This window comes from Lipophrys pholis (genome assembly GCF_963383615.2).
Source record: "Lipophrys pholis genome assembly, chromosome: 2".
NCBI classification, from domain to species: Eukaryota; Metazoa; Chordata; class Actinopteri; order Blenniiformes; family Blenniidae; genus Lipophrys; species Lipophrys pholis.
The window spans coordinates 6,775,780-6,899,940 of record NC_137636.1 but is presented as its reverse complement, the minus strand read 5'-3'; the positions used below and the strand labels follow the sequence as shown (position 1 = coordinate 6,899,940).

Sequence of the window (124,161 nt, the reverse complement as noted above, 5' to 3'; positions counted from 1 at the left end):
CGGTGTGAAATATTGCGCATCACACACAAGTGATGACCATCTCCCTCATGGCTTGCCTTATCCTTAGATCCGAGTCGCTGCAGCACTGTGACAAAAACTACATTGCTGATATGAATTTACACTGCATAACAACAGATGGCCAGATGCTTTGCTGCTGCATTGTCTTACAGTGGGTAATCAGATGACATGCTGTTTGTTTTTCCTTCTGCTCAGTATTTCTTTTACACTTCTGCAAAATATGATTAAAAAAACAAAACAAAAAAAAACCCGCCAGCTTTTCTAGCATGTCCTGGCAGCTTGCTTTCCTAAGCCTTTAAGCAGAGGGGGCTAATTTAATGTGACCTCAGCAAACTGCACCAATTAAAGACACATCATCAAACCAGGCTTGGAGGATAATGCTGTGCTGTACCAAAAATACCTTTGCAGCAGCATTTACTGGCCAGAAGCAGTAAGAGGCAGCATTTCTTCTACAGGCTGGACCTTGATATTGCTGTTAGATTTGGGTGGATTCATCCTGAGAGATCCAAATGAGCTTGACAAGAAAGAATGAAGAGAGAAGAAACAGAAGAGGCAGATTGATTGTTTATGCTGCTGCATCTATCCTGGTGTTGCTGTGTGAGAGAGAGAGAGGGAGGGGGCAATGTTGTGAATGACTGAGGCAGCAGAGCAGCTGAGTGAGACTAACAAGTGGTTGCCATGCAGCAGGAGCAAGCGTGCGTGCTTCTGGAGGGAGAGATAGAGAAATGGAATGATAATGAGCAGGAGGCAGCAAGTAAAGGAGCATGAGGACAAGAGCCGTATCTCTCAGAAGAGACACATATAGCAGCCTCTCCCTTGCGTTTCTCTTCACCTCCAGCTTTCTGCTCAGATGAGCGGTTAGTCGGGCACATCCAGCATGCCAGCAATAGATGGAATAATGGATGTATGTCTGAGGTCTTCGAGGTGGAGGAGTTATTGGCAAGAAACAGCAGCAACAGGTCTGTAAGGAATGGCACGATAATGATGGTGAGACGCCTGCGTTTTCTTCCGAAGACATCCTCACTAGAGAATCTGTCAATGCAGTCCTTCTCTTTTAAATCTACCTCACTCCCTCCCTCTCTCTCTCTCCCTCTTTCTGTCTCTCTCCCTCACCATGCATACTTGTGCAGCGTCCTCCTCATCAATCTACTTCCTTCTACCTCATCTGTCTTTCCTAATTCTCTGTGTTCATTTCCCTGTTGCTGTCTGGATATATCCTTGCTCTCTCATCTAAAGCCCCCTCCTCCTTCCCGTCCTCTCACTCGAGCCACCTGCTGCTTGTGTTCATATGGAAGAATTGGAAGGACAAGAATGACAGGAGCAGACTTCCACTTGTGTGACCGCACCAATTTTGCGATTATGTTTGGCAAATTGCTGTCGCTTTCTGACCGTCTAACGGAATTACACTGTCTGGCAGGCATCTGCTCACACGCAACAGGTAGAGAGCCCTTCCTTGTAAGCTGAACATATGTAACATCACATCTTCATGAGATTTCATTCGTACCTTGCTGCTTTGCTTACGCTTATCAGCTGGCTATGCACTGCGGCACACTGTAATTGTAGCCAGACTTAAAGGCATGTTGTTTGTTGTTGCTTGCTTTCACAGACCCGTATCCTTGCAGTCTCTGTCACACCTTTCTTCATGTTTGCTGTTTGCAGTTGTCTGCAAAATCCTCAGAGGTGCAGAGGGAGATAGAGATTGAAGTGTTTGACATATGTTTGGCACCACATTCAAAACAAGCTACATGCTACATACTAGATCCTTGTAATATTTCAAATTTTATTCAGCTCAGTGCTTGAATGTCAAAATGTTTAATTTCCCAAACCTTATCTGCACTCCTATTTCTTTCAGGCTATGGAATGCATGCACTAGTTCTGATAATACTCAAATGGGGAGATGCAATGGATTTTCTCTGCACTCGAGACAAACTAGCAATAATCTGAAGCCATCATTTAACCTCTGTCCAGGTAACATGCAGGCTTCTAAATGCCTGACCCTATCAGAGGAGAGATGAGGCACCTAGATGCTGGTTTACCATGAGCAGCGTCCACTACAACCACTCCCTTGCTGCCATGAGCGGAAACGACATGATGGCGCACTCTCTGACTCTGGAACAGAAGACAGCATTTGCTTTTGTGGGGATGCTACTGGTGTTCCTGGGGCTGCTAATAGTAAGGTGTTTCAGGATCCTGCTGGACCCCTACAGCAGTATGCCCTCCTCCAACTGGGCTGATGGCATTGAGGGGCTGGAGAAAGGAACATTTGAGTATGCCCTTACTTAACACAGGCACTCACACAGCCATGGATGTCCTCACAAACAAAAATGTCCACAGAAACACACGGGAATTCGGACGGACACGGACAAACTTGCAGACCTGCAAACACACGCGAGCCACAGCCCTGCACAACCAACTCACCTGACCCTGACACACATCACTGGGACATCTCGCCGTAAGCCACCGAACTGTGACACTGAAGCTGTGTATGTGTTCAATATGTGTGTAATGTTAGTTCAGAGTGTCTCCCTACTGTATGTGACTACCTGTTTGTTGCGTGGATGTGACTGAGTGCGAGGCAGATGCTGTGTCATATTGTCTGCCCTTCTGCCACGGGGTGTGTATTTCAGCTCATCGATCTACACAGAACTTGGCTGAAGCTCCCTTTAACCCATGCCTACAAGTTGAATGTCTGTTAATGATAACAGGTGAGTGGAGGGAGATGCTCGAGGAACAGAGTGAGGAGTTAATGTGCGGTGTTCGTATACGGTTTGAAGACTCAGGGACAAGATTCCTTATATCGACTTAGAATGGGATTCAGAATGGTTGCACCTCTGCACAGCAAAACTGTTCTGCACCAGAATGTATATGGGTGGATACAGGGTATTAAGTCAAACTAGTGTTTTGTGTACTAATTAAATCCAGTCTGTTGGTAATTCAAAAGGATGCTGCTGCTGCTGTATGTGCTGCTGCCGCTACTGCTGCTGTGTACAGATTGATCCTTTCTGTGGTGTCTTGTTTTCTGAAGTCATGCGATGAACGGCAACTGAACAAACTGTGACTTACATTATGGTGTTACTGTTTCTAAATGATGCAAAATCATCTCTCAGAGTTTGCAATGCTGCTGTCTTAGAATGATGGTGCACCGTGTGTTGCTGCGATTATGTGTCTGAATGAGACAAGAAAGCCAAACTGTTTACTTTTGACAGTATGTCTTTTAAGACATACAAGAATGTTGCTTCATGATTTGTCACCTGCTCCCTTTGACAAGCATTCTGCCTGAAGGCTTTCTCTGGAGATAAAAAAAAAAAAATCAAAAATCAAAGGACTTTTAAAGAAAATAAAGAAAAGGAAGGACTCTCTCACTCTCAGTGCTGCTAGTTTTCTAATGACAAGGAGAAACTCTTTCTACCTGTCTGCAAAAGAGAAGGTCACATAGAAAAGAGGGGTAGGATGTGTGTCAACCCTGGACGTGAACATCTTCTTCCTCTACTCTCAGCCATCGTCAACTTTTCTCATCTGTTCTCTTCCTTCCGGACAAGAGGAAGACAGGACAGTCCTCAGCAGAGACTCTGTAATACGACAGACTGCTCAAAGTCAGGAGTGCTCCTTTGCTAATTTTTACGGTCTCCGGTTTCTCCTTAGTGCTGTGAATCTGCCTTACTGTGACCTTCGATGGGTTTATGTGCCTTCATCTAGAAACATTAGAGCACCTGTTCAAGCTTGTGAATGAGAGGGTGCGTGTGTGTGTGTGTGTGTGTGTGTGTGTGTGTGTGTGTGTGTGTGTGTGTGTGTGTGTGTGTGTGTGTGTGTGTGTGTGTGTGTGCGTGTGCGTGTGTGTGTGTGTGTGAGCGAGTCATATCATTATGACAGACCTGTTGCTTGCTCAGCTGGTGGTAGAGATTTCTCATTGATTTCATTTGATTCAATGATGTGAAATAAATAGTATTTCTTCACTTTAAATTATTGTCATTCAAGTCTATGCATTCTGAATCTCTTACTTTCAAGCTGTGCAGCTGCAGAAGTCAATATTGCGCATCTGTTTGTCACAGAAAAAAGATGTGGCATAACATTCAGAGCCTTTTTGAGCCTCTGTGTGTTGAAGCCGTAGTTGTCCAATATGGCTGCTGCAGCAGATGGAAAGAGAGGAAAGCCACAGAGTTGGCAAAATAACCATGGGAAGAAAATGTGTGATCTGAACCCTTTAACAAAGCTGCGAGAAGCAGAATGTCATACAATAGTGTGCATGTGTATCTGCAGAGAGAAAGCGACTGATGCAGCAGAAGAAAGTGATACATGACTGCTTTGTGGTGATAAGACAGGTCCTGAGCCATTTAGCCTACCGGTGCTTCCTCTTGTCGCCAGTTTACAAAGGCCAACACACACACACACACACACACACACACACACACACACACACACACACACACACACACACACACACACACACACACACACACACACACACACACACACACACACACACACACACACACACACACACACACACACACACACACACATCTCCCTGGACACACATCATTTGTCAGGAATGCAATCATTATTACACCATTATCTCAGTCACCTGTATGACATCCTTATCTCGGATCTATTTTTAGTGGAAAAAGACAGCGTTCTCTTCCTCTTCAACCAACAAGCCTACCTTGAAGTTACCTATCAATTTTTAACAAATGTTCACATCCCAGTATGTCATCAGGTGATGTGCTGCCTGAAGTTTATTTGTGAAACAACTAATTCTTTTTTTTGTGTTGATTTGAGCAAAAGTTCGGAAAACTACTCAACTTGCAAAAATAATTTCTTTAGATTCCTTTGCATGCATGAGCAAATAAATATCCCTTCATATTCTTCATATTCTGAACTCTACAGTTTCTTCAAGTATTGATTATATTTTGTTGGAGATACCTATCAAACTATGTACTGTGTATTTACAGAACAAGGATCGAACATAGTGCCTGGCTGATGAGAGGGCTGAATAATGAACCTTAGCTTCACTGATTATCAATCATTAGCTCTTTTACTTGTGGTCTTCGGACCTCATAAGCAATGCTCTTGATTTCTAGTGATAAGATGAGGCCGTGCAATTACTTTTTTCCCCATTACATTACATTACATTTCCAAATTTGTATGATCCTGCTCATTTTACTATTATTATATTTACTAGTACTGTAGTCATCCAAAACACAAGGCAGGTTAGTGCAATGGTCTATAAAACACCTCCACAAGGCCATTCAAATGACTTAATGCATAACAGCCCAGGATTGCATACATTAAAATGTTCTAATGGTTAATAATGTTTATGATGCTGGTACAGTTAATAATTTACCAGAAACATTCCAATGCATCCCTCTGCAATGGGCCATTACTTTCTGTTGTTGAATAAATTCTTAAAAAAAAAAAGTCCATTGATTTGTTTTCTTTAACATAAAATCTGAAAAAGAGAGAGAGTAGATCCGCTGAAAGTAAACATTTCAATCAAAGGACCCACAAAATATTGAAGCGTTAAAAAATATTTCAATGAAATTCTGAATAATAACAATGGTACTTTACCTCAATTGAACATAAGAGCAAAATATACTTGTGAATATATGTGTAAGTTGTTGAACAGCTGCATTTTTAGAGAAAGGATGTTAGGAAATCATTTCAGTCTTGGGTGCAGGCTGTAAATTTACTCTTTGTATTTATCATTAAGTCGTCCACTTTTCACTAGTTTTGTTCTTCGCTGGTATTCAGAATAGAGCTGCAAATAACTCATCATCTAAAAGGACCTTCTTCGCTCTCTCTATTTTAGCTTTAATTGTTTCTGTGCATACAGAATTAGCCACGGAGGCATTCATTTAGTCTCCGCTTGACAGTTCTAATCAGCATGTCTCTACTGACTTGAACAAGCTGAGATCTGCTACAAGGTTCACCAGCCTTTTATTTATTGCAGCACTTTAAGCTGTCGTATCTACGTCTGTTGGTATCTGCACTTATGCATGTAATGACTTTTCCACAATACAGCAGACCATAGTCTGACGAATGCTGCAAAGGGACTAGTATGCTTTTTTTTTTTTTAAATGCCCTTTGGACATTAAGTAGAGTGCAGATTTCCCTTGTTCTGCGTGGAAATTAAAATACATGCACCTGCTGCCGCAAGCTCTTTCTGCAAGCTCAACATATCTCCGAGGAGCTTTGTATACCCCACATATATTAGAGAAGAGCAGAAAAAAGTCAAGCCGCCTTGATAATAAAAATGAATCACCTTAATTTCAGCTCCAGGCTGCCGGACAATTGGCACGGCCGGAGGATTACTAACTGGAACAAAACAGCTGCAATGTAGCATGAGAAACATCTCGGTCTGCTTATCAACAAAATAAATTTTTAATATGACAGGTGTCACATGACTGATTCGTTAAATAAAAAAAAGACCTGTTGCAGTCTGAGGTCAGGCAGAAACGGAAGAAAGGGTGAGAATTACATAGCAGTAGTCATGACTCTCCATGTGGAAAATTTTCTTTCTTCAGGATGACTCAGTCAGTATCATTAACAATGAAAATTACAACCGTTCTCGACCACTGCGTTTCACACCCGATAAGCTTTGTGCAGTTGATCGCCTCCTTACAATCTACACATAAAAACACGTGATTGACTATTTCTCTGTTTGCAATTTATCCAAGGTCAGATCTCGAGCCATTAGCCCGCCTTTCACCGTGCACATAAATCACTGTGGTGGATCAGTAATAAGGAAGTTTACCTGTTAAGAGGTCTTTTAAAGGCACTTTAGGAGTCATGTGGCTGAGGTGAAGCGCCTCTGGCATGTTCCTATAATTCATGTTCTTATATTAACTCTAAATTTCCTTCACGGGTGTAGTGGCTTCTTTTGTGTTAGCCAACGCACCAACTCTCCTCTGTCAAAAGAGTTATCAGCGATAATAGTTATACACTTACAAAACTATTACATTGCTTCCCATTATCACACTGTTTCTATTAATCGGATCTTATTGCATTTATGCAAGTTATGAAATTAATCTCCTCCAATTCTGCCATATTTCTTTCCAGTGACAGTCGCATGATAAAGGCTTTGAAACCTTGCAATTTTTCCTCCTTTGTTATAAAGCATTTCTTCCGCCGGGAACTCCTAAGCGGTTGTTTCCCGATGATTCATCTGAAGGACCCATAGGTCTGAGGAAACACTAGAGTCCCATAAACCGCAACCACAGGACAACATGTCCTGTTGTCTTGCACTTCAGACAATAATATTAGTAATCATGTCTTCTGAACTCAGGCAATGAGCACCTTTATCTCTTGTTTGACGTTTATGACTTGGTTAATCGTTAAGCAATGCCTTTGTGTCCGCTAGTATGGGGCAAGGACATATCTGACACCCCTCGTTCACTTTTCTGAGGGTTGATCCAGAGAGTTAGCCAATAGTTGACAGGCAGTGTATGACCCTGGGATGGAGGGTATAAAGGTAAATTGTCTCAGACGATCCGAGCTCACATACAAGAATCTCCGAGCTGCAACGATCTCCGTAGGTCTAATCCTAGCCTAGTCTATAGCTCAATAAACAAGGATAACCACCAGTTGATGCAGTGCGCTGCTGATTTAAAACCCTGCTGGATGCCTGAAGACTAAGAGCTACAACCACTTCTTTCATTTTTTTAAATTCTCGACTGATAAATCTGAGAGTCTACCTCAGCCTTCCTGATGGAGAGGTTCAAGTCTAACGGAGGAGAGCATGTTAATGCTGCTTATGATGCCACTTTGGATGAGCCTCCCAACTACCAGGAGCGCAGTGAGGACCGGATGATTCGGCCTTCAGTGGTCAGCGCCTTTGGCCATGACACTTTGGACCGAGTGCCCAACATTGACTTCTACCGTAACGCAGGCAGTATGAGTGGTCACCGAGCTGTGCGACCATCCCTGCAGGAGCTCCACGATATCTTTCAGAAGGTAAGTGCATGTATGTTTTTGAGTAATCTAATATTCTGAATGTAGCTCATTGCCCCACATATTTTCTCTCTTATTTTCTCCTTGTCCTGCAGCACCTCAGCATGCACTCTTGTACATGATGTTTGTTTCTTGACTCAATCAAAAAGACACTTGCTTTCATCCCAAACAGATTGTTTAGCTGAAATAGCTGTTCTGTTCCTGTAGTACACAATTCATTAACCCATGTGAAAGACCCAGTAAGGCAGTTTACAGTAGTCTAATTATGGTCACTAAGAGAACACCGAGCATTATTTCCTGAAATAAAAACAGCAATCAATGCGCTTGACACACTTTACTGTTTTTTACTGCTTTTTATAGGCTGCATTGCCACAGATCTGGGGTTACATGTTGTTACAGTTTATAGGTTGAAAAGTTTTTCTGAACTCATAAAATGGGAGACGCTCCCGCACTTGTAATCTGTCTTGTTGTGGAACATCAAACGGATGACTATTCTTAATTATACTTTTCTTAATTCTTCAAAAATCAGAGACCTATTTCAGAGTCAACAATGAAATATTTAACTATCAAAGATAATGTTGAATAAAACTAAATACATACCTCAAAGTGAAGGCGTTTATATTCCCACACAAGAACATGGGAAGCACTTGAAGGCGCCCCTTTTCCTTCAGTTCAAAATGATGCATTATCACCAACTACTCTAAAGTCACAATCATTTTTGAATATAGCTCCGTCATTATATTCTTCATCGTTTTCTTTCCTGTGAACTCCTCCAACAGAACGAAATGACCTCTGTGCTGGACACAGTCGAGGATGATGACGAGGAAAGTGAAGGGACCCGCTCCGATGATGTGGAGTCTGCTGCTCCCATGCCCAGCGACAAGGGAGCAGTCAAGTTTGGCTGGATAAGGGGAGTCCTGGTAAGTTATTTTGGGGTCACAGAGAGCCTACATGCCTTTTCACAAACTAATAAAATGTTCCGGCAAAAGGAGGCACCGTGTGTCTCGTTAACACAGCAGTGTGGTCTGCACACCAGTCATTCACATTTACTCAAGAGCTGCTCGGTATCATTGTTGCTTCTGGCATAAAGATAAAGAAAATATTATACCAAGAGATAAGCTTTTGTCTTGCACTTTTCAAAGATGTTTTGATATGAATAGAAATACATTAACATATGAATCATTGTGAAGACGTATTAACTGAAATTGTTTATTTCTTCCACAGGTGAGATGCATGCTGAATATCTGGGGTGTCATGCTCTTCATCCGGCTGTCCTGGGTATTTGGTCAGGCGGGCTGGGGTGAGTGAAACCAGATTTAGTTTTTTAATATCTCAGGATTTTCCAAAGATTTCTTTTGTCCGAGTTCATCACTTTTTTCTAATAGAATTAATATGAGGTTGGAAACTGTAGTTAATGTAGCTTATCTTTTAAAACCCATAGTGGAGTTGATTTAAATAAACGCGATAATTTTGTCTTGTCTATGACAACAACAGGTAGATCATACAACTCTGTGTTCTGAGACAAATTACCAGCAGTTGCAAGAACTAGGTGGAATTAAGGGATCACAAAGTCTTCCACTCATTAGCAGAGAAACACTGAATTCAGGCAGATTCAATTGAACTGTAGTTACTGAGCTCACATAATGATCTATACGTGTTAAAGTTCTGTTATCAGAGGCAAACTTTGACAGGCAGGCTGATGGAAAGAGAGAGAGAGAGAGAGAGAGAGAGAGAGAGAGAGATGTGTTCGTTTCTAAAGAACTTATCGATCAGTAGCAGCTTCTGTTCAGGCAGCGTAACTAAATGGTTTTGCAAAGCCGACAAAGCTGCTGGCAGCAGGCAGAGCAGGTACAGCAGATGAGTATAACTTATTGCCTCCAGGCTGTGTGTGTGTGTGTGTGTGTGTGTGTGTGTGTGTGTGTGTGTGTGTGTGTGTGTGTGTGTGTGTGTGTGTGTGTGTGTGTGTGTGTGTGTGTGTGTGTGTGTAATGCAACGACTGAGTGACTTGCAGTTAATAATTGTTATTCTAAAATGTCCCATTTGTGCTTTCTAGGTCTGGGAATTGTGGTCATTGTTCTCAGCTGTGTGGTCACAACCATCACCTGCCTCTCCATGTCTGCTATTTGTACCAATGGCGTGGTCAGAGGGGGTAAGTTAGTGTATTGCCAGAGCACGTGAGACAACTTCATACCAGGAAAAGCATGCTAACATATTTGAATTCAGCTATTGACTTACCTCTCATGCAAGTACTTCATTCATAACTCATAAGAGCCACTGCAGTCAACACAGAAAGTAAAACATTATTTATGATATTATATTACCTGAGATAACACACACGGATTCTGACAGAAAATCTCTGACGAAGAAAATGAATACGCCACAAGGTCAATGTGTGCAAATAAAGACACAGGACTCAAAGCTGTGTCTGGCTGTCACGTTTCAAAGCCTCTCCTCTGTTTTACAACTCATCAAACTTGTCCCGCCACTAAATCAATCAATCAGTGATGTGGTGATTAATCATCCACTAATGTATCTGTGGACGTGTGTGTGCGTGTCGACATTGCAGGAGGAGCATACTACTTGATATCTCGCAGTCTGGGTCCAGAGTTTGGAGGGTCGATTGGTCTGATTTTTGCCTTTGCCAATGCAGTGGCTGTGGCCATGTATGTGGTGGGCTTTGCTGAGACTGTGGTGGACCTGCTCCAGGTCCGTGATGTTGTAAAGCTGTAGTAGAAAAAAAGAAAATTGAACACATATTTCCCAAGTATTCATCAATATACTGAACTCTGCTTCTTTCGGTCACTCACAGGACTATGACTCCATCATGATTGATGAAATAAATGACATCAGAATCATTGGCTGCATCACGGTGTTGGTGCTTTTGGGTATTTCAGTGGCTGGAATGGAGTGGGAGGCAAAGGTACGGAATAAGCATCATGCAGGTTCTAATTTAGTGTTGTGGAAATGGATCTCATCTCAAATGTAATCCAATTCAAATATTTGTCCTTACAGGCACAGATTGTCCTGCTCTTTATTTTACTGGCGGCCATCGTGAACGTATTTGCTGGAACATTCATGCCTGCACTCAATACGAGGCAGTCCCAAGGCTTTTTCGGTTATAACGGTAAGACACCCCATTTACACCATTCCAATACCCCAGTTACAAAATAGTTTTTATTTTCATTTACCCAGTATTGTAGCATTTTATGCATCTTACTGACCTCTCTCCTTCTCTCTCTCTCTCTCTCTCTCTCTCTCTACTTTTTTGTTTTTATATACAGAGGACATCTTCTTAGAGAATTTTGCTCCAGACTTTAGGGGTAATGAAAACTTTTTCACAGTCTTTTCCATCTTTTTCCCTGCTGCGACTGGTATCCTGGCAGGAGCCAACATCTCAGGAGACTTACGGGTAAATAGTTTTATACAGAGCTTGTTTCACAGAGGAAAAAATCATCAGGGTATAGAACACAGATTTACAACCAAAAATCATTGATTAAAAAATGGGACAGTCTTTTTTTTCTAGTATCGGTCAATACTGACTTTTGACTATATTTCCCCCACATAAGCACGTTACTTCATAACCAAAACACATTATTTTACAGGACGCCCAAAGTGCCATACCTAAAGGTACTTTGTTGGCCATCCTGATCACTGGTATCACCTATCTGGGTGTGGCCCTTTGCATATGTAAGTATTGCCACTCATAAAACCCGACTAAAGTGACTACAATTATTCATTTGAGTGAGTGAGAGAAACGCTTATACACAATAATATTCCCTTCATAGAGCATGCTCATTCACATGTACAGTATTATGGATCATTTACAAATATTTATACAAGCCAATAGATTGTTAAAGTGAAACGAAAAAGGATTTTACATTAACAAAACCATGAATTCTGCTCTCTTCTTTTGCCAGCTGCTTCTGTTGTCCGAGATGCCACAGGGAACCTCACAGACCTCATCGCTCCTGGAACCGTGTGTAACGGCTCAGCAGTTGCAGCCTGTAATCTTGGCTATGATTTCTCCTCCTGCGCTGTGAAGCCGTGCGCCTATGGCTCAATGAACAACTTCCAGGTATTCGGTCTTTCAAGTCAATCTGCAGACAGGAATGTTGCCTGCCGCCCTCCTTTATCACTAATCATCATTCCTGGTTCAGGTGATGACCATGGCGTCTGCGTTTGGCCCTCTCATCATTGCTGGAACCTTCTCAGCCACCCTTTCTTCTGCTCTGGCTTCTCTTGTCAGTGCACCTAAAGTCTTCCAGGTCAGTAACTCACCACACTGTCTGAAGTCTGAAGTTTTGTTGGTTCTGTTTTCCTAACTGAAACACTGTCCCACATTAGGCTCTCTGCCAAGACAATATCTACAAGGTCCTGCACTTCTTTGCTAAAGGGTACGGCAAGAACAACGAGCCGATTCGTGGATACATCCTCACATTCATCATTTCTGTGGCCTTCATTATCATCGGTCAGTTCATTGATCTGTCATGGTAGCACAATAACTTGTCCTCAATTAGTGAATTGTGTTCATCCTCTTTGTATGAAATCAGCCTCACAAATGGCTCTTTCAAAATGTACGTTTGACATTTTGATATTTCCATTTGTATCATAATGGACGGCCACATGATGGCGCAGTGGTGAGCATTCTCCCCTTACAGCAAGAAGGTTGGGTTCAAATACCAGCCAGGGCCTTTCTGTGTGGAGTCTGGATGTTCTCCCTGCATGCATATGAGATTAATAGGTGACCCTAAATTGCTGCTAGGTTTGAGTGTGTGTGTGGTTCTCTGTCTCTGAGTGTTTGTCCTGTGATGGATTGGAGACCTGTTCAGTGTGTATCCTGCCATCGCATTTAGTAAACTGGGATTTGGTCCAGCGCTCTGCGACACTGAACAGGATTAAGCAGTATAGAAGTTGGATGGATCATAATAGACAGTGGTGTCCATGCATTATGGTTCATTTGAAAAATAAATATCTTGATTTCCTGTCTGACAGACTATCCATGACTTGCATGGTTTTGGAAATTATATATATATATATATATATATAAAATTAATTTGACTAAGATTTCATTTGTCTTCATAGGTGATCTCAATGCCATTGCACCCATTATCTCTAACTTCTTCCTGGCATCCTATGCTCTCATCAATTTCTCCTGCTTTCATGCATCTTATGCCAAGTCTCCAGGTGGGTTTCTACAAAGTAGCTAATAGATGAGAGATATCACTCTTTAGGCTCCACATTTAGACTATTAATATGCTTTTCCTTTGTAGGTTGGAGACCAGCATACAAATACTACAACATGTGGCTGTCCCTGCTGGGAGCTCTGCTCTGCTGTGTTGTTATGTTTGTCATTAACTGGTGGGCCGCTCTGCTGACTTATGCCATTGAAATCCTCCTTTACATTTATGTCACCGTCAAGAAGCCAGGTGAGCTCCCTTGCATGAATTCCTCAGCAGTGCTGTAGCGATGTTCCAGTTTTGCAAAATCAACTTTTTGGGATCCATCCTTTGTTTCCAGATGTGAACTGGGGTTCATCCACACAGGCAGTGACGTTTGTGAGTGCAGTGGGCAACGCTTTGTCTCTTACTGGTATTGACGATCACGTCAAAAACTTCAGGTAAGAGTCTACATTTCGTCATGAATGTAGATTATTATAAAGTATACACCTTTAAAAAAATGAATGAGTGAATGCTCATGTAAACTTTTCGCCTTTCGCTCAGGCCTCAGATGTTAGTACTGACCGGTTCAGCACGGGTCAGACCAGCCCTTCTGGACCTCGCTACTTCCTTTTCTAAGACCTTTGGGCTTTGTATCGCCGCTGAGGTGTTTGTGGTAAGTTATACTATAATCTCAGCATTCAAACTAAGAATAAAATATATAAAATGTATGTTGTTGAGATAATCATTAGAGCAGTACATAAACTAAAAGTGAAAGTAATGTGAACTGTCTGAGACCACTAGTGACAAAAGGTAGATTTGTTGTGACACGTGTCATTCCTTCAGGGTCCGAGAGCCGAGGCCCTTCAAGAGATGAATGCTGCAATGGAGAAAAACCAGCTGTGGCTGAGGAAAACCAAACGCAAGGCCTTTTATGCTGCGGTGGCCTGTGATGAGTTCAGGGAAGGAGCTGACAGCCTTCTGCAGGTCAGTGGGATCATAGTTCACTCACTTTTATCCTCAGAATGTCGTTGGATCAAAAGTCAGACGCCAGTTTAGCAAAAACAAGTTTCACCCAATCAACATGTTGACCCATGTTTTCCCTCTGTGAATGAGTATCTATTGCTCCGTTATGACTCTGGCCCAGATATATCTTCACAATCTGGCCGGGACCTTAGTGCAGGAGGAAGAGGAGACTTAATGAGGAGCAGGAAAACAGGGTTATGGCTCTGACTATCACACTCTGGAGATAAGACATCTGTTCATTGTCAGGATTGCTTACTTCAAACAGCATGGCCGATTAAAAGCTATAATTGATTAACACTGCATTGGACGAGTCCCTGCAGACAAAGTGAGATCCGCTGAGTGATCTGGTCATAACTTCTGGTTGTAAAACGTCTTCATGGCCTTCTTGTCTGACGTTTGGAAACTTATAGGAGAGAGTTTTCTCACTCTGCAGTTGAGAAACCAGGCAGGGTAACATGGCGTCCGTGTTGCTTTCAGTTTATTCTGACTTTAGAGTTTGTGTCTTATCATTGTCTTCACAGGCCTCTGGTCTCGGCCGCATGAAGCCGAACACATTGATGATGGGCTTCAAGAAAAACTGGAGGACCGCAGGCACAGACTCAGTGCAGAGTTATGTGGGAATACTACAGTAAGTCACAAATGAAGCACTGATATTTGACAATAATAGATAGTTATAAATGATTTACTCATTTAATGACTTTAACGGTTTATTCGGGTAAGTGACTACCAATTGTGAAGTCCAATCAACATACACACAATACTTCTAATAAGTCATATCTAGGGCAAATAATACATTTATTCTTGGACAATAAAAGTCAATAAAATGTCGACAATCTTATACAGAGATTCAGTGCCATTTTTGTCCAGTTTTGAACATTTTTGGATGTGGAATGTGGGTGATTTTGGTCACTTTAATTATTTTTCAACAGATATTTATATAGAAAAACTACATTACAGAGTTTGAACACACTTTATATATCCTCAAATTTTCAATTTCAAGTGCTCTATAAATGGTTAATCTCACTATGAATGAAAATCCTTATGTGCCTAAATAAGATCTGTTCAAACCAACTAAAATCTTTTTTTGCCCCACAATTGCTGGATTCAATTAGGTACATTTCACATTATATTGCTGTTAAAGATGACTATATATTGTACTTTTTGGTGAAAAGAAAGCTAAATGTGACTGAAAACATTTGGTGTGTGGACATACAGTCACTTGCAGTGAGTTTATCTTCAAGCATGCGTTTTTAAAATCTATTTTTTATATTTTAAAATTGACTCCCAGTTGCTGCTAATCAGGTTCTCCAATTGAGAGACATACATGATTTATAGTTTTGGGAGAAGTAGGAAAAACTGTAAAATTTACCCCAAATAGTAACTTAATAAAGGGTCAAACACAGAGTGGAGATCTTTATGTTAATTCTTCTTTCTCTTCTTGATAGTGACGCCTTTGACTTGGAATTTGGAACAGTGATACTGAGGGTAAACGAGGGACTGGATATGTCCCACATTGTCGAGGAAGAAGGTGAGTTGAAATGTTTTTTAAACTATATGATTCCGGTGTGAAAGGATAGACAGAAAGCGATTTCCAGTTGGTGGCCCGTTTCCCATTAGTTGTTCCCAAAGTTTGTTTGAAATTGCGGGAGAAAACTTTCAAGATTACAGTTTAAAACCCTCTTGAGTCCCATTTAATCATATTGGTGTGTCACCAGATGAATGTCTCAACGTGCCTTCAATGATCAGGTTTCCATGTTTTAATTCTCTTGTGTTATAGGGGTTTGTTGTTGCTGTTACTGTGGTGTTACCTGGTTCAATAAAAATGAAAAAGAATTACTGAGCAACAGTGCTTGCATCGAGGCTTGGCAAGTTTATTGATGCAGCAGCTACTGTTCAGACACGAGGCAATTCAAAGTGCTCCACAAAACACTTTAGAATGTATTGAAATAAATGATTGAGGGGAACTTTAAAATTACATTTCAGTTCATTAATGACAAAAGTTAAAAGCAAGACAACAAATAATCCAAAACATTATAGTCATGACACTTATTTTCTTAATGCAAGGCAGCAAAGAGAGGAAAAACACAGATCAGCCATAACATTATAACCACAGACAGATGGAGTGAATAACCAAGATTATTTCCACTTGGTCCTGAATAGCTATTCCTTTTAACGAGTTTGTGAAAGGTAAAAATGATATGGCTACATGACTGGGTCAGAAAATTGTTAAAGCTGCAACTCAAAACTGTAAGCAAGTGACACTAACAAACAATTCATTCTGAATGCACTTAACATTTAAAAATGCTGCAGAAGCTGATGCTGGTTTTGATCAGCACAATATAAGATATATGGCCATTTTGTTAAGGCTCATATATAAAGACTCATTATGGCAACATGACATGCATAAAATGGCCCTAATCAGAAAACAATGACGAATAATCTATTATACTAACAAATTATTTAAAAAGGATATATATCCCAATTAAAAGACTTTTGCATATCTTTGAGTTTTTGAACTACACAAATATATTTACTATTATTGTGGGAAGGAACTTGACCGCCACTGTGTCAAAGGGCCCACAGTAACTAATTGGAAGAAAACAACACTGATAAGCAAAGGCACTTTGTTCTGTAGATTACAGGTATTTATTACTGTCAGGTAGTTGGCAGATACGACGGTAAAGTAACAGGCAGTTTACAGCTGAGACACAGTGGAAATCTTAAAGAGACGGAGAATCGTAAGTAACAAAGGGCCAGTGTGATAACAGGATATTTTTTCCACTGTCTTTCAGAGGAGATGCTGAAGGCAGCAAAGGAGCAACAGGCACTGGAGAATGAGACGTTGCCAAATGGAGGGAAATCCAAAGGCCTCTTCAGAAAGTCAAGGAACTCCTCCCAGCAAGTGCTCACGACAAGAGGTATCTCATTAGAGATTGTTTGTCTCGAATTGACTTTGTTAAAAAAATAAATAAATCCAAGACATTTAAAACATCAATAAGTTATTAGATATATTGAAAATGGAAGCATCTTTCTCACTCCCCACCACAGGCACTCGTATTTTCTCTTCGTCAGGCAATAAAATGACATACATTTAAAAAATTAAACCAATGACTCACATCTTTATTTATTTATTTATTTATTTTTGGAGAGGTGGGGATAATTTCTCTACACTCACATTGAGATATAATTGAATCAACCACTCAAAGTAAAAAGGCCTCTGAGGGCGTAATCCAATAATACGGTGGGTTTCGTTCCAGTTTGAGGAGCATCTCACTCTCTCACACAAGCACACACCGGGCACCGAGCTGCATCTTGGCAGGGCAGCGGTGGTCCTACATCCAACTTATTGGAACATTACAAATGAGAAATGCCCGCTTCTGCTGATGTACAGCCTGTTCTTAATGTTTGTTTGCGTTAGCTTTCCCATCCAACTTAATCTTCTATTATGTACAAATGTACTATGTATAAATTATTTGACCTTCCTACTGATTCTTTTCTTCATCGAGCTCTGATTTCCCAAACCTTTTTCTCTCTCTTGCAGTGTCAGTGTGCGGCCCTCCACCTGCTCAAGTTGCCAAAATGAATGAGAGCCTGAAAGAGGCCGGCAATCAGTTTAAGAAGAAGCAGCCTAAAGGCACCATAGACGTGTGGTGGCTGTTTGATGATGGCGGTAAGTGTTGGTTTGTGGACACACTGCCTCTGCTTATGCACCGCACCCGTAGACCGTAACAAACACACTAAAAAAGGAACTAAATACATCCTCTGTCATATCGATACAAATCAAATTGAGCAAAGATGTAAAAACTGCACAATAGCAGCAGTTCAAAACAAGGAATATATGTGTTAAACTGGCAATTTTTAGTGCAGTTAAATCAAACATCTATTTGCTTCTCTAAGGCTGGGTCCCTGTATAGCTCACAAGTCCACAACAGGGTTAACCCAGAAAACTAGAGATAATATACTGAAACTAGTTGCAGAGATGGCCCTAATGATGAATAGGTTGTGAGAGGATAGCCGGCAGGCTATTTGTTTACCAATCACACCCAATAAAATATTAACCTTAGTTTTCATGTATGTGGATAAAAAACTGAAAAACTAAGTTGAGTAAAAACATAGTAATCACATAGATAAAACAGAGTTGAATGGACTGGAAAGACCTTTGAAAGAAGACTTTTTTTCTTTTCTTTCCGATAGGCCTTACCCTGCTGCTCCCCTACATCCTCACCACCAGGAAGAAGTGGAAAGACTCTAAATTAAGGATCTTCATTGCTGGGCAGCCTGGACGCAGCGAGCTGGATAAAGAGGAGTGAGTAAACAAATTAAGGGCTTCACTATCAATTACAGCTTAATGTGCGGAAGTGAGATTGGGTACATTAGCTGGCAAAATCCCAATATGAAAATTCATGAGCCCATAACATCCCATTAAAGAAAATGAGATAAAATGATTACCTGCATTGATATGAAGCCTTATCGAAGTGTGATGACTTGACTTGCAGGATGGGGTCTCTGCTGCATAAATTCAGAATCAACTGCAGTGACATCACTGTCATCGACGACATCCACGTCTCCCCCCGAACTGAGAGGTATTTACATCGCATTCCTGTCGTATAATAGTGAGCCAGACGGCGCCACGGTAATAGTGGAATTGAATCAACCGTTAATAGACCGCGCATCATATGTTTGCAAATGAGAGTCTCCCAAAGTGAGTTCATATTGTTATCTGCATTCCTCCAGCTCGAGGAAGTTGGAGGAAATGATTGAGCCTTTCCGTCTGCGTGACGGGACCAGAGACACCTTGCAGGCCGAGGCCATGAGGAAACAGCACCCCTGGAAAATCAGTGACGAAGAGCTGAGCAGTTTTGAGGAGAAGGTAAAAACTAATGACATACAGGACACCATACAGGACACCTATAATGATGAATTTACCAGTGAGATGGGATTGAAATTACTTTATTTTAAAAAGTAAATTTTTTTGTGTGTTTTTTTTCCACAGACCAACCTCCAGATACGACTAAATGAGCTCCTTCAAGAACATTCAAAATTAGCCAATCTGATTATTGTGTAAGTATCAACAGCTTTCCTGTACCGAAGTCATTTTAATTAACTATTCTATTCGATTCTATTCTAGAATAGTCACTTAATCATAATTTGTACTCTTTGCCCTTTGCAGGAGCATGCCCATCGCTCGTAAGGGATCCGTTTCTGATTTCCTCTACATGGCCTGGCTGGACCTCCTGACTAAAGATCTCCCGCCGACTCTGCTGATCAGAGGCAACCACAAGAGCGTGCTTACCTTCTACTCCTGAGCACCTCGTGGCTAGTAGTGGGAACAATAGTAGAGCCGTAACGTACAGCCATTTTAAACTAAATCCAGCTGAAAACGTTTATACCCCAGGAATCAGATGCAAGACGTTAAGGACACAGGGTTTTTATTTAATTTTTTTTATTTTTTATAAAACTTCACATTCCGTCTAAAATGTTTTAATATTTTGTTCACTTTTTCTCTGTCTGATAAGGTTGTCTATGGAAAAGATGAGTGCTTGAACTCTGTGAAGTTTTAATCCCCAAGAAAAGCATCTAAGCACAACACTATAGTTTATAGCAACAAAAACAACCTGACTGTTTTGCTGCAGCCAAAGTTCAGTGCTGCCACAAGTACATGACTAAATGTATTAATTTGATGTCTGTGAATGAGTCTGAAAGTGAAGTTAGCAAACAGGTGAAGTTTAAGCTTCTTGCAATATTGAATAAGAACTAAAAACAGTTAAAAGTGTAGACGAGAAACTTAAAGTCATAATTAGGGGCTGGAATGAACCTGGGACGTCCAATGAACAAAAGCAAAGACACAGCTGCTGCAAAGGTTACACTTGAGTGACTGTGATTGTAAAGTACATGTACATAGTAGACATATGAATTCAATCCAAGTAAATTAACAGAATGACATTACCTTTGTTACTATGTGTTCATCTAAATATATGGTAATATTGATTTGATCTTCTTAAGCATATTCACTTAGTGTAAAATACATAGCCATTATACAGTTGTTTACCTTTTCCACATTGTCATTTCAATATCTGTAATGTTACTATCACGGTACACTTACGATTAAATGTTGAAAAAAGTAAATCCAAATCATTTGTATATTTTAGCTTAGTGACTGTCTTTCTTTGGAAAAATGGAACTGTGATCACATAAAATAAAGACTTTAATACAATTTTTGAGCTGTTATGCCAGTTTCCTTTAGAGTCTGCAAGTCGATGGGATAATGTATATCGGTGTTTATCTATAATAAAGTCTCACTGGTAGAAGAAACCGTATGTTTGTTTGAGTACAGAAAGGTTGAGAGAATATAAAGTTGAGGTGGGATAATACATGAGGGAACAGTAACAAGGATCAACAGACCAGGGCAAAGCTGACAACACTCGAGGGTAATCAGAGGGAGACACCTGCAGGGAGGAGCACTTTAGGTCAGACATCCAACACCACATTAAATGTGAACAAGCATAAAAACATGAAACGCGAGGACAGGGGAAACAAGCCATAAATGCAGGGCAATAAATTAAAGAAACAACAAAAAACAATATCATAGCCAGGCTTGTGTGACTGAACTAATTATTCACAATTCACAGCTGTGAATAAAAGTTGTTATTCTATTCTATGATTATAGCTTGCAACAAGATTTCTGTCACTAAATACTAAAGAAAATGTGGAATTATGAGTATTGGATGTGTATATGACACCCTGTCCGCCCTGCTGATTCATCCTCTGTAGGAGGCAGCAGTGGGCTGAATTCACCTCTCCTGAATGAGGCTGAGATGGAGGATACTAAGGTCATCAAGCATAACTGTCGGTACATCACAAATCCTGAGTCTCTATACATGTTAACATGAGATTATACAATCAGATTGGTGTAGTGATGTGTGCCTCATTGAGACAGCCGTAAGCTTGAGTGTGTCTCTGCTCTATGATGGACTAGCGACCCGTAATGGCTTTCACCCCAGTGTACCCTGACACCTTGAATCAGATATCGAATTACAGAAGACGGATGGATGTGTTAGTGGCTCGCACTTTTGTCCCAAAGTGATAAGACCCTGGTTTGATTTGGAACTGGGAGCATTTCTTTCAGGCAGTTACCTCCTGTTCTCCCACTCCAAAGACAGGTTTGCTAGGGTGACTGTGAATTATGCAGAGGCGTGCACGGATTGTGATGCCCTATCATTTATTGGCAACTTGTTCAAAAGGCGTTGGATTTGTTTGCATTGTGAATGACGTCTGTGATGCTAGGTGGCTGACTGAGAATGAGGAGATGAGGAAGAGGAGGTAGCGAGGAGGAGGGAGGGGTGGGTGAGAATGAGGGAGGAAGGAAGGACGAAGTTAATTAATGGATTTTCAATAAGTTGTTAAAATCTATTTACAATATTGGTGCACTTATTGACATATTTTTGTTCTGATATATTCACATACTTACATGTTAAAATGTTTATATAAGTATTCAGAAGTGAGCGCTTAACGTATTCTTTTGTTGAATCTGCCTCCTTAAGTTGCAGATATGTTTACTTCAGGTCAAACCCTTCTCGCATTTCATTGGTCAGTTGTGGCACGTGATTGATGACGAGCGGATGTAAACAGGAAGTGTAGACAAACGTGAAGAGACCGTCTCAGTCTACGTCCTTCTGTGTACTTATTTTAAGAGTGAGACGACCACCACACATCGACGCCTCACGTTCCACAGGAAACAGACGACGGCGTTATGAAAACAATATGACAGGCGCGTTGTTGAGGCTACAGCCGCTTCAGCTCCGCTCGTGGGTTTGTGATGCTGCTCCACGTTTCTTAGGAGGACACTTCCATACTCAGATGGCGTCTAATAACAAAGGCAAGCAGGAAGCTAGGTGTTCATGACGGTAGCTCTGCAAGCCTGCCATCTCTGAATTGTCCCGCAGTATGTTGTGTCACATTTCGATCGTTTGTTGGCTTTGTTAGCAGAACCGACGCGACGCTGAAATTAGCTTCCAATTCGTAGCTTCCTAATTCACAGTTAAGGCTCAGTATTACTTTCACAAATAAAGTTAAAGTTTGACATATCTGAAGCTTCGCCCATTGCAAAATCCGCTACTGTCGTACAAAAAGCGGATAATCAATAGACAAACTGTCAAGTTAGTTTCCCCTTTACTACCGGATCAGAAGCTAACTTCGACTCTCGCGAGATTCCGTCCAAAACTGTTCGGCATGTTTGATGACGTTTTGAAGGCGGAGCTAATTTGGCGCGACATCAGGGCGGGAAATTCATTCACACATAAACTGCCGCCAAGAAACTGGAGCAGACCTTTAGAGAAGCACACTGGTAGCAGTTAGTTAGATTTAGCTTAGTTATTGTACCGTCGGAGTTTATTAACTGTGAACTCTGCGTCAACATGCCTGTTCTAGACGCAACAAACGCTGAAGTCTCTCCATCAAAGAAGGCCAAGAAGGAAACGAAGCCAGCAGAGGAAAAACCCATCCTCAGATTTGCTAAACTTTCTGAACATGCTACTACACCTACCAGAGGTTCGGCTAAAGCTGCAGGCTATGACCTCTACAGGTTGGTTTAACTTCAATTTAAGACTGTTTCAGCTCACCGACTATGTGCATCATAGTTAGAATTATATGAATTCCGTACAATTCTAACTGAAGCTCTTGAACTTTAAACAGTGCATATGATTACACCGTCGGTCCTATGGACAAGGCCATTGTGAAAACAGACATTCAGATTGCTGTACCACATGGCTGCTATGGAAGAGTGGGTGAGTGTTTGACTGCCACCCCCGTGTTTCTGTCAGTTCATATGTACTCCACTGAAACACACATCACACGTTTTGTTTTTTTCTTTCCAGCGCCACGATCTGGACTGGCAGCCAAACACTTCATTGATGTTGGTGGTGAGTCTTTACCTACATGACTAAGCCGTTTGCACACACTCGTCCATCATTTCAATCCCTCTAATGATAAAATGTGTTCCCCTCAGCTGGAGTTGTAGATGAAGACTACAGAGGAAATGTGGGTGTTGTGCTCTTCAACTTCAGCAAGGACTCATTTGAAGGTGAGCAGAAATGTGTCAAACTGAGCCTGGCGATGTTTCATTATACGTAACACTACCGTATTCTGCTCTTCACTGCGTCCTGTACAGATGTCACGCAGAAGTTATGATGTTTGTTAACTTTTCAGTTTGTCTGTGTCTCCTCAGTGAAGAAGGGCGACAGAATCGCTCAGCTGGTGTGTGAGAGGATCTACTATCCGTGTCTGGTGGAGGAAAAGGTGACCCAGAATTCTTCTCATTCTTGATATACATCTACTCTGTTACAGTTAATTAAAAATGCAACATTTAATCAAAAATGCAAAATAAACTCCAACTTAATGATTGTGTTTATTAATTTGGTGAAATGGGTTTTAAAACATGTTTCTTGATCTTTTGGTCATTGGTCAACTGTTGTATTTGACTTTAATACAGTATTTTTTAGCAGGTTGTATCCAACAAAGTGACATCACAATGCTGATGAATGTACCTTTTACATTAGGGGGATCAGAATTATTTATTTTTTAATCTTTTCTTTCAGACTCTTGATGAGACGGAGCGTGGTTCAGGAGGTTTCGGTTCAACAGGAAGCAATTGAGCGCTAAAAATGTACTAAAAGTTTCAAGCTTCTGTATGTTACATTTATTTAGATTATGTGCAAATAAAGATCTTTTTTTCATATTTTAATGAATCAGCTCTTCTCTTATGGCCTTGAATAAGGTGTTATAATAAGTAGGGAAAGAAAATCCAAGTCTTTCAGATGTCCACACGGGGGCAGTGCAGGACAGAAAATCAATATATATCGATAACGTTGTAAAGGTTTTCTCCCCTGATGCATTGAGTCATGCCCTCCACTGAGGCTGTGGTATCTGACTTCAAGATGGAGTTCTTCAAGTAATGTCAGCTGTGATGTGGAGCCTCCATCGGGCCACTTCCACGATCCACTTTCGACCGATACCGGCCATTAAAGACTGGAAACACCCGACAAAAGCTGCAGTTTTTCAGATGCCCTGACCCAGTTGTCCAACTTGTTCAAATTTTCTAACCTTGCCCATTTCTTATGCACAGTCATGATAAAGGGGAAACACAGCAGTGAGTACATGTACACCAAAAAATATGTTTTTATTGTGAATTTACAACTAAACCCTCACTGATGTGAACAGAGAACACAGACTGGTGTCGGGCTGGTCCGCGGCAATGCAGCACTGATTTTACTTGTGAGAGATTGTGTGGCCAGGAAGACCTCAGTGCATAATCATGAAGGCCCAGGTTTGGCATCATCAATGTGTTTTGTGTGTGTGTGTGTGTGTGTGTATGCGTATGTGTATGTATACACAGTTTATAAAGGAAGTAGTTGGTCATTATAAGCACCATTACAACCCCCACTATTCCAGGGGGCTTCCTCTAGTTTACAAATGCTTCATAGATTAAAAGTGGCATTGATTATTACAGTATAAACACAATGTACATGTAGTATAGAGGAGAGCAGACAGGCTATGAAGCGAGCTGTTACGGCTGCAAAGACATGACATCTTCAGGACGGCCGTTGGGATTGTGTCTTATTGACTACTGAGTTTTGTATAGTAGTACAGTGCATTCATGACTTTATGTGGATGTGTTGCTAGCACCAGTAAATATGAAATATTCTAATCAGTAGGAAAGATGAAAAAGCGTAGTTTAAATATGCAGTAGAAGTCATTCAAGCTCAGACATGGCTACATCTCAATAGTCCATAGTTTGTTCCTTTCCTCTCCTAATAAGTCTCAAACGTTTTTTGTTTTTTTTAAATTTATTTATTTATCTTCAATCCTTTAAATTAATATCGGAAGGAAGGAGAAATGAGTTAACTTCTAGGTTTGTTCAGTCATATACCTGAGGGGAGGAAATGATTTTATTTCAGACTATTGGGACTCACCCTTCTTTTCCTTCGAAACAGGCTGAGTTCTAAAAACAAAAAAAAAATCTAAAACAATAACCCAGCTTTCTGCAGTCCACATGCCCTTCAAAGTGGCACTTGATTCCACATATCATTATACAACAATAAACCCTACAATTAAAAACCCTATTCACGCCATCAATAGTGCTTTAAACACAGCTGGAGTTGCGGGTGGGAGCAATATGTGTTTCATTTGCCTGTAATCTTTCACACTACCTCATTCAGCTGGTATTTCTCCACAGAAATTGTATCTATGATATGTAGAATCATCTTTGGCTATCAAATGACGCAGTCCCTCTCCCTCCCACCCCCTTCTTGTCTCTTTGGTGGCGAGCTCTTCTCCTTGTAGGAGTAGGCAGAAGTTGCCCCAAAACTACCGACCCAGAGTCAGAAACGTTTGGCCTTGTGGGGAGTGAGAGGCTGACACCGGGTGAGCAGCTGCTGGCAACATCTGCCTCTCTCAGTCTGGTGATGGTTAATGGAGGATGATCTGCACCCTCATCTTCAGTACGTCTCCCAGCTGTCCTGTGAGGTAGTCTTTATCGTGTCTGTCCTCCAGCTCAGCCAGTTCCTTCTTCCTGAAGAGGGGCATGCTGCTGATCTGCAGCTGGTACGCCCCCGGCACCAGAGCCTTCCTCTTGCTCAAATGCAGGTAGCTGACGCCATTTCTCTGGTTGATTTTAAAGTAGCCGTCTTCGTTTCCGAAGTCAATGTTGTAGCGGACGTGGTCACTGAGCGTGGATAAGGCCGGGGTGAACTCGAGGATGTGGTCACGGTTACTGAGGTCGCTGATGTTCAGGTGGAACTGGAGAGTGTCTTCGATGTCCACACTGGCCAGGCTGACCACTTCTTCAGTGAGCTGCAGGTGAAAGATGATCCAAATGACATTAAGAGGATTTAACATCAAAAAGATGACCAGAAAGTACAATTCTTCCTGATGCCACGAGCAAAAATCTCTCAGACTTGTTACAAGGAATTTCCTCCATTGTGGAGAAACACAATCCTGACACGTTCTATTATTTATTTTGAAGACCTAAAAGTAGTCTCATTTAAACACAGTGAACCAACCATGACTAGACTAAGGACATAAAACGTATGTGGTTCTTCTGTAGGTAAATAAACCCTCAATCTTCAAAAATACAGAGTGCATGAACTTGGTGTCTTCAGTCGTGGTTTAAAGGCCCACTCACACGATGACAGTGCGACATATTTCTGTATATTTACATATTTTTGGTCAAACTGCTTTGAAGTAGAGGGGGCGTGTTCAGAATGGGACAGTTGCTGCTGTATATGCAGTACACATCCCAACCAAGTCGTGCTGTTGATGTGGAGAACACACGTTATTCTGCACTTACTGTCTCTTCTCATTTGAGGTGTTTTGACTTCCAGCCTCTATATGCTTATTGCAGCAATCCCATCTTAATGTGTTTCACCTGTTTCTTCCTCCCTTGTGTATAAAATCTGTGCCAGTTGGTCTTTTCACATTCACTTTCGACTCCCACTTGCTTTTGCCAGATTATCTGCCTATATGTGTACCGAAGCTCAACCTGTCTACATCTACATACAGATTACCTGCATGTTTTCAAGAGGTTCCTCCTGGGTTGAGTTGGTGCTACGTCGCTTGCGTCCCTTCTTGGGGTAGCCATTAATTTTGCATTCGTAGCAGGCCTCAGGGGAGAGTGAATTATCATCTGATTCACCCGCCTCTCCGCCGGGGGCGCTTGTAAAGCCCATGCCTGTGACACAGTGCCTGAAACATAAACAAGGCCATCAGTCTAAAAGAAACACTTCCTAGCTTCTGATCACACGGACAATGGCGAACTGGCGTACCCTTGTCCTGCACGGAAGTATCCAGTCGGGCACCCGCACAGGTAGCCCCCGTCTGTGTTCGAACAGCCGAACTTGCAGGGGTTCTGGCTGGTGGAGCACTCATTGACGTCCGAGCAGCCTCCGCTGTTCTGCTCGTAGTTGAAGCCAGTGGGGCAGAGGCAGCGGAAGCTCCCCAGGGTGTTGTGGCATGACGCTCCCCCGCAGATCTGGCTGTTCAGACACTCGTTTTCGTCTGGGTCAGGGGAAGTGGAAGGGAAGTAAACAAACCAGGGGTCATTCAAGTTAAAGGACACAAACAATACTGGGAAAGTATGCCATGGCTGCAGTGAATATGAAGAATGATACGAACTAAAAATAGATGTTTGACCACCAAAAAAATGTGTGCAAGATATTGAGTATTTCCTTTTCGACTGGCCTCGCCACATTTACTGACGGGGTTAAACTTCCAGGGAAAAAGGAAAACATGTGACAGATATTTATATTAGAAGGATGATGGCAGTTGTATTGTTGAATAAAAAAGGTTTCCACGCCAGACTTTAGCTGAGAGCGTCAAGGTTTCATGCGTTCTTATTTTAGCAACCAAAGAAACCAGGAAGCTCAAAAGGAACTTTAAAAAAAAAAAAAAGAAAAGAAAAAAGCTGGTAATAAAAAAACCTGTCACACACCAACACACTGGTTCCACTGGTAGTGCTGCAGGTAACCTTGAGGACAGCTGCACCGGTATCCACCCACCAGGTTCTGACAGCCATGTTGACACCTGTGGCTACCGTCACACTCATCCATATCTGTCAAGGAGACACAGGGAACAAAATTACTACAGTAACCTTTTCATTTCTGTAATTAATCAGCCGGTTCGGTGTTCGGACCTTCACAGCTCTGTCCATTGGGATCTAATGAGAATCCCCGCTGGCAATCGCAATTGAAGCTCCCTGGAGTGTTTTGGCAGACGCCGTTGGAGCCGCACAGATTAGGGTCTGATGCACATTCATTGTTGTCTGCAAAAGAAAGGAGCGAAGGTTCAGCTGGAAACTGGAAACATGATATAAAGGCTGATTAGGGCCCTGATTTGAATGTGATGAGTCACTTTTAGACTTTGTACCGATCTGACATCAGTCATTTAAAAGACAAGGCAGATTGTTGGGTTGCACAGTCTGATGTGCTTGAAAGGTAAAATTCCTCACTTACTCATGTAGGAGGTAATTACACTTTTTTTTAGAGTGAACGTTTACTCCGAATCGCCACAGCAGTTGACATTCGGTTCCAATTTTCACTGGAAATTCACGAGACAGATTTGATTGTTGTGAGTCAAATCGATACAATCTGAAAACTATTATGTTGTTTAAGCTGTTTGGAGACTCAAAGTGTTGAGGCATGTTAACTTTACATCTCAGCAGCTGGATGTGTGATCACAGGGTCTTTTCAGAGATTCTAAGCTGAGGCCTTTATTTGTTAAATACATGAAGCAACGTGGACGGAATGTAGTGTTTTATTTTATGTTTGTATTGTAGGACACTAGTGCCCAATAATGCATAGAGATTCCTCAAAGAGGATTAAAACCCATTCAGATATATATATTTTTTAAGGTGAAATATGTCTGATTCTGGTTAATACATGGTGACAGATTAGTCTGTACAAGTGGCACATAATGATATATCTTTATGGAGCCTTTAAAAGTTGCTGAACAACAACTTACTGTTAAAATATTTAAGTGACACTTATTTCAGTGAGTGGCATACAAAGCATTTGGGCTCAAAGAACCTTTGTGATCTTCTCTTTTTCTATGAACGTTCCAGACATTTTAGGTCATCTGGATCAAACGTACTTTCTGTCCTCGGAGCGAGAACAAAACATGCAGAAGCTGCTTTTAGTTTTTATCCACCAACCTCATTTAATTTAACTGTTCCACGAAGCTTTTAACTTTGATCTCCTCTTGTTTTTAACCTTTCACTGTTTATATCCTTTTTTAGATTAGTATTTGCCACCAAGGATTTTGTTTTTTGTTTTAGTGCTTGACAAAAACAGATCAGAAAGTTACAAATCATACAATGGAAGTTGTTTTTCCAATTTGTCTTTGTAGGCTAATACCACATCCACACCTACTGGATGTCATTTTCCTGGTGTAAGTCCTCAGTCAAACCTGAGGGTCCCGTGTCTTTGACTTGACATGAGGTCATGGGAGCTGCTTTATGGTCTGGAAAAAGAGCTTGTGGTCGTCAAGGTGATCCACTGCGATGTTCCATAACAAAGCTTCGCTAAGCCGACAAGACTACAAACCGGTCCGACCTAATAAGATCAGTGTGATATCAGCCGGAGTCCATTAACACTGACAAGGAGCTTCAGGGGTCCTTTTTCAGCTAAACTGGAAGACACTATAATACCAGAACAAATGTGGTGTACAGTGAAGCACACATAGAAAACAGTCATAATTAATGTAAAGAGCCATTCACTAGAATCTGACAGGAGCTGAACCAAAATAACTCAAAAAGTTGTACTCCTGGCCCAGAACTCACTAAAATGTGGCCGGTCCAAACTACTTTACAGTCATGTTCACGTACCAGTAAGGCCCCTCAGATTAGAGAGGAGAGACCCTCTGATACAACAGCACCCACTTTCTTTCAGTTACAGAATGAACTTCCCAATAACGGCAAAAAAGGTGAAAAGCGATACCAATTTTAAAGCCTATCTGGAAACCATTTCTTTCAGATGTTTTCTGTTCCTTATTGAGCATGGAGGATTCATATTTGTAATTCTTTTCCACCTATTTCTGGTGCCCAGCAGGCCATGGTGAGCTCCATTGGATGTGCTTCCTTCGTCTCAAGTTATTGGGCTATTTCCTGTATCAGCTCTACATCAGGCCTTTGAGGACTCATTTTCCATCTGTACTGAAATGATTGACTTACAATCTTTGGCCGTGATGCAGCCTGGGTCACGTACCTTCAATTTCACACTTTTTTACTATTTCAAATAGCTTTCACTTCTTTTTCATGTTTTAAAATAGCTTGTTTGAACTCCTTTGTCATTTCAAACTGAATTTCTTTGCAGTTTATGCATTTTCTTTATCGTCTGTTGACCCTATATGGGTTTTGGTATTTGGTCATTCTTTTGGTTGGTGTTGCAATTGTGTTTGGAGTTTGCAAAAATGGCTAAAACATTCTTGAAGTCAAGATATTCTTGTTTGTCGCTATATTTCTTTTTTTAATATGATTAGTGTATTTTTATCATGATGCTTGTGGCAGAGCATTCTGATTGCACTGCATTTTGTCCTCGCATTTACTTGCTTTGCTGTGATTGTGTATTTACCAATGCAGGCAGTGTGATGCTGGGTGAAGCCGGGAGGACACTTGCAGGTGAAGCCACCAATGGTGTTCACACATAAAAACTGACAGTTATGCTGTTTGGTCGAACACTCATCCAGATCTGTGGGAAAAAAAACACACAAAAAAAACAACCGAAAATGTAAAGATGTACATGAAACAAAAACTGAGATTGTACAAACGGTTCATGCAGTGCATTGAAGTCGATGTGGTTGGAGTTGTGTCAGATCACTGCGTGCTCTACTGTATGGGGGCTGCTCTCAAATTCCAGTCCTTCTACAGTCACTGACCTACAAATGAACTGCAAATGAACCAGACACCGGAAACACAGAGGGGTACAGGAGACGGGGGGGTGGGAGGGGACTAAAGCTATGGTAAATAAAGATGAAAGAGGCGCTCAACACTATGGAGAAAACCTATTTAGTATCTGTAAACAAGTACGATAAACAGAAACACAGACAAATGTGCTGTGTCACAGGCTCCGGACACATGGTGCATGTTCATTATCAAGTATTTGCACGTGCACACACTATGTGAGACGAAGCGTCTCAGGACAGTGAGCAGAACACTGGCACAGGGCCCAGCCCACTCAGCACTACAGCAGATCTAACCTGGGAACCAACCCATGCAAGAAGAGAGTCACTGAAATCGACTGATCTGAGAAGCATCAGACTTCATGTCGGCCACATTTGAAATGTTTAAATATCACCTTTGCAGCTTTTTCCGTCTTCCTGCAGGATGTATCCTCGGGGACAGGAGCACTGATAGCCTCCCTCTGTGTTCTTACAGATGAAGTTACAGGGCTTTGGTGCCTGGATGCACTCATCCACATCTAGAAAAAGAGGGTGAGACGTAAAGAGGGGGAAGACAGAGGGAGTTTGATTCTCAAGCCAGAAATTCCATAAGGGGAGATGATGAGACGGACAGACTGCATTTTTCAGAGGAGTGTGTGGGCAGTCCACCCACATAGTTTCAGTCCTTTACTAGACAGCAGGAATGAGAACGGGAGGTCGGAAAAGAGTCCATAAAGTGCAAATTCTGGAGGTGAACTTGAACCTTACCCACACACAGAGTGCCGCTGATGTCCGTGGTGTAGCCGGGTTTACAGATGCAGCTGTAGGAGCCCAGAGCATTGATGCACTGACCGTTCTTGCACAAGTTGCCCATCACATGGCACTCGTCAATATCTGGACAGAAACGACCAGGCAAAAATGAGCCCCAGACAACCCTTTCAGTATTTGTGAAAAACTCTGCAATCTTTAGTTCAGCCATTGCAAAGGCAAAGGAGTCCTGAGCAGGGAATGTTTATGTGACTCTACCATATGTCATATTATTGTCGAAAACAGAGATCAGAGGGAAGGCAAAGTTAAAGCTATTGTGACTCGTGGTTTAGGGGAAAAGTTAATGAATAAAGGAAAAGAATGTCCTACTTTAATGCAAAATCCTGATAGAGAATCACCAACTATATAAAATAACCTGAAGGTTGTTGACTTTTATTTCACAGTGTGAATTTAATCATACTTAAATGTTTTCATCTGTGAGGTACCTCTGCCATCAGTAGTGTATCCAGGACCCAGAGGACACATCTTCTTGAACTGTGTGGTCCCTGGCAGGGGGCAGAGCTCACAGTTTGTGCCCCAGCCTCGGCCTCCATCGCAGCAACACTCGGACTTGGTCACCATGTTCCTGTTACTGGAGGTCATCTGACACAGGGTGGTCAAGACTTCAGTGTAGCAGAAGCCTTCACGGTTATCTGAGGGTTGAAAGAGGAGAAGGAGAGGGAGGGTGAGTGCCAGACAAAGAGGGCCCAAGGGAGGCTGACCAAACCACCCAGACAGGACCAGGCCTCACACAACCAGACGTAAATAGATAACCCACACTTCTCTATCTGCACTGTCTGTAAGGAGTGAGATAGCACTAAAACCTTACAGCCTGCAAAGTCCGTCCAGAGTTCGTCTCTGCGAGTTCATCACAGTTATCCAGCGGAGGTTTATATTTAGACGGGACAGGAAGGCTCGGGAAGTACTTCCCTGCTCCTGTCCGGTGTCTGGATAGATTTTTTTTTTTGTTGAATGAATGAAACAATGGACGCTGCTATGGAAAAAAACCATGATTTTCACTGAAATGACGCACAAAACATTCTTCTGAATTAAGAACATTCAATTAATAAAAAAAACTAAACAAAATCTATTTGCCATGCTTGAGTGAGGAGTGAGGAGCCAGCTAACAAAGGTTTTGTACTTCATGTCTGTGAATAATTAAGATTTTTCAGGTATCTGCATTTATAATTATTATGCATGTATCTGAGTAACTTTCTGCTCCCCAGACTTCTGCAAATATCGGTACTTTCTCCTCCTTACCTACTTGTTAGCGCTTATCTCTGAGGAAGATTCAGAGCTGTAGTGAAAGAATCAAAGCAGCTGATGCTAACTTATCAATACTGACAGTGCAGAAGGATATGGATTTAATCAAATATTTAGATCAAATAACGTCTGACTTACTGTTTACATACCAAAAACCATGGTGCTTTAAATGGAATTCATTGTGTTTTATATAAAGTTGAGTCAAATTCAGATGAGAACCATCAGAGCACAGTGAATACAAAACATAGAGTAAAAGTAGGAGTGTTTATATATATTCATAACAATATACATACCAATACACTCGGTCTGTGTGGGGTTAGCGTTGAATCCTTGGTCACATCGGCAACGGTAGGTTCCTATTGTGTTCTCACAGCGGCCGTTCTTACAGATGCCTGGTTTTGCTGTACACTCATTCAGGTCTGACACACACACACACACACACACACACACACACACACACACACACACACACACACACACACACACACACACACACACACACACACACACACACACACACACACACACACACACACACACACACACACACACACACACACACACACACACACACACACACACACACACATTGAGTTCAAATTGACACATCTGTTATATGAGATATGTCAGCCTTAGTGAACAAAAACTGATCACAGAGCACTAATTTCACTACTTTGCTTAATTTGATTAAAAGTGACACAAAATGTGTACATTTCACACTAAAGAAGAAGATCCTCAATTTAATTTAATGGATTAGAAAAAAAGGCCAACATACGACTTATTATTCTTATTATTCTTGATAGTAAGACATAATGATAATTACCAGTGCAACCATCTCCACCGGGCTGACGTGTGTATCCAGGTGGACAGATGCACATGTATGTACCGATCAGGTTCTTGCAGGTCATGCCTCTGCCGTCACAGTCATCTATCCCATCTTCACACTCATTCTGATCTGGAAGACGAATGGTAAACGATGAGGAAGTGGTCGTAAAAGTGTAATTCATATGTGTGCGCGTGTGCATGTGCAGCAGTCACGCCAGTGATGTAACGCAGACACTCGTGTGCAGCACTCCAAAGTTTAATCAAACCACCCAATCCGACACTGAGCTCTGTAGTGCTAACGGACATATAGTGGTCGACTTGGTGGTCTGTTTGGAACTGTAACGTAAACAGTGACGCGATAGACACTGACGGGTTCCTCCTGTCTTGGAGCTTCCCTCGAAATACAACAAGTTGCTATGGTGACCGAGCTATCCGAGAGAGCAGAGGTGTAAACAGTGACTCGACCGGCTACGGTTTTCAGTGTTTTAAGTTTAACCTGGTGAGAGAACCAGCGAGGATCAGCAATGGTGTGTTATGTAACTTCACGGACAAAGCCAGCCTGTCTCTTCTAGGTACTTAGTTTTTACTAGCACTTTCCAGTAAACGGACCATGTCTGAAAGACTGTAGAGGGTGAGTGAGTGAGTGAGTGAGTGAGTGAGTGAGTGAGTGAGTGAGTGAGTGAGTCATTTTGCGGTGGTACCTTTACACATCCTCTTGTCTTCACGCAGCACGTAGCCAGTGGGACATTTACACTCATAGGAACCGACCACGTTAACACAGCGGAAGGCACATAGGAGAGGATTCTGGGCACACTCATTGATGTCTGCACCAAAACGAAAAAACAACAAAAAAACAACAGAATTTTTTTAAATTTTATTATCAAGTGAAAATTATCCATCTATCCATCCATCCATCCATCCATCCATCCATCCATCCATCCATCCATGAATTCAAGGCATCTCCATTTCTCTCAACTTAAAACAGCTCACTTGTGGGGCCTCCCCAGTCGCTCCTCAGTCCGTCAAGAGATATAATCTCTCTTATGCGTCGTGGGTTGAGGCCCTGTGGTTGACTCACGACCCATTGGAGAGATTATATCTCTGGAAGTGACTAGAGTGCCTCTAATTAGAGGCGACCAGGAACCACCTCAACTCGCTTGATGTGTCACACCGTCTCCTGACACATCCTCAGACCACTTGTGACTCTCCAAAGGCCACATACTGTCAAAACTAGTTTTTGCAAGTAACAATGTGGACAGAATCAAAGAGAAAGGACAAAACTAATCGATCAAATATAAGTCCACATACCTTCACAGGTCATCATTGGGCCAGGTTCGAAGCCATCTTCACATGCGCACTCAAATCCACCGATGGCATTCGTACATGTCCCGTTGCCACAGGGATTGCCGATTTCACACTCATTGGTGTCTGTAGAGATGAATATCAAAAAAATTAACAATGTGAGATTAACTTTTTGTATAGTACTTACTAAATGCATCCAATACACTTTTGTGTGCTCACCTCTTTAAAGAGTAAGGTGCAAAGATTACTATCCCGGGTGCTGGTTTAAAAAAATGTATCTTTTTCTTCCACAAGTGCTATAATGATTATGGTTTTTGGTGAAAATGGAAGCACATACACAAAAAGCACATCAGAATGCGTGTAAAATTTGGGAATAATGTGCTTTGACTTTTGTTAACAATTCAGCAAACAAAAAACCCCCAGTCAAAACAAATGGGATTTTGGTGAAAAACACAAAATTAAAAGGATACTAGTTGGCACACAAAATTTTATCAGAAATTCTTTTCAGTATTATTGTCAAACAGTTTATAATTGTTACGGGAGAAATGTTCTGAAAAAGTGACACTGTCACCTGCAACGGAAATAAAGAAAGCAAACTGTATTGACCTCAGGTCTTCTTTGCTAACGTCTGGGTCACCACTGCCTCCCAATAAATATTTATTTCACCCAAATGTACTTTCTACCGGTAAAGTGGGCTCTTGTAGTTAAAGGGATGGATGGGGATTGACCAACACCTTACCACTTGGCCACCACGCCCAATGGCACACACAAGCAAATCTGGTGTATTTTTTTTTAACTAATCTTTTCATGTCACACTGACTGGGAGTTAGAGGTGGATGGAAAAAAGCATTGCTGCAAAATCTCAACCTTGTTTAATACACTACAGAAGTGTCATGTATTGTTGAACACTTAAATTAAGTATTGTGTGATTTTCATCATCTTTTTTTTAGTAGGGAGAATTACAGACATTATTCAATACAGTCCCTGTGTAAGTGATGGGTTAATATCCACTAAGTATGAAAAAAAAAAGATAAGAAAACAGGAGTATTGAGCTAATGACATAGAAACTGACCTTCACATGTGACCCCACTAATGTCCAAGTGGTATCCCATCGGGCATTCACAGCGGAAAGCTCCGTCAGTGTTGATGCACTGGCCATTAATGCAAGGATCATTTATGCATTCATCAATATCTATAATTAAAAACAACAGGAACAGAGGGTGAAATTACAAGACAGAAATGCAAAAAAACCCAAAAAAAACACAGCACAGTGAGGAGGTCAAAACTTGTTTACCTTTAGGAGTGTTGTCCTTCCCACGCTGATAACCCTCGTTAATGCAAAGAAGGGAATAGGTCTCTGAAAGCACAGGGACACCAGTTAAACATCATGCATCAGTTTAGCGAGGAAGATTTGTTCACTCACATCTTCTCCTTCACTTTAGGAAGTGTTTTTCTGCACCTACACGTCTCCACATGCGAAACTCACCTGATGGGGTAGTCATCACAGCACTGGTCAAGCTATATATTTGCCTCCATCTTTCACCTCTGTCAACTCAATCATATTCTGAGCCTTTTCCTTCAAATATTAAAACAACTTCTACATATTTTCCTAAGAATCCACTTGAAAAGCTTGGACTGCTGTGGTGGGTCAAACGAATTGTAATCTCAATGTTGCTACACATATTGTTAACTGAAAAGCAGAAATATGTTTATGATAATGGTAAATAAAATAATTTAAATAGGTACATAGTTGTCTTGTTAATAACTCCACATTCTGCATTTATTTAATTATTTTGACCGGACATCTCGGTAATGCAACAATTACACTGCAGATTGCCATATGATTCGGCACATAAGCACGCTCAAAGACAATGTATTATACCATCATATTCAACTGTGTGTTGCAAGAATGCAAGTTTATCATTCAAGAAGAGACGATAATCTACCATTGAGCAAACTGACAGACAGAGAACTATTTCACAGCTTTCTTTGATGCAGTTCTCTACAAGAACTGATGGTAAATCCATTTTAACTGCATGGTAGAACTAACGGAGGAATACACACCCTGTCCTTTGGTGGGGCAGAGTTCACAGGGGTCTCCCCAGCCTTGACCAGCCATACCAGAGCAGCAGCACTGTTCCTTGGAGGTGTTCTGGGGTTTTGGAGCCAAGCAGACTTTGTCAAACTTGGTATAGCAGTAGTTGACACGGATATCTACGAGTGAGCACACACACACATACAGGAACAAATAAGTTTACAGTGAATAAAGTATTCATACCATACAGTAAAATGCTTCAGCAACTTCACAATCGTTAATATTGATACATTAATGCATTCCAAAGATTTTACGGGATTTTTATTTTACATTTTTTTCATTTCTTGAAGTTGGTTAATTATCTCTCCTAAGTGATCCGTGTTTGTCTTGTTCCTCCTGGACTAGGCAGGCACTTTACTTGTAATGAGAAGCATATGGCTGCACTTGCCTGCTCGCAGCGGCCTTCAGTGAACTCAACACAAATAAGCTTTCTGACCGCCATAGATCACACTCCACACGCACACGCATACACGTACAAACACCTGGCTCAAAAGGCAAAGATCACATGCGTGAGCACCTGGAGCTGTGCAGAGAATGTTTAAGAGTGTCACGTTACTTTTTGCCATGAAACTGATTTGTCAGCCTTTCCGCCAAAGGGGATTGATGAGGCTGGGTGTGCAGCCGTGTGGTCAAGTGCAGACAGTTTATAGATTTTATTTAAAAAAATATGACAGAAAATGTGTTAATTCTTTAATTGAAAAACAGTGTGCGTGTAGTGATAAATATTTTGTTATCCCGACTATCCACATTTGTCAGACCACAACAACATTTTAATTTAAGGCTTGTCATTGATTGGGGAGCACAACATTTCTTTGTAATGCTTATTGGCAATAAATCTCACATGACTGGAAACCCCGTTCTTTTTCAATTTGTGTGAGGAGCTTGCATTTGTGGGACGAACAACAGAGGTGAGTTTGTTGGTTGAAGCAATAAAGAAATTTAAAACTGAAATCTTGTTTGAGTTTCTGGTTTCCTCAAGTGCAGAACTATATAATAAAAGTCTGCAACCAATGGAAATCCCACATCTTCACTGTCTGGTACTCAAACTTTGTCTTATTAAGATTGTTCCCCACTACAGATTGAGGCTCATCAGAGACCACTTCCAGAATTTGGGAGGGGAGAGAATGGGTTAATCTGCCAGCAGTTCTAATCTCAACCCCACTTATGGGATCAGTTTTGCTGTGTTGGTTGTGCCAGGATGACCACATGGGCTGATTGCAACAAATCCTTGTTGAAATGCAGGATGCCAACCAGCAGCAGTGTGTGAGCAGGCTGGTGACCACCATGCAGTGGAGGTGCCAGGCTGTTGTGGCTGTGTGCGGTTCTTCCACAAATTAATCACGTTGAATTGCCAATATGTCTTGCTGCTTCCAACTTCCATCATCCAATCCATCAAACAATCGACAACAGCAAAGAAAAGCTGTTTGGCAGAGAAGACATAGGCCACATACTCAGCTCTGCTGATCACTATGTGCAAGAGAAATATCCTGATCCTTGAATGCATTGTTACAACAAAGACAGAAGTTATCAAACACAAATTTCCTCACATTTTGTGCATAACTTAGACCTTAAAGAAATCTGTAAATGATTTTCAAGATGGCTGCCATTATGGATTTTCTTACTTGTCTGTCAATGTTTTTAACAAAAACAAATGTTTTCTCAGGAGGGAAAGTTTTGTCCTTGCTGAGAAGCCTTGATCTCCCTTACTGCCAGTTCCCCACCCAGTTCTTCTCCCATTTATCCCCCAACCTTCAGTGAAGCACTTCGAAGACTGCAGAGAAGAAGTGAAATGCAAAACCGCCTCAGTGAACTGATGATGTCATCACTTCAGTGTTTGGAGAGGGAACTCCCTAACAGAGGGCTCAGTGCGCCCCCACCCAACCCAAAACACACACACACACACACACACACACACACACACACACACACACACACACACACACACACACACACACACACACACACACACACACACACACGGTGAAGAAATGGAAAAGTGATCTGTTCAGAGCCACCCCTGAGGCAGCAGCAGCAGAACCAGCAGAACCAGCTGGAACACGGTGTGCTATCATGAAAGAGCAGGAAGACTCTAACACGGCTGCTGCTTCGTCTCCTCTCATACTCACTTTGCACTGTAAAGTTGATGAATGACATGGTGGCTTCAAAGCTCTCTTCAAAACCCTCTCTTACCCCACCCCTTCACCTAAAACACACGAAATTACCTAAACATCTGAGTCCGGAGGCAGAAATCTGGAAGCCTTCAGGGCACAAGCAGGTGAAGCTGCCTTCGGTGTTGGAGCAGGTTCCAAACGTGCACATCTCAGGCATCTGGGAGCACTCATCGATGTCTGACACACAAAGAGACACAGCGTCACCCAACACACATACAGTACCCACACTCTGAGAAAATGTTAAATTGTGACACACAATGGGGAAAAAATGTCACGCATGTAAAATTTTAAGACAATAAAACCAATCTGTTTCGGGGTAATTTAGTTTATTGTTTTGTTTCATCTAGCACTATAGCTACAAGGATCAACTCATACTAAATGTTAAGTATTGGTTTAGTCATGATTGAACTACCAGCTGCATCTCTGGTGGGCCAGTTAATCGTCCAGATGGAGCAACTTAAAAAAACCCTACCTACCTATCAGCTCAATACGAATATGTCTTGTGTTAAAAAGCAACTGTTCTTGGGCTGCTTCAGGCAATTTCTATATTTCTTTGTCTTTTTCTTATCATGGTGGTTCAGGTTGTAGTAATCTTTCAAAATATGAAGGGCACAAACTGAAAGAAAAATACAAGTTGGTAACTTTTTCAGTTCATTCATAATTACTCATTGACCCCTTAAGGGCGGGACAGAGTCAACCAAAGAGCTTCATATAGCTCACAGGCTTGGAAACATGTGCAACGAGATATCAATAGAGAAACATTCCGATCTAACAATAAATTCAAGGGGTTTCATCATTCATCGGCAGAAGAAGGGACGTTTAACATGTTTATCTCTTCTGCACTTTATTTGTATACATATTTGGTAGATTTAACTGTAATGACTGCCACCTTGGCCAAGTCTCCCTTGCAAAAGAGATGTCTATCTCAACCAGACTTCCGGGTGAAATGAAAAATACCATAACAATAAAACAGAGTGCAATATCTCATTACTGGATGACTGCATGAAGACAAAACCTTATTGTCACGTGTTCACTAATCACAATGGTGAGCTGCAGCTGCTGATGCTGAGAATTCAGAGCTGTTCCTCCCTGCTTCCAGGAACAGTGCACAAAGCAGGAATGTGTTGAAGTCTGCCCAATATCTCTTCATCAGGCCCACTGTATAAACAATCCAAGTGTTCTGGCTCGGGCCCACTCCCACGTGTGAAAGAGAGAAGAGGGGCGTGGGTGAGGGGAAGATTTAGCCGACAAAGTTTGTTCTCTTCTTGTATACCTCGGCAGAGTATGATTTTTGCATCTGTGCAATGCCGGAGGTGAGAATCATGTCTGTGTGTGAATATTTTATTACTACACAAATCCCTGTTTCTTTATTTTGTGGTTTAGTCTACGCATATGAACTGGCTTTGGACCCAAGTACCTTCACAGGTTTCTTCATGGAGATAGTATCCCGGTGGGCAGACGCATCTGTACGAGCCGTCTAGATTCACACAAGTTCCTGCTCCACATGTGCCTGGATTCACTGCACATTCATCAATATCTGAGAACACAAAATATACAAGGGGTTTAAGGTCAAACATACATGGTCTGAAGCTAGAAAAACAAACATCTTTTCAAGTTCATTTCAGGTTATCATAGAGGATATTGATGGCTCTTCATGCACCTGACTACCTGTTACTGTGCTCTACTGTGGCACTTGTATACGTGATTTTGTAATGGCATTGACCAGGTTTCTCCTCGATTGGGCTTCCTCAAAAAATACAGAATAGATAGAGTGAAAAAAGGTGAAAAATGTCGGTGCGTTACCTCCACACAGTCTGCCATCTAAAGTGAGCTCGTAGCCGTCATGACACACGCAGAGGAAGGTGCCCACCATGTTCAAACACTGCCCGTTCCGACACAAGCCCCTCTGCGTCGAACACTCGTCCACATCTGACCAATGCACAGACACCATGAATGTATCAGCTGCAGGAGATTACGCCCTCTCTTACCGGTTGTATTTTACCCACTGAAATAAACAGCTCACCTATACAGTCACCATTGTGTGAGTTCTGAAAGCCGGGGTAACAGAGACAGTTGTAGGAGCCCACGGTGTTTTTACACGTGCCGTTTCCGCAGGGTTGTCTCTCACACTCGTCCACATCTGACACAAGACAGTCACAGTTTTAACTCAGAAGGAGCTCACGTTAGTCAGCAAGCAGTATGACACAACTCTGGGACAGCAGCACAGCTTACCAACACACATTGACTGATCCCGAGTGGTTTTGAAGCCATTGGGACAGATGCAGCGATAGCTCCCGAGTGTGTCAATGCACTGACCGGGATTGCAAATACCAGGAATCTCCTGGCACTCGTTACGGTCTGGAAAGGTGGAAAATAAGAATCACAATCCATGAAGGTTATATCAAAGAAATGAAAGATTATCTTTAATGATCAGGGTATTAACTGAACAGACTTTGTACAGAATAAGATGCATTGGTGAGTCCTTGTAAGCCACCAGCCGTGGGATTACAAAATGACAGCAATTCAAACTGTAACACAGATTGGTGCAGTCCTACATGACAGTCACATTTACTGTATGTCTCCTTCCGACAAGCTTGCATTTCTTAATTTTACTTTTCATGTTGTTATCACACACACGTCTGTGCTTATTAGGCTCCTTCAAACCTTTTCTTAGACCCAAGTGTGAAATCTACCCAGACTATAGTCACGCTCTAACCTATTTCATTCACCGATTACTCAAATCCTTTATATGCATGACACAAACCTGTGGAAACTCCAGTTCTCAGAAACTAAATGTTACAAACGCTTCACCGCACAAGTGGTAATCAAAATGAGGAAATTCGTTGGAAATTCTCATGCATCATAAGAGAATAGGTTTTTTTGTATGAAAGCAATAACGTCATCACGATTCAATTATAGTCAAACAGAATTCATTATGTGGAGGTCATTATGACCTTCAAACACAGTTTCAGTTTTCTCTCGCTAGAGTCCGGGCTTGTTTTGTTGTTAGGAATTGTATGAAAACCAGGAAGCAAAACAGGATGTTGATTCAACATGTGCTTATCGGTTGGGACTCTGCGGACTGACAGCAGCGAGGTTCAGATATGCTGTGGCACATGTTCAACAGCTCAACACATGCTTTACATTCTCTCCTCCTCAATAACAAGCCCACCATGAAGACGGCATCCTCAGCCCTACTGTCACCACACTGCATCTGGTGCTTCGTCTCTGGCACATAACTGAGGCAAATAATGGGCAGTTAAAAGACTTTGACATAACTGTGAAAACAGTACTGAACCAAGGAAAAGATGTAAGCGAATCAGCATTGCTCTCCTGAAAGACACCGCTTTTCTTCAGCTGCTCTACACTTTCGTCTACTCCAGCTTCATGTTCCCACTTAACTGGAGTGGCGTGAGTCGATTTAATACTGGCAACTTTGGACCGTAGAGATAATGTGTTATACAATCCACGTCCATTTGACATCAATGAACAATTTGGTGCCCTATAATATTACCACCACTACTACTACTGCAACTAAAATACAATACTTGTTTATATATGTTTTTCCTCACCCCCATCCATCCATCCATTAAAGATTCACACAATTGTAACTTACTAAATCAAAGATATATTGTGATATTAAACAACTGCCAGATATGGAAAGTTGAAGTTATCTTGGATAAAGAACTCACTCATTGCATAGTTTAACAATTATAAAAACTCTATTATAAATCCAGGTCTGTCTTATAGGAAAGTTAAAGTGATCACAGCCTTACCCAGACATTGTCCCGTTGGAGTGAATCGATATCCAGGTTTACACTCGCAGCGGTAGCTTCCAGGCAAGTTCAGACAGGCAGCGTTCTGCTGGCACACCGGTCCATTCTGACACTCATCAATATCTGCAAACAAATACAGCGGTGCTCAAACACAGACACATACTGATGAAACTTTCACACAGGTGGCATGCCTGTTGGTTTTTTTGTTTTACCTGTGAAGCACTTTGGGCTGCATGTTTGCATGAAAGTTGTAGTTTAGTGACGTGCAGTGAAAAGTGAATGAAATACTTTAAAACGAAAGACAATTCGGTTTCCCTTACCTTCACAAATCAGCAGCTTGTCATTGTAGATGAAGCCAATGGGACACTCACACCGGAAGCTGCCGATCATGTTGATACACACTCCATTCTCACACACTCCGGGGATTTCCCTGCACTCGTCAATATCTATCAAATGAGGAAGACACAAGAGGAGAATATATAGAACAACACTTTCTTTTTAATCATATGAGCGTCTGAATGTGAAAACCTCACCAACGACCCGTCCAGTGGTGATGTCGATGTAATATCCTGGTCTCTCACTGCCACAGAGGATTGCAAACTCATCTGAGTGCACAAAAGAGAAAGTTCGTTGAGACGTCCTTCCCACAAAAATATCTGCAAGCACGCAAGCACGACAACTCACCAGTGCTGGGCACGGGACACTGCTCGCAGGGTTTGTTCCACCCATGGCCAATGTTATAAGAACAGCAGCACATCTTCTTGGTCATGTTGAAGGTCAGCTCCCCATCACATGTGCCATTGTCGGAGTAGAAGTTCCGGTGGCAGTAGCTCTTCCTCATGTCTGTGTGTGTTTATAGGAAAGAGAAGTTTATGTGCCAAACGTTCACTTGTTGCTGGCTGTGAAGCTGCAGCATGCAGACTGACCCATGCAGTTGTTTCCTCCATTGACCTGCATGTAGTCTACAGGGCAGATGCAGGTGTAGTTTCCGATGGTGTTGTAACACTGTCCCGGGCCGCAAATGCCCGGCCGCTCACACTCGTTGATGTCTACGAACAAAGATGAGTTGGTGAACCTTTTGAAAGCAGTGTCTCACAACTTTTCCTTTATACAAAACATTGAAAGAGGCATTCGTGGACATACCAGAACAAAATTGAATAATACGGGAAAAATAACTTAAATGTAAAACACCGCAATTGATGACTTCCACACAACCTTCAATGTGTTCGTCATTTGACCACATAACCTCACCTAACCATCGCCACATTTGAATAGACTGTGTAACTAATGCTGCTTTCCATGTGCTTCCAACTTTCCGAGCTGTTTTTAATGTTGCAGAGCAGAGGAATAAAAGCCCTGGCCGCGTTTGGTCTGCATTCTGACAGTAAATTCAATGCATCTTTGAGAACCCCAGTGCTTTATCTCCGAGATGGCTACATGCAGTGTTTTCTTTTTTTCTTCTTTTTCTTTTTACCAGAACATCAAAGTTTTTTAATTGTTTCACTGGCTCAGAGATATAACTCTGCTACAAGGTGGCCTGTGTGTATGAAGATTCACTGTTCTGCAACATATGAAGCACATTATAAAACAAATAAAAGATACTCAGAGAGGGAGCACAAGAAATGTATTTTGATTTGAAATGTCAATGTGAGAGACTTGGATGCTACATGGGTTTTACCAGAACGTAACATCACAGGATTTTTGAAGATCAGAGGGAAATTGAAAGAAGCATCGCTATAGAATATATTGATTATATATCAACCTGGAGTGCTGTTTGGATATACAGAAGATATTATTATGAAAGTTGTGCCAGTTTCATACATTTTTAATGTCAGAATCATTTTTCTGTGAGTTAAACTGACTGAATAATAACAAATGCATTACTTGTTCCTCTCAGTCCTGCTGATAGCCGAACAGCCGAGTGACTACAAACAGAGTAAATGTTCGACCAAGTTCTTCAAGGAGCAGACACTCACTGCTGTGCTTCAGGTCAGCGGAGGAACACTAATTAACATGTGGCCAGCCACATGTTACTGTCCAACTCTGGGAACTTTCCTCTCTGTCCCTGTTTTTCTTTTCTAAACACTCTTCTCAATTATCTCTTGCCTCCTATCTTTCTCCTTTCGTTTCTCCCTGCCTCTGTCATCTCTGGCCTGTCAACAGGAGACTCGGTGTACTTCCCTGAGGAGAGGGCTGACCACATCAGAGCCTTGCTCCTCAGCTGCCTCCTCATCCTCACTGAGCTTTGCAGGTTTAACAACAGACGGGAAGTGTGGCAGACACACACTGAGCAAAAATGAGCTGCAGCATTGTCTGTGGGACAGCAGATTCCAACAGTTCTTTGTCATCTTGCTCCTGGTGCTCCCCCCCCCCCCCCCCCCCCCCCCCCCCCCCCTTCTGCCTCCATGTGTCGTTGAACTGAGGACTGAATGGCTGGACTCAATTTCCTTCCCGCTGAATTGTCCCGGGGGCAGGAGCTGGAGTGGGATAGGTCACCTGTGTGTTTGAGAGGCTGCACAGGAATACATTTGTGTGCTCCGTACCTTCACAGACTCTGGTGTCTGCATTCAGGGCGTAGCCTCTTGGACATTCACACTGGAAACTGCCAAAGGTGTTGATGCACTGTCCTCCCTGGCACAAGCCGGGCAGCTCTTGACACTCATTGATGTCTGTCAGATAGAAAAAGGAAGCACTCAGTGGTATTTTGAGCAGGCGTCTGTGTTATCTGCAAGTGTGTACAGGGGCAGCCTGATGCAAACTTATAGGGGCGTGTCGCTGGCTGACCTTCCAAGATGACCGTGATGGGGTTTGGTCTGAAGCCTTCTCCTCCAGGACAGAGCGTCTTGTACTCAGCTGTAACCCAAAACACAGCAGGCACTGACATTAAACAACAACGACGACACAACACAGCACACAAACCTCAAGCCATGTATTTTTTGTAATTTTTTTTTTCACTGGAAAATTTGAAAATCATGTTTTCAATCATCAAATGATTTCCTTTCACTCTCCGTTATGCTTTTTCTGAACAGCCGTCTCATATTTTGAAGTTTATCATCCACAGAGCCTAGTGGACCAGACGTGACTGCCGCTACTCTGAATTACAACTCACAAAAGAAAAAAGGTTCTGTTCTTGTCATAGAATAAAGCGTTTCCTTGAGCTGAAAAGGGATGAGTCATTCTCTGCTATAGTTCGAACCATCTGCAGACAATTTCCGAGAAAGTTGCACAAAACCGCTTCAACCTTGCAAGCAACAACTGCAAGCAAACACACACTGCACAAGAGGGCAGCTAACAAATCTGTATGTTATGTTGTTTTACTCTTAAACATGCCTGATTCACATCACTGTGATAGAACTGCTGCCATTTTAAGGAACTAACGTATTTCAATTGCAACTTACTAACCATTTGTTCTTAGTTATATCTGTCTTTTTGTAATCTGTGTCTATATTAAAATGTGTTGTACATCCATCCATCCATCCATCCATCCATCCATCCATCCATCCATCCATCCATCCATCCATCCATCCATCCATCCATCCATCATCCATCCATCATCCATCCATCAATCCATCCATCCAGTTTTAGTACTTTCAGTCATAATAACCACTTTAATAAGTGAGAGAGAGAACCTTGAACACAACTATATTTCTGTAGTCTGACTGGCTATAAATCACACTAACACATTTATTAATTTGACCTGTGAACAAAATATATATATATATATATAAAAAACTATATATATATATATATATATATATATATATATATATATATATATATATATATATATATAGTTTTTTTTTAATCAAGCTGAGTAATGTGGAACGTCACTATTGCTGGCAGAAGGTACATTTCAGGCATATTAACTGCACTTGAATTGAGACAGAAATTTCAACTTAAATGATGCATGCAAGGCCTGAGTAACCAAGTGCTGACTCACTTGAATTGAGAGAGGGACATGATTCACATGGATTTCCCCAGCCCTGGCCCAGGGAACAACAACAAGACGCCTTGGAAACGCCGACTCCAATCTCATTGGAGCAGTCCAAACTCTCTGACGCGTCCCCTCGATTGCGGACATCCAGATAACAACTTCCAGAGCGAGTGTCTGTATACATAAACACATGTGATGGGATTGGACTACACACGAGGGGGGAATAATCGGTTACATGATATGCAAAGAGCAAATGCAGAAAATGTGCTATTCAGAACTTGTCGAGTCTCACCTACACAGCCCACCCTGGTTGGGTTGAGTTCAAAGTCTGGTGGGCAGTTGCAGTGGTAACCTCCAGGGATGTTAACACACATGCCGTTGATACAGATGGTAGGGTCTGCACATTCATTGATATCTGACAAAGAAAGAAAAAAGTTGCTAAAATATTCTCAGTTATTTAGAAACATATCAGAGAAAATCATCTTATTAATGTGTTATTAGGTAATTGGCTACTCTAACACTATCACTATTGGTGGTAACAACCCATTAACTTTATTGACTGAGTATCACTTAATTCATAACATACAATTAATAAAGTTTCAGTGACCTGTCACTCATTAATTCGGTAAAAGCAGGGCTAACTGTTAACAATAGCAATTGTCTAAACTGTTGCTATTTCCTTAAAATCCTGTTTACTGGAGGAGAAGTACTCAATTACATTCAAATTAACTTGTCCCAACAAAAGAAAAGGTGGCCGACTCAGACTAACGTCAGTTTGTATTTTTAGCAGCTCAATTAGACTTTTGCTAATATTTTAGGACCTGTAAGCTGCTGCAGTTGCTCCTTCTTCTCATACATTATTTCAAAAAACAAAAATCAGCCAGATTACAGATCAACTTCCTGATAAAAATGTTTTACTACAGAGAAATGACACCCAGCTAATGTGCCAGAACAATACAGTAACACAGCCATGCAGATTAATGTATTATTCAAATTAAAGTAAGTTGTTAGCTTATAATAATAATAATAATAATAATAAAAAATAAATAAATAAATAATAATAATAATAATTCATTCTTTTAAAAGCTCAGTTTTGTTGTGTTTTTACCGAATGTTCCTTTTCACAGGAGTCATTATAAGCCCATTAGCTCTTACCACCTTTACATTTTTGTTGAATAATAAATTGCCTTCTCACTGAAATGTGCAAAATAAACAAAATAGCCTTGGCCTAATTTGCACTACAACTGTCACACAACACTGGTATCAAATCCTTATTTGCTACAACAGCAAATAGAGGAGCAGTGTGATTCTGTTACTTCATTTAACACAAAATGAGCGTCATTCATCACTCTTCACTGAGGTTGCTGCATTCCTTTCACACTCTTCCACATTTCCTTAGCTCACTGGGGCAGAATTGACCATTACTGAGGAAGGCAGATGGATTATGGCGTTGACTTATCATACCTGTACAGTTGCCTCCGCTCCTGTCGAGCTCATAACCAATGTTACATTCACATCTGAAGAGTCCAGGAATGTTCTGACAGCGGCCATTGACACAGATGCCAGCGAAGGTGCATTCGTCTATGTCTGGAAACGAGAAGCAGAAAGACAAAGGGAGAGAGAGGGAGAGGGAGAGGGAGAGGGAGAGGGAGAGAGAGAGAGAGAGAGAGAGAGAGAGAGAGAGAGAGAGAGAGAGAGAGAGAGAGAGAGAGAGAGACCCAGCTGTGAGGGATTAGTGGATCATGGGATCATGGGATCATGGTGGAAAATTGGCAGGCAGCAATAGGAAGTGAAGGCCGCTCACCTATGCTACAGAATGACAGTTCTGGGGCAAAAAAAAATGCCCAGACACATCCAGACAGAGCTACAGCCAAGGTTATGAAATTGTGCTCTTCCACATCATTAGACTTTGCACAAATCACTGTCCAGTCCAGCTTGAGCTGAGACAGGGAGGGCCGGACAGGTTATTTCATGTTTGACACATCAGCACAATGAGGTCAAGCTGCTCATTCAACTGAATCCACTAACGTCTTATCGCTCAGGGGATGAATCACAGTTGTCTGTTGCTATTCATAACTCTGCCCAAATAAGAATCAGCAGTAGCAGTCATTTGAAACTTCCTGCAATTTCATATTTTATCCAACATTTCTAAATACTGCATCCTGACGAGACCTATTATCGCTTAGATTGATGCATATGGCAGACTTGCATATGTGTGCATTTCAAAAAGTGGCTTGAAAAGGTTAAAATAGACTCTTCACCAATGAATATGGATTATTTCAATCAGTGGGCAGAGCAGTTTTTGCTGCACTTTAGTCAAGCAACAATGCTTGGATATGTACTATATATTAATATCTACATATTGTTGTTTTCCCACTTGTGGTGCGAAAAAAAAAACAAGGAAGAAGATCATTTTCTCACTGCTCTGTGTTCACACTGGCATTTAAAGATAAATAAAAGCCATATTGGCCAGCTGCTGTGACGCACATTTAAGTTGCAAAACTTTCCTAGCTTTCACAACAATGCTGTGTGCTTACCTAAAAGTACTTGGTGGTATTTAGTGGTGGTATTTTTACCAGCTGAGAACTCACCAAGAGCTTATAAAAAGTGCAATAAGAGCGAGAGGGCTTCCTTTGTTGCACCCAAACTAAATGAAGTAGAAATGCTGCTAGAAGACGCTGGTTGTGACACATAATGTGTTTAGTTCAGTGGTTCTCAACCGGGGGGAGAAGTCTGTGGGTCAGGGGAATACTATTTAGATTTATTTTCAATACAAATTTAGAGAATAAATCATGATTAAAAAAAATGGGATGTGCTTTCTGTTTTTCTTTCGACTCCAGTTTGTTGGCCAATAAATCAATAATCAATCGATACAGTTTCACATGTTTGGGTCATGCTGTGTTCACGCTTTAATCAAACAGCATAACAGTTAGTAAGCAATGAATAGCTTGTCTACTGATGTTTACAGGTTCGATTCCCACTGCTCATGGGTGACCACAGCTCTCCAGGTGCTGCTGGAATTTATTAAATACATAAAACATGTTTAAAAACCCCTTTTAAATGGACTCTGGATGACAATATTCAAACTTCAACAAATGGATCACAGTAACTGCACAAGAGGTTGTTGCAACCCAACCAAATCTGCCAAATCTGACCACACACTCAAAAGTTCTTTCCATCTCGTCTATTATTTTTGTGCATCAGGAAAACTAAAATACATTTATCACTCTAAACCGTATAACGTGGAGTCTAGCCCAGGAGGGACAACAATAAAGTTTGTGGCTGTATTGGCTATTCAAACAGTAAATATCGAACACATGTTATCATAACAAGACTGTCATTGGTCTTTATCTGTTAATACGACCTTTCATGGACACAAAAAACAATCATTAAACTCATTAAACTCATTTAACTCCTGAAAAGCCTAAAGGCTCTCAGCAGCTGTTAATATTTACATTAATTGTAATGCTTTTGTTTGAGACCATTTGTCACTAAAAAAATGCGATGTTGAAATTTGAAAAGGGAATAATATAATTTCCTCTGTTGCAGCTGTCAGCCCCTAGAAATGTTCTCACAACTGAAACCACATTTATGCTGAGCATACTCTGCACTTTCCTTGTGCAACCTACTATCTCACGGGTTCCACTTGAAGGCAGCATCTGTGTGCATGGACTGTTCCTCCAAACAGGAAAACAAACATCCATTCAGCAGAGTAACACCAGACGTTTTTGAATCATTCAACATTATTTAAGATGTGGGCACCGATTCAGAGGCATTGGAACCCCGATAGTCAGGCAGCAGCAGTGTTGTCTTACCCTCGCAGGCCTTTCCGTCGGGAGTGGCAATAAAGCCCATGTCGCATTCACAGCGGAAGCCTCCGGGCATATTCAGACAGTGGCCACTCTCACACAGGTTGCCGTTCTCTGCACACTCATCGCTGTCTGCAGTGGTAATCACACACAATGCTTCAGTGTATTCTTCAAACAGCACACACAGTTTTAAGACACCAGCTCCGATGTGTGACCTGAGCAGTAGAATCCGTCGCCAGAAAATCCGTCTTTGCAGGCGCAGCGGTATGAGCCCAAGGTGTTGACACAGTCCGCATTGTTGTTACACATGTGTGTCCCATTCGAGCATTCATCCAGATCTGAAACAGTCCGAAAACAATCACATCATGCAAACACCGTGGAAAGGATGAGATATATATATTTGGAAATGCATAGATAAAAAATAGCACTTATTTTTTCTCACAAAAAACAAACAAACTAAATGATAATAATAATAATAATAATAACAATAATAATAACAACAATAATAATAATAATAATAATAGTAATAATAATAATAATAATTGTATTATTTTAATCCATAATAAAAACTAGGAAAGATCAATATTAAAACTCAGTTAGTTCATTGATATCACTGTATGAAGAACATATTCACTGACAAAGAAGTAATAAATCTTTTAGTCTTTTAGATGATCTATTAACAACGCTTGACTCCTTTAGAAAGCAATGTTAGGACTATTTTTATCTGTGCATTAAGACATTTTAAGTCTGTAAAGCACCAGGATGTGGGATTCATTTTTTTGATGAAACACAGCATCTGCAATCATTTTGATGAAGGAGTGTGACGATCAGTGCAGAGGTTTTATTAGTGCGGAGGATTACGGCACAAAAACAAAGTGAAACACATCGAGGCGATAGTGCTTCACAGAATTCTCTCATTAATAGTTTGGATATTTCAGTAATTTAATAAATATTCTTTAAGATTTGGAATCACTTTTTCTTTCTGACATTGATCAGCCTCAACATTATGACCACCTGCCAATTACAGTGAAGGTTGCCCTTTTGCTGCCAAAGCAGCACTAACCCGTCAAGGCACAGACTCCACCAGACTCCTGGAGGTGTGCTTTAGTGTCTGGCATTGAGTTGTTAGCAGCAGATCCTTTAAGTCTTGTTGGTTGGGAACTATGGCAGACACTGGACTACTTGTATCAATGAGCTTTTGCTCCTTATTATTGTGTCACAGGTTCACTACTTTTTCTTCCTTGAACCATATGTTGATAAATTCTGATCACCGCAGACTGGAAACATCCCCCAGAAGTGCAGTTTTGGAGATGATCTAACCCAGTCGTCTCGCCATCACAATTTGGTCCTTGTCAAACTCATTTTGCTGCTTCTGACACGTAAAAACTTCAGGAGCAAATGTTCACTTGCTGCCTTGGTGAAGGTGCCAGGATAAAGAGACCACCTGTCAGTGGTCATAATATTATGGTGTGTCGTCTGTTCTTCCCACAAATTTTGTCAGCTCCATGATGTGAGTTTATTGCTTCTAATCAGCCTTACCTGTGCACTTCAGTCCGTTGCCAATCCAACCTGGAGCGCAGTTGCATTTGAAGCTGCCGGCTGTGTTGGTGCAAGTCGCATGTCGGTCACAATTGTGGGCTCCAATCTCACACTCATTGATATCTGATGGGTAGGAAAGAAAACAAACAAAAAAAAAAAGCAATGTGAAGTAAAATAGACACAGCTCTGATGGTCTGATGATTCGAGTCTGCTCTCTTGTGCCAGTGGGGTTCTTGGCACAGTGAAGCGAGTTGATGCTCGGTTTGATTTGTATAAAGACAGCAGCAGGAGATGACAGGACAAAGTCTTTCTGGCTCACTGTTTTTCATCCACGGAGAGATATATTTTCAGAAGGCACTGAGACATTCACATGATCTCTGATACTAACAGCCATCCCTCAAAGGTTTATTGAGTAGAGTCAGTTTCTGGGCTTTCATTGTTTAAGTGTGTCCAGAGCACAATAAAAACGGCCAAGAGGGAGAACGATACCCATAACGTGAAGGCCTTGTTCTGTCTGTTCTGTCTGTGCTAGAACCTCTGAGGTTATTTTAGGCAAAGATTCCTCTCCTCGCCAGACCCACAGACTCGGCGCCTCTCATGCGAAGCGCATTAAAAGACCCTCTTTTAACACTTATGTTTGGTTTTCTCAGCACCTCAGATGTCAAATTTTGAAATGCAATCTTTCCAAAACATAATTTCACTAAAAAAACACAATGTGAACAAATAAATATTCCTCTACAGCAAAACCATGACAGGCTTATCTGAACTCATCTAGTAAATGAAATACTGCGGCACTTAGTTGAATACTTCTTGATGTGTGCCAACCTAATGTGTGCACAATGAAGACGAATAACAGAATTTAATGGCTACTAATAAAATGTGCTCTTTAAATCAAGCTGTTTCCATCCTGTAGGGTGGAACCATCGAGGAACTCTATAGGGAGCTGCTTGTGATAAGATCGTCTGAATGTGGCTGCAGTTCCTCGGCCAGCAACAAGGCACAATGGGAAAACAACGTATCGGGCCACTGGACTACTAATGTGACTAAAAACAACACGTTAAAGCACTGGCCAACACAATACCTTTTCAACATGTGGACTGAGTGCGCCAGCTTTAAATGCGAGATAGTATAAGGGAGTGGGCTCGTTGCTGCACAAGAAGGGAAGCCATGAACATGGCCAAAGTGATAACGCACATTCAGCGAGACACACTTCTGTGTGTGTCTTTTTGAGGGTAGTAATTCAAAACACTGTCAATTACAGATCAGTGCTGCTGGTTTACAGTCTTCCTGAGGAGAGGGTACAGTATATTTACACTACATATGATGACAGGGTTCATATCAGGGCCGGGAGCAAACGAATCTCCCCGGATTACAGACAGAATTAATTATCATTTCCTACGAGCTTTTGATGACAGAGAGAGAATGTAGCTCTCTCTCACACACACACACACACACACACACACACACACACACACACACACACACACACACACACACACACACACACACACACACACACACACACACACACACACACACACACACACACACACACACACACACACACACACACACACACACACACACACACAGAAATGCAAAGCGCAAACAAGGGTTGTTGAATGCAAGAAGCACCTCAGTGGTCACAGTTGGTTTGATTTAGTTCAGATACAGACGTTTGGACAGATAGAAAAAAATCACTTTGATGGATTGAAAACATTTCTATATCTGATGTCTGCACTCATTTTTAAGTGCATTGAGAAAAAAAAACACGAAACTCGAAACTTGAATTTTTCTTTTTTAGGCCAAATCACCCAGCACTAAAAAAATAAATAAAATTTAAAAAAAAAAAAAAAAAACATGCTTGTTAGACTAATATGTGATGCTGTGTTGGACCTGAGGTTGACTGGTGACCATGTTAGCTGGGATGACTGCACTGATTTTTACTGTCAACTTTTTACCACAAATAACTTCACTTTTCACTCAACACAATTTGGTTTTCCTGTACCTTTAAGTATCTATCTACTCATCTTAAAGATGAGAAAAACTGATTTACTTTTTAAAGCATGTACCAAAAGTCTAACTGGAGAGAAAATAAGCGGCAGAAAAAAAAAAAAAAATCCCTTTCCGAGTATTTCATGCCAAGCACAACAATGAAAAGATGAAAATGATGTGAAAGAAGTGAAAGAGATAAAAGATGGTGACTTGATAACAAAGTAAAGGTGCTGACCGACAGTGATTATTGTAGCAGAGAGAAATAATCACTTTCAGCCAGAGGAGAGAGTGAATCATTTGAGATTGACCATGAAACTGAATCAAATCAGCGGAATATTCTCCATTCTAGCATTATTTTCGTCACTCCTCATGAGGGACCCAGGTTTGAACCCAGGGTGAGGCAGGAAGGGCACCTGGCGGAAAAACCAGCCAAGTCTGAGGCACGAGTTGCAATGAATTGCTGAGACAACCCCTGTTAAAGTCAAATACACACTTCTTTGAGACAACATTCAAGAGATTCACAATCTCCTTTAAAGGACTCCTTTGTACTCTGCACAATGAACACACTGGAGCTTTCTCACTGACGTAATTAAGTTGTATCTCATGTCTTTGGTTTTTATTTAATACAGAAATATTTGTACTTGTGCTTAAGTAAAGGCTTCTATAAAAGCTGGCTAAAGCTAAACTGAACATGTTTAAATAGGACTATAAGTGGTCATTATGGGACAATGGCAAATATTAAAATGCACTTTAAAAAAGCCCAATAAATAAGGAGTCATTAGGTAACCAAATAAACTCAGTCGCACCACAAAATTATTCTTAAGCCTGCAAACAATTAACATTTGCCAATACAATCTGCTTCTTATAACATAGGAAAGCAATAAAAGTGAGACATTGCAACCACAAGTGTCACTGACATGGAAACGCTGAGTATTAAAATGAAGCATAACAGTACCAAAAGCGTCTCAGTGAAGTCACAGAATCTATCTGATGTATTTAATTTGTTTGGGGTTTAACTTCACTTTTAAATGAAAGTCACAGTAATCCATTGTTTTCAGAGCTGCGTGTCATGACTGAACTCACATTGTTTGACTCTTCTGTCATGAAATGAAGTGATGATGAAGACAAAACACTTAACCTTTTATTCCTGATCCCCTCTGTAACACAGAGGCACTCCCGGTCGTGTAAACCCCACCAATAGATCTCCACCCAGTACTAACTTTCCGACACGCACGCAACGACCCACAAGTGCTTTAAGAGCACATACAGATACCCACACCCTGCCCCTGAGTTCTCAGTGTTGTGGAATAAAAAGAGAAATAATTCTTGTGGGAGCTTCATCAACAGCTGGATCAGATATGCAGTCGAGAGCAACCACTCACTCATTAACACTCACACACACGCAAGAGGATTTAGTCCACGCATACCAACGTGGTCACATAAGGCAATTCAGCGATGACAGACAATTTCTTATGGATTTTTTATTTTTTTTTCAACAGAATATATTGGAAACGGATCTTCTTCAAAAAGAGTAGCAAGTTGTGTCCACTCTATAACGAGAAATCCTGCCGGCCTGAGAGGAATTAGTGTCTTGATTCTCTGGTCTGGGATTGAAATTCCAAACCTGTGATTCAGAGCCGGCTGCTTTGCTGCAATCCCGGCTCTGCAAAACAAGGAGAATACTGTATGGACCTCTTAATGGGATTAGAATGAGCAAAAGTGTGTGTGCTAAAGTTTGTGAGTGAGTGTGAGGGGGTTTGAATCACACTTCTGATAAACCTGTTTATTCCTATCCGAAGGACTGCTGACTTTGTGTGTGACTCAAGATACGGCCAGAAATACTCGCACAAAAACGTATTAAATGGCTTCGTAAACCAGACTGAACTCTGACGAGACAAGAAGCGAGCACGGTGTCGGACTAAAGCAGTCGGATGGACTTTTGTATTTATGTGTTTTGGAGCTGATGCGGGCGATGACGTCCTGCAGAACTCTTCCAACCATCACGTAATGTTTAACTGACCTTAATGAAAGAGCAACAAAGGAATAAACAGTGCAACGTGATGCACACATCTGATGGAAGACAGTGACCTCACAGCTCCTGCTGTCACTGTGTGTTTGTGCCTGCGCGCGCGCGCGTGTGTGTGTTAATGTATGTGTGTGTGCGAGCGTGTTTTTCATCAAGTCAGACAGGAGCTCTTGAATGAGGGTGAGTAATGTTGGAGCTGCTTCTGGTTGACCAGACCGTCTCCTTGTATTCCTCATCCCTCATCTCTCTCTTTAGCCTGATACCATTAGTATTGCTCAACACACACACACACACACACGCACGCACATGCACGCATGCCTATGCCCATACACACACACACACTTAATTAGCAGCAGATCTCCACTGACTCATTGTCCTTTGCCTCCACATTCTTGCACTGACAGAAACATTTTGTTTGTGAGTCTTACGCCTCATTACGCTCACCTGTGCAGCCGGTTGTTCCCTTGCGTACAGAGTATCCCAGGTCACAGTGACAGATGAAGGAACCTTTCGTGTTCTCACAGTTGCCACTCAGGCAGATGTTTGGATTCAGCTCGCACTCGTCCACATCTTGACAGGGAGGGAAGCGGAGAGCGATCAAGAATGTTAACTCGCTAAACACAACTACAATAAAAGGAAAGGTTTATGACAATTCATTAAAAAGAATTAGCTTTTGTTTATACAAGCTGCCACAAAAGTTTGATAAGCTATGACACATGTTAGTGAGTCACAAAAGGATTACGTCACGGACTATACCGGGGCTTTAAAATGTGTTTACTTTGAATAAATACAGCGGTAATAGAGTGGGTGTTTGTGCGAATCCATTAGAAGCACTTAAATGATGCTTTTTGTTTTTCTCGCTCAGTGGAAACAGACGTCGAAATTTCACACGTTCCTCTGTGCTCTGCCTGACGAACACAGTTCACTGTCATCTAAACCAACAAAAACGTTGCTGCTTGCTCTGTCCCACTCGGTCTTGGAGATCTGAGTCATTAAAAGCTTCTTCTCTTGACTCACATCTTGGATCACCGTGAAGATGTTCATTACGATATGTCAGTATATCTCAGAGACCAGAGATCTAATAAAAGCAGACCTGCACAGAATGTATCTACAGGGTTTGATTTCAGACATAAAATGTGCATCCGTTACCCAGGCAGGTCTTCATATCCTCGGATGACATGAAGCCATCAAAGCACAGACACTGGTAAGTCCCCGGGGTGTTTGTACACTGGCCTCCATCGCAGACGTCCGGGCTCTCCTCACACTCGTCGATGTCTGAAGGTCGGAGACAGAGAGCCAGAGAGGTGAGTTAAAGCAGTAAAAGGAGCAGGAAAAGTGTAGAGGAAAGGAAACAATGACACGTTTGAGCCTAATAATCCATATGTGGTCAGAAAAAAACATGAACAGAGAATCATGCTACTTCAGCCTGGTGCACGTTTTCTTCTTTTCTCATAAAAATGTAATGTTAGTTCAGGACACAGCTTGTGTAACAAGCTGAGCACTCCTCTAAAAATAGTCTAAAATTACCCGTGCTGCCTTGATCCCTGTCTGTATATCTTTATGTGGTAATTAAAAGGAAGAATAATCACAAGAGTCAGTCTATGAACAGGGCAGGAGACCAGTAGTCATCACCTTTGAAGTGAAAAAAAAAAAAAAACAACAACTTTGTAAAGACCTTTGCCAGAATAACCAAAGAAATCATCTATCATAGTCTGTCAACATTCAGAAGTGAATAACACATGAACAGACTTCAGATTTAGTCACCACCTTTCTCAACCTCCCTCTGTGTGAGCGCATGCCTTCTTTAAACATGTGCCAGCCAAATCACAGCAGTGTCTCTCCACTGTATATACAAAAGTCCTCGATCTTGATGAGGTGTTTTAATACTGCTCTTTAATCTGGTCTTTGAACACAAACGTTGCAGTATCTTGGTACAACCAAATGTGCCTTCAGATGCCACATATTGACAAAAGGCGCTCAAGCGATCATGGCAACTGCAGAACAATTAGATGATGGTGGATTATTTAAGACTGATAAGACACGGCAACTCACCAGTGCAGCTTCTCAGGTCGGGCATGAGGGCGTATCCACTGTGGCAGCTGCACTCATAACTGCCCTCCGAGTTGGTGCAGAAAGTCTCACAGCCCCCGTTCTCAATGGTGCACTCGTCAATGTCTGATTGGCGGAAAATCACAAAACCAGAGCCGTAAAGCCACAGTAAAATCACAAGAATGTATATTCGAGAGGAAAAGGGTTCCACGTTCAAAACCTACCAACACACTCCAGCCTGTTCTCGGTGGATTTGTATCCTGTGTTGCAGGCACATTGGTATCGGCCGATCATATTGACGCACTGGCCGTTCCTGCACAGCCGGTCACTCAGCTCGCATTCATTGATATCTGTGAAAGAATGAAAGCAGCTGTGAAAATGCTATGCATCTGCGCGGCATGATGACATGAAGTGTAAATCCTTGGAAATGAAACACAGGTCAGGATAGAGTGAAAGGAATGAGTTACATACGACCGAATGTCAATCTGTTGCTCTTCAAATGCATTCCTATCCTACGGGTTGATCTAAGTTGATTGGAGCTGACAACTAACCGAAAGTTAAAAAGCATTTTTTTTTATACATCGCTCTGGATGCTGTAAAGATAAATATTGATCTTTGTTAAATGAAGATCTAACCTTCCTCTGAAGCCTTCACCTCCTACAACTACAGTGTTCAGAATGTCTGGGTTCATTAGTTTACGATGTAACCCACACGTAATGGAAGAGCTGCGAGGCATGCTGACAAAGTCTTAAACTGAAGAAAACTCTTTCAGACCAGTGGATTACAAATCTGTGGTTGACTTAAAAATTGGTCGTTTTAGAGCTTAATGATGATAAATGGCTTTTCCAACAAGGAATCAGTCATCCTCATTAAAGACAATGTACTACACCCATCTGTAAGGAAATGTTCTCTTTAGGTAAAGTTTATTATCTTTATTATCATGTGATGTCTCGTAACTTCAGGGAGATAATTATGGAAAGTATCTCCGAGGAAATGAGGTGGACACCTACTTTGTTGAAGCTTCTTCTTTGACTTTAGCTGATTAACAATGAAAATAAATGAGCCTCACAGGCAGTGATTGGACATTAGGTCATGGACTGCAAGTTGGATTATGTCATCCAAATGACACACAATGAATAATGCATGATTTGTTAAATCAATGCCATAAAATAAACATGGGGGTTGTGAAACTGGAAATCCCTGCAAAAACTCTTCTCTTGTTATTGTAGGAAGAAAGTGCTGTCACTGCTTCTCCGATCAAATTAAACATTCAACAGTTTCCACGAACCAAACTTTCTTTGTACACAACATGTGTAAAAACTAAACTAGCTTTTGTGCCGCCCAGGTGAGCAGCATCATGAAAACCCTCCTGAAACTACAGGGTATTCTCAGGAAGGAATTTCGACAGTGAAGACAGCGAGAAGGGCAATAAAGAAAAAGTCCATCTATCTAATAATCTGCACCCACCATGCAAAATGTACCGTAAACACAACAAATGGAGCATTGATGTTGAATAAATGGATAGTTTTTGTTTACACCGTTTCTGGGTCAGGTTTTTTTTTTTTTTTTAATGCAACACATCAAAATATACCACTAAACAGAACACGAGCAACAAGGGCAACAAGTGTATATAATTTCATCAAGTCTAAAAATGGGCCAAAACATTATGAACACCTCTTGTTGCAAGCTATTCAATAAAACTTGAAACATAGATCAATTACCTTTTCTGAAGATCTGGCACAATAGTGCTATTAGGACTCCACACTGAGTGCACACACTGAGGCACATGAAGGAACAGATGATGCACTATTCCACTATTTTATCCCTTTATTTGTTTTTGTTTCTTATCTGTGGAAAATGGACCAGAAAGTGCATCCTCCCACATGGTTTCGCTCTAATAAGGAAGAAAAGCAAGACGAGGGGTAGAAGTTTTATGGGGATGGGTCTCCATCACTTACCTAAACAGGCCGAGCCGTCTGGGGCGATCTCGTGTCCCTCTGGGCATATACACTGGAAACTGCCCTCTGTGTTCAAACAGTCGCCTCCACGGCACAGCAGGGGATTTCTCTCACACTCATCAATGTCTGACGCAAGGAGAAAAAAAAAATTACATTGTTTAGCTTGGTCACACTCAATATTTGTTTCACCACTTAGTGATTTACAATCAAAACCCACTAGATAATTCTAAAGTTGTGCTCCTAGTTTAAGAGGTATTGTGGGATTAGGAGCCACAGAGTCCTTGTTGATTACATCTTTGTCTAAATAACTGCTTGATGAAAGAACGCAGGCCACATATCATTGACTGGTTCTTGTATAAAAAAGAAGGTTTTTTTCTCTAACAAAAATTAAGTGGTTGGTTAAAAAAACAAAAAAAAAGGTCTATAATTATTTTTTACTTGTTATTTTGGTTAGCCAAGTCACTACCAGCCCTTTATGATGTCAACACTGAACGCATTATTTCCAGTCCAGCTGTTTTTCAGGGATTTTGTTTGCCACAGCGTGCAAGTAAATTTTGTGCTTCCAATTCTGGTTTAATTACAGCTTTAGGCCAAAAATTTAAAATAAATAAATATTGAAACTCTGCAATTTTATGTGTGTGAATTCACCAAAGAACTTCTAAAAACAAGGACAAAGTCAGAGCAGCATGAAAACAGAGCATTATTTTCACAGATGGTCAATCATCAGGACAGAATATGAAATAATTATAACGTGTTTGTCCCACATATGCTGGATAAAAACAGTAAGTCGCCAAAAATGTGTACTTTTACAATTTTTTGACAAGTTTTACGAAGCTTTCCAATTGTTTTCAGTCTGAGTGAAAATCTAACACGTGCTATACATACAAACGCACACAGCTTGCAAATTTCAAATGACATAATCCACTTCCACAGTGAGTTTCAGGTCTGTCATGTCAGCTGAAGCACCTCATCCAGAGCTTATGGCCCAAGAGGGATTGTGGAGGAGATGGTTAGTTTGTGGCAGGTCTTCCTTAAGACTTTATTGGGTTGCGGTCGTCTGTGCTCTCACATACTGCCACTTTAATAGCGTGTACAGGGGAGTTGTTAAGGAGATCAGGTTTCTCACTGCTGTCTTCTCAGACAAAAAGATTTCATATGGAAGAGCCATCTCCGAAAACAATGGAGCCAAATCATCCGAATCTGAGGATATGATTCAGTGTGTGTGTGTGTGTGTGTGTGTGTGTGTGTGTGTGTGTGTGTGGGAGACATTCCGTCACTCACCCATGCAGTTTTTCATCATCATGAAGCCGCTCTCGTAGCCTTCGAAGCACTCGCACTCAAAGTCCCCCGGCGTGTTGATACACCTGCCCTGTCCGCAAAGGTCTGGAGAGATGTGGCACTCATCGATGTCTGCGGGGAAGAGACACGACAAAACTCAGCAGGCGAGATGCTCTTTATGTAAAACTGCACCAATGCTTTAACAACTCTTCTTCAGTCATAGCGATGTGCGATCTGGATGTGTGGGAGCTCTCACACATTGACAGGTATGTTCATGTTCATGAAAGATATGCTCACAAGATTTCCTCTAAACTGGTGCACATGGCTTGCTTCACGCCAAGAAGTTAATTTGGGTTGAAAGGGAGACATCCTGTGCATTCAAATTTAAACTCAGAGTAGTCAGTACCTGGTCCGTGAGTGATGAATGGAAACTGGCAAAGGTGACAACTTGGTTACGTGAGGGGCTGGACCTTTCTTCATCATCTTGTTTTCATTTTTTTTATTTTTGTGTTTTCATTGTTCTCACTGCAGCTTTGCCTTCTCGATCCTCCCGTTGTGTTGACTGGAGGACGTTAAACTCACGTAGTTTGTTATTCATCTCCTCAGATGGAGCTTCGGTACTGAGCCAGTATTAATATTATTTGTTCCTTTTGTTACAGTAATGGTTTAATAGAAATAATGAACGGCTGCTTTTGTTTTTTCTTTCCTGTTAGCGAGCAGCTGTAATCACTATTCCAGTTTTTTTTTACTACCTCATTTAAGCCTTCATTTTGTTGACGTATCATTTTCCTAAACTAAGGAAACCACGTTCAGAACATTTGAAAAGTCAAGCAGAGATACATGGTGATCTCAATTGTTTTCTTCACAGTGCAAACCAGCAATATTTGTTGTCTTGTAATTTGATTTGGCAGAATTGCATCATTACATTTATTTCTACTGAATCATTAAGTTCAGGATCTTTGTGTTTTCAAAAAGTTTATCATTTTTAGCCTGCACATATCACTTCTCTATGCTCTTCCCTGATTTAATGGCGTCCCTCCCTTAACCTTTATCAGAATTAAAGCTGTTTACATTTTATACAATAATAAGATACGAAAAACACAAAAGGCAATGAAGATAAGGAATGAAGTATGTGAAATGAGAGACAATAAAATGTTAAGGTGGTGAGTCGGTCGAAAGCTGAAGGCCTGATCTCACTTTTTCGCAATCAAATGAGGTTACAGATATTAACTCATAAATCAAGAAAAATTAAATGACAAAAAAAAGAAGAGGAAGCACGAGCTCTTTAAACTATACAGGCATCTGCACCTTTTAACAGAGCAATAACACAGCAAACCGACCAGCTTTAACAAGTCTGGTAATCTCTGGTAATCAACTGTTTTCAACTGAGAAGTTGGTTTTTGGGTCGTATATTGTAGTGTTGACTGGTGACTTTTCCTTTCTGTGCACACACTATGGTTTATAGTGTTTATAGAAGGTGGATGAATTATGTTTCCAAAAGTTTTAATTTTATTTTTATTACATGCAATGCTATTTCTAGGCAACAAATATCAAAGAAGAAACTAAACCACATACTTTCCTAATACATTTGTATTTTATTAAAAATCGTATTTTTCGTTGAGCATAAACTAACTGAATGAAGTAAATATAGAAGGTGGATTGGTTGTGTTTTTTTCACAATTGTCTGCAGATCTTCTGGGCTCAAAACCCATATATGCTTAATTTGATAGTGGTGGCCTAGAGGTTAGAGAGGCAGACTTAGGATCAGAAATGAGCAGGTTTGAATCCCACAGCTGACCGATTGCACTGCGGCCCACTTCTTCTTCATAGTTAAGTTTAACTACGAACAGAACGGGTTAAATGCAGAGGAGAGATTTCCCCACGGGGATCATTAAACATCAATTAACATGTGAAATAGCGAGAAATAGATCCAAAATCTGCAAGGCTTCAACAAAAATGGAAAACTTGTCTAATTTCTCGAGCAAGTAAGTGACAGTCTATTTCTGATGACCTCACCTGTACAGTTCCTCTCATCTGAGTCCAGAGCGTAGCCGTTATCGCAGCGGCAACGGAAGCTGCCGATGGTGTTTCTGCATCGTCCATTAGAGCAGAGGGAGTTTATCATCCTGCATTCATTTATGTCTGAGGCAGAGAGCAGAGGGAAACAGACCAGCTGATGAAATAACTCAAGACGTCTTTAAAAAGTCTTCTTATATTGGCCTCTTGCTTTACAGTCACATCAGGAATCTCCATAATACATGGCCTGTGAAATGTATCCCACCTTTGAGGAAGGGCCTGCCATTGATGAAATCCCCCCTGTGGGAGAAGCCCGGGCCACGTGGACACAGCTGGGTGTACTCTGGAGTTCCCTTTTCAGGACACTCGTCACATTCTGGACCCCAGGCCACGCCGACTGAGCAGCAGCAGGCGTCCACACGGTGCTTCCCAGAGATCGCCGCCCCACAGCGCTCATCCTCATGAGTGAGGTAACAGTGCTCCGTACGCAGGTCTAAAAATCACAAACCCAACATTTAACAAAGATTTCAGGCAAAAAAAAATATATATATATATAAATAGTAATGAATTCTGAAGACATTTAATACATCTACGGAGGACGTACCGATGCAGGTCCTGCCGCTGACGTCAACAGTCATTCCGGGAGGGCACTGGCAGAAGAAGGAGCCTGGTGTGTTAATGCACTTCCCATTGATGCACACTCCGGGAAACACTTGACACTCATCCACGTCTGAAAGTCAACAACAGGTTCAGATTTTCACATATATTTGAATTAAAGAAATATTTTTTAAAAATCCCTGTGTCTACGTGGAACCAAAGTGAGCCTCACCCTCACAGACGTTCCCTCGGACTCGGGCAAAGCCTTTACTGCAGATTGGATCTAAAATAGAGACGATAGAAAACACATTTCCAGTCAATTGAATGATTTTTTTAAAGTAAATAATGCGAAAGTGTCATTTGATTTTTTTAATCACCTTTTTCACATTTGGAACATGGGCTGTTCCAGGCTTCTCCCAGAGTGGCACAGCAGTGAGACTTCAGTGTCGCCCCATTGATGTTCACCTCACAGCGATTATTGATATATTTTAGCCAACAGGTGCTCTTAGTAGTTTCTGTTGTGAGAAACTACAGTTAATATGCACTCACCTTTAATTCCAACCACATCAACCACTGTAATGCACAGTTTAATACACCTTAATTCCATCAAGTCTATCAAACAAAAGCTGACAAGAAGTAAATAAATAATGAACAAATAACACATTTTCTATAAATGGTGCAGCAACTTTGACAAAGCGTCTCTCACACTGTTGCACTTCTTGAGCAGATAGAAGAAGCACAAGCACATAAAGATAAGTCGTTTTACAAAATAAAAAATCTGAAATTGATTTTCTTTTCAAACCCTAAATGTTGTTGCCAGCCTTTGCGTTGGTGATGATGATCACTTACCGATACACTCCAGCCCTGAGCTGTCCAGCGAACTGCCCGTTGAACACAAACACACAAAAGACCCCGGGCTGTTCATACAGTCTCCATTAACACAAGGGCTGGATTTACACTCATTCTCATCTGTCGGACACAAAAATCAAACATCAGCTTCTTCTCAACTCTACTCAAATTGCCAAACCAACACAGAACACACTGCAGTGGCGTTGCACTGCCCGACAGAACAAAGCAGACTCTGACCCTCGCAAACGTCTGTCTCGGGATTGAAGCTGTATCCTTTGGGACACTGACAGGTGAAACTCCCGGGCGTGTTCCTGCACAGACCATTGTCACACAGCAGCCTGTTCATCAGACACTCATCAATATCTGACAAAAAACACAGGCAGAGGGAAACGGTGACTTTTATTAAACTGGCTTCGGGCATCAGAGCAACATTCGTCCATTTGCCAAGAGGACGGGAATTCGCCTACCAACACAGTTTTTGCCCGTCAGGTCAACCTCAAATCCTTCATTGCAGGCGCATTTGTACGTCCTCAGCGTATTCTCACACACTCCGTTTTGGCAAACGTCGGGGTCGAGAGCACATTCGTTTATATCTGAGAGGAAGAAGCAGAAAAAAACAACAACCTCTAAACAATGTCTGCTTTTTTTTTTTTTTTTTTTTTCATTTTATTTAATAAGCCAGTGCATCATGTGCTTGTGCTCATTACCTCGTCCATCTCCACCGAAGCCAGGGCCGTTGGGGCACAGAGCGAGGAACTCAGCTGAAGCAAAACACAAAGAAAGCACAGTTTGGCTCGAGAAAATATCACATTTGCTAAAAATCCAAGAAATCTTAAAGCGGGGCATTTAATACCATGTCATTATGCATTTGCATGCTTACTCATTTAGCTGGGATGTTTATAAGGCTGTCTCTTAATGTGGTGTGGCTCTGGCGTCTTTTGATATAGAAACTTTAATTGGCAGGGCTAATGAGAAGTGGCTGCATGATGTATGTGTATTTTGTGTGTGTATGACTGAGTCTAAGTGTTTGTGTGTGTATGTGTGTGCGTGAAGGTTGTCAGAAGTTCCTCAGTGTGAGCATCTCTGTGAAAAAAATTTAATCTTAACAATCACGCTAGTATGCAGACGTGATGCAGCGTGTCATCGGGTCATTCTGACCCTGAGTGGTGTGTTTCGGATTAAAGTAGAGCCGCTTGTGTGAATGTGTGAAAGTGTGCTGGGCAGCAGGAAGTGGATACATGCAGTATGTGTGAAAGGGTGGAGCGATTCAAATTTCCGTACCAGAGCTTTGTGGTGGGCAGGGCTGGCAGGGCTCTCCGTAGGCGTACTCTGTGCTGGCACAGCAGCACTCCGACTTGGTCACAGCTCCAAATAAAGGCCTAACACACTGCCCTCGCTTGTAGCCACCGTAACAGGTACTGCGCATATGCGTGTCTGTTTTGGGCAAAACAAGACAGACCGTGTGAGTTTAGTAAGAAACAGATATGAGGAAAAAGTCGTTCAATGAGGCTGGAGATGGAACAAAAGAGGATAGAATGGGAAGTGAGAGTCAGCAGCTCCAGTAAACAACAACACTGGGCAAAACAAATGGTTGTTCTCATTCCATAATATCCAGGGATTTGAGGCATTTTTCAGCACTGATATCATCCGGACAAATGGAATAACAGCATTTCAACACTTCCCACACAATGCACAACAAAGACAAGTCATTTGGGGAATGTTGGAAATAAAAACATAAACAGATCTGCTCCAAACAAGCCCTCTAAGACACTGAAGCACAGGGAGGCAAGAAAAGCCTTTATCAATACACACTCATTAATGAGAGGGAGCATGTGGGTGCAACATGTGAACAGGCTGAACAGCTGATAATAACTTCATAATGACAAAATCATTCTTTGCTTTATCATTGCTGCTTTTATGAATCTTTTGGAAAATTATTTTATTAGTCTGGCTGAGATACAAAGATCTTTAAAGCTTCACTTTAAAGTGGGAATAAAACATTTTCAATTTGTTGCTTGTTGTATGAGAAACATGGACGCATAACCAATTATTTGAGTTAAGTCACTCAAACAATTCAAACAAATATTGTTGTTTGATCTCTGGTTTCAGTTTTGCTTCAATTAAAAAAAGGCTAAAGTAAAATAAATCACATATTATTATTGGATTACCCAGTACAATGTGCAAAAAAGAGATGTGCATTTGTGATAGTGAATAAAACTAATGTGAAAAAAGGCATCAGACACGGACCAATGTAATAGACCAAGACAATCAGACCCAGTTCTTTTCCGTCTTTACTTTCTTCTTGAAATCAGCCAATCGAGGCAGAAAGCCGCCCACCGAGTGGACGTTTATCCCTGTTGAAAGGAGTTTTTCCTCCTCACTGCTGCTTGAGTGTAATCTTTCTTGGATAGTTTCCGGTGGCATTTCTTTTCTGACTTTAGTTCATTGAGCTTCACAGTAGAAAGTGTTACACGATGACTTTTTATTTATCATGAATTATTGACTTATGGTGACTATATTTCAAAGGAAACTGAGTTATTTTGTGTTTGTAAAGAGAAGGAAAATGTGGAGGAAAATGTAAAGCGGTTGTTTTCATTGCGGACAGAAACTCATGGAATATGTGCTTTACTCTAAAGACTTTGCTTCTAAATGAATTTGTTGCTGAGTAATAATTTGGATTCAAATAGATTTTGATTTTAACAAATAATTTCACCTAAGATTTTATATGATTTTGAGGATATAGTACATTTTTATTATTTATTATGGAGTAAAAAGAGATAGAATGTTCCATCTGCTAATATAGAAGATATCAAATATAGAATAGAATAGAATAGAATAGAATAGAATAGAAACTACGTTATTCATGCCAGAGGAAAATTCCTCAAATGGGTTTCTTTTGTGCAATGGATCTCACTTGTGGGTCACCAGAGATCACAAACTCATCCTGTCACTGTAAGCCACTGTAAACCATCACTTTTATTTCAAAGATTCAGTTTCAGTGGGTGTGAAATGTCATGTCAAATACATTGAGGTAATAGTCATACTCACCAACACAGACCCGTCCGTCCAGGCCGACCGCCATCCCAGCCATGCACTCACAGCGGAAAGATCCCTCCGTGTTGACGCAGTGCCCGTTCATACACATGCCCGGAGTATCACACTCGTCAATGTCTACAAACAGATGAACCAAAGTCATGTCGTCACACATCGGTCTTCAGGAAATAAAAGATAAGATGTCGGAAGCCATTAAAATGCACAACAATGGTTATTAAAATACTCAGGTGCTCCATTAAAAAACTAAATACGGCCAAAATCAAGTTCCCCACAGTTTTGGTTTGATGATCTCAACTGAGAAAACTTTCCTCCTTTTTCCCCTTAATCCCCTCACCGTATTACAATAATTTTATCATGAGTTTAAAGAATGAAAGCACAGCACACTGTGTGTTTATGCATATCTAGTGTGTGTGTGTGTGTGTGTGTGTGTGTGTGTGTGTGTGTGTGTGTGTGTGTGTGTGTGTGTGTGTGTGTGTGTGTGTGTGTGTGTGTGTGTGTGTGTGTGTATAAAGTAGAAAAAGAGACAGAGAGACAATGAGGCCCTTGGGCCCCTTTAGACTACACGTTTCATTAATGACCACATATATCAGCACACTTCACCCACACCCTGCTCCCCTGTTTATTTATTCTGTTGTGACTTAACCGGGTCAGTGTTTCTGAGATCAAACGTCTGTATTTGAAGCCATGTGGAGCGGGGCGGCTACAGCTCACTCGCTGCTCTCTCCCCAGCGTTTGTTGACCAGTTGGGTGGTAAATTTGCTGAAGGGACAGTTTGGATTATTTTAAGTGGGGTTGTGTGAGGTCATCAGGCAGACTTCCCCGAGGAGAGATGTACCATTACTCACTCTGTTCACGGTCCCAAGACACCACTGACAAAACCAGTAATTTTACACTGGAACTGATTTCTGAGATTGGAATAGTTGGGAATAGTCTTCTATAATATGTGCAGTCGTCAATGATATTGACCTTTTTTTCTTACTTCCAGCTGACTATCTAGACCAGAGGTGGCAGCTCCTGATCCTACATGGTTTTAAAAGTCCATGTCTTCAACAAATTGGATTGTAATGAGTGGTTTGTTATGAGGCTTTCTGCAAAGCTTCATGATGACACATTCAATAAATTCAGGCATTGGAGCAGAAGACAAAGAGCCTATGTACATGCATACCAAAAATGTGATCATTATGCGATTTGTGGAGTCCACAGATTATTCCAGTGATCCTGTAAACAGCATAATGTGTTACATTTTAGCATGAGAAATCAAATGAACAAACTTAGACTCTGATCTTTTGTGTTGTTTATGAGTGTGTCAGTATCTGACACTTTTGTAAAAAGAGGTTTAAATCAAATCAGCTTTCAGCAGAGATGCTGCTGTTATTGTGGTGAGAGAAATGTCCAAAGTTATTTTCCACTGTGTACCTCAAAGCTAGATTTCAGGCCAAGCATCTCAAATATTGCGTTTTTCTTTTCCATTCTCCCTATTTTTCCCCACTAAATTCAGAATGATTTGCTGTGACATGTTTGATAAGTTTATTCACGTCCAACTCCATGATTTCAAGTTTCTTTTTGCGCTCGTAGGACCCATTGCTTCATTTAACCAGTCTAGCAAAAGCAAGCAAACAAGGATGAAAGTAATTACATTTCCAGCCATGCTGTTCCTGACGAGATGTACATGGACATGTTGTACTTGACTGGCTAGTCTCCAGAAGAAATCCCATAATGGACTGAAACATATAAACCAGGATTTCTTCACTTATCTCATTGCTGAAATGCATGTAGACGCATCAGATCCTATTATTACAATTATCTGATTACTTCCAGTTATCTTGATTTTTGTGGTTATTTAAAGGACTCATTTAAATCACACAGGACTGTGATCCTCCAAGGACCAGGACTCCCCATCTGTGATCTAGACCAGGACTAACTACAGCTACTACAGACTACAAATGGTGATCTTAGTATATGACTGTAGAGTAAATTAAAATACAGTAGGCTACTTGACTGGCTCATGAAGTGATGAAGCCACTTGGATAAACATCTTCCAGGACTTTTGACTTAGTCCGTGTGACCTGATTCTTTTGAGACTGCTTCTGGACAGATAAGAATATGCACATAGGATAAACTTTTATTGATGTGGTTTACATGGACCTTTTCATGGTTCAGATATGCTTTGTCGCCAAGCACAACGGCACATAACTTAGTCACGATTCATACATCGTCCCATCTACTCATATAATCCATTTTTTTAATCAATAAGTACTTAAGTGAATCCACCTTTAAATAACTAAACCTAAGCCTGTACGCGTCAATTATTTTAAACTGTGTTTGTTGCCGTATCTTAAACTAATAGTGTTCTATATAAGAAAACAAAAGAAATACAGTTGTTTTGTACCATGTTGTTTTCTTTACAATAAAGAAAAAGAATTTTATGTATTTTCTCTTTGCACCAGACAAACTTGGGAAAGGCTGTCTACTCTCAAAATAGGCGGGCCCCAAATATCCACATGCCCAGCTGGGCTGCCAGAAAGCAAAGGGATTTTTCCAAGGCTTTTTGGGGGATTTTTGCCCTGTGTGCTAAGACTCACATAACAGAGCCGCTAACATGCCAGAGAGGTAGTCACTTTCCAAAGCGAGCTGAGGAGGAAGATCAAAAGAATAACTGAGTTGATATATACTCAGCTGATGTAGCCACTGATCAAGTGAATGTGGATGAGTGACGTGAATAACCCGACAGTCCGCCGGCCCTCCGACAAACGTACCCACGCACATACGCCCGCTGCTGTCGAGCAGGAATCCAGGTTTACAGATGCACTTGAAGCTGCCATCTTCGTTAATACACAGTCCGTTGAGGCACATGTTCCTGATCAGACACTCGTCCTGATCTGCAGATGAACACAAAGGACTGATTGAAAGCAGTGCATTTTTTTTTAATAGAAGACTGGTTAAAGATAGAAACTAGTGCTGATGTCCAACCTGCAAACAATTACAATGTGCAGTACATTCAAGTTCAGCCTTCTTAACAACAACTCTTTTTATAAAACGGGTTTGTTTCATTTAAAGTCACATAACAGCTCATGAAGTATTTAAAAAAAAAAGAGAAGTAAAACTGAGGATGGGTACATACTCTGCAAGAATCGGGAAATTTGTTTGTTTTATGGTCAGGATATTTGATACTTCACAAAAAAACCTCTGATCATCTTTTCCTCCAGACTCATGCTACCTCTTTCCATGAAACATTAGCAATTTGCATGGTTTTTGTTTTTTAAGCCTTTTAAAATGTGTTGTTCTATATCCAGCTGTTCCAAAGAAAAATATCTATTGCTTTAGAACAGCTAGCGAGAATGACAATATTCCCCTTGGCCGCATTAACAACGCTCACTTTTAATTCCTAACCAATCACACAGTGGCTGTCAGACACCACGCAAGAAAATGTTCTTCACAGATGATATATAGAGAACAAGATGCAAGAACTCCCAAACCAGGGCTGCCAGGAAAGAAAACTCTTCTCTTACCACCCAGGGACCGTTAACAAATGTATTCTTGTGAAGTTTATATCGACCTTCAAGAAGAAATAAGTAAATAAATGTATATTAAATTGACTAAAGATGGGCCATTGTATACTATATAAGAATGCGTTAGGGTTAAACATGGATAATAACAGCAGCAGTTGCGCAAACATAAGCATAAAAGGATTTAAAAAGACTAACTACTAAGAGAGCTGGAGACAGGACACATCAATGCCACCTGACACTTAACCAATCACTACATTAGGTGGGTGTGACTATAACAGTTCACCCCTCACTGCAATGGAAAGCAATGTTATTTCACCTCAAGTTGCCCCTTCAAAAAATATATTTTAATCAACTGCTCATATCATGCAAATTTACCTCACTTGCACAACTATGAATGCACAAGTTACTGCACCGATACAAATACAAAATAAATGTCCTTTGGAAGGTTAGCGATAAACTGAAACACACAAACTAGGTGTTTCTCAGACAAGACCAGACCATTTACATATCCCCAGCACTAATTGACTCATATTCCATCAAACATACACATCACACATGATGTGGTTATTCATTTCATATTTTTCCCTGGGTGTCACAGCTTGACAGACCTTGACAGTTTTTTCCATCGACTGAAATCTCAAATCCAGCATTGCAGACGCAGTGGAAGCTGCCCTCGGTGTTCACACAGCGGCCATTGTTGCAGATTCGACCGTTAGCCACACACTCATCCAGGTCTGGTAGAAACAAATGCACAGGACAATGAACACCGAAATACTCTTTGAGAGTTTGTGCATGCGTCCCTCTGTATGAGAGTCAGTCTAACCTCGGCACTCCGTCCTGGTTGCGGTGGACTGGAATCCAGCAGGACACTGACAGATGTAAGACCCCGGGGTGTTCACACACTCGCCGTGTTTACATGGGCTTTTCTCACATTCATCAGCATCTGGAGAGAGCAAACGTGAAGCTTAAAAATCCTCTTCTTGTACCATATGTTTGGTGCACTGGAAACTTCACCCTCACTTAAAACTCACCGATGCATTCCCCTCGTCCATCCAGCTTGAATCCCATGTTGCACTCACAGCGATACCTAGCGCCCGCCGGCGTGGGGATGCACCTGCCGTTCAGGCAGAGGTTGCGGTAGGCCTGGCACATATTGGTGATATTCTGGGTTTGGATAATGGCAGGACCTGATAAAAAAAAAGAAAGAAGAGGATATCACATAAGTATATAGTCTCGATTAATGATTGGAATAAGCAAAATGGAGATTTAGCCAAGTCATCACACAGTCAGCACTAACCTACACCTGACTACATGACAACGATTGCTGCTAATACCCCTGTTTTTTGTGATATTACTGTTTTACTGTGTTTTTACAGCGGGTTTTTTTCCTTCCACATTTGTAACGGCTGCACGACAAATCGCCCTTTAACGGACTAAAAATAAAGTTGAAGATGAAGGTGAAGTTTCCTAGTTCAAACCTTCTGGCCAACTTTCTGAGTGGAGATTCCATGTTCTCAATTTTCTAAAGTACAATGGTTTGCCCCTAACCCAAATAATTGTTTTTTACAGTAAAGTGCAATTGGCAACCTGGCCAGTACTGCAGCCAGTTTGATTGGCTTCAACTACCCACAAGTCTAAATTAGATGAAGCGTCTTAAAAAATGGACCCATTGACTCAGGCATTCTCCCAAATTCCAAAGATATGCATGTTTGGTTGATAGGTAACTTGATGTTTTGAAATAGATTAACCGAACTTTAGTATTTAAAAAAACCAACTCCTTCAGGGAAGTAAGGATTCAAACCTTGATTTTTTTTTTTTTACTTTATTTTACATCACCTGACTAGACAAGTCAGATTTATGAAGTAATTTATAACCTTAAGATATAAGGCATGCTAGATTAAAGCCTGGCTTTTCAATAAGAAATTTAAGGTTTATTAAAGAAGGGGAGGAATAGCCACAATGTCTCTCCTGCAAGGTATTCAATGTTAATAATAGTGAGTTAATACTTTGCATAAAAAGACTAACCCGAATGTCATCGAAAAAAGGTAGAGCTATGCTGCAGACATTTCCTCAATTTCTGTGAGCTCACATCGGACCAAATATTGATGAATATGCACTGTATACAGTAGTATCAGTACTCGAAAAGTAACATCTGAAAAAGAAACTTGTATTCCACAAGCATGTTGCCTGACATTTCCAGACCTACTGTATCTCCCTATAACATTTGCAGAATATTAAAAGCTGGCATGGGCCACTATTGTTCTAGTTAAGGTATATAATAGCTTTTGTTTTTCAGATTAAACTTTGCCAAGTTTTTTTTTGAAAAAAGGATCGCTTGGAAATTTTATTGCTGAAGTATCTGCAAGTAGCTAATTAAGAATTACTCGGCCTGCAAAACTGCAACAATGTTTTCTTTTAGAGAAGACACAATCATCTCAGCCTCTCTGAACAGCTGTTAAAGTCAGAGCGTTCCGTCATTAGTATGTAACTCATTAGAGGTCATGGGGAGTTGTTTGCCAAAGGTGTGGTTTTGACAGCAGCACAGTGTAATGAGTCACACTATTAAATATGACATATAAACAAACAGAATGTTTTGTTTTGTGCAAATGTGAACACGAAAACAAAACAAAAAGAAAACAGGAGCATACCTGGGGCCGGCAGTATAGGTAGTAGTCCTGGAAACTGTCCTGGGACTTGTCCTGGGTATTGGCCTGGGTATTGGCCTGGGTATTGGCCGGGAATTATACCCGGTATTTGTCCAGGACCCTGCCCTGGACCCTGAATGGGGATTTGACCTGGATATACCTGGCCAGGAGTTTGTCCAGGATATACACCTGGGTAGATGCCAGGTATGTCGGGACCTCCCGGAACTCGACCTGGTGTCAGACCTCCAGTGCTTACATCAGGTATCTGGATGCAGAGTTTCTGGTACTCCTCTAAAGAGTAGAAACAGGAGGCACAGTTAGCTTGAGTGTTTTGTGTTTTTACATTGATATGCAAAAATGAAAGTGACGCGTGATGTCGTCTGTCCCACCTGTTCCACGAATGGGGCACATCTCAGGAGTGGATCCATCAGACCAGCAGCGTCCACTATCGCAGCAGCACTGTACTTTGGTCAACAGCTGCGAGTTCTGGTTGGCGCAGCGCCCATTCAACAAGCTAGCGTAGCAGTACCCACCACGGGCATCTGTGGAAATCACCACAGCATGAAGTCACTGAAACCAACCATCGACTACAAAAAAAGGCATGTGTTATTTGCGTTCTGCAAACCAGCAGGGGTACAATCAAAAAGTAGTTGCTGTAACTTCAGATTGTCCATTCTTTGGAAGATGGAGGCTGCTTCCAATAGCCGTTATGTCCTATTGCTGAGAACATTTCCTTCATCCTACAGTTTCTGGCACTATACAGCAAGTGTGACTCACTCTCAAATTGCCCGTTAAAGTCAATATATCATGTCTTGTTTCACACCGAGCCCATCCATTGTGTTAACATGGAGAAAGTGACAGGCAACACCAGAGACTGCTTGATTCGATGAGGCAAGATGTCAGACACATCGCCTATATGGAGCACTTGGACTCTTAAGGGGACGGAGTAGTCGTGTTACTGCACGGGAAACAGACTAGAACGTTTGGCACAATGGTTTTCTGGAACGAAAGTCTCAGACATTCCTTCCTCACAAACATGCTCTCCTTGGGGGGGTGTAATGTGAGCGTGTGCTTGCATATGTTTGTGTGTGCATGCATGCACGTGTGAGTATGTGCATGTGCATCGATCAGACTGCCTGTTCTGAACCACATTCTTATATGGTCTGTTTTGGGTGAAACTGAGCTGAACATGGGAATGTTCAAACCCACCCAAGCACACACTTCACTTGATCACCAGGATACAAACTTCTAAATTCTTCTCAGCGTGATGTCAAAGAAGACGTTACCTGCGCTCAAAAAGAAAAAGAAAAGGAGCTCTATTTATTTGCCCCGCACGTCACGTTCCCTTTTCTGTTCGAGGAGAATATAGCTCATTGTTGTGGAACCAGAAACAAGTGACTACTGACCTAAATTCTACCAGCTGGAACGTTGGACAGTTTTCAGTTCTATTTGCTCTCAGTGCCAGGCACAACGGGGAAAAAAGAACCAAATGGTGGAAAAAGGAAAAAAGAATGAAGCTGCACCGTTTTAGCTCAGCTGCTTTGTCTCATATTTTATCGATCCTATACTCTGCCAGTTGATTTCACTTTGGAAAGCATCACAAAAGACTCACCTACACATCTGGACCCATCCACAGCAGTGTAATACCCCTGGGGACACTTGCAAAAGTAGCTGCCAACAGTATTAGAGCATTCACCCACACCGCAGAGGCCGGCAATGTTAGAACACTCGTCCAGATCTACAAAGAGAGGAGAGGAGGGCAGGAGTGTAATCATAACTGTCAATGAAAGTGAAAAAACTGAAAACTAAGTTAAGATGTCTCGAGCACATGTTGGCAGCAACAATGGAAATAAGGCATTGTCACAGGATATTAAATCCAGGGGCCTCTGGAGCTGCTCTTCTGTTAGCACCGTTAACCACCAAGTGCACATCATTAGGCACAAAGTCTGTTAAAAAAACACTGCAACTTAGAGCCGTTTGAAATTTCTTTTACACAGTCCAGAAGTTTTCCGGCAATTATATCTGCGCATAAAATAGCACATACTTTACTCTACAAACCAAAGCCAGAAAACCTTGCTCAGTCTTTTTCACCGGAGTTAAACCTGGTCTGGAAATTGTCATATTCATGGCTTAATGAGCCAATATTTTTCACAGGGATACTGTGGGCCTTTATGCGTGGGAGGATAGAGGTGATGCAGAGAAAACTGCTTTTATTGAAGTTTTTCTTTAACCCAGAAACTTTAAAACGTCCCTGAAAGGCCTCATTTAAAGAATTCAATTCAATTCAATTCAACTTTATTTATATAGCACCACATACAACACAGTCATTTCTAGCTGCTTTCAGCAGAGAGAAACCCAACGAATCAGAAGAAAAAAAGATGTGGCTTTAAAGACTACATGTAAAGTTCATATTTACGGTATTTTGCAATGTAGTGTGTATTAACTAAAAAACCTAAATATTAAAAGTATAGATGATCATTTAGCTAAATGAAAGGATCTATTGTTGTTGGAACCTCTTGTACCCTTACACGATCTCACATCCCACATACTTTCTTTGGATCTTGAATTAAGTGTGTGAACGGCCACATTGTGAATCTTGGTGGCTTCAGGAAGGACGTCTGGTGTTAAAAACTTGCCAAATCTACAATGCAAGTTGAGATTACTTGCAGAGTCTCTGAATAAACATAATATGCCTATTCAGAGACTCTGTTTTGTGAGATAAAAATAAGTTATTTATTCTTTGAAAGGTTATACCCACACGAACCTAAGACAAAAAAACCCAACTTAAATTTAACCTCAACATTTCTTTCAAACCTCACAATTAAGAGTCACTCAGGATTAGTGAGAGAAGGCAGAGTGCTGCTTTGGTTTAATTAAACTTCTTTCAAGCGTCGGGCAAAACTTGGCATATGTGTGGTCTTTCCCCACAAAGTAATAATCAGAATACCACGAGTGAGGTGAAGTCAACCACATCTAGAGGGATGTGGTTTTTGACCGTCTTTAACTCTTTGGAAACTCAAAAATATTTTTCTAGTCTACTCTGTCATTCAAACTGACACAGACAGTCAGACACTTCACAGTTTTACTACACAGGTTTGTTCTGCCAGATAGATTCTTACCTTCACATTTCTGCGAGACCTCGTTGAACTTGTGCCCAGCGGGGCATTTGCATTCAAAGGATCCAACTGTGTTGAGGCAGTTTCCTCCCTGACAGAGACCAGGGATTGCCTGGCACTCATCAACATCTGTACATACACAACATACAATCAATACACGTCAAAATACAAACATAAATGCACAGACTACTTTAACATGTCACAGTTTAATCCTACAATTTTGATCTGCATAGACTTCACTAAGAAACATCTCTAAAGCTAATGTTGAGTAAATTAAATCCCAGGTGTTATAGCTGTAAACAACAACCTTGTAACAACAAATTTGTTGTAAATTCTCCAGACTGAAGTATAACTCTTCAATTCATGTCAGTACTATCTGTTAAAAATAGGATAGCTTTGGTAATTAAGGTCCACGTGAAGAGAATGAAGCAGAAACTAAACCGATCAGCTCATGATACCTTTTACTGTTGCTTCACAACAGTCATATTCTATAAATTTTTTTTTTTTTTTATATGTTGACTTTGTTGCCTGAATCCAACAGCAACACATTTAACAGCTTCCAGAAACACCCAGAAACGACTGGTGGAAATAAACAGTTTGATGTGCCAAACAAGAAACAGGATGCAGAGGTGATAAAATAAACTGAATACAAGGGCAACAAGCCAACACACAAACCGACTATCATTAACACCCTTGATGTGTGTGGATAAAAAGCTGGCTCTTTTTAAACAATGTGGCTTTCCCTTTCCTGTAACCAACAGAGTGACAATGGAAAAGAGAAAGAGGGACGAGGATGTCTCCTGCAGGAGGAACCAAACTGTAGCCAAGATGACATAGACAAAAGACACACAATGAAACAGAAGGTTATGGGTGTGATCGCACGCACTCACTGATATGTATGAGGATATGAGTAATAATGATGTCACTAGTGAGTTAATCCTCAGAGATAACCTTGTTCCAGGTTGTTCCGGTTTAAAATCTGCCACTTTGTGAGTTTTGACTAAATAAAATTAATTTAATGAATCTGACAGACTAAAACATAGGTCTCGGGCTGAACGCCTGCAGGACGCTGTGACCTGATGCCGTCTCAGAGCACTCCATGTTCCTCTGGGTCCTGGCTCATGTCCGCCTCCCCTGCAGAGGTTCTGATGTTGTTGGGTCTGAAGCAGGCAGAAATGAGCTCTCCCACGTGGCACTGCCACTGACCCGTGTTACTGACTCTGACAGTCGCACCGCAGCGGGTGTCTGCGGGCATTCCATACACATGTGGGAGGCACTGCCACCCACCCCAATTTAACCCAATTAGAACTAATCCTCTGGTGAGGGGATGGTGGGTAGAGATGCAGGAATGACAGAAACAGAGGGGTAAGCCAAGGAGGGAGAAGGAGTTAAAATGGGCAGAAAGGACAGCGCTTTACCCAAAGATGGAGTGAGATGATGGAGGAGAGTGACAGAGAAGAGAAAAGACACAAAAATAAAGACGGTGAGGAACAGACTTTACCTTGGCATGCCCCGGTGCGGTGGTTTGGTATGAACCCTCTCCGGCAGGGGTGAGGCTGGGCAGGGCACATCTCACAGGGATGACCCCATGCCCGTCCCACTGTGGCGCAGCACATAGTCTTGGTGCACACGATACCTGTGAGCTGGCCTTGACACATCTGGTTGTTCACAGAGGCGAAGCATGGCCCAGTGCGGTAGTCTGTGGAGGTAAACCAGGTGGTCGTTTTTGTGGGAAAAACAAAAGCACACACACAAAAACCAAGTTTAGCTGCTTTATGCCCAGTGCAAACACCTACACACTCACATACACATCTATGAGCAATTTAGAGTCACCAATTAGCCTCGCATGCATGTTTTCAGACTGTGGAAAGAAACTGGAGTAGCATAGAGAACATGCAAACTCAACGTAGAAAGGCCCCAGAGTGCAACCAGTGCAACCATGGCGCAGAGAAAAAAAAATTTAAACGTCTGGTATGCAGAGGAAGAAAAACATTTTTTAAATGCACATGTGAAAGATCTGGACCAAAACTGTAAAAAAAAAAAGAAAAAAAAAGAAGAAAAAAGTGGACGTAACGTCAAGGCTGAAAACCTGGAACAAGGAACTATAGTGTGAGAGTGAATGACTGTCTGGCACAGGCAAACAGAAATGCTCAAACTGAAAGTAATTTTGCATGACATGTACAGCACACATACGTTATTATGTGATGAAAGTCCGGCAGAGCTAATAGTAACACACCCCATAAAGAATGTATTGTGTGTTCCTGGCATTTTGATCGGTCTGGCTTTCAGGTGCATTGTACGCGAGTGTGCGAGAGTTAACAAAAAAAGCAGAGATAGGGTAGAGAACAGGTCTGGAAAAGCTTTTAAAGTTGCGTGGGCGGCTTTGGAGATTGATGGACACAAGCAAGGACACCTCAGCAATGAGAAATCAGTCTGCTGCACATATTAAAGGATGATCGGGTGTTTGAATTATGATTCTAGGAAATAGCACTTTGAAATGAAGTATTATTTTCTGAATTTCACGAATTGTGAGTCAAAGAAATAAATGATGATAAATGATCATTTTGGACAAATATAAAATGTATAGGCTGTCACTATCCCAAAGGAAACGTGAGACAGACGGGCAGGGCATGTTTATTGAGCACAGGCGGTGATTCCCCCCATAATGCAGTGGCTTACGGCAAATAGTTATAATAAATATGATCGTAAAGAAAGTCCCTAGATCAAGACTCTGCATCTGTCCTCCCATCTCAAATAGTTTAAAGCTCATTCCCTCAAACCAGCTTGCATGCATGCATATGTTCGCGCACTTCGATCTCCCTCCAAACACCACTCCCGAGCTGCAAACTCCCCCCGGGCCCTGGACAGTAAAGTCAGTGAATCTTATCAGGTGAAGGACTGGAAGATGGTGAAACACAGATAGGGGACACAGAGAGACAAGAAAAGGGGAAAAAAAACCATCACTCCCAAAATAATCTGGACATGATCCAAAGGCAAAAATCATTTCCACATTTCACAGCAGACAACAGACAGCGAGAGGAAAGAGGGAGACCAGTTCCAACAGTGCAGTCATTTAAAACAAACGAGACATTGTGCGTTTCCCGTGTGGACCAGGGCCCAGCCCAGACCCGTCACGTGCAACACAGCCTCCACGGTCTCTCTGCCTCTGGCACCAGCACTGTGTGAAACAGAACTGGGTCATCTCTCCTTCTCTTTCTCACTCCCTCCTGCTCAGGCTCTACTGGAGACCGAATGCTTATGATTCTTTGTCTACTTCTCCTTCCAGCAGGAGGTGAAAAATAACTAAATGGATTTATTCTGATTCTGGCGTACAGTTTAGAGCAAATATTTGACACAACAGGATTTTTTTTTTTTTTTAAATCTCCCATTATAGTTTCAAAGCTAACACAAGTGCCAAAATATTAAAAAAAAAATTAAGGAAATATGTGCAGAATTGACTAAAGGTTTGATACTCACTACTCTTACAGCTTCACCATGAATTTAGCATAACTCCAGCTATTGATTAGCTTGCACAAAGACTAAAAACATCCACCATTTCTCTGTAAATCAGTTTGTCTGGAAAAATGAAAAGCTGTTCATCACACTTTATTTTCCAACTGAGGTTTAAAGGTGTAAGTAGGCCGATTCTTTTGCCTTTGCACTGAGCCAAGAGAGCTATCGTATCTCATTTCAGTCCCCGTCCATCTATCTTCACTTTAACTTGAGTCTGGTTGCGGGGGACTGGAACATGTCCCAGATAACTTAGGGGGGAAACGCAGGGAAACGTATATCATGAAGATATCATCAGTTCTATTTTCCAACTTTACATCAAACTAAATAAAAACCAAGCTAATGCTCTTCCTCTATATTTAATAAATGACAGGCAGGATTCCTACAGTCCATTTTACTCTTCAGTGCCCAACAGGGATTATGTGATTAGTTTTATCTCATTCCAGTTTCTCTGAATGGTAAATCTAACCCTAATGAGCTACAGTCAACATCTGACCAATCAGCTCCCAGAACAGGTGGGGTTTTGTGTTCATGGGTGTCTGGTGCAACAAAGACAGATGAAAGCCAATATAGAATAGCCTGCAGCTTCACTCGGCAGTCTTAAAAAGATTCATGTAAATGTTTTTCCATGTTAATTAATAAACCAATAAATTCCTACTTACAGCAGTCTGAATAAGCTCCCAATGCATGAATATTTATTTCCAGGAGCAGACATTCAGTGATTCTTAAAGGTCCTCTTAAAGCCAGGACTCCATGTAATCACATCGCCAATGCTGGAGTTTAACGTATCCAGTTTTAATAATGTCCGATTACTCAGATAGTCCGAAATAACACATGTGCACCAATATTAGACTTCCTACTAACTGATGTAACTTCAGCTGAACTGAATGAGCGAATCAGGCTGACCCACACAGTCCTGGCAGCTCAGCTAATGTGTCACAGCAAAACTGCAACAATACAGCTCGGAGCACATTACTAAGAGAGGACACACTGAGGGAGAACTTCATCAAATAACAAATTATTGTTTTTTTGTTCTTTTAGCAATTATAATGGTCCTCCATTTGGCAAGGCGCCCAGGTTGATTTGAGCAAACACACATCCACTGACCAACACTACATAGAGCAGCATGAAAAGGTATGAAATTCCATAGAACAGTGGATAGACAAACTGCAGGCTGATTAATATTGGGGAGAATTTCTAACATGGCCACTTGATACTGGAAATAGATTCTTTTCATTTTAAAGTTGAAATTTCAAAGAAACGCCTTAACTTCTAGTGTGTAAACTGAATACTGCTGTTTAAAAGCACCGTGAAAGAAACATATATGAAACCATCACAATCATAAGTGGAATATTACAGTATTACACAGTGGAGAACTATTCCACAGGTTTAGTCCAAAGATCGTAAAGTCGACACACAGTGGTGTGGTGGTTGCACTAGAAAGTCGTTGGGATTGTTCTCCCATGTGAGTGTTACATTCTCACATTGTGAAAATACACATTTGAGTCGGTGTGTCGGTATGTTTGTGTGATTCTCTGTGACTGGCCACCTGTTCAGGTTACACACTGCCTTCTCCCGGAGTCAGATTGACTCCAGCTGTAGAGAAGACCGAAGGATAGAAGGAGGGTCGCGTCAGATTAAGACCAGCGATTGCTCAGTAAGGGTCTAAAGGTTTTAGGGGTGATTATCAGTTTAGAGACCTAACTTAGAGACCAGCTCTGTACAAACAAATGAAAGAGCTTGAAACCACTTCTGCACTTCACAGGTAACCAGTAAAGCAAGCCAGCACATGATAAGAGATGAAGTCTCATTTATTGATGCATTACGAGTCGCCGCAGTGAAAAGAAATGAGTTGCATAAAGAGAGCCACATTAATTGAGGAGAGAAAGAAGAAAGAGAGCAAAAAACTGCAGTCTATAAATTTTTACCAGGCAGGAGTGGTTTTAATTTAAAAAGTGATCTAAGATGAAAGAACCTTGTGATGACGAAAGTGATATAATTCTTTTTCTTATCTAAATTTAGGAAATAAATCCAACTGTATTTCTTCAATGGAAACTTTTAACAATAATTTCTCTGTTTGTTTTTGCTCTAATGTCCCCAATGCAGGGCTTCTGCTTGTGATTAAATATTCACACTTGTAGTTTTACTTTAATGTGAGTTACGCATCTAAATAAGTCACCTACAGCTACTTTCAACATTCCTCAGCTTTAAGATAAAAACCCAGTTGCCAGATAACTTCTGCATCCACTTAAAAGCAAAACGAGGTGCTTTACAAAACAAGACACTCAATGTAGATAAAAAAACAATTACAGGAGCTATGGAAAGTTGTCACATGGCGCCAATATAGGCTTACACAGCAGACGGCGTAAAGAAGGTTTCTCTTTTCATTAGATTGTACCTTATTACTGCCAGGGTGCCACACATACAGCAACAGACATAAAACCTGCTCATTAAAGGTCTAAGTGGAGCAGAGCGAGGATGAAAACACGAAGATCCGAGCATAAATACGAGCACTTAAAACAGTCAGCTGAGGTAAACAGGGAGAGGCAGACAGCTGTAGGGTGAAAATGGTGTCATTTCATTCGTCATCTCACTGTGTCTCTATGAACTGCGTACAGCTGTGGGATCCACCCATGTCCCGAACATCTGGGAGTAATCACACGTGTTCACACACACACACACACGCATGCACAACCACATACACACACATGCACTGATCCTTGTCCCAATCCTTCATCACAAAACTTGCCAGTGATGATCTCATGATACATCAAAACTTACAAAAATGTTGCTCGTGTTTTTGCTCCGCTGCTCCACTTTTGGAAGCTACGTGGAAATCAATCAGATAACCAGGTTCTTCATTAAACAAATACCTTAATGAGAGAGTAAAGTGTCTCTAATGGCCCTGATTAGTACAAGTCCTAGTGTTTATGTAAAAGTGTTCGAATACAATAGAAACACTGGTTTCTTCAATATGTGTTGAGTTTATACACAACAATACCCTTTGGTGTGAAGGGGAGGGAAACCCGTTGGGAAGTGGGTCAGAAGAGTTTCCTGGATCAGCACCAGACTGTGTGTACACAGAAAAAAATCTGTCCAACTTTTCCATATCCACCCCTCCACAGTATTTCCTCCACGGGTAATTCTCATTACAAAGCGTTTGTTTTTTGTTTTTGTTAATGCATACCAGTAATTTGTACACTTGTATGCGTGGATACATATGATTGAGTGATCTGTGCTTCTATGCATGCATTAAGGGGTCTTATATTAGGGTGGGGTGTTCTCTATTGGCCCATCTGTGGATTTCCTTCACGGACTAACAAGTTGAGCACATACTCACACACAGAAACACACACTGGGCCGTCCATGCACTGAGAGCCGTCCTGGGACAAAACACAGCCTGATAGGAGAAAGTCACTGAGGCATATAGAGACCAGAGAGCCCCTCAGCTGACCGACAAACTTCCCAGTTGCTCTCTGGCAGCGGATTTTTTGACTGTGTATCTCACGTGTAGCCACGTTTCGGGAAAGTCTTTCAGCGCCGTTCCAAGTGGGCTCAATGGCGTCATACTGAAAGCTTTGCTTTATTGCTCCATGGCTAAGTGACTCTGCAGTAAGAGCAAAGAGACCCACATGCAATCAGCAGCCGTGTGGCTGGATCTCACCAATTCCACATTCCAAGCTAAATCACATTTGTAACCAACAAAGACCACGTTGATGATTTCCACTGCAGTCAGCTGTGCCTGGTGGTGGGCCCACTGGTCAGCAGATCACCAGTCACTTTGGCAGCCTACAGCTCAAAGTCACACAGCTCTGCAGCAGGATGTGTTCATGCTGAGCCCCGACAGTCACCAAGAAAACCTCCCGAGTGCAGCTACGGCAGCTCCTTCTTCAGATCACATGCTGGTGGAAACCTCGTGTTTTCGCTAATGTGATAAGATCCCATAATGGGGCACAGTTTCAGTAAATTACGTTAAAAAGCCCTGTGGGGTGTGTGTACACACGTATGGTATGCATGTGCTTGTGTTTATGTCAGAGTACAATGACTTCCCCTTGGGAGGTGATGGATTGGAGCCAAGGAAATTCCAATGAAAGTAACTTAACCTAAAATGCCACCATAACCTTCACCCCGCATTCTCTAACACTCCTGATGTGACCAGAACCAAGGTGAAGGGCAACATCTAAAATGTAAATGTAAGGAAGATCCAACCATTTGAAAAACTCATTAAAACTTCATATTCAACTCATAATACAATATAGACAAACTCTGAAATGATGAAAGTAAAACTTCTGAATACTTCATGAAGAGCATTACCATATTCTAAATTTGAGCAACATATTTAAAAAATTCAGACAGGGTCATGTTTACTAATTGTAATTCATTTCTGATTCATGTAACAACAGTCTGCAAACATCTGGGACAATAGTTGGTAGACGTTTGGCAGACGGATTACTTTCCATTCCTGTCCAATGAAGAATTCAAGCTAACAGTCCTTTGTCTTCTTTGGCAAATTTCTTGTTTTAAGAAACCAGAAGTGTTTTCTAATGGTGAGAGGTCTGAAATGCAGACAGGCCAATGAAGCACCTGGATCCTTCTACTGTGAAGTTTTGTCATTGAGATGGAGGCAGGGTGTAGTCTGGCATTTTCCTGCACAAGTATGAAAGGCCTTTCCTGAAAAAGTCACTGCCTGGTTGGGAGTATATGTTCTGAATCAGACATGGACACTGTGTGACCTACCTATAAAGGGGGGATGGGAAAATAGAAACCGATTCAAGATTAATGTACATGATGCACGCGTTGCTTCATCGTGAAGGTGGCAGCTTCAGTACAAAGTCCATGCTTGTGGGCAGAGATAAACCCATCTTTACTGAGTTAAGAAAATACAATTTGAATCGCCTTACCAATCAAAACATGCAAAACAAATATGTGAGAGCTTGACTGATATGGCACACCAATAGTTTTTCAAGTGCATGTAACATCCTGCTATTTAATAGGAGATATATTTGCATCAAGCAGAATTCAGTATATTGTGTAATGAAACTAGGACATGTTTCTCATGTGGCCACCTCAGGACAATCTATTGCCCAACTCTAATCTGAACCTTTCATCTACTATTAGGCACCGCTTGCACTTTTACAGATGTGTAAGATGGCCACTTTGTAGATACTAGTGCAAACCCACACCATCAAAGGTGAAGCCATTTGAACTGCACACTGATAACAAGCTGAATTGTCCATTTATTCTTGAGTTTGTTGAACACATCATTTGTGTTTTTCAACAATTGTGTCCACTATGGTCATTAAAAAAAAACTGTGGCCAGGAGTAGACGTGGTTGTGTTTATTTGTGTTGGCGCATGCCTTTGTCTTTCCATGATACAGCTTTTACTTGAATTTGTGAATTGCACAGTGAACTGTGTTCAAGACGATGTTATATGGAAGTGTTCCTGAGCCCATGCACCGGTTTAAAAGGTATAATATCAAAACAAACTGTCAATGAATAGAATTGTATCCAAAGTTGACATATTGTTTAATGGAATGCAGATGGTGGGATCTTTGAAATATTTTAGATTGAGGGATATTTCAATACAATTTGTTGTAACCTATTTAATTCCCAGATTCGTTAACTTGTCCAACTTTAGTTCTCACAGACTTTGCCTCTCTAAAATAATCTTTTTATACCCAGTCATGTCACTGACCTCTTGTCCTGGTTGAACTAACCGCGGTCTTCTATACTGTGGAATACAACAATATTTTATGGTATTAAAATCAATGGATGTGAAATGCATCACGAAAATGTTTTTGCCATTAAAGCATTTGTTGGCTTGTGTTGGCCTTGTCCCCGCATCCTCAAATTCTTTTGACTTCAAAATGAGATATTATTCTCGAATAAAGGTCAAATATCTTCCTTTTAATAGTTGATATATTGTCTATGTTCGGTTGTGAATTAAATGTGTTTTTAAGATATTAGTAAATACTCTTATCGCAAATATGATTAAAACCTGTAAAAGGACAATAAATGGGATACTTAACTCCATATAAATGCACTCAACAAATACCTCACACGTTACGACAACATTTAGAGACCGATTAATGGAGCCGGTCTCCAAGCAGCCATCCTGAGACACAAATAACAAATATATCAACAAATGCCTGTTGCACACAAAGACGGACACTATCAGAAGAGCAGACAAGAAACCACCATTCATGAAGCAGCTGACAATGAGTGTGTTTGTAGTCTCATCACCTCACAGACCAAATCAAAATGTTGAATCCAGACACATTCTTTGCTTGTACATAGTTTATCCCACAGCAGCAGTAATGTTGTGACACCCATAGCTTCCTCTCAAAAGCCTGGATATCAACAAGATAACAAGTGCTGAAAAGAAAAAAGAATTCCTCAACTGTCGCAGGCCTTCTGGTCAAACTTCCACAGGAAAGAGTAGAAACTAAAGTCACAGCATGTAGAAGTGTGCTTCAGCAGATAAGGCATGAGGCTAAACAATCAGGCAACATGATAGCTCTTATTAGTTGAAGGATTTCAAGACCGTTCCAAAGTAAACCAGAGGACAAATCCTGAACCAGACCCCATGGACAAGATTCAGAAGCATGGCCTCGTTAAAAGGGACACTACTAATTAAGAGCAATGGTGCTAATCCAAATATTAGTTTTACAAGGTCTCTACTTTGACCTCCAAGGTCACCGCAGCCACAGACCATCAGCCACTCACACAGACAATCACGCATCTGCGCACAGTACAGACTGCCCCAGTTTGCGTGTGCTTGTATACTTTGGAGCCTTTGCTCACATGTGCCAGAGAACAGCCACAGGAGGTTGGGAGGTCTTCGGTTAACAAACAGCACACATTTACAAAGACATTACATTCCCCAGAGCATCGTTTCAGAGCAGATGTGGAAAATAATGGTCATTTCTGAGCCCAGGCTTGACATGCAAATGTTCCACAACAAACCACATTCCCGGAGCCGGTGGCATGACTAAGCAGGAATTTTTCTTCAGTCACAAAAAAAAACAAAAAAACAACCACCGCCATTCAGCATCGGGTCACGTTTTCCCAAAAGCAGCACATGTGGCTTCGAAAACCACTTCAGAAAGAGCGAGTAGTAAATGTGGAGCAAAGAGATAGTGTGACGTAAGACGAGTGAGCGAAACGCCGAGTACCGCAGAGTGGCACTCATTACCTCGTTCACACTGAGCCCCAGTGAAGCCGTAGGTGCACACGCATCTGTTGGGGGCCACACATCTTCCTCCATTGAGACATCCGTTTTCGCAAACCGCTGGACGAGAGCAGAGGGAAATAAACAATGAAAACAACATGAGAACGGCACTGTAAGCGAGGAAGAATTTAACGTGGTGACTCTTGTGTTTTTTTTTCTTTCATTTTTGCCATCACTTTTATTGGTTACTAAAACACAGCAGTTGCTCATTGTGGGGATTTTTTTTTGAACATAATGACATCGTTCAGTAGAGGTCAGCTGGGGCACGAAATGAGCATCCATCAGACAGAGCAGCTACAGCATAGCTAACCACTGAAGTGCATTATCAAAATATTATTTTGACATTAAAAATAGCACATGTTGAAATATCTTTAATGCTGAGAGTGACCTTTTGTGCAAAAAAGAAATGCTAACAAAAATATATGGTTCGGGAGGTCAAAGTGAAATGATGATGCCTTTGGTAGATATTTAAGAGTTTTAATAAACTTTTTTTCAGTTTGTCTTTTTTTTGAGCATTTTGAGTATCTGATCATTTAAGAGATACCAATTTCATGTCCTCAAAAGAGAGTTCGATCATGTTCATGTTTGGGGTTCAGTGAGAAATATTGTTTTCACATTGTAACTTGATATTGAATCATATATTGAAATATAATACGTTTTCCTGCATGCATCCATGTTGAAAAGATTTACAGCCTAAGTATTCAAATTTAAAACCAATTACAAGACATTTCTGATCTCCTAATAGCTGTCAGACAATAGTGCCGTGGCACAGATGGGTCAACACAAGGCCACAGCCACAACACAAATGCAGAAGAAAACATTATTAATACTAATTATAAAGCAAATATCCAAAAGAAAAAACACAAATACAAAAACAACACCAGAGGAGAGTTTTCAGCAGCCTGTTTTAGTGGTTTCTGCATATGTCATGTTTGGCTAAAGAAAACACTAAATAAATCTCAATAGTGAAATGCGATGAGACAGGGAGGATATGTAGTAATATCTGCCAACATAATTCATAAATAAATTTTGTCACAGTTCTTGTGGTGTTTTCAGGATGATACTTACGTTGACCACAGTGGTTTCCCACATAGCCTTTCTGGCACAAGCAGTTGTCCTCTGCACATGTTCCTCCGTTCATACACCGAATATTACAGTGCTGGACTGTGGGCAGAATGATCCAAAGACAAACACACACACACACACACAACAAAGGCAAATGTTGGGGTTGAATTCAGAGTATCCAAACGTATAGTGCAGATAATATTTACAACACAAACAAAATTCACTCTGAACCATGTTTATTAAAAGTCATGCTCGGATTTAATTTCCTAGAAATTTATGGTGTGCAAACAGATGAGCACACTGGCTTGAAGTGCTGTGAGAGAGCAACATGGAGAAGATGTTGACTGTGGACATCTTCCAAAGCACATACACAAACACACACACACACACACACACACACACACACACACACACACACACACACACACACACACACACACACACACACACACACACACACACACACACACACACACACACACACACACACACAGAGTTGACACAAACACACGCACATAGACACAACGATCCACAAGACTGTCTTTTTTCCTCTTTCTTTTGTTGCAGGATTGCAACATGGCTTTAATCTTGGGACAGTTTCAAAGCATGTTCGAGGGGGTTCATTGGCCCTCTGTCCCATATTTTTGACCATGCTAACTTGTACTCATTACTCATGATGAGGAACGGAAAACTTGAGGAAAGATTTGAGGTTTGACTGAACGGCACAGTGCCTTCTAAAACTCAAAAACGCCTCATTCCAACTGCGAACTCATTTTCATTTTAAAAGAAAGTGGCATGACAACGCTGCGTATTTTCTGTCTTCTGTCATCACATGACATTGTTGTTGTAGCGGGATGAAATGTTTTTCCTCAGATTAGAGCCCCCGTATTGAAAAAATAAATAGAAAATTGGGAGACAGGGGTGTAGTCTTTGCTATGCTTTCCAGAAAGTAGTTACTTTCAACATATTCTCCAACTTGCATAAATCACAGCATTAACATGTTTATCTATTGGCTGCGGAGCAGATAGCCCGCCCCGGTTTTTCCACTCTCTCTATATATAAAGATTACAATTCAAAAGAGTTGTGCAAAGACAGGGGTTGAGAAAGAGGACGTGCTTAACGACCTGACTTGGATCCACATGATGGGGCGATCTGGCCGGTGGGGCAGGTGCACATGTTGGGTCTGGAGCAGAAACCGTCTCCACAGGAACTCCGGCAGATCGCTGGAAAGGGGAACATGACACTCGATCAAACAAAAATAAAATATGTCTTCTATCAGGTGCAGGAGAATATAATGAAGGAGGGCTCATGACGCTGCGCTAGGACTTTTGTGTGCGTGTGTGTGTGTTGTTCATCTGTCTGCCTGTCTTCGGCAGATTTTGGTTAAAACATAAGTTAAAACCTAATTTGATGTAAATTCTGCCTTGATTTGAACCTCATAGTGGATTCTTATCAACAGTATTAAAAAATACTCAGACTGCAGTAACAACCCGCCCAAATCATTCTTTTTATCATCGTGAAGTTATAGAAGTCGTCTTCTCAACATTGCTGAGTTTTTTTTCCCCTTTGAGAATTGACTTGCCATGAACGTGTACCAAGTGTGTGTTTCTGCTTGGCGCTGTCAGCTTTAGCTCAGTTGTTCTGTTTCCCACTGACTGTTGTTGGCATGGTCCACTGCTCCCAGCTCACATCAGGTAGAGTCCAGCCATTGACCCCTACTCCATGAACCCCACTGCTAAACAATGTCATTAAAGCTGAAACAAGCGTCCAACCAGCTCGCCAGCCAGACTGCAACCACACAAGTCTACAGCTCCTCAGACTTTCCTTTCTACCGAGGGAGTAAGTAAGAGAGAGGTTGAATAAATACAAAGATTTAGAAAACTAACGGGACAAAACTATATATTTGAGTTAATGACCCTTTTTCAGAGGGTCACATGGTTTTAATATCACAGGTTATGTCCACGCATATTATCATTTGTCCAGGTAGGAGGTATCTCAATGCAACTGAACCAGGTCAACTGAACTTGGTCTTCTGTCTTCAGCCCTTATCTAAGTGGCTTCATCAGTTTATGCTGTTTACTTGACTAGGCTGGCTAGTCTAACTAAATAGTGGGGAGCTCAGGTATTTAACTCTTTGTGTAGCACTCAATCTTTCTTATGCTAATGGACTTAAGTCCAGTATCCCATGTTCATATCAAGTTGGGGACCATACTGTTTGCATGTTCTCTCTGTATATGTGTGGGTATTCTCCATGTACTGTGACTCTTCCAGAGTCCAAAAATATACATTTGAGGCTAATTAGTGACTCAAATCACCCTCAATCAGTGTGTAGAACTCTGTGGTCATGGCCACGGAGGCTCTAGCCAATCACAGCACACATCCTTCAGCACAAAACATTATCTAATAATTACTGAGACGGTCAAGTAGCTGAAACTAAGGTGACTAAATGCCTGCTGTCTTTTTAAAGACATTCAAACCATCTGCTTACCGCAAACCTTGTCTCAACAATTGTTCTTGGTCCTGACACAAACTGGAAAAAAATACCATCTGGTGTGTTAAAGTGTTTTTCATGTTAACATGTTGTTAGCCATGTCATGAGGCCCTTCAGCAGGAGGTTTTAAATCAGCAAACCTCTTGTGACACGCGTGCTTTCTTAATTTCTTAGCCACCACTACCTCTTATTAAATGTAAGAATGATGAAAATGTAAATCAACAATAGCCTGAAGAGCTTAAAAAAAATCAGGGTGATGGATTAAAACTTCTGCCTGTTCTGATAGGACAGTGACAGGAGAGTAATGGAGTTGATACTCACGAACAATGCACTGATTTCCTCCAGTCAGAGTCTTCCAGCCGGGGCAGCAGTAGGCGTTGTTTCTTGAGCCACAAACATTTGGTCTGTGAATAGATGTAATTTTCCATGTTACACAGTTACACTAAACCTCAAATCTAGTCCATTTTATTCACACACACACACATCAATGATTTGAATTAAATTGCTTTACAGTCGTTATGGCTAATAGCACCATCTGTTGTTCAACTCTCAACTGTGGTCCAACTGCACAACATTTCATCAGAGTAATGGCACATTGCTCATGGACACTCCAGCAGAACCAACATTGGCAGCAGGGCTCAGAGGTTCAAACTCATAACTTGTCAGTCCAAATCTGGTCATATTTATTGTGAAACGCACAGATTCTCACAAAAAACATAAAAAAATTAAAAAAAAAAAGTGCTTTCACATCCATCAATGTCCACTAGTTTGAAAGACAAATATGTTGTGCAACAACATAGCAGCAACAATTTGTCATGCACTTGGCCGGAGGTTGCCAAACTTTATGGCTCCTCACCACTTAAAAAAAGCAAACCCTTCTCATGACCTCTAATCATAAGAGTCATGACTTCCTAACTGCAGTGAGTATTTCCTCTGTCAAAGTCTCCAAACAGTAAAAACTGTGGTATTTCCCAAGATAATCATGTAGAGACAAATTATATGGCATTATTTCTTCGGAGTGCAAGTATCTAATGAACCATTAAAGTCATCTTGTGACCCGGTGTGGAACCAGATTGGAAACCACTGGACCGTGCTATAATGTGCTACTTGCAGAGATCTCGCCACTGACGAGCTCGGTCTGGCATACACTTCCCAGAAGAATTTTTAGGAATGCACCTGTGAAAAAAATAATAAAAAATTCTATAAAGTAGCGGGAGCATGAGCACCTGGGCCATCCTGCCACCTACAGGTCTGAGACGAGTCTACATACGTGACCTTGTAATCACCTACAGGGCATACATGCCCCCTGAGGTCAGCATAACTAATGTACATTGTAACTTAAAACAGATCCGTGAAGGGAATAATGAAGTCACTTGGATGTTTGAAGCAGTGGTAAGTCAGCCTGACACAGTGTGCTGCCTGTATGCACTTCCTGCCTCTGAACCCAGATGTTCTGATAGATTAACGTGAAGCATGTCAAATAAAAATGCCTGTGGAGAATGCTCATTGAGCTGTCTACTGTGTGACCTTCATCAGCTGTTTGCTGTCATCACTGGACACAGACGTCCTTTCTTTTCTTTATGGCCTCCCTTCTGTCTGTCTTTTTCCCCCCCTCTCCCTCTCTCTCTGTCTCTCTCTCTCTTTCTCGCTCTCTCCTTTGCTCTCGACACTCTCACATGCACACACAGAACCTCTCCAGCAGTGGCCCACTGTGTACAGCTGCAGATGTGATTTATCCACAACTGGGGTGTGGTGTTTTTGGCTAGCAATAGGTTAAGGCTGTTAGTCTCTCCCTCTCTCTCTCTCTCTCTTTCTCTCTCTCTCTCTCTTTCTTTCTCTCCCTCTGCCACAGCCACACACGACCAATGGCCTCCTTTGTTTGGATGTAATTTATTATTGCAGTCAGCAGGAATGTGATATTCTTGCCAGTGCTTAATTACTAAACTCTGCTCAAACCTTCCCATCAGAGACAGTGTCACTCCTGTCTATCAGTCTGCCTTATTAGAATCACAAAATAACACACATTTCCAGAAAAAGAAGGTTTTCTGACATTCAGTGTGCATGAGCTCTAAGTGAGAAAAAGAGACACCTGCTCCAAACCGTGAATAAAACCAACTGAGAAGCTGCTCATTTATACTAAATTGAGTGTGGAGGAGTGTGAGTGTGTCCAAAACCAAGAAAAACTGCATAATTTTATTGCTCTGCTCAGGGCAGATCTATGCTGTTCTGTTGGAAGTCTATGCTCATCTCTGCAGGTCAATAATGGTGTGATGCTGGTCTCTACTGGTTTCTCATTCTCGTCTAGAGGGGTGTATGTTACCTTATGCTTGGTTATGCTTGTTTTGCTGCTGTTCTTTTGCTAATTTATTCTGCTCTGATGCTGGTCGAGTGCTGGTTTATGTTGGTTCATGTTGTTCTGATGCTGGTTTAAGATCGTCTATGCTAGTTTGATGTTGGATTAATCTCAGTCCCTGCTGGTCTGTGTATTTGGTATGTTTTTTTTACTGGTGTGATTTTGATATATGCAGGTCTTGTCTATGCTTTTTTGATGAGTGATCCTGGTTAAAGCTGTCTGATGCTGCTCTATGTGATTCTGATATTTCATACTGGTGTAAAGTGGTTTGATTCTGGTCTGTGTCCTGGTCTATGCCCATTTGTTGCTGGTACATGCTGGTTTTGACATTGGTCTAATCTATTTTAAGCCAGTCTGATGATGATGGCTGCATATTTATGTGGGTCTCAAGTTGATGTAAGCTGGTTTGATGCTGGTCTAATGTTGCTCTATACCCATCTGTTGCTGGTCTATGCTGTTATATAGTGGTCTATGCTGGTTCTGCCATTGGTTTATTCTACTTTATCCCAGTCTGACGATGTTTTATGATGTTCTGATGTTCTGATGTTAGTGTGGGTTGGTTTGCTGCCTCCATATGCAGCTTCCGGTGTCTTTCGGATTGCTAGTCGAGGCTGGTCTATGTTGATCCGAAGCTGGTCAGATACTGACTTGTGCTCTTTTGTTGTTCATCTGTTGGTTTTATGAAAGTCTCTGTTGGTCAGATGGTGGTCTAAATTGTACCGATGATGGTTTGATTAGGTTTCTGCAGGTGGTGATATAGTTGGTGCTCCACCAGCTTTGAGCAGCGTGGATTATACCCTGATCTATGCCTCTTTCAGCAGAATAGTCTAAGTTTCAAAAAACAGAAAAAGGTATAAATGTCACATTACCCTCTGAGGACGTCCGAGCCTCCCCTCCTCTTGGCCCTGCTGGCTCTAGTGTCGGTCTGCTTGGTGACCACCTCGGTGTCCCCGGTCTCCAGCAGCTCTGCGGCGTCCAGCAGGACGTCGCAGAGCGCCAGCAGGGCCACCAGAGCCACGGACAATTGCAGCAGCCGTCCTCCACGTTTACAGTCCGGCATATCCACTCCGTGCACCTCCAGTGATCGGTAGAATAATAATTAAAAAATAATACCAATAAAAAATCTTCCTATTTACTTTCCGAGCTGGGTCGACCTCTGCAGTCTGGAGCCAAGCTGCAAAACAAACAAAAACAAAAACAAAAAACAAAAACAAAACAAAACCAGGACTTATTTAAGCAGGAGAAGCAACTGGAAATAAAAAAAAAATAATGATAAAAAAATGCGCACAAAAGTAACTCCTGCATTTATTTGGCTTTCTTCCAATAATGAGTCAGAACTTATTTTAGCCAAAGAGTGTAAAAATGAAAACATGCAAACGAAAGTGCATCGCATGCGTCACTTCTTTACCTTGTCTCCAGATAGAGGAGAGTCGCCTGAGACCGAACAGAGGACTGCTTCACTTTTACTTACAGGTACTGCTGAATAAATCGTTGGGGACAGAAGAAGAAAAGTCACTGAAACCTTTCGCAGAGCTGCTATAAATAGATGCGCATCGTAACTTTTTGGAGTCTGCTCTTGCGCATCCAACAGCGCGCGAAGGAGTTTGCGCGGATCGTTCAGAGACGCTGACGCATTCCTCAGGATGAGAGAGGCGCAAAACTCAGAGTCTCTCCTTCTCTGCACAGCTCGTCCCTCATCCCTGCTCAGCTCAACTTTCTCCAAAACTTTCTCTCTCTCTCTCTCTCTCTCTCTCTCTCTCTCTCTCTCTCTCTCTCTCTCTCTCTCTCTCTCTCTCTCTCTCTCTCTGCTCTCGCGATACAAAAGCTGGAGTTCAAAAATGCAACTGGAGTCAGGACTTTCTGCTTTGGAGATTTCACTGTTACAATAACATCAGCCTGGAAAAAACCAAAAAAAGAAAAAGATGTAGGCCAGGAAGAAGACTCTCATGATCCTTTGCACCTTTAATAGCAATCCACCTGTTCACTGTGTGGTGATTTGTGGTGGGAGGTGGTATCATTCATACAGCAGAGGTGTCAAACATAAGGCTCGAGGGCCAAGAACGGGCCCCCAGAGGACTTGAGTGGAAAAGTAAAAAAAAAAGGGTATTGCTGTTAATATAGATTAATGCAGATTAATCCATCATCATGACGTGATTAACAATTGTAACGCAATTAATCCATCTGCAGCGCAGACTGAAGGTATGTGTCCACAGGATCTGTCAATTTCTCGCATCCCATTCATTGTCTATGTGAAACGAACCGCCGTGCATGCTGGGTGTGGTGCTGCGCGATTGAAGCTGCATTGAGTTGCATCGCCCGAAGCTGCCCGGAGCTCATTTGCATAAAACGAGATCCTGTTAATGTAGCTGAGCGCTGGTCTGACTCATCGCAATACTTTCATAAAGCGTCTAATGGTCTCCTTTCCTTCTCTATCGCATTGTCTATTTATTTTCTTTTTTTCTTTGATATACTCGATTACTTCCTGGATCTACACGTGTATGTCCACGGTATCACATTTTATTTTGTGTTTTGGGGGGCACAGCACTGCATTTAATCACTCTATGCGGAACTCAACCAAACAAACATTAAATCTTCACTATTTCCAGCAGATCGTTCTCAGGATTAAAACACTCAAAACTCCTCACTTGGATATTCTTTACAGGTGAAATGATTCATGATATGATTCTTTGCTGATAATCAACAAACCACAAGTGCAAACTTTAAGCACAGTCTAGATCCGCAAACCTGCAATTATTATAAAGGATCTTAGTAAATCAAGACTATGATTTTTGGACTTTTCACTTCATTTTGCAGCAGGTGTCATTAGATATCTGATCATGTTGAAATTTCACTTTACACACAGATATTCAATCAAAATGTTGTATTTTTGTACTTCTTCTCATAAGAACAAATAGAAAATATTTGTGGATGTGGTTCTTTTTTTTTTTACATTAGCATTTTACTGGTACTGCCCACTCAAGATCAGTTGTGGCGTCTGAAATAAGGAGTTTCACACCCCTACAATACTGTGACATTTTAATTTATCAATGCAAGCAGATAAACAGAAGTAATACTGACTAAAAGTACTCAAGTACAACCAATATTGCATTGCTTTCAATGGTTTCAAAAAGATTAATCAGCTAAAAGTAGAAAGTACCTTTCTCATAAACCTTTTAAGTGCAATGAATTGTATTATCTGTAGCAGGCATTTGAGTGAAATTACCTGTATAAATATTCTATCGTTAAATTGTGACTTTTCAAAAGTTTAAAGTTATTGGCTTGAAAGATTTTGCTCCCAAGATTCAAATATTTAAATTAAACCCTATTCTGACTAGCAACTTGATATTTCCAAAATAAAGTAGATAACATGGTGTGAATTGGATTTTGGAGTAGAAATAGAAACGCTCACGAAAGAAGAATTTCTCTAATTGAGTTGTACTTAATTAGAGTAACGTGTGAATGTGTAAACAATTACTCCCACCCCTGTGATGTTCTGGTGCTTTGAAAAAATCCTGAAGTTTTCCAAACAGTAGACATGGAGAAAAAACAAAACAACAAACACTCAATTAAATTCAAACCCACCAACCAGTGTGTGTGTGTGTGTGTGTGTGTGTGTGTGTGTGTGTGTGTGTGTGTGTGTGTGTGTGTGTGTGTGTGTGTGTGTGTGTGTGAAACCGCTTTAAAAGAGCCTCTGTGTATCACATTATTACCAATACCTATAAAGATTTTTTTTTTAAATACCATAGATTACAATTAGTAATGACAATAAAAATTAAAGGCAGGTAACTTTGGTTGAAATGTTTTGGCAAGTGATGATAAACAATATACAAAACTTTAATGAAGTGTGATAATCTATAACATTAGTTATTCTAATGTCTTTCCAAGCTCCTGCCTAAATAGTGCTTTATAAATAAACTTGCCTTGCCATGGATTCATAAAATGATATTTATAAACGGTATATTTTCCCTCCCACAGAAGATAGAGCATATGAATCTGTTTAATTCCTCTTTATGCTGTATGTCGAGCAAATATTTACACTGTGCACACTGTATGATTTGAGGAATTTCTGTCCAGTGCAGCAGTAGTTTTCACACACACACACTGCTTCATGTCTGCAGCCACACCCTGCAAATAGAGACTCTGCCTGGCTCCTCTCTCGGGTTTGCTATCACTCTAAAACTGAGGAAGACCTCGTGACACAGAGTATTTCTCTGAGCTCGTTTTTTTTTTTTTTTTTTTTACTATCAGCTTCTCTCTATTCTCTCCTCTATTCACATTCTCTTGATCCTAAACGTGTCCAAACACAGCACACACCTGTTCTTATTCTTAGGATTATGTGTTCATGCAGAAATGTTGGATTTAATAGGTTTGACCTAAACAAAAGTGCAGTGAGATATGATCACCGTAGAAGTTTTTCAAGCACAAGTTTTCAGACAAAACAGTGGATTTTCCATTTGTGCAGACTCTCATCATTGTGCAACATGCAGCACTGAACTCTTTTCCCCTTCTCTTTTGTAAGAAAGAAAACTGGTGAATGCCAGCTGCTCCAACAAACGCCTTTCACATGTAGTTACATTTGTGAAAGTTATCGATTTGGTTAGATGTATTTGAAATAGAGATGTACATTAAACCATACATTTCAATGAGCTTCTTGACTTCTCAACTTTTGTCAGCATCTGTATTCACAGTGTTCTTTAAAAAATAAACGTTCCCATCAATTATACAGCAAGCTCCCATTTTCCTATAGAGAGTGGTCTAGACCAGACATGCAAAATAACTATTATAAAAAGATCCTTGTCAATTTGAGACTTTGATTTGACAAGACATCTGAAGTTGTTTACTGGGCGGACAGCTTGTGGAATTGTTCCAATTAAGACGGCAGCTTTTATCAGCACATCTCACAGGTGCGTGAAAGAATTTGTAACTTTGGAGGCCGAGGAGACAGCTTGAAATTTGTCATCTTCAACTTGTTAATATAAAGCCTCCCAATGGACCAGTTCTTAAAGCTTTGCCTCGCCCTTTGTTGGCTTGCCAATTTACCTTTTAACTTAAGCCAAACTCTCCTTCTCAAGCTCATTTCCTTGGAACGCGCAGCCCATTCAGAGATGAACAAACCTTTAGATTGATTAGTTTTCACTTGTCTTCCTCTTGGAATGTGATGCAGACGCACACAACTAGGTGTACGACGCAAATATGACAGAGAGACAGTGAAACGTGATTCATTAGGCGAGGCTGCTCCATGGTCAAGTTTTGATTGTGTCCACTGTACATGATTTCAGGGAGCAGGTGTAAGTAGTTCACTTTTTGTTAGAAACCAACCACCTCATACGAATACATCCTGAGAACACACGTCACTTTATTCAGCTCTTTTCACCTAAACATCTTCCTGCGTCCAACACATCCTCTCAAAGTACTGTCAGTTAACTTTCTAATACTCCCTAATATGTATGACAGGTGCCTCCAAACTGAGAAACCTCTCATTTGGGACGTTATTGTGGCTCATCAGCGTGTGCACATCAACTCAGCTTCCCTGCTTTTCTTATCCATCCTGCGACACTCAGGTTCAGACACGCATCTCCATTAAGCCTGCTGACATCCACAACTGGAAGTTTGCCCACTACCCCAAATGTAGTCTCAACAATGCTGATCTCCTGTCTCTCTCTCTCTCTCTCTCTCTCTCTCTCTCTCTCTCTCTCTCTCTCTCTCTCTCTTTGGAAAGTCCTGCCCTTTGGAAGGCCTCCCCATTACAGTTGACAAGACCACGTTTACTCCTGAGCAGACTGCCAAGAATCCTCAATCTGCCAGGAAATGTCAGGAAGCACCCAGAGTGCAGCCGCTGTGCAATTCTGCAGGTTTCCTTCCAATAGCCTCCACATAGTTCACGTTCACTAAACACTGTCCTCACGAAGCACCTCTGCTTTCACTTTATTTATGTCCATGCTACCCTTGACCTGTCTTAGGCTTACACCTTGTTTTTATTGCTTCGTGGCTGAAGCCGCAACTTATCTTCTTAGTCATTGCACAAAAATGAAATCGCCTATAGGTACCAAGTTCAGGCCAACGTGAAGGAGTTAACGCTGAAGAGGAGGAGTGAAGGGGATTTTCCCATATTACTTTGTTTCACATATTTTCCATTTTTATTTTACTAGAAGGGTGTATCATTTCAAAACTATCAGTTGTAGGTAGAAATTAAAATGATTATATTGGGACAGAAATCCATATGTTGACCTCATATAGAAGTTAATCCATTTTGATTGATCCCAGCTGACTTTGTGTGATGTCAAGGTACACAGGGCAAACAGAGACAGTCTCTCTCTCTCTCTCTCTCTCTCTCTCTCTCTCTCCCTCACTCACTCACTCACTAGTACCTGGGGAAAACTCGGGGGAACATGCAATCTCCACACAGAAAGGCCACCTCGCCTACAGTAACTGTACTGGGACACATAAACCCAATGACCTCTGCAGCTTAGTGCTTCTAGAAAGAAAAGCTGTGCGCTTAATTGTAGTTTTGTCCCCAAGACTGCACTTCTGAGTGTGGCTGTTTTTGATTATTCCATGTTGATGGCACAGGGTCACACCGATAAGCTCTAAATGTGCTCACTGATCCCGTTTGACTCTCTCTTTATTTTCTTGCATGGATTTAATCAGGTTTATATCAAATCACAATGTCAGCTATTCAACTTCTCTTTGTTGTATGTATCATTTCTCAGTTCTTTTAATACAGTTTTAATAAGTTGCATTACTGATGAATTCATAATAGATTCTTTCCCAATTTGAGATGACAGAATATTTTTTTAATTTACATACCAACAATTTTTTAGTTTTTACACATGAGTTCCTGTGGAGACTTTTTAAAACAATGTTTCCAATATGTCAGATAACATGACACTTTTTCAGCAGGGTTATAGATAGAAATATATTTTTTGCTACTTTAAGGAATATTTACTTTAAATGAGTATATTTCTTCCGTTATCTAAAGTATCACACTGCTTTCACATTACTGCATTTCACATTCCTGCTCCCACTACTGTAACACATATACAGCTGAGTGAAGGATTAGTGCAATGTAATTATCCACTTTTATTTCTTCATCGAATAAAGAAAGAAGATTCATATCAACTATTCAACTTGTTTTATTTGTTTTAAAACTGTTTCCTTGATCCCTGTTGGTCACCAATCACAAAGCCAACCCTGAACTCTTTACTGAATGCACATATTAGTTTTATTTCACCGAGCTCGTGTTACCTCTCCTCGGAGCAATTATTAATGACGCTTACTGTCAGATCTCCCCCACCCTATCTCTAAGTACTTAACATTTCTTCTCTCTGCTTTCAGCCAGACTTCTTGATAAAATGTCCATCCAATATATTGCACTCTCTCACATTATCATCATCCTGTCACTGAATTATGATCTGAGCCCACATTCCTGTGCTCCAAAAGTCCTGTTTGGTGAATGTGAATGTAAACGAGACCTAAAACTTATCTGATTGTTCGCCCTGGTTTGAGACGATAGAGGAATGGTTACTGTAAATGTTATGTGTGTGAAGTGAGACAGAGGTCCGGAGGTCAAAAGGTCCTTTTGAAAGAATGAAAGAGTTGGAGGGAGAAGCAGAGGGCAGAAGTGGCCGCCGTTGATTGGAGTTGTTGTTTTGACAGTAAGACGGCCTCTCCCCGCTTGTCTTGGAGCCTCCACTTGCACTCAGAGCATAACTGAGATCAACCTCGGCAACATAAGCGCGACCTGGGTGGAGGCTGACGATGAGCGCTTTTGGGATGTGCTGAAGGGAACCACAGACTGATTTCTGGCTTGATGTTGGGCATCAGCAGGGTTTGGTTGGTTGCTGCTTTTTTTCTTCTGTCACTTGAGGGAGTTATTAAATTATTTTCACCCATGTGCTGTCCTCGGGAAAATAGTTTGACATTAAAGGAGCTTTGTGCTTTCTTGTTGCAAGATATTGTTCCAGTGTTGTCCTGACCAAGTGTTCTAACATTTAATGGCAATCAGACATCCGCAACATAATTTTTACGAGCACAAATACCGCTTTCGCTGTTCATTACACGCATCTGCAATAAAATTTGGAGTCCAGATTAGCTTCCCCGAATTCTATCCTGTCATTCCATCAATCACATCTAATATCTTTTACTATATCTTTATCTTTAACTTTCTTTTAGCAACATAAAGAATTGATCTCAGATGTCCTCAATTACGGTCTTGATGACGCAAAATGACTGCACAGATGCAAGAACACTCAAACACAGCACTGGTGACGTAATGTCAGCGCTCAGTTGACTGTTTCTGGAGAAGCGTAAAGTCATCGTTCCCATCAACGAGACGCAGTGTGGGAGAGAGCGAGCCAATGCCAGAAGCAGCGGGGTTGCCCCTTGCTCCTGCTCGACACAGAGGTGCTGTCATTTACAGTAAGACTACACCCCACCCACCTCCATGTCTCACCCCGAGCTTTTACTCAGTTAATCCCCACACGCTTCGAAACTGAGCGTGGGCTTCATTTTAGGGAATGTTTATCCCTTCTTCCTGAAATGGCTCGACTAAAAAGCCTGAAATAGTGAGACCGAAACAGATGTCAACCAAACATTTTTTAGATTGAAGCCTGATTGTGTGGGGGAAATATTCCTTGTCCTTTCTTGTCACAAGAAAAAAAAATGTGTAAGTCGTGTTTTATACAGTATGTCGCTTGGTTCAATATGGCTGCGGCCAGTTTTTCCTGCATCGCAAATACTTCTTCACCCAGTCATCCCTTTGCCTTATGTGTTTCATACATCCAAAGGCAGGTTTTTAATAGCTTAGATTGAGATTGTATCTCTTTGCCATGAGCAGAAACTGTAGCGAGGCTTTCTCACACTGTATGTTGTCTTTGGCTCCGGCAGCTACGGTTCATTTCCTTTTGTCTTCTGGAGCACAACTGCTGCCAATATTCATGTGAAATATTTCAAGAAAATGAGCTGCAGCAGAAATGAGAACCCCCCTCCCCCCCTCTCTCACTCCCTCACACCACACACACACACACACACACACACACACGCACACACACACACACACACACACACACACACACACACACACACACACACACACACACACACACGATCTCTATACATGTGTGTAATGAGGTTACATGTGAGTCAAATGTTTGGCCTTCAGATCTTTTTTTTTTTTTACTGTTATGAGAATAATATAATGATGGAATCCAACCAACTGTTTGGGCTTGGCCTTCCACTATCACATATGGTCCTCCTAACTAACACACCCTGCACATATACAATGCACCGCTGCAGCACAAAGTCAAACATAACCACAAAATAATTCAGAGGAATCCTCTCTCCTCTCCAAATGGATCTTTTTTCATACTATGTACCTATGCACTGCGTGAACTCCTTTCCTTTGAAAAAACTAAAAAAAGTTTCCCCAGAAGAGTAAAAGACAATTTTTTAAGCCATAAAAAGTTGTAATTGGTCCCTTTAGCAGTGCAGATGCCTCTTTCAAGCAACATCTATAGGGAGGAGTAGCAGGAGGAGAGGATGAGAAACACGAGGTTGGCAGTATGAGTCATCTCCAAATGTGCTGGGAGCAGAGTTTAATAGCTGGTGTGCTCGGCTGGGATGTTTCTCAACTCTCATGCTCTTTGGCGTCATTCCTGACAGAGAAGACGGGACAATATATCTGAACACCTCCAATGAATGGAGTAAAATTCTGAACTGCCTGTCCATGCTAGATCTCTAACATAATCATTTTTAAAATTGATCTTAGAGAGATGAATAAATACATTTGAGTCTGCTAGCTTGTGAAGAAGGTCAACTCACACATTTAATAGAAGACAGATTAAAGGGAATTAAAATGTGAAATATCAGAATGGAAAAAAGGAAGATAATTACTGAGGTGCTGTCGTAAGGTGACACTAAATAGTTCTCCCAGCACTGCTTCAGGTCTCTTACTAACCCTGTTTCAAATGATTAAAAAACCTTGTTCGAGTTTGAGTTTGAGGACTTATCTTATCTCCAGTTCACTGTGAAGTCAGATGAAGCATAAAGATACAGCGATCCAATAAGTTGTATACGTACACTCATATATGTGTGTGACATGCCCTGCTTTCAGTAACACAGAAAATGACAAGGAAACACACCTGAGCGGCTGTTGTCTCGGCTGAGGAGAATGTGAGGGAGAGAACAAAGGTTTATGCTTGTTTCGTATGATCACTACTAATTAGTTACCTTTAAACACAAAAGTCCTTTCATGGAAGCCGATGCAAAAATATGCCAGCGCAAAACCCTCCAGACAGTTTGTAATTATATCCCTCACACGTCATTCCCTTTGCGACTGCTCCAATGTAAATACTGTTTTTCATGCTTCATTCACTGCTGAGGGATATCTGTGGTCAGGTGCAATTCTGTTGTGAGTATAGTTTTAGAAAACACGTAATCATCTTTAGTTTCCTGATATTCTTACTGTGGAGGAGTATCTAATATAATGTATAGAATATAACTGATCTGACTCTTGTTGGGGTTGTTTGTTGCAGACTTCATTCTGGCATTATCGCTCACTTCCATGTAGAATTCTTACTTCATAGCCCTAAAACTCTCACATTGGATAGAATAAAATGCAACCTGTCACTGGTTTCTCTTTGCGGTGTCTCCACACAGCTGCTTTAGCTTTGGAGATTATGTACATAGCTTCCATTAATATAGGATTCGACACAGAGCTATAGCTTTAGTTACACAGATGCCATGTTTTAACTTTCCCCATCTCTCTAATCATTCAATTAAGCTAAGATAATCAGTCCTGATACATGACTTCCCATTTAATTGACTGGTATCAGTCTTTGTAATTGTTGGACATGCATATGGAAACAATAGTCACTGACCATAAAATCCAACAAACGTATGGACTGATGTGCACTAAGCCAATAACTTCTTAATAATCTTCTCTTTTGTAGCTATCCGACTGAGTCTGTTAAGATTAATCAAAAGTCCTGCTAGTTTCACTATATGTTGAGATAGCGTGATATCCAACCAGTGCTTTTCTGCGATATTATTATTGTCGTTACGGGACATTATTACACTATTGGTTGCTTCATGGCTCTGTTGAGAGGGCCCGTGTCTGGCGCCATATGGCCTTACCATAATGTTTTGGCAAATCTGAGATCAGAGAGGGGACTCAGAAGCTTTCTTACAGGTAATCCTAATCCTTCAAGAAATAAAGCTTGAGAATGTTCTCACCTGTGGCTTCATGAAAAAATTGTATTCCTTATACACAAACTCGGTGAAGTAAGGAAGAAGAACTTTCCCAGTTTCTCATGAAATGGCCCCATTTTCACACGTTCACTCTGGTTCATTGTTGATTGTGATGCCGAGCTTCAACATGACATCAGGTGTCCGTGTCAAATTGTGCTCACCCTCTGTCTGCATACACAGATTTATACAGGAACGGTGCCCTGTGGGGCACACTGGATAGTATCCAGGCTGGTCTCGCTGCCTACTTATCTCTCCTCCACTTGTGATTTATGCTGAGTCGGTGCCCCCCCCCCACTCCACATCCCCACCCCACCCCACCCCACCCCCACAGACACAAATCTGACCATCTTAGGGATGGAAAACATTCCCTGTTGAGTTTTCCCGCTGGTGGTTCACTGCCACCATCTGCAAGAGACACTCACAGATGTAGAGACCCATAAACACATGCCATACAAAACAGACACAGAGAAATATACTACAATGGTATTATTGCGATTCTATTAGGCTAGGGCTAGACCATAAATTCAAGTATACATACACACCGTCTGTTAGAAAGGGGAGTGCAGAAGAGGAGGTGAGGAGGATGATGGGGTAAAGTGCTGTCAACAAGGATGAAAAGATATCAGTGATGGAGAGGAAAACAAAGAGCTTAAGCCTGGAGTTCTGTTGATATTGACTTTACTCCCCATGGAAAGACTCAACTGTATGTGTAAGACTTTACGACCACAATGGCAGCCATGAGAAGTCGCCTTCAGGTGATTTGTGCCACATACCAACATAAGAATGATAATGTGATCATGACGGTGCCAAGATGCAATCATTAGGGGCGTGTCAGCTGAACATATCTGTTAATAAGCTTCCCATTATTCATGCGGGTGCTTAAAAATACTGGACACAGTTGAATGTTAACATGTTACAGGTGAGCATGCATACCTTTCTTAATCTTATCTCATTCATCAGGAAGATATTGAGGTATAAGTAATAACTCTGACCTGCTGATGACACCGTATTAAAAGTCAAGGCATCGTAAACGTCAGTAGGGTTAATTTTCCAGGAATGTGGTTGCAGAATTCTGTGGCAATACATCAAGAAGCTGCAAAGAGGTTTCCACCAAAATGATTTTCAAACGGACCGACACTGCTGGATGTATACTCATTATTTTGAAAACCTTAATTCTTCATATATTCTCATACAGTTTTTTTTTTTAACTAAATACCAAGAAAAGAAAGGTTTCATCATAAAACCCCATTTTATTGTCCCGTTGAATTCATTCTGGGCAAAGGTAAAATAAATTATATGCATGTATATAAAAATTGTATTTAAATCTTTGATTTTTGCACCTATTACCCAATGTATTGTTACAAACCAGGGAGAACCACTTTTGTAAGATCAAGCCCTGCTTTCATGACGCTTCAAGTGGAAACGCATCGTTTTTGCGTTGTGATTTTAGAAAAGTTTTGCGTTTACAATGCTGCATTTTTAAAATGTCAATTTACACTGAAATGGCAGAAACGCTAAAAACAATGTAGTTTTCCTGTAAGGCCACTAGTGAGTGCTATTGGTTGTTTTTATAATGGAACCAGAAACGTGTGCACAAAGAACGACACACTATAAATATTAACAAAAGAGAGTTCACGGACATTCCAATGGACGGACGATGAAGATGGATTGCTATTACGGTAACTATTATCTCAACTATTAAACTACATAGTCCCAGGAGAATATGGACTGGGAGTCATGACACTCTGGAGGAAAACATTGTTGTTATTGTCCATCTACTGGGTGCATGTGTAGTATTTAGGGAGCCAGATTCAAAAAGTTTTCAGTGGCTCCGAGCATTATTGTCCTGTTAACGGACATCCAAAATGCAACAAAAAAGTTTCTGTTTGCACTTGAAAACATTGTTGTCTAAACGAGGCCTTAATCTGGGCTGGGACCTGTTGGGGGCTGCAGAGTGGTGTAGTGCTTCTTGCTCTGGTTGGGCTTAGAGGCCTATTTTGTGTGAGTTTCCATGATCTCACAGAACTTGTATGTGCTTCCTTCAGGTCCTCAGGTTTTCTCCTGCAGTCCAAAAACATGTGTTTGTCCTGTGATGGACTTCGACCTGTCCGTGGAAAAAGCACCTTACAACTCTGAGATGGATGAAGCAGTGTAGAAGGTAAAAGATGGGTTGGTTTGGGCTGGGACATTCTGACATCTGATTCTCAGTTGATTGTTCTGAAATTATAGACCGTATTTCAATTATTATTTTTTTTTGCTGGACTTGGAGTTTGACAGCATTTTGACTGTTCCTTTGTTTAGTTGTGGCCTTTCACATTGAGTATGAGTCACGGAATATCCTTCCTGTTTGTGTTACACCCCGACAACCCAAAAGAGTCTAACAAAAGTGATGGCTGAGAACCTTGGCTCTAATCATGGACAAGTCAGCTGGAATATGAATAATCAGGCAGGAGATGATCGGCTGTGAGGATGAATAAAAAGAAGAAAGACCAATCAAAATAATTGTTAGCTGGAATAAAAGAATGATAAAGTGAGCACCGAATCAGAGACAGAAGATACATAAAACATTGGTATATTTTTAAAAATGCTTTTACAGCATAGATGATTCAATGTGTGTCAGTTGAGAAGTTCCTTTGGAAAGTCTGAAGTTGTACTCATCATCATCATCATCATCATCATCATCATCATCATCATCATCATCATCATCATCATCATCATCAGTGAAAGCACTGATTATTCACGACTTCCCAATGCTATAGCTGCTGCAGCCGGTTATAATATAAATATATACCATATAGATGAAGTGGTGGAAATGAATGCTGATCACACTATTTGGATTTCTAAGAAGCGAGCTTGGAGCTGCTATTATTGCCTCTAAGTGTTTATAGGAATTGGCCTCAGAGGCTCATAATGCAAATAATGATTCAAGTTTTACAACTTCTAAAGAAGGATGCCTGTTTAAAGGTAGTATGATCAAATGTCGAAGATCAATGTTTCTAGAGCAGTTGAGGACACCACAGGGATCTCCACAACTCGAAGCAGAACCTGCAGCACGGAAGGCATTCAGGGAAACATCACTCCAAATTTTGGGTCAAGTTCTGTCCTGTGCTTGAAAAAAACAAAAAAATAAAAACCAGCCAGAGCGTGAGGGAACAGAAGAGGAATGGAAAGCAGAGAGAGAGAGAGAGAAACACTGGAGGAAAAGTTGCCTTTTGAAGTTGGCCAACAAACAGTTTAGATTCAAGTCTCCCACATCTGTCTGCTGCCTCGTGCAAGAATCCTGGAATCCCCCACCCCCTCATCAACACCATGTCTCAGACACACACACACACACACACACACACACACACACACACGCACACGCACACTGCAGACTTCAGTTGAATCCACTGGCACAAAGCATGAAAACAAACATTTTCAAGGAAGTTCTTTAGCCAAGTGGCAGATAAGCATGGCTGCTAACTGAACGTGATCACACACACACACACACACACACACACACACACACACACACACACACACACACACACACACACACACACACACACACACACACACACACACACACACACACACACACACACACACACACACACACACACACACACACACACACACTGTTGGTTGGAGCAGATCCTAATGACATGAACTGACACTGACCTAGTTTCCAGAGGGGCAATGATAAAGAGAGAGTGGAAAGATGGAGATTTGAAGGAAGTAAAGGAACTCCAGGCCATAACGTGAGTGTGTGTGTTTCTATTCAGAAAGGTCTGCCAACAGTGGTCCACACACCTATCATGGCTTCAGGGAGCTGAAGGAGGTAAAAGCTAAACCTGAGTGCCGCTAAAGAGTGAGGCGATCACTGTGGGGGTGACAGAGACACTCATCTGTTCTGCTTCGACTCTCCAGCAAAACAGCAACTCACTCTATAGTCATTTAACAGAGACCCTTGGCTTGCTCCTCCACAGCACGCCCTTACTGGTTCCTGACTTCTGGAAACAGGAAACAGAACCAAGCACAAAAAAAAAGTAAAAAAAAATGCGTAGATCCCTTTGTTTTGATGCATTTGTTTGTGGAACTCACATGACTTGCATGTCTCCTGGTCCAACCCGTCTCAAGAGGAACATACATGGAGATTTTGGCATGGCAGGAACTTCTGCAGCATGGCCCAGTCAGTGGCCAAGTTTTGCTTTGTTTCCTTCCAGATCTGAACTCTGTGTGACTCTGATAACATTGAAATGAGGAACAATTTCATGCTCTCCTACTCTGGGTGCTTTTTATGACTTTAATTGTTCCATTAAGGCGCTTCGGGGTCTGGGAATGCTTTGTCATATACGCAGTGTGTGTATACGTACGTGTGTGTATACGTACGTGTGTGTGTGTGTGTGTGTGTGTGTGTGTGTGTGTGTGTGTGTGTGTGTGTGTGTGTGTGTGTGTGTGTGTGTGTGTGTGTGTGTGTGTGTGTGTGTGTGTGTGTGTGTGTGTGTGTGTGTGTGTGTTTGTGTATCTGACCGTCTATTTTTTTTAAAGTTAATGCCCTCAGGGTCATCAGCACTCAAGTTTACTCTGCAAAGGAATTCAAAGAGCTCAGGCTTTTTAATGCTCTGGATCTGGACCAAATCCACAGAACCTGAAGATTATATTGAATGTTTATTATTTCCTGCTTCATAGACTGTCAGGTCAAAGAATGAAGATACAAACATGCACATACTCAAAAAGATGTACGTAAAACACGCGGTTGCATAATTTAAGGTAAATCCTGTTGTGTACTTTAGCTGCAGACTTTGGATCTATTGGAGTCCATAATAACGAATCTCATGGAAAACAATTAAGGCTCCTCAATATGTTTTTGTGGAGGTGGAGGAGGAAGTTAATGTCTGCAGTGATTTACATTTACAGCTGAACTCAGTCAGGATTAAACATTATTCACTGTACAGTTACATGATTGAAAAGGTTGCACAGTGGTTGCTGATGGCAGTCATTGGATCAGGAATTTTAATAGATAAGGAATTTTAATTACTAATGAGCATTTCATTTTTTTTTATCAATATAGCAGTAATACAAAAAATGCAAGCATGCATGTCTCAACCAAACTAAAAGAGCTGGCATATTGAGGCTCATTTTAATTCTTATGTGTACAATGGGGTTGGGAAATTATCAAAGCCAATTAAAGCCACCCTCACTCTATATCTTTACATGATTGCTTCAATAATTACTTTAGTGATTTGTAAGTTTTATCTGGACTCCTCTGCAATTATTATCTAATCATTAAAATGTTGCATCTACTGTATTTATCATACATACTGTAGGTTACATGAAGAGAGAGACGATAAAAGAACGTGGGAAGTTAAAAAGTTCACCAATAACATATCAAAAGTAATTTTAAGATGACACACACGTAGAGTATTAATAGTTTAGGTGAGTATGCCCCGTGTTAAAGTGGAATATTGACGGCCATGTCTTTGAGTTCATTCTGAATTTATCACATTTCACAAAGGTGTCAAAATTCACATTAAACCAGAACAAACTGTAGGGGCCCTCAGAGAGCGCAGACCTCCGCCAACACAAATAGTCCACTCTTCTATGTCCTGCAGATACACAACCACAAACCACCATGTCTGCATATATCTCCACTTGCTGTCTGGATGATGCAAGATATCCTTCAGTCTGTTTGCACTCTACGAGTGTGTGGGCTGTGATGTGGAGCTTTTATATTTATGCTCTGAACTTTACTGTAATCTAAAGAATATGAGTTTTAAGTGGGCCAAATGCCCACAAATAAAACGCGAAGGCAGGTAATTCGCGCATGTATGAAGTGTTTAGAACCGTTGTCTCGCAGCAAGAGGGTCCAGGTTCAAATTCAATCCTGTTCTCTGTGAATTTTTCATGTTTTCACTGTGGCTGAAAAGGTTTTCTACAAGCACACCTGCTTCCTTCCACAAACCAAAGACATGATTGTTGGCTTGTTTGGATGGATTGCTGGCGTTGTATATGCTCCAAACCAGTGGTTTACCTTTATTCCCTTGACGCCCCCTAGAGTGCCTCTAAGCAAGACTGTTGACCCTTTCACCAATCTGCTTAAACTGTACAGTGAAGTCAGATGTTGCTGACCATAGCCATGCTCATAAACATACAAAAAGAAAAAGAAGAAGCCCCTGAAATAAAAATCAATGTGCAGTTTCCCTGTCCTGCCCGACAAGTCTAGAACGTATTTTATTCTGGGTTTCTTTAATTCATGCAAACTTAATTTCAACAACTCAGGGCAGGCAAAACCGCAGGCTCTTGCGACTACGGGGGTCCGCACCACAGGTTGGGGACCTCTGGTCTACACTTTATTTGGATTTTCATCAGACTGTGTGCCTCCATGAGGTTTTATGAAAACGATGCTGGTATTTTTATTTAATTTTGTTTCCCACAAACATCTGCTGACAAAATAACAAAACTGGAAAGAAAAACACAATGTCAGTGTCAGGTGGAGAATATCTCACATCATCAGTACTGGTTTCATTGTAATGTAGTCTGATAACTTTACAAAGGGAATCACTCAGAAACACCTCCTCCAAACTTCTTATAAAATTACAGTGCAGGTTTCCAGCTGGGGCTTTACCATTAATGGGGGGGGGGGGGGGGGGGGGGTCAGAGGTGCAACAGTGACCTCAAGCCTTTGACAACATGTGACCATCAGCAGACCTCACAGGTTTGAAGGAATGGCATCATCACACTAGGTCATTGTTGTTCTTGGTGAGTCGTTCGGGGTGAGGTCCATGTGACTCAGACAAAATCCACAGGGACGTAATTGAAACAGGAAATCAACTTCAGTTAGTTCAAAAATCTCCTGATTTAACACTTGTGATATGTTACATTTCTTTTAATCTGATCCCAGCAATACTCTTATTGATCTTTCTTTACCAAAAATTCTATTCAATTAGAAAATAAAACACTTCAGGTATGTCCAGGTCCACTTTGTTGAGGTTTTATTTATTTTAACTCCGGGACTTGTGGGAAGTTAAAAGGCTTGTGAGTTTGGTGATAGTATCTGACAGAGTTATTTGAACGTGCTTCAACTCTTGCTATTCTTGAGATAACCCTGCAGAGTTTATCTCATTTTGTATCAGTCTTTTTCCCCATCAGCTGCCAGTTGTTCCCCGATCTCAGCCCAGCAAACTGTGCAAAGGGTGATTAATGTGGGCGAGACCCTCCAAAGCCTCTCTCAGAGGACGACGAGGGCCACAGCCCGAAAAACAGTCAACCGCATACTTCCATCGCGCAGTCATTGTTTGCTTCAGCAAAATCCACAAGTGACTAAAGACTAAAGCAGCAAACAATACTGTTTACTAGCAACTGTTTTCACACGATACAAGAAGACCTGTTAAACAACCATCAAAGCTGAGGAAGTCATTGTTTGAATCTCACTAAATATGATCATGAATGCGGCATAATTTTGGAAACATGCAGTTTTTGAAATGTAACCAGATGTTTTCTTCTCTTTTTCACCAGTCATGAATCCACATTTTGGTGCAAGTTGAGAGGAGGAGAGGAGTCCTCTTTGAAAGGATGAGAGCACCATCTTGTGGTTCAAAGCATGAGGATTAAGAAAAAGAAAAAAAAAGATTTCACTACCCCAGAGTCACAAAGTTATCCTCTTCTTCTTTTTTTTTTTTTGATATGTTGTATGTTTTTATTTTCATTTTCACTTTCGCCAACAGAGATAACATAAAATAGTTCTGGGGGGTGGGGGGTTCCTCATTTACATATTGTAAATATATATTCACCTACATTGTCAATCTACGGGTCAGTTGGTGCAGTGGGTTATCGCTCAGGCCACTTGGTTGGTGCAGTGCTTAGCGCTCTTGCCTCACAGCGAAAAGGTCCTTGTTCAAATACCGGCCAATGCCTTTCTGTGTGAAGTTTGCATGTTCTCCTTGTGTGACATTCCCTGGGTAATGCGGTTTCCTCCCACAGTCCAAAAACATGCATGAGAGGCTCAATGGTGACTCTGAAGGTTGTGAATGTGTGTGTGGTTGTCTGTCTCTCTGTGATGGACTGGTGACCTGTCCAGGGTGTGTCCTCCCCTCACCTGGGATTGGCTCCAGCACCATGCGATGCGGATCAAGATTGGGCAGTATACAAGATGGATGGAGGTTCAGTCTCATCTGTCCATGTGTCAATTCAGTGACACTCTGAATCCCAAATTGTTGGATGAAATAAGCCCCTTGCCGCCATCAATGTGTGCATTTGGGGGGTGAACTGGAGGGTGAAGGGAGAGCAAAGGGTCTTAACATAAATTTGACTTGTCCTTCAGTAAACAGTGTGTACCACCATCCCAAAATACCAAAACTTCATTACAGAATAAACAACTCTCTTATATTTTTTTTTGAACTTGTCATAACTCATTGTAATGGTCATCTCACGGTTCATCTTCAGTACCTCCAGGGCCCACTAGAGGGCGACAGCCCACACTTTGGGAACCATAGCTATATCTGTTTGCTCTGGAATAGACCGATGCCCTGCCCTGGGTGTAATCTGCCTTTTGTCCAGTCAACTGGGATTTCCTCCCGCTAGTCTGCTCTCTGGTGGTCAATAGTCCACACTTGCTGTCTTTGTTTATGTGAGGTTTACTCCAAAAGGTCAGAAGGTCAAATCACCTGGGTACACAACTGCACAAAAGGCAAAGAGAGAAATGACCTCATGGGACCCGAGTGTGGCTTTGCATGTGCTCATGTCGGAGCGCCAGCAGGTCTGACCTGATGTCAACCAGCCACACCTTGCCTGTAAGCCTGTGCTGAGGGCCTGAGAAGGGCACGTTGTAGCTATCTGATCAGGCTGGATGTCCTGAGACTCGCAGTGATGCAGCTGCTGACGTCCAGCCGGCTGGAGCGCGGCCCCTCACTGACTGGAAAAAACATGTAACGGCTGAGCGGTGCCAAGCTGGCCTCTGCGGCATCAAACGAAAGCTGGCTGATGATGGGGGGGGGGGTTCAGTTTCTGGAGGATGAAATTAGTATCAAGTTATTATCATGAGGTTGATGCGTCTGCAGATCCCTGCCTGGATTTAAAGATGAAGTCATGTCCTGCTTTTATTTTCAGCAACATGGGAACGTCGGTTCAACTGTGGACATGTTGCTTAAAGAAAAAATTGACACAGAATGATGTTCCTTGATTTTTTTAAGCTTATAAAGGGCTGTAATGGGCTGATCGCTTTCATTTGTTACACAAAGTGACTACACTTTGGGCTCAAACTGAAAAATCTAAAGGATAATATCATGGAACCATGTCACATCAAATTAATTTAGTTAAAAAAAAAAAACTAGTCAGTAACATGACAGCAAAACAACCTTTGAATATAATTTTGTTTGGGATGACTACAAATGTTTTCCTTGGTTTCAGTACAAAGACAAATGTGTATATTATGAATTAAAGTTTATGTTTAATTCAGTATATTCTTACAAAACTGACACAAGCCTAAATTTGCAGAGAAAAGTAAGTATCAACTCAATATTGGTGCAAAATATTTAGTATAGTATTTTTCTTTTTCGCAGGCATCGTGCAAACTTTTGTGTACCGCCCCTCAACGCGAGCTTTAATTGCTGCACTTGCTCACCGAGGTACTGATGAAAACTGCAATAAAATGATTTATAATAAAAAGAACGATGTTGGCCTGCCCAGTGATGTAGTGGTTTGCACTCCTGCGTCAGAGTGACAATGTCTCCAGGCTGAGTGTTGAGTTTTGGATTGTGTTCGGAAATCTTTCTTTGTGGAGATTGCACATTCTTTCTGTCCGTGCATCGGTTTTCCTGAGTACTCTAAATAACTAACTGACTATATATAGTTATGTTCAAAAATATCATGAAATGAAGCGGTCCCCGTGAGATTGTGAGAAATGCATTGTGGGATCAGAGTCAACAGTGACTCTGACAGTGTCACATTGACAAACTCAGAGCAGCTGCATGGGAACACACACACTTTCTCTTGTGTGTGTGTGTGTGTGTGTGTGTGTGTGTGTGTGTGTGTGTGTGTGTGTGTGTGTGTGTGTGTGTGTGTGTGTGTGTGTGTGTGTGTGTGTGTGTGAGTGAGTGCGTGTGTGGGCCTGCACTGGCTGAACCCCTGTTGTGGGTATGTGGATCTGTTTGCACTGTCATCAAATGGCGACATGCCTTTATGAAGCAGCAAAACTTTACATGTCATTTTTTGATTTTTCCCCATTGTGGAATAAATAAAGAAATATCTCATCTCGTCTCAGCTCGTCTCGTCTCGTCTTATCTGTGGGTAGATGTAATGAGCCTGTCAGAATGAAAAGTAGTGTGCGTGTGCATGCATGCACGTGCCTGTGTTCCTATACTAATGAGGACCTGCTTGCAAATCTGAACCCTTTAAAACTGAGACCTGCTGCTTTCCCATTGGGTGAAGGGTGAAGGCTCTGCCACAAAATATCACACTATAATGCACTAATGTGTCTTTTTTAATATAACTGAAACACAGGTGACATTTCCATCATCGTGCAGTTCTTCATTGGCTTAGTCATCGTGTTATATATCTGGACATATTTATGTTGTATCCACTGACATCCATTCACCTATTTATAATGTGATTAGTTACTGACCCATTTGGACTTATGTTTCTTCCAAGAGCTCCAGTGGTGGTCAACTACAACTCAAGGTGAGTGTTAAATAATGTTTTTTCCTCTCATCAGAGTTTTTCTTAAATGTTTTCAGAATTTTGTTTCAGAATTTAGTCAAAGTACAAATCTTTATCAACAACGTGTGCATTTTATTGCCTGGTCAAATCAAATAAGAACTGTGTACTTCAAGTCTGCATGCAAAGATATAGCCTTTCTTTGCCCCTGCTTATGCTTATAGCACATTTTGAAAACGTTGAATTCACTGTAAATAATCAACGACATTGAAGATGCAAGAAAAATACAAGAGAAATACCATATAGTTTTTGGACCATTTTATGTTATTTGTACAGTTTTATTGATACAGTGCTTTCAATCAAAGTGACTCACATATATGTTGGGAAAAAAATGTTTGTTTGTCGTCTAAGTTGAATTTATACACATATCTTTTTAATTCATTATTCTTGTCAGAGCAGATAATTGATTTATTCTAATTTAAATAAACACTTTTTCTCTAGTTATATGTACTACATGTATACTTATATTAGAGTTCAAAATGTGAAGTCTAGTGTGGAGTCATTATTTTCTCAAATAGAACTAAAAACAACTCTGGTCTTTTACAAGTGATGACAACACTTTTCCATTTGCAGAACAACTACTGTGTGACTTATTGAAACAGTTTCTCTATGCTCTATGTAAACGTTTGTGTTCGTACCGGGTAAAACGGCACGCTTGTGTGCAGCATGGTAACTCTGCACATCTCTCTGCCATACTGCTTTCTAGTTTACTAACTGTACACACACATAATGCTGAATAAGAGCACATACAGTACAGTAATGCAATACAGTGTCTCTTCTGCCAGGACTTAAATCAATGTCGAAGCGGATTCCTGCTAAGGTGTTGACCACGTAGCATCACGTGTAATGTTTCCACATTCCTGGGATTTTGACACGTGACACTTTCGCTCTCGCAGAGACGTGTTAAATTCTTGGTAATTATTTTAGATTATATCTTGATTTATACGTCTTTGTAGCAATTATTGAGCAGCGGGAGGCAAATTGCACAAACACAACAGGCCTCCTGTAAATGGTTAACGTCTGTCTTAAGCTTGGGGCCTTACTGTGTGGAGTTGATATTGAGTATATTTTGGTTTTCGCCAGATAATCTGATATCAAAATCATGCGTGTGCGTTTAGCAACTAACTCTAAATTTCCTTCGGTGTGAATATGAATATGTGTTTGTCTCCCTCTGTGTTTGCCCTGTCATGGACTGGTGTCATGCCCATGGTGCCCATAGAGAGCTGGGATCGAATCCAACAGCCTGCAATACTGAGCTTGATAATTCTGTTCAAAATAATCCACAAGGGCCAATTCAAAGTACATTGAGGAACATAATAACGTAGAACGACCAAAGATATACATAAAAACATGTAAACATACCAACATGTAATACAGTGTAAGCAAATCCCCCCCAAAAATGAGGATTTTTCAGTTATGACTAAGAAGGAACTAAATTCAGATTATCTTTATAGTGTCATGTTATTCTGATGACTCAGATTATTAGCATTGTCTGAAGCCGATGTTTCCTCTGATCTGATCTGTCTTATTCAGCAGAAACTGTTGTCCAGGTAGTTACTCTTTCACTTAACTCCTGTTCACTGGAGCAGTGGAAAGCTGCCTGCATGCTTGCAGTTCATCTCACTTGCTTTGTTGCTGCCTCCTTCTCGACATCATCGGTTCATTAATTCATTTCTGTTAAGAATCGCGAAACTCCAGATTACAGAGCATCTTCCTCCAACTAACTGATGTAACGCCGATGCACCTTGTTGAGTGACTCAGTTTTGTAAGACTCACTGGTGCGTTGCTGACAGCTCAGCCATATTATCTTCTCATTATGAATGCCGGCCAAGTTGAGAGAGTTCAAAGTAACACGAGTAACTCGTTCCTGTTTATTGGCAGTAGCAATGTGATTTCACAGCATTTAGAGTGGCCATTGACGAGTAAGTGTTATCAGTGACTAATGTTTTTTGTTATCCTGCATTTATAATGAAAAACTCCAGATTAATGCACAAAGTATAACACAAAGTACATCTACATTACAATTATTTCTGTATAGAATCAGGTAACAGTGAATACAGAAATTAAGGCTGAAAAGCCACAATATTATATTGTTGAAGTTGATCTTCATTTTCTTTTATCATAGGAAGTGATTTAATACAGCAGTGGATTACATGTCTTAATGATCATTTTCTGTCATATGACAAATAAAAAAAAATTTCCGTTTAAAGTCTGCACAATTCGTAATATTTTTTGTGAGTTTGGCAAAACTAGACAGTACACAAAGAAAATCACTTATCATTGCATCTGCATATATATCTATTGCATTATTTTCTGCAAAGAGAACCCAAAATAAAGCCTAAGTTTTTAAAATTTTTATTTTAACTCGCCGATGAATCCCTATCTGTGCTTCCTGCTTCATTTTCAGTTACTTGCTAAACACATCGGGGCTGTCAGCACTTTAATCACTGCTCCTTTTGTCACTGTGACTTTGAACTGGATGGCATCGTCACTCACATTTAGGAGGAGGAGGAGGAGGAGGAGGAGGGGTAAAAAAAAAACATCCTGACGTCAGAGCTGCTGATGACAAGGCCAGAGCTCGACTGTCAGGTGACGTCTGCGCGCACTGAGGACATTATTGCCCCTGTACAGGAAATGACCTGGTGGCTTTGTCACAGCAGGGGCAGATAGCGGGAGCAGGTTGAACTGATTTGACCTTTGACCTCTGAGAGGCGGGAAAAAAAGAGAAGATCTGATCTGTTCTCAAGACTGACACACACAAAGGGTTACAGATTGTACTACATCCTCAAACTAGAACATCTAAAATGTTTTTATGTGGGAATAAGAAGAAGACTGCCTGTCAGACATTTGACTCTTGTAAAAGTACCACAAGCACCAAGTGATACAACAAAAATCACAATATGTGTTATTTAAATTTATCTTATTCCTCATGATTGAACCATATTTAAGGCTTAGCAGTGATGTTGTACAAAAAAATGTTTTTAGATATTTCTGGCATTATCGCTCGTTTTCAAAACACAGCAACTAGCACTACTATCATTCTTTCTTATTTCTCATTTCTTTACTATGATTAATATGTCTTTTAACTTTGTCCTGAACAGATAAAAAATAACAATGACTATTGATACTAACAATACTGACGATAACATTATTTTTGTACATCTTTGTTTGACAGTCATGTGTTCAAGTCGTGGAGAGTTGGCATGTTATTCCTGTGCACGCATGGCTTTTCTATGGTTTCTTCTCAATGTTTAAAAACATGTGTTTGAGGCTAAGTAGTGAGTCTAGATTCCCTACAGGTGTGAATATGTGTACGTCTGTGGCATCTGGTGACCTGTACAGTGCATCCTGTCTTCGCTCACGTAACCTGGAATCTGCTCCATTCATCCATCCATCCATCTTCTCTCCTGCTTATTCTGTTCAGGGTCGTGGGGTGCTGGAGGTGATCCCAGCTCACTATGTGGCGAGGGCAGGGCACCCAATCAACCTCACATGCATGTTTTTTGACTGTGGGAAGGAGCCAGAGTAACCTGAGAAAACCCACGCACACACAGGGAGAACATGCAAGGCCTTAAGGCCTTACGTGAACCCACGACCTTCTTGCTGTGAGGCGAGAGCGCGAACCACTGCACCGCTGTGCGGCCTAAAAATGTACTGTTGTCTCTTGAATCAATACTGATGGACTAATGAATGGAGTATGTTAAAATGTTTTCCAGTCTTCACGTCAAATGCCAACAACATTATTGGTTTTACAGATAATTGGAGAAAAGCAATTTCAAAGACAGATTCTTTGTGATGACTTGTAATCACTGCATCATTGACATTTTAATGATGAAGCTGGAGGTAATCTCAGAGTGCGCTTCAGCTGCTGCTACAGGTCGACCAGCATTGGTCCCTTATGTTGTTATTATTAATGCACTTACAGCACTGAGAATGGGGAAGTCACCGACTTACTCTTACAGGATTTACAGTGCCTTTGAGGAGGGGCTGTGGTTACAAGAAGAGGGCTCTTGAGTAACCCGTATGAATGTGTCATTTATGAGTAAGGAGAAGTTGGGAGTTGGGTTTCTCAGCAGTTATTCAACATTTGCTGTTGTTCCAAAACACAGAGACACAGAGACACAGAGACACAGAGACCTGCACGTTTGCAAGACAGTAATTGTCCATAATTGTTTTTTTCATAGATTTTATAGTGTCATTGTATTTTCTCAGGACAAAGTTTACATGATTTCCCTTAGAAAGGCCGTATAACTTCTGTATCCATCACTCAACAACTCTCCCTTCTTATTTGTACATTCATCATTCATCCCACAGACATCCATCAATCTACTTATCCCATTCAATAATCAATTCATCCCAATCACCCATCCATCAACTAATAATACAAACTATGTCCATCCATCCATCCATCTACCCATCCATCCATCCAGATCCCAGCTGACTCGATGCTTAATAAGGCTGGAAACATCCTGGACGAGTCTCCAGTCAATCTCCGTGTTTGGCCACTGACCCACAACCAATGAGACGCATTCACACCTATACACTTTTTCTTAGTCATTGGTTTTTAGAGAACCTATGCATCCACTGGCAGAACATGCAAACTTCATGGAGAAAAATCCAGACCCAGAAATATACTTAAATACCATTGCGTCCAAGCGTCATCGAGGCATTGTGGAGCACAGGGTCTGAGGGCTGTTCAGGCTTGAACTGATCAAAGACAGATCTCAGTGGAGCGACCATGTTTAACTAATTTGCCTCCAAACAGGCTGATTACAGCCAAATACAGCATTTAGTCACGGACGTAAAGAGGTCAAGTACCTCAGTATGCGGCAGGAAGTAATAATTCACAGCCAGTCAGTGGCAGAAGCTGTACACCTGTCCAACACCACCTTCACTCCTCTGTCACTTCAATGCAGCTCAGCTTGGAGCCAACATGTCTTAGATGAATTCAGATCATATTTTAGAGTAGAGCTTTTTTTTGGAAAGCCTTAATGCAATTTGGTGTCCTTAGTAATTAAGAATACTTCGCCTTAAAAAAGGAAATGAGACAATTAAATCTGAAAAGTGGTAGATGTAAGCCTCAAGTTGTACATTGTACATATTTTTTTAAAATAGGCTCGGACAAAAATCAAGATGATATATTTAGAAGTTCAATTCTCAATTTTATTTCTGTAGCACCAACTGCAACATGTTCCTCTCACTGCACTTAACAATACAACAGAAACATCCAGTAGAACCACAATCAGGTGCAGAACATCGGCCTCGACGAGGTCGGGGTTCACAGAGGTAAAGAGATGAGAGCACATTAGGGAGAACAAACAAACAAACAAACAAACAAACAAACAAACAAACAAACAAACAAACAAACAAACAAACAAACAAACAAACAATCGAACAAACAAACAAACAAACAAACAAATAAACAGACAGACAGACAGACAGACTGACAGACAGACAGACAGACAGACAGACAGGCAGACAGACAGACAGACAGACAGACAGACAGACAGACAGACAGACAGACAGAGAGACAGAGGGATAGACAAACAAACAAACTACGTCCAGTGCTCAAATACACCATTATGGCCCCAGGAATGAGGGAAAGAACAAATTGACATTGACATTTCATTGTATTTTGCACTACAAGGAATTGTTCAAAATAGCATTTTGCACCAAAACAAATGGAAAATATTTTTGATTATTATCAGTAGATTATTTATTGATTATTATACTGTCATTTTACTGTTCTGGTTCATTCTTGATCAAATTGGTTTTTATTAGGCTCCTAAACTTAAGAGAGTTCGACAACCCCGGAGTAAAGAAATTCAGTGCATTGGATATGGTCGCCATACAATCCGAACCTCAAACAGCAGAATTAAGAAAACAGTCTTGGGTGACAAGGCCAGCCACAACAAAAAGCTTGAGGATAAAAAACGTGAAACCTTATATTAAAAGTAACTTAAATGCTGTTACTGTCAATAACTGGCAACCTGTTCAATCAAGAGTTTATGTTTCAATAACAATATGTGAAGAATAATCGTTGTGCCTCCTCTCCATTAAACTAATGTGAGAGAGAGCAAACCTGTGAAAGTCAAGAAGTGTGAAGCACATAATGAGCCTGACAACAGCCAGTTTGCTTTGACTGTTAACAGGGGTCATAAAACTCAGGAGGGGGTACAGTGGTGTGTTTAGGTACTTGGTGAGGTGATTCCCTCTAAGCTCCCGGGATCCATCTGGAATCCACATCCAGGTCCAGCACAGTCCTGATCTGAGTGTCCCGACGTGTCCCGTCAGACTGAGGCTTCATGGTTCCCTCGTTTCAGCTTTGATGATGACGTTGTCGATAGGTGAAGGCGCTGAAGATTTACAGTTTGTTTGTTGTCTGAGAGAAAAACAACAGCAGTGATTGATCCAGACAGACTTTAACAGGCTTCATCATGGGAAGTTACCACAGGAAATAATCCATTCATCAGATGACGCACGCACGCACGCACGCACGCACGCACGCACGCACGCACGCATGCACACACACACACACAGATACATTATTAATGAATCAAAAAAATGGAGTTGAAACTATTGCCATAGTCATTAGTCTTTGAGGAAGAAAAACATTTTGGGAAATTGTCACAAAACTGAACTCAGCAATTAAGAGGATGAAGACTAAAGAGTAGAATAAAAGTTGATTTTCTGTTTTTGCTAAACTCATGAACAACAATATATGCTTGAGTTATATTCTCGCAAAGCAAAAGACTTTCTTGTTTCTGAAGGAACCAACCAGTTGATGTGTCAATCTGCAGCAAAACACCCTGAAAACTGGAAGTTTTCCCCTCCAAATATACTTTTTGTGGAGTGCACACAGTATGACCATATCAACCCATTTAAGTATTGGAATGATTGTATGGCTGATGGGAAGTTGCACAGGAGTGTTTTCTCACTCCCTGAACATGAAGGAAGTGGGGAGGAGTGGTGAAGTCGTCATTTACAAAAGGCGAAAAGATTTCTCCATTAACCAGCAGGAACTGATCACAGCTCTCTGACTATCACAAGGTCTGAGTTGACTCAGTGAAACTCCCAATACAAAAACTGCAGGACAAAGATAGTTTATGTTTTTGTTTGTTTTGTCATCCATTTATCTCAACACGTCTATTAATCATATACTTTGTAACTCATCAAAACGAGTCCAGAACCCATATAAACTAGTTTGTAACTTGTTCATGTCAAATCATGTAAACCTGATGAATATTATTATTATTATTATTATTATTATTATTATTATTATTATTATTATTATTATTATTATTATTACACTTTATTGTTTATAACTAACTAACTAACTAACTAACTAACTAACTAACTAACTAACTAACTAACTAACTAACTAACTAACTTTAAGTTAAGCATTGTGGGTTTCTCAGTACTTTCTCAAATTCTTATCAAATCCTGGAAATATTTCCAGTTCATACAGAAACCCCAACGTCTTACGTAAGCACTTCTTGGGAAAGTGATTCCATTGTGACAGCATTTGATTGTGCTGCCACCAGATTATTTCAAGTTTCCCAAAGTATGCAGCGGGTGCGAAAGCCAGCGGCAGGATCTTCCAAAATACCACCGGTCACCTCACCCAGAAGGGCAGTCGTCTTCAATTTCACGAGCTGCTAAATTTATACGCAGCGCTTTCCCATTAAGCTGCGAGGAGCCTGTGACATGAGCCGCGCTGTTCCACATCGCCATTCCCCTCAAAACCTGAGAAATCTATGAGTTACATGACTATTAACCCCCCCCCCCCCCAAAAAAAAAAAAACAACAACGTTTTCCTTAAACAGGATAAACAAACAAGGAATGTGTCACTTTAAGGTAAAAATATAGATCCTCAACATATTCGGTGGCCTGTGGTAGCCAACAGAAAGTGTGAAAGCAGTGTAGATAAAGGTCTTCAGTCAAACACAAGCTCACAAATTTCTTATATGTTATATGTGAACTGCCGTTAGATTTTGTGCAAACGTGAATGTAACACATTACTAATATAAGATTAATTGGCTCAGTTACGTTCACTGACGCTGCAGTGAAGTTATAATTGTAGAAATAATTGTAAAGCTGTTTTCTCCCTGAAAAAAACTGTTTGTCATCGTATTCATCTACAGCTGTTGCCTTTGATAATAAGCGGCTCTGTTCCTGAAATGGATGGAAAACTGAAGTACAGAGAGGAAGCTCACAGTGTTAGAATCCATGAACTTGTCACTATGAGGTGAGAGCACTAACCGCTGCATCACCGTAAAATGAATTAATACCGGCTACTTGCAAGGCACCAATGGTAACAAAAATATAAATCTATCGATCTTCTATACACACCTTTTAATCCTGTCCAGTGTCATGGGAGGCTGGA

General features: G+C 41.1%; 4 protein-coding genes across 6 annotated transcripts in view; 3 read left to right on the top strand and 1 right to left on the bottom strand.

The window, feature by feature from the left end:
- Positions 1-7,507: 7,507 nt before the first annotated feature.
- slc12a1 (solute carrier family 12 member 1) lies at positions 7,508-20,453 on the top strand. Its single transcript, XM_080458232.1, has 26 exons — positions 7,508-7,968; positions 8,745-8,885; positions 9,190-9,265; positions 10,019-10,114; positions 10,532-10,671; positions 10,775-10,885; positions 10,978-11,089; positions 11,247-11,374; positions 11,568-11,652; positions 11,883-12,040; positions 12,123-12,230; positions 12,310-12,433; positions 13,048-13,149; positions 13,236-13,391; positions 13,483-13,582; positions 13,686-13,797; positions 13,968-14,108; positions 14,669-14,775; positions 15,593-15,675; positions 16,940-17,065; positions 17,689-17,817; positions 18,342-18,453; positions 18,644-18,730; positions 18,882-19,017; positions 19,141-19,208; positions 19,318-20,453. Exons 1-26 carry the CDS (start codon positions 7,723-7,725, stop codon positions 19,451-19,453), a joined length of 3,120 nt encoding a protein of 1,039 aa, XP_080314358.1. The 5' UTR covers positions 7,508-7,722; the 3' UTR covers positions 19,454-20,453.
- A 1,284-nt stretch (positions 20,454-21,737) lies between these two features.
- Positions 21,738-23,901, top strand: dut (deoxyuridine triphosphatase). 2 transcript variants are annotated; one of them, XM_080458515.1, is made up of 7 exons: positions 21,738-22,023; positions 22,575-22,728; positions 22,839-22,930; positions 23,021-23,065; positions 23,152-23,226; positions 23,371-23,441; positions 23,741-23,901. In XM_080458515.1, exons 1-7 carry the CDS (start codon positions 21,909-21,911, stop codon positions 23,795-23,797), a joined length of 609 nt encoding a protein of 202 aa, XP_080314641.1. In that variant the 5' UTR covers positions 21,738-21,908; the 3' UTR covers positions 23,798-23,901. The 2 variants fall into 2 exon arrangements, with proteins under 2 accessions (XP_080314641.1, XP_080314642.1); XM_080458516.1 differs by having other exon boundaries at positions 21,758-21,915.
- Positions 23,902-24,296: 395 nt separating this feature from the next.
- On the bottom strand, positions 24,297-95,574 carry fbn1 (fibrillin 1). Of its 2 annotated transcripts, XM_080458513.1 has the most exons (66): positions 95,245-95,574; positions 94,706-95,010; positions 91,805-91,887; positions 90,117-90,215; positions 88,996-89,091; positions 87,892-87,987; positions 78,687-78,884; positions 77,189-77,314; positions 75,682-75,807; positions 74,459-74,611; positions 74,073-74,360; positions 72,456-72,611; positions 72,248-72,367; positions 72,033-72,158; positions 70,672-70,794; positions 67,910-68,032; positions 66,143-66,295; positions 65,569-65,622; positions 65,329-65,454; positions 65,099-65,224; positions 64,862-64,981; positions 64,390-64,527; positions 64,245-64,295; positions 64,020-64,145; positions 63,681-63,908; positions 63,416-63,541; positions 61,403-61,531; positions 60,122-60,247; positions 58,388-58,513; positions 58,167-58,289; positions 57,264-57,389; positions 56,559-56,684; positions 52,094-52,216; positions 50,770-50,892; positions 50,561-50,686; positions 48,210-48,332; positions 47,038-47,160; positions 46,752-46,919; positions 45,596-45,664; positions 45,355-45,480; positions 43,738-43,860; positions 43,496-43,654; positions 43,345-43,416; positions 43,132-43,257; positions 42,812-42,934; positions 41,268-41,393; positions 41,059-41,175; positions 40,839-40,964; positions 40,453-40,572; positions 39,087-39,212; positions 36,834-36,983; positions 36,064-36,126; positions 35,842-35,961; positions 34,776-34,895; positions 34,169-34,291; positions 33,466-33,597; positions 32,936-33,061; positions 31,826-32,032; positions 31,341-31,466; positions 30,989-31,111; positions 30,266-30,382; positions 27,832-27,960; positions 27,631-27,750; positions 26,966-27,197; positions 26,708-26,885; positions 24,297-25,994 (listed from the first exon to the last, which is right to left on the bottom strand). In XM_080458513.1, exons 2-66 carry the CDS (start codon positions 94,894-94,896, stop codon positions 25,611-25,613), a joined length of 8,757 nt encoding a protein of 2,918 aa, XP_080314639.1. In that variant the 5' UTR covers positions 94,897-95,010; positions 95,245-95,574; the 3' UTR covers positions 24,297-25,610. The 2 variants fall into 2 exon arrangements, with proteins under 2 accessions (XP_080314639.1, XP_080314640.1); XM_080458514.1 differs by lacking the exons at positions 24,297-25,994; positions 26,708-26,885; positions 26,966-27,197; ... (29 more) ...; positions 50,770-50,892; positions 52,094-52,216 and adding an exon at positions 55,582-55,751.
- Positions 95,575-115,715: 20,141 nt separating this feature from the next.
- LOC308128530 (myoblast determination protein 1 homolog) overlaps positions 115,716-124,161 on the top strand; it is a 13,576-nt gene continuing 5,130 nt past the window's right edge. Inside the window, exon 1 of the mRNA XM_080493535.1 lies at positions 115,716-115,739. The gene's annotated coding sequence lies outside the window, so the exon portion shown is untranslated. The remainder of the gene's footprint in view (positions 115,740-124,161) is intronic.

What these genes read in the sequence shown, in the direction of transcription:
- slc12a1 (XM_080458232.1), top strand. Translation starts at nt 7,723, where the DNA reads ATGGAGAGGTTCAAGTCTAACGGAGGAGAGCATGTTAATGCTGCTTAT. An exon ending in ATTTGGTCAGGCGGGCTGGG is followed by an intron (nt 9,266 to 10,018) that starts GTGAGTGAAACC and finishes TGTGCTTTCTAG; the next exon opens with GTCTGGGAATTGTGGTCATT. An exon ending in TGTCACCGTCAAGAAGCCAG is followed by an intron (nt 13,392 to 13,482) that starts GTGAGCTCCCTT and finishes CTTTGTTTCCAG; the next exon opens with ATGTGAACTGGGGTTCATCC.
- dut (XM_080458515.1), top strand. Translation starts at nt 21,909, where the DNA reads ATGACAGGCGCGTTGTTGAGGCTACAGCCGCTTCAGCTCCGCTCGTGG. An exon ending in TGGCTGCTATGGAAGAGTGG is followed by an intron (nt 22,931 to 23,020) that starts GTGAGTGTTTGA and finishes TTTTCTTTCCAG; the next exon opens with CGCCACGATCTGGACTGGCA. An exon ending in ACACTTCATTGATGTTGGTG is followed by an intron (nt 23,066 to 23,151) that starts GTGAGTCTTTAC and finishes TGTTCCCCTCAG; the next exon opens with CTGGAGTTGTAGATGAAGAC.
- fbn1 (XM_080458513.1), bottom strand. Translation starts at nt 94,896, where the DNA reads ATGCCGGACTGTAAACGTGGAGGACGGCTGCTGCAATTGTCCGTGGCT. An exon ending in GGCTCGGACGTCCTCAGAGG is followed by an intron (nt 91,888 to 94,705) that starts GTAATGTGACAT and finishes ATCTATTCACAG; the next exon opens with ACCAAATGTTTGTGGCTCAA. An exon ending in AGACGGCTCGGCCTGTTTAG is followed by an intron (nt 58,514 to 60,121) that starts GTAAGTGATGGA and finishes ATTCTTTCACAG; the next exon opens with ATATCAATGAATGCGAGCTG.